Source organism: Pinus tabuliformis, chromosome 9, assembly GCF_031772625.1.
Source record: "Pinus tabuliformis cultivar Carrire ecotype Pingquan chromosome 9, CPIR1, whole genome shotgun sequence".
NCBI lineage: Eukaryota > Viridiplantae > Streptophyta > Pinopsida > Pinales > Pinaceae > Pinus > Pinus tabuliformis.
Window position 1 is genome coordinate 1,099,232,364 of NC_142307.1, and position 144,179 is coordinate 1,099,376,542.

The window sequence follows — 144,179 nt, forward strand, 5'->3', positions numbered from 1 at the left end:
AACAATGATCAACATCATGCAATTGTAACAAAATATGGAATGCAAGTGTGAGAGATACACATGCAACTGACATGCATGCATGACCAACACATAGCCCATCTAGTATGAGGGGTGAACCATGCTCTGATACCAGTATGTAACTCCCTCCTCCCACATCTACCCAAGAAACCAACCAGTTGGGGTAAACATGTGACAAGAGGCCACTATGATATGATTCGACCTCCTAAGTCACATTAAGGAAGTGGAACTGAAAGAAACACACCATACTAACATCCAACATCATCAACAAAACCCTCAGAGGACAAGTCATCTACTTAGACAGCCTGTCCCTGGGTCCCACTGCTATCTTAGATCTCTTGGGTCATAGTCACTTTCATGCTATGGGCAAGGGAGCAATCAACAACCTAAAGTGTCTCTCACATGCCTAACTGCCAGTGATCATGGACCAGAATTTTCAGTGTTGTGCCAAAAACCCTAGGATTAAGCCACTTTTTCAGGCTCAAAACCTAGGTCACTGCCCATAATTGATACATCTCTTCAAATCAGTGAGATAAAATGGAAATGACAATACTAAAGAAAATAATTGTTCAGGACATTGATTGGACCCCTACTAGCCATGAAAAGCATTTTATCAAACATATTGAAAATGTGTAATCTATAGGTGTAGTTCACAATTTTGAGCATAGGGGTCTCATACTTAGCCGAGAATCGCTAAGAACCATTGACGCCTCAATGCATCAACTACCATTTCATCCATCAGGTCATAGATATATTTATCATTCAACTATAAGTAAAAACATGATGAGAGCCACACATGGCTACTGTCATAAACACATACATTACCAACATAATAGCAATAGAAAATACTCATGAAAGTATAGTCATATAGACCACATATAATCCATAAAAATGCTCATAGAAATACAAGGAGAAAAAACCTTTCATTAATGATGCAAAATCCAAAACTGGGACGGAACTTCCACGTTCCACCCAACCATAGAATGGATGAGCCAAATCTCTTTTTATCCATTCACCCCGTACCATATTCCAAGCATGAATGTGGGATATCATAGAAAACATCAATCAAAACTCATCCAGGGCTTCCAGAGAATTTGTTCTAACCAAGGCTTCCAGGACTATTAACTCAACCCACAACCGCTACCGGGATTCCAGAGCTTTTGTCCAACCAAGGCTTCTAGGACTAGTAACTTAACCCAGCAAGGGCTTATAGAGCATTTGTCCAGCCAAGGCTTCCAGGGCTAGTAACTCAACCCAAGCTATTACAAGGCTTCAAGAGCGTTTTTCCAACCAAGGCTTCTAGGAACTAATAACTAAACCCAAGCTAAGGAAAAATGAGAACCAACCAAAAATCAAACAATGCAAGTAAACCCACAATTACCATGGCTATCTAGGCAATGGCAAGGCTAGTAAATCTACTGTCAATCCGAGCAATCCTCCATGCCAATGATAGATCACAACCAAGAAACGACACATATGTTCCATGCATGCCAAAACTAATGAAGGAAACATACATGCAACTCAGTACCTGCAAGATAACATGATGCAGCTACTAATCTCGATACCTCCTTGCACTTTCCTTCTTTTCCTTTTCTTTATTGCTCCAAGAATGCTCCAAGAAAACTCTAGTGTCCAAGAGTATGAGAGAGAGAATCATGAGAGAGAGCTCCAAAATTGAGCTGACATAAAGGTTACCAATTGATCCTCATAAGCCTTTTTATGGTTGAGGCCTCTATTTTCTTCATTTTCCAGTGTTTTCCTTCATTTTTCTCCTCACATGCAACCTGTGACCTTTCACCTCCCTTTTCTCCTAATTTCCATTATTTTCATAAATAAATGTGCCAAAAATGCCATTTTTCCTTTCCAAATCCTTATCCATTTTCTTTGCCAATTTCCTTAGTCATAAACAACCAAATGAACACCCCCTAGGATGTCTTGCCCAACATTCAACTTGGAATAAGTGTCCCATCGACTGTGGTTATTTTTTTTTCCTTTTATTAACTTTTATTACATGGAATTTTCACTAGGGTTGTTACAAGAAAAATGAAGGAAAATAATGGAAAATGAGGAAAATAGAGGCCTCATTGATAAAAAGGCTTCTGAGGATCATTTTGCAAGACTTTTCTTAGACTTTGGTCAGTTTAGTTATGGAGCTCTCTCTCTCTCTCTCTCTTACTCTTGGACACTTAGAGTTTTCTTGGAGCACTCCTGGAGAGTGTGGAATACTTGGAGTTTTGGAGCAAGAAGGCAAAGGAAAAGAAAGAAAGTGCAAGAGGACATCAGGATCAACAACTACAATGGGTTTTTCTTGTAGGTATTGAGTTGCATGTATGTTTTCCTCACTATTTCTTGCATGCATGGCATATTCATATGGTTTATTGGTCATGATCTTTCATTAGCATGGAGGATTGCCTAGATTGACAGTGGATTTGCCTAGCCTTGCAATTTATTGGATAACCATGGTGTTGTGGATTCATTTCTTTGTTTTTCTAGTTGGTTCTCATTTTTCCTTTAGCTTGGGTTGAGTTACTAGTTCCTAGAAGCCCTGCTTGGAAAAACACTCTGGAAGCCCTATATCATCTTCGGTTGAGTTACTAGTCATGGAAGCCTTGGTTGGAAAAACACTCTGGAAGCCCTTGGTGGGTTGAGTTACTAGTCCTGGAAGTCCTAGTTGGACAAATGCTCTGGAAGCCCGACGACAACTGTGGGTTGAGTTACTAGTACTAGAAGCCTTGGTTTGAATGAACGCTATGGAGCCCTAGAAGGCTTGGGTAGAGACCAATTTGATGATGGTTTTGTGATGTTAGACCATGAGGTGGAATCATTGTTTGATGGGTTGAGGTGGTTTGGCCTTTGGAAGCCTTGGATGGTTTTGATTGATGTGTTTTATGAGATCCCACATTCATTCTTGGAATATGGCATGAGGGTGACTCGTTGAAGATAGTTTTGTCTTAGTCATATCTACAGTTGGGTGGTTTGTGGAAGTACCACAACTAGTTGGCCTTTGCATCATTAATATGAGGTTATTTCTCCTTGTTATTTCATGAGTATTACACTGGTTTATATGTGGATCATATGGATGTTTTTTCCTTGGTATTTCTGTTGTTATTATGTTGGTTATGAGCATGTATTATGACAATGGATATGTATGGATCTCATCATGTTTTCACTTGTAAATGAATGAACCATGTATGTATGGCCTAATGGATGTAACTACAACTAATGTGTTGAGGCGTCAATTCTTCTTAGCGATTCTCAAATGAGTATGAGACCCCTATGCTTAGATTTGTTGTTTACACCTGTAGATTACATATTTGTGATATGTTTGACGAAATGCCTGTCATGGCTAGTAGGGGTCTAGTAAAGGGCTTGTTCAAGTAATTTCATTTGTATCATCATTCCATTGTTATCTTTCTGTTATGAAGGTATCATTGAATTTTGGGCATTGACTTGGGCTCTGGTACTGAAAAAGTGGCTCAAATCCTGGGGACATTGGCACAACACTGAGCAAAATAGTCCTTAGACGCTGGCATGCCCATATCATGGGAGAATTTGGGGGTTAATTGGTCAAAAAACTCAGTGAGACTCAGGGGTTGGTTACTTGAGAGGTTAGGATGGTTCTTGAGAGTCTTGTTGTTGTTGTGGAAGGTCTGTATGGTGTGTTTTCATCGATTCCACTTCCTTAACATGACTTAGGAGGTAGAATCATATCATAGTAATTCTTGTCACATGTTTACCCTTGTTGGTTGGTTACTTGGTGTTATAGACATTTTTGGGCACTGCAACCCCAAGCATAAAATGTCCATAAACCAAGGGATCCTAAGTCCCTAAAGGTGTTGTTCCAACCCCTAAAAGAACAAGGTCAATTGATTACAACACCTACCAGAAGTTCTCCATGAAAAACTACTCAAAACTGGTCAAAACTGGACCATTTCACCTGCTCCATAGGCAAAGTGCGTTGCATCCCACCTAAATACACACAGTAGGTGCATTGCATTTCAAAAATCCCTTCTATGCGGTGTGATGGGCGAGAAGGGACAAATGGCAAGGTCAATCCGCAAGGTGGAGAAGCATGGAATCTTCCAGAAACTTCTCCAGTGACACTTGCCTATCTGAATTCGACTAGGGATGAGTAAGAGATCATCAATATCCAAGTGGAATCAAGAACTATCAGAAGGAAGACACTAATCAAATCACAAGCTGACTCATCTCCCTTGCAGACATCTATATATGGATCCCTCATCCCAGAGATCCAGAGGTTGGAATTTTGCATCTTGTAAGGAATTGTTGGTTTCTTGAGGCAACATCATAGTGTTGGGTGATCTAAGCTTTTCATGAGGTGAAGAAGGGCTTACTTGCTGAGAGGATGATGTTGGGTCAGAACAATTAGTTGTAACTCTCTTGGCTCTTTCTTGATTATCAATAAAGCTATTCAAGTTTTCCTCCCTACTTTTGTGTGATTTATGTTTTATGCATTTGTATGGTCAATTTACATCTGATCCTAAATTGTTTATGATAATAGATCTATGTTCTCGTATAGTGTTATGCTGCTTTGATTCTACAGGTACTCTATGAAGCTGGGTATACAAGAAAGCAAGTAGCAAAGGACTATCAGAAGAGAGAGGAATCAAACAAAGAACCAAGCGCAAGATAGAGGTTGGTCTCTTTTATTCTTCTCTCATCCATCTTTCATAAATGAAAACGAAAGTAGTTTTACTTTGTTTGTTTCTAAGGTAGCTACCAGCCTTAGTGGGATTAGCAATTCTGCATAGACACTATTCTCGGTAACAAAATGGCGACTCCACTGGGGAGTGAGTAGATTGTTTTTTCATCTACATTTGTTTACTTTATAAACTTACAGATGGAGCCTGAAGTCAAGCCAGCTAGCCTTCGAACTGCATTTTCTATGTAAGTGCAAAGTAGATCAACGTTGCTTCAGTCAATCTTCGGGTTTTGTTTATGATTTAAACAATTGATTTACAAGCTCTCTAATTGCCCTTGTGGTGGCTCTAGTAACCTCCTTAGATCTACCCCTGTGATTGACTTACTGATTGCCACTTGCTCGGCCAAAATCCCTGAACTGAACTGCGAACTGTGACCCGGAACCCAATCAAAGTCTTGTCCCTGGTCCAGCACACTGTCTGTTCTGTGAATCTCAAATTCAGTGCACTTCCCGAGTGTAGTAGGTGCGTTGCATTTCAGTTTCACTGTGTTACAGGTGCGCTGATCAGACTAGGCATTGTTCCTAAATTTTGGTTTCTGTTTTCACTCTTTTCAGATCTATTCAAGAGTTTTGCTGCCTATAGTCAGTACACCTCTGTTTGAAACCCCTTTCCTTGTTGTTATTCTGCCTCCATTGTGCAAAGAACTGTAAATGTTTTTATGTATTTTTTGAGTCATTTTCAGTTCTCCTTTACAAAGAAGTAACGTAATTGTACTGTTATTTCTTGATTTGAGAGTGTCGCAAGTGTCGTTTACAGTCATAGAAGAGAGTCTGGTTTCTCTTGATAGTCGATTACCCTGTTACTATTGTATTTTATCTGAATTTGTAATTTTTTTAGTGTCGAAAGCAAGTTTTCAATTCCAAATCGCAAAGTGTTGTCATTGTCCTCATTTTGTTTTTAAAAGAAACTTGTTAGTAATTGTCACTTTGAAAATAATTCAGATTTGCGCATTAGCTTTATTTTTATCATTTACACATTAAGAAGGCTGAAAAAAAATACATGCATGTGCATTTGCATTTAGACTGTTTGTTGGTTTGATTTAGGATAGTGCATATAGTGTGTGCTCTTTTCTCTTTGTTGAAAGAACGCCATCTCTCTTTCCTTAGTAGCTAGGATTTTCATTGCACAAAGAAGATAAAACGATTGTTTATCATCTTAGATTGCATTTTAGGAGTTGTACATCTACATCACGCGGTGAACCTGAAAGGCAAATTTCTTAAGCAAGATCAACTATAAAATAAATTTAATGAATCTAACAACGCTTTGGAACCTAACGCACAACATCTAGAAGTCTAGGCTAGAGAGGTATTCCGGCATCGTAAAGCCTGGTAACCGTTTTTTTCATTGTTGGTTGGGTGATTCCTCCACTTTGAGAAGATAAGTGGCAGTACAGACTTGTGCTCCCACGTACCGTCGAGTATATTTTGGGATACCACAATAGGCTTAATCCTTTATCCATAGGAAGCCGTGTCTGCCGCCCTATCGATCGCAATGCACTGAACACAACATTTGGGAAGATTGACTGCTGTACCGTAAAAAGTATTCTGCAGTTTTGCGATTGGTTTGGTAATCCCTCTACCTAGATTTCCATATCAGTCCCTTTCGTTCCTTTTCAGACTCCTTAACGGAAAAGGTCCATCTGAGCACTTGTCACTTTAGGCTCATTAAAAATCGAAGGCGACTAGAGTCATATTTTGTTTTTTCTCGACTCTTAAAAATTGAAAAAACAAGTTGTGTTAAAGCGTCTAAAATTCATCAAATTTGGAAATATACTTCCCCTTGAGTTTTAGTTGATCGAGTAATATGCAATCATGGAAGAAAGTCAATTGAAACCCCATCGTTCAAAGAGTCTTACGAGTCAGCCGTCTTTGTCTCCAGAATCGAAACTATTACGGACAAAGTGAACTCGTTTAACCGGTCCCAAATCCCCTAGTAAAGTTAGAACAAGTGTTCCAACACCATCAGAGACTCCGGTTACTCCAAACATTTCTGGTATCCCTGCCTTTATAGAAGAAGTTCAGCATCCACCGAAGGACAGAAGCACTGATCCTAGTGGGAGGGTAAACACTTGTGTTATTAAACCAGTTCCATCTACAACTGATTCGTAGGGCGTTATTCCCCGAGCATCTGTCGCTGCAGATTCAATACCTTCTTCGGCACCAGAAATATTTTACGGACCAGACGGTCTACCTCTTCCACTTGGTCTGATTGCTATAGAGAAGATTGTAGAGGATCCTCCATCTAGTACTCCATCGTAATTTGGATTCGGGATCACTCTGTATCCTTCTTCATCAGAAATTAGTCTACCGCCATCGGAAGCTCTTGTAGCATCGCTAGGCAATCTTTTGGATAGACTAGAAATGTCTGAACAACCGTCAACATCTAGGACTGTGTCGTCCAATACAGCAACGACAGAACTTCCTGCTGTCACTCCAACAATGTTTGCCGGTATACCATCTGTCCCAACTAGTTCTCAATTGCTAGAAGGGGCCCACTTAGGGGCTATTTCGACAGTATGGTCTGTTCCTGTTTGTTCATCCAGAATAGTATCCGGAAACTCTTATGTTGAGTCTCAACAAATTGATCCTTCAAGGTGTCAATTTGGGCAGTCCGGTCCTCAAGGGCAAACAATTCCTTTAAGTACCGGATTACCACCGTATGGGGGGAAATATACCCTTTCATTGTCTCCTTCGGGAGGACAACCATACGGGAGTTCACAACAAAATTCAGGTTATGCTGGAATTACATCTAGCGGTTGGGTTCCGATACTGCCTCAACAACCAAGAGTTGTATATTCAATGCAACAATGTTTACCTATGTCAAATATACCAACTACGCCAGCTATTTTGATGGTGTCGCAAGTACAAGCGCTGCCTATTGTATGCCAACCTCAGGTTTCTCAGGTGGTAGTGCAACAGCCTCTTGTCCCTGCGATTCAACCACAATCGCCAACTAGTGGAATGACACAGGCCCAAATGGGTACAATTACCCCTCATCTTGGTCAAACAGTCAGTATTGGACAACAACACATGGCTTCGCAGCCGTGGCTAGTGCAATACCAACAACCGCAATTCCAACAGGTATACCAAGGATCTGAGCAACAAATCTTTGCCAATAGTGGGCAACCGTATATTCAAAACGGTCAGAATCAACCATTCTATAATGGTTATGCCCATCAACCTTACCAAAGTTACCAACATCAAATGCATTGTGCTGGTATGCAGAGACCAACTGCTCAGGCGATTCCATCTTATCCTGGGTATGCTTCACCTAACCTGAATCAATAGTTACCCTTCATGGCAACTTTAGAGTTACCGGATCTAAATCGGTTAACAAATGATCCAATCGCCTACACCCCTTGGTGGCCAGCGATTCCGCATAAACTTCTGTCAGACATTCCTAAATTTAATGGAAATCCGGGAGAAGATCCATCGAATCATGTGATGACCTTTCATCTGTGGTGTTCATCAAATACCATAAATGATGATTCGATTAGGCTTCGCCTTTTTCAGAGGACGTTAACTGGTCCGGCGGCAAAATGGTATAACGAATTGCCTAGAGCTTTGTTTGACAACTTCAGTACCCTAGCCACAACCTTTTTAACCCATTTTCAGTTACCGATAAGGTATGAAATGGGAACGGACCTTCTTACCAATTTCAAGCAAACAATGGCCACTCACGTATCTGATCATATTCATGAGTGGCGACGTCGTCGTAGAATGGTAAAAACGTATGTTCCTAATCAACTATTAGCTGAATGGTTTATTAAGTCTTTGTTACCTTCCATTACAGAAGATGTGGCAAAAGGAGGAGTTGTCACCGAAGAGCAAGTTATTGCTCGTGCCCAATATTTAGACTTAATTTACACTCAGTCTGGCACACTCTACGATAAAATACCTGATGCTCCTAGGCCGGAATTTTTGGTCCCTCCTCCTTCTAAATCAAACAATGACTCTCATGCCGGCGATGGCATGATTGGCATGATAGACATGAAATCGACAAAGGCTACATCTAAAAAGGCTCGTAAGATTTCCAGTCAAAATGCAAAATAAGAACTTCTTGCCTCGGAAGTAAATGTCGTCTCGACTGATAAAGGCAAAGAAACCAAGAAACCAGGAGGCAAGAAGAAAAACAAAGGGAAGAAGAAGAAACAGGAGGAATCATCACCTGAAAAATCTTCTACAAACCCTACTGAAAATAGGAAACCAAAGAATCCATGCTTTAGATGCGATGAGGATCATTGGACATTAGATTGTCCGCATAGAGCTGAGTTTAGAAAATTCTTCAAGAATTCAAAAACCTCGGCAGTATTAACTGATTCGTTTCCGAATCCAGGAACAAATCTGGTTGACAGTTGAAATGCTTCCCCGTCTCAAGTGCTGATGTTGTTGGTTTCCAAATAGCAAAATGATGCTTTGATATCGACAAGGAACAAAGATTACGAGAATCCACAGCTGTCGAACAACAAGGATAAAGATCAACCTAGTAGTTCGACAACAACTTCAACAGAAGTTGCGCGGCCCATCATTCATGAGCTAACAATAAAACCGCCAAAGGGAGTAGTACATAAGTCGACATTTAATCCTCGTGCCAGAGCAGCACAGCATTATAATATAGTGGAAGATCTGGCCCAATCGCCATTCGCTATGTCGACACTTGAGGTACTGCAAAATTGCCCATCCCAAAAGCAGGCTTTATTATCAGCTATCGGTGGGATAGACCCAAAGGATTCTAATCTTGTGTCCTTTAACCATAAAGGATATGATCCTCAATTACCAGCTCAAATAGCTTTCCTCATTCAAGTGAAAGCCCTCAAAAAAACTGTTCATCGAACAATTATTGATGAGGGGGCATCTACATGTATTATGTCGATGAGTTGCTGGAAAACTTTAGGATCTCCAACCTTGTCGAGGTCTTCAACAACGTTAAAAGCATTTGACGGATGAACATATACCCCATATGGTATTCTAAGTAACTTGCAAGTTGAACTAGGAGGGAAAACATTAGAAATAGATGTCGAAGTAATCGATGAAAACCTCGATTACAACATCCTACTAGGAAGACCATGGATATATGCTATGGCTGCGGTTGTATCGACCTACTTTAGAAAGATTGCATTTCCCTTTCAAGGAGGGATTACAATCGTCGATCAACAAACTTTCCTCCCAAGTTACGGGAAGCGTTCCAATGATCCATGGAAGCCCCCATTCGCTTCAAAAAATCAGAGTAGGCCTACTAAAGGACCCTATATTAATGGGAACTTTTGCGCTTCCACCTCCAATCAATCTGGTGGAAGTAGCATCGGTAGGAACCTGCAATATGATATCATCAGTTGAAAATATCTCAGAAAACGATATAAACATGGATCATATGCAGGTATTACCTCCAAGCCCAATAGAAATATTGTAGCAATCAATGTTTCTAGCATGGGAGGCAAACCCAAATCAACGCTCATCAAGCGTTTGGATAGATAGGTCTAAGGAAAATGGCACCTCTTCAGATCCTTGGTCGCAAGTGCATTACACCGACGAAGGAATTATTCAATCAATGGTAATTGAAGGGGCACCATGGGAAGATTACCACCACCGTTCCCATCTTCCGGATTGTAAAGAAGATACTCCTGATGACCTACATCATCCTTCAGTTTTTGATTTCCTATCAAATACTGTAAATACGGTGGATTCCGAGCGAAACTTGTCCAATATTGAAGAGACTATCGCCATAAATATCTCGACCAAAACAGATGTTGTAGAGAATATTTATGTTGGCAAATGTTGTTCTCCTTCAGAACTGGAAATATATAACTCTCTTTTTCGCGAATTCAGAGATGTCTTTGCTTGGTCATATGATGAAATGCTAGGCATTGACTCGAGTATAGTCGAACACGAAATTAAGATGTATCCAGATGTCAAACCAGTACGACAACAGCTACGACAGGTGCACCCCAAGAAAGCCGCTGCCATCAAAGCAGAAGTTGAAAAGCTTCTCCATGCTGGTTTCATTTACCCAGTTCCTCTAACCGATTGGGTATCGAACATTGTTCCTGTTATGAAAAAACAAGGAACGATTAGAGTGTGCGTCGATTATAGGGATGTAAATCAAGCTTGTCCAAAAGACAACTACCCTACACCCTTTATTGACCAGATAATTGACGAATGCACCAGATGTGAAATATTTTCATTTATGGATGGATTCTCTAGGTATAATCAAATAAATATCCGCCCACAGGACCAGTCAAAGACTGCATTTATTTGTCCGTGGGGCACATTTTCATATCGCAAATTACCCTTCGGTTTAAAGAATGCAGGGGCAACATTTCAGAGGGCAATGAATTATGCCTTCCATGACATCAAAAACATCGTTAAACCATATCTCGATGACCTTCCAGCTCATTTGCGGAAGCGGACTGATCATCCGCAGCATTTAAGAGCGATATTTCTATGTTGCCGACACTACAAGATACGACTCAATCCACACAAATGTGTGTTCTGTGTCAGTTATGGTCGTTTACTTGACTTTGTAGTCTCAAAGGACAGGATTTGTCTTGACCCATGTAAGGTTCAGGCAATCATAAATTTGCCTCCACCTTCGAATTTCCTTCAGATTCAGAAAATCCAAGGGAAAGCGAACTTTCTGAGGAGGTTCATTCCAAATTACGCCGAACTTGCTAAAGGTTATACACGTCTATTGAAAAGGAAGTGCCCTTCATCTGGGATTAGGTCGCGCAAGCTTCCTTTGATGCTTTAAAAGAATCCCTAATGAAAGCATCATTAATGTACGCTCCTGATTATCAAAAAGACTTTAACTTGTATCTGGCTGCAGCAGATACAACCATCGCAATGGTTTTAGTTCAAGAGAACAACGGAATTGAACATCCTATATATTATTTAAGTAAGAACTTAAATGATACAGAAAGAAAATATCCTTATGTTGAAAAGCTAGCGCTCGTAGCTGTTCAAGCGATACAGAGATTTCGACACTATGTCCTCTTTCGAAAAACTACCATTCTGTCATATTGCAACCCCATGACTTATATATTGTCGCGACAGTTGCTGGGGGGCAAATATTCAAAATGGATAGCAATTCTACAAGAGTTTGATCTGGAATTTGTAAAATCCAAGTCAAATAAAGCGTTGGTTTTCGCAGAATTATTATGCGATCTCCCATTGTCGTCCAACAATGACACATCCAAAGAAACAATCGTGGATGAATTTTTGTTTCTGATATCTTCAAGCAATCCATGGTATGGAGATATACTCATCTATCTCCAAACCCAAAAATATAGGCCTAACACCTCCCGCTCTGAACAAAAATGTATTCGATACCAATCAAAAGACTACATGATCGTTGGTGATACACTCTAACGTCGTGGTGTCGATACAGTTCTGAGGAGATGCCTCACGAATGAGGAGGCCGAAAAAGTCCTGAATGATTGCCATTCAAGCGCATGTGGGGGGCATCAATCCGGTTACGCTACGACGCAAATTTTTTTACGAGTAGGATACTTCTGGCCAACAATGTTCAAATATTGCATAACCGCAGTCAGAAGTTGCCATGCCTGTCAAATTTTTGATAGCAAAACCAGAAGACCACCCGCACCTCTGCAGCCAATAGTTGTTGTTGGGCCATTCGCCAAATGGGGCATTGATTTCATGACATGTAACCCCACCTCGACTGGGGGGGCATGGGTATATCATAGTCGCAGTGGACTATTTTACCAAATGGGCCGAGGCGATGCCTACATTAGATAACACTGGTGAAACAACTGCCCTCTTCTTTTTCAATCATGTAGTTGCCAGATTCAGCGTTCCGCAGGCTATAGTCACAGATCATGGATCGCATTTTCACAATCACATGATGGTCGAATTAGCTACCAAATTAGGGTTGTCTCACGACAGCTCTACTCCATACTACCCGCAAGCCAACGGACAAGTTGAAGCAATCAACAAAGTCCTGAAGCGCATGCTGCAACGGATGATTGGAGTCCACAAAAGGAGTTGGCACCTGATCCTGTACTCAGCCTTGTGGGCATACCGAACCTCAGTAAGGAATGCAACCGGGTTTACACCTTTCCAACTCGTGTATTTCCTAGAAGCAATCTTACCGGTTTAGTGTGAAATATCGTCCCTTAAACTCGCAATCGACCTTCTCCCCGGAACTTTAGAAGAGGAGGTTGGATGAAACCCATCGTGATGCCACTTTGGCTAACGAAGCCCATAAGAAATGAGTCAAGGCGCATTTCAACAAGAATGTCAAACCCCGTGTCTTCTCAGAAGGTGACCTGGTCTTACTTTATGACCAAGAATCCGATAAATTGGGAGTAGGTAAATTTAAGTCTTTATGGATGGGCCCCTATATTGTTAAACATGTATTGGAAAAAGGGGCCTACGAGTTAATGGATTACGGCGGAATTCCACTGGCGAAACCCCGTAATGGGTTGTACCTTAAGCGTTACTATGCATAATCAGTATGGTAACCTATATGCTTTTGTTACATTTTTTTTTTCGCTAAGGGTAATCGTTTTGGTCAAGTAAATCCACTTTTTACATTTGTTGTAGATGTCGAACCTATTGGAATCTTTTGTTGGATATGCCGACGGAGCAAGTCGTAGTTTGCGGAACCTATCTTCTGCAGCCTGGGCCATTTTTGATCCAAGCGGCGAGTTAGTAAGTTTCAGAGGGGTATGTATTGGTTGATCAACAAATAACATCACTAAATGTAGTGCGTTGATAGAACTTCTCTCTGATGCCATCACACATGGCATACGCCGACTTGTTGTTAGGCTAGACTCACAGCTCCTCATACTACAACTCACTGGTATCTACTCCGTCCGAAATCCAGCTATCTATCGCATGTTCCTAAGAGTCAAGACTTTGGAAAGGAAATTTGATTTTATTCAATATCAGCATATTTCCAGAAGCTTAAACACATTAACTGACTCGTTGGCAAATTATGTTTTAGATAGACATTTGCAAACATTTATAAAAAGAAGCATTTCATCAATATTTGCATGCGGATCATATAACTTAACCAAAATAAAACTCCGAAAATAAATAACTATATATATATATATATATATATATATATATAACTGTTTATGGTTTACACATAATGTTCTGTAACCAAGACAAAATTGGTCAAATGACCCAAAACTCAAAACGCTAGGGGGCACCCTAGTCTAATGATGCTAGTGATAACAAGTCACCGCCTGTGCAATCATGCGTAAAAGCCTAGTCCATCGACTTGGCACACTAGTGGTATGTCGCTGCAACCTCAGGGGCAGCTCATCAGTCCTCACATTTGGAATACCGAGAGTGAGGTCCTCGACCTGATACTGTAATGCTGAAAGAGTCTTGGCCACATCAAGGTCGCGAAGGATAGCCCTTCCCACAGCCTCTCCTGCTAGAGCAGTGGCTAGCCCTCTCAGGCATACTACTGGCCAAACAGGACCAACATCTGCATGAGCACATGAGTTCTGATTAGTCTTGACAGAATAAAGCACAAGGACATTATAAAAGAAAAACGATAAACAAAAATATGGTCAAGAATTTATCAATGGCACCCCACTGCTCGCTAGCCGGCAATACTAAATTCGGGTCACCCCGGAAGTCCATACCAGCATATGGGTACTCGGAATAAACCATCTCCTGACGATCGAACCACCCAAAGAAGGTATCAGAAAAAGAAATCTGAAACTGACCAGCATGTCTGGACATGTGGTCGACCCATCTCTCCATCTGTGGTTCAGTCGGTGGAGGTAAACCAAGTGCAATATACTGCGGCCGCATCAATGGAATCCTTTCCAAGGCGAAGGCAGTCAAAATAGAACCATACCCAAAGTTCTTCAATCTCCCGTTTTTCACCTTGGTCAACTGTTCTTTCATCACAAGGAGTACCGCATCACACCAGTTGAACACCTTCAGTTCGAGACATTCCAAGGCGTACTGCATATAAGACCGGTTGGCCACGTGGAGAGCCGCACCACCAACCATCCTACCAAAAGTGAACATAATGGTCCTCAAAGACCTGTCAATGACATCTCAGATGATAATCTTGTCGTCTTTACTCGGCTGAGATCCCTCTCTGCAATACCTGTGAACATAATCTCTCACAGATTCACCTCCACGGGCCGAACCTGATAAAGAGATAGGGGCACCCCGCCTTGATAAGCCGGTCAAAAAATATATGTCCACTATAGTCAAGGGGATGGATTTGCCCCTAATTTGGAACACCTGGCTAGTAGGATCCCAAGCATCGAGCAAATATTGCAGCAAGTTGATTTGTTGCCTCATGCTAGAGATGCGGAAAAACTTCAACAAGCCACAGTTCCGCAGTGAGTTTACTGTAACCGGATCATGTAAAGCAAGCATTTCCTCTTCTTCATGCTCATGTTCTCACCATGTAATAGTCATCTTACTCCAATAAATCTCTGAAAGCAAACAAGAGAAGAGTTAGATCCTGATTTGGTGAGAAACAGGCAAAAATTTCCATTAAAAACTGTGCACAAATTTCCCTCCTTTCGCCCATCGCACCTCCAGCTTAGTCCTGGGTGCATTGCATGTCAGTTGTCCAGTGAGTAGACCAACATGCAACACACCTTTCGATGCAGAAAGGGTGCGATGGGGCCAGAGCAAGTTTTTCAAACCCCAGGGGCTCAAAAAAACCAGAAATCAGGCTCAGAATGCAAAATGGAAAGGATGAAATGAAAGAGCTCAGGTTTAGATCCTACCTGGTCCAGACGGCGCCAAAAATCGTCCACAGAATCTCCCGGAATTAGCTGGTGAAAATGAAGGGGGGAAAGCACCTCCAAAGCTCCAACAAGCCAAATTTCAAATGAAATGGTAAAATGAGGGGTAAAAGCACTTTTAAATTACTTTTTACGTAATTCAAGTAAAATTTTAGTGTCTTAACTCATTTTCTAGACATGTATTATTAATTTCTAACTGGTTTTGATGAAGCAATTGAGCATGCAGTACAATCTTTGAAGGGACAAAGCTATTAATGGTAAAGTCAAGAAATGGCCGTTACATCGAGTAGTTTTATTGCGGAATTCAAGTTCGTTAAAAAATAAACATAAGCAATGAGAAAAGGTTTCCCCCCGTGTTTAAGCTCATTAAAAAATGAACCAATTTCTGGTAAATAACCATCGTGAATGTAGTACTTCAGCCTTTGAAGCCTTGGTCTTGTTCTCATCATCACCTCCACTCTGTATTGGCCGATCATTCACCTCCACTTGATTGTCTACCACTTTTGAGGAACAACTGCGAAGAGTGATCCTATTAGCCATCCTTGTAACACTGCCGTGATTGGAAAATTCCAAACCTTACCTGGAATCATCTGCTACCCGAATTTATCACTCGTTCCTCAAAGACGAGTCTCCTTTAAGCTCTTTTCAACTGACTCGTAAAATATGAAAAGATTGCTGAGCCATTGGCCTCTCCAGCTCGTTAGAGTGACCGGAAGTGCTATCCCTCCTTTAGATTTTAATCTTTTTGGACCTGAGGGATTATTACACAAAACGATCGAGCGCTTGTTTTGTTCGGCTCATTAAAATACCGAAAATTCATCCCTTCTGTATTGTTTTATACTTTTTCGGACCTAATGAAAAGGACCGAGTTATCTTTGTCGTTAAACTCGTTAAAACCTAATAGAGACAAACTTGTCCATAACAGACAAGAACGAGTTTCACTATCGCTAGGCTCATTAAAACATAGCGATGGGTTTGCCTGAAGGGAAAATTATAGAACAAGCATATGTTATCCTCCTCAAGCTTGAAAAAAATAAAGAGGTACTGGTCAGCAATGACTGGGGAAAAATTGGGAAGAAAACTTGAAGAAACTTTGTTGGTAGCAAGTCGCTCTTGAACATGACACTTTCACTCCGCATCCAAGTCGGGTTGGGTTGTTTCATTCACTGGTCACATCACCATGGTTCCATCACACCATCCACATTTTGGGTTAATGCTACCAATCCATCATGTCAGTGTCGCCGGTATGTTCAAGAGAAGTCACTCAGAGAATTCACCTATGTCTCACCCTCTGCAATACATTTACGCTTCATTCTTTCATGACCGCCACCCTGAACCTTATGTCACCAGATTGTTTTCACCTCCATTAAAATCATTTGCTCCATTCCATGTCATTGATGTGGGATTCATTAAGGCCCTCCTATGATGGATCGCTTCGTGTCAACATCAGCTCATTATCCAAGAAGTTGATCTAGGAACACCCCTTTCAGTACTTTGAAGCTTGCATGCCTCAATGGCAAGTTTCTCACTTCCGGCGACAGGTTTACATCAATGGTCTTTGACCGAAAGATTTTACATGGTGTTCGACACCAAGTCCCTTATTCACACCACATGAATTGTACTGTAGTACCTTAAGGATCATTATCATTATCGGTGATTCCTCTCACGCCTGTTAACAACTGCCATCATTGGTTGGTAATCAGGCGATGTCTTTCCATGTTCGACCCCAGAACATCTCTCACATGGATCGACTTGTACTTTGGGTGAAGATTGAATGAGATTGAAGACCCCAGATCTAGTTTCATCCATCCAGGCTGCGATATATATTCAAGAAAATAAAGACATAAAATGTACATCATTGCTGCACATATAATCATCCAATCTAAGGGATGATGACTCTACCAGAATCATCAGTGTACACTCAGACGATTGTCTGTCCCATGTACATGAAAAATGAATTTATAAAGTTGAGCATGGGAATGCCCGCCTTAGCTAGATCATGAAAAATTATGAAGATAATATATTGTATTGTATCTTATTACAAGTCTCCTTCTAGCTTGAAAGAATTTCGGATCCTCATGATAAAGCATTTCACCCGACATCAAAAGATTAACGACCTCATGCTTTAGGGGGCAACTGTTATAGACATTTTTGGGCACTGCAACCCCAAGCATAAAATGTCCATAAACCAAGGGCTCCTAAGTCCCTAAAGGTGTTGTTCCAACCCCTAAAATAACAAGGTCAACTGATTACAGCACCTCCCAGAAGTTCTCCATGAAAAACTACTCAGAACTGGTCAAAACTGGACCATTTCACCTGCTCCATAGGCAAAGTGCATTGCGTCCCACCTAAATACACACAGTAGGTGCGTTGCACTTCAAAAATCCCTTCTATGGGGTGCGATGGGCGAGAAGGGAAAAATGGCAGGGTCAATCCGCAAGGTGGAGAAGCATGGAATCTTCCAAAAACTTCTCCAGTGACACTTGCCTATCTGAATTCGACTAGGGATGAGTAAGAGATCATCAATCTCCAAGTGGAATCAAGAACTATCAGAAGGAAGACACTAATCAAATCACAAGCTGACTCATCTCCCTTGCAGACATCTATATATGGATCCCTCATCCCAGAGATCCAGAGGCTGGAATTTTGCATCTTGTAAGGAATTGTTGTTGGTTTCTTGAGGCAACATCATAGTGTTGGGTGATCTAAGATTTTCATGAGGTGAAGAAGGGCTTACTTGCTGAGAGGATGATGCTAGGTCAGAACAATTGGTTGTAACTCTCTTGGCTCTTTCTTGATTATCAATAAAGCTATTCAAGTTTTCGTCCATACTTTTGTGTGATTTATGTTTTATGCATTTGTATGGTCAATTTACATTTGATCCTAAATTGTTTATGATAATAGATCTATGTTCTCGTATAGTGTTATGCTGCTTTGATTCTACAGGTACTCTGTGAAGTTGGGTATACAAGAAAGCAAGTAGCAAAGGACTATCAGAAGAGAGAGGAATTGAACAAAGAACCAAGCGCAAGACAAAGGTTGGTCTCTTTTATTCTTCTCTCATCTATCTTTCATAAAGGAAAACGAAAGTAGTTTTACTTTGTTTGTTTCTAAGGTAGCTACCAGCCTTAGTGGGATTAGCAGTTCTGCATAGACACTATTCCCAGTAACACTTGGGTAGATGTGGGAGGAGGGCGTTACAAAGTGGTATCAGAGCAGGTTGCACTCTCATTGGGTCATATATGATACCATAGAGTGGTTTCATTCTCTTTGGGTGGTGTATGGTTTCTGTTCTTTTGGGTGATATTTGATACCACAAAGTGGTATAAGAGAAAGGTTCACCGCTCATAATGGATGGGCCATGTGTTGATCATGCATTCATGTTGATTGCATACGTGTTCCTTATTCTTGTAGTCCATGTGCTTGTTGCATTTGCATGGTGTTGATCATGGTTGTAGTGATGTCGCCATGTGAAGGTTGATGGTGTTGTTGTGGAATGTCTTGTTATGAGTGTATGGTTGTATATGTATTTGTTATGTATGTCAGTGTCTATAGGTTGTTGTGCATGCATTGTTATGGTGATGTTTATGCATGCATAATAGGTTAGATATGCATTGTGAGGTCATTGGAAGTGGTTATCTCATCATGATGTAGTTGTTATGTTATGATTCTAATGTGTTGACTAAGATAGAGTAGGATATGCAGACCATTAGAGTGAGGTTGAAACAATAGAATTTGGGGTAAGAGAATATCATCATACATGTATTTTATGTTTTGCATGCAGGTATGTTAGTTAATGGATTATTATATTCTTTAGGGTTATATACATGTTTGTCATTCTATTATTATTATGGTTACATGTATGATAAATGCTAGTTGATCAATGTAGTCATATACACATATGTCAGATAGTCATGAATGATAGTAACCCGTGGTTGTATTCATTGTTGTTGTTGTTTTATGTTAGTTAACTGGATGATTATGTTATATGTCATTGATGAATATGTTATATGTTAACTTGTAGTTATCTTGATGATTATGTTATATGTTGTTGATGAGCATGTTATATGTTAACTTATTGTTGTTATATGTTAGTTAACTTGATGATTAAGGTTATAGAATTAATATCTTGATGTTATATGTATCATGCTAAATTGGATTAATGTATGCAGATGGTTAGGGTTATGACATACAAGTATGAGTCGACGTATTGTGACATTGTTTTGTACTAATCTAGACTGAGTGTACGTATGAGATTGTTATGCATGAACGACAAACGTTTACGAGCTTATGGTGTGAACATGTTAGTTAGTTACTATCATGGATATCATGACCTTATTTATGGTTGAGTTTATATGTTGTGAAGTTACATCATGCTAATCTAGCTTGATAGTGCAGACAAGATAACCTCCCATGAGGTACATTAAGGTATGAGATTTCTTATGTCGTCTACTTTGTGCTTGAATGTTTGATTATATTTCCTATTTGATGTTTGAGTGTTTGATTATGTCATCTAGTTTATTTATTTAACATGGTATGTTTCCAAGTTTGGTGAATGTTTGATGAATTACATAATATGATTGTGTATGTAAGATTGCATGAAGGAATGATTTTGTTTTAACATGGTTTTACTAACACATATGTGTTGAGACAACTGACATGTACTTGAGTGTAATAAGTGAAAATTGTAACATTATGTCTAATGACTATGAGTTTATTATGGATTATGACATGGTTGTTAGTCTTGGTAGAGTTTGATTTCCAAGTAACAAATATGTTGTTTTGATATTTGGAATGCGAGACTGACATGTCTGAGCACTTGTAGGGCAACATGCTTGGTATTAGCTTGAAAAGGTGATAGTTTATGTGTTACATAACTAACAATTGGGTGATGTGACAGTACATACTAAGACTCAATTGCAACAAGGTAAAAGGGGTAAAATAAAGGAACTGGGCAAGAATTCGTTTGGCTATGATTGGAAACCATAATTCCAAATGAATGAGTGCTTTGTATACATGAAGTCTTCTTAACCTTGATTTGTCTAACATTATGAGGATATGTGTTATAGTCATAAATATGTATTTGAGAGGTATAACAATTGGTTCTTGTTATGGATACATTCTTCAATGGATTGGATTTCCTTGAGAGATGGCGTGGATGTGTTGAGTTGCAAGCAACCTGCTTGGTACAACAATGTAAGGTAATTGGTGTATTTTTATGTTATTTATGCACTGACAGTTATGTTTTCATGGAAATATGATACAGGGGGGTTGCATGGAAAAGAGACTCCCATGAAATTCTAAAGAAGGATCAGGTTGATCTTTCCTTTGGAAGCACTGGGAACCATGGGGATTAAGTCATGGTGTCTATTGAGAGCTTTGTGATTTCTATTCTTTGTGATTTTTTTGCACTTGATTTGCAACTTTATTTATGTCTAGTGTATGGCCATACCACTTTGTTTGTGGTGTCATATTGTGATTAGTTTTCTCTTGCTTGCTTTTTGGTATTTCTTTTTATGTTTTGAGAGTCTTGGGAATTGGTTGGAAAAGAGGAAAGTTAATGGATATTGAGGAAAGATGAATGTAATCCAGTAAACAACATAAGACTCAGATGAAGTTGGTGCATGTATAAGGGCAGTTAAAGGCAAGAGTATGACATACAGTTGGATCGGTTGGGTCCATTGGTGTAAATAGACAGTGACAGGCCAATCATGGGAAATCTAATCAAGAAAGGTAAGGTGAATGGATTTGAGGCATAATACGACTTGGCTATGTTGGGAACAATTGTTATCAATGTTGCGCATGTGTTGCGCACATAAAGGGAGTTCTCTTAACCTTGACCTTATGATATATAGTAATTGTGTTGTGATCATGATTATGTTGATGTCTATAAGTGTATACATGTATGTATGTATGTATGTCATGTATGACAAGGTCATCATGGATCATGATTATTAATGTTAATATTTATATGTATATATATTTATGTATGTATGTTGTTGTCTAACACATTATTTAATGCTAATATATATGTATATGTATATGTACATGCATGTACATGTACATACATACATACATACATACATACATACATAGATATATATATATATATATATATATATATATATATATATATATAGATATGTTTGTATGTATGCCATTGTCTAACATATTTTTTAATGCTAATATTTATGTGTATATATATGTATGCATGTTTCTGTCTAGCAGGATCGTTAGGAATCATTCTTGTCGAGGAATGATTACTTATGTAGGTGAATGACATGAAGAGGTTCCTAGTTTATGAGGAATCAAGTGGAAAAGTAGTCATGACAAATATATGAGGCCAGTATCATGTGGTTATGAGTTGATATTATGTGATTATATTATGTTTATGTTATGGATAGGCTATACCGAGGGATACATCAACAAAATGAAAGAAATGTGGTATGTGGGATGATAAGATAAGCATGGATGGAAAAGAGACACTATAAGCAAGGTTGCTTGGTAGAGACATTGTGGTTCTTGGATGTGTGGTACTACTGTTGTGCATATGTTGTAAATGTTGCATCTGTGATGTTGTGCATATGCGGTGTTGTGTATATATATAATGTGTACATGTTGTTTATGAAATGATATGTACAGGGTGGTACATATAGTGTTGTGTGAATATTGCATATGCAGTGTTGCGTATAGATGGTTATGTGTACATGTTGGATATGTGGTGTTGTGTACATTTCGTACTATGCACATGATGGATATTCAATGTTGTGTGCATATGGTGCTGTGCACATGTTGGATATGTAGTGTTGTGTACGGATGATGCTATGTATATGTTGGATATGTAGTGCTATGTACATGTGGTGTTGTGTGCATGCTGTACATGTGGTTCTATGTACATATGGTGTTATGTGCATGATTGTACAAGTGGTGTGTGTGCATGTGGTGTTGTGTACATGTTATACAAGTGGTGTTGTGTACATATCGTGCATATGGTGTTGTGTACATGTGGTGTCATGTACATGTGCATGTGGTGTTGTGTACGTCTAGGGTTGTGTACACGTAGTACAGGTGGTACGATGTACATGTGGCATTGTGTACGCATGGTGTAGGGGGTGCCGTTTACATGTGATGTTGTGCACATGTTGTCCAAGTGGTATTGTGTACAGGTGGTACTGTGTACATGTTGTACCTATGGTAATTGTGTACATGTGGTATTATGTGCATGTCGTACATGTCATGTTGTGTACATGCGGTACTATGTATGTGCATTGTGTAGTCATGGTATTGAGACATGTGTATTCGTTGTGTTGTACTCTGTGTACATATATGTATTGTGTTGTACATCAAGTGTAGGTGTATGTATTCTATGGTGGTGTACACCAAATGTAGGAGTATGTATTGTGTTGTGTTGTACATTGGGTGTATGTGTATGTGTGGTATGTCAGGTGTAGGTGTATGCATTGTGTGGTGTCGTACGTTGTGTGTGGATGTATGTGTTGTGATGCACACTATTTGTATGTGCACATGGTTGAGGAGAAGGAACTGTGTGTTTGTCAGGTGTGGCAACCAATCAAGTGTGCATACAGAATACAGACAAAGGTAGAAACTAAGGATTGATTAAAGGATACGTATTAGTATTTTATTTCAACTTTATTATGCATGTGATATATGATTTTGACTTATGATGGTTACATGTGATTTATGATTATGGTTTATTACAATTTCATGCAATTCATGATTTTAATTTATGATGGTTGAGTTTGAGCTAACGAGATGTGATATGTCTATTCATAATGATTTGATCAAATAATTAGTTTGATTTGTTGTGACAGGAAGTATATATGATTGCAAGTGTACCTTATTGACGAGATACTAATGAGGTATGATGTGAATTTATTTCAATTTATTTTAAATCTAATGGAAGTTATGTGCTTGGTATAGGAAGCACAAAAATTCCTAGTTGGGTGGTGGAAACTGATCGCAAGGATTAGCAGCAACAACAAAAATAATTGGAATAGGAAATAGTATGCTTGTAAAGTATTCAGGAGTAGGGTCATTGTGAGACACTAGTACCCAATAGTTTACATTGATTTCCATGAGCATGCTATGACCGATATGATGGTTTTGAGGCCGACATATGCCTTGGTTTTTGTATCTTCCGATGTGAGGAAGCCTTGTCAATGGATGGACTGCCAGGGATGGGAGTGCCAATGGAACTTGGAAGGTGTGTGATTGTATGGAAGGGGGTGACTGGATTTCCCAAGGGACTATGTAGCATAGAAGGGAAGGCTAGGGATATATTTTGTTTTGGTCATTAGAAGTGCCAGATGGAATCAAATGCACATTGGGAGTGTTCCATGGCACAATGAGCTGGTAATTGTTCACTGAGAGGACAAGTGGCACAAGATTATAATGCTAGACATTGGATGCAGATTTAACCATGCAATGGATTCTAGACTTCCTGGGAAGGAGGTGAATCCTAGTATTACTTTGGGGGTGGAGTTGTGAGCCTCTAGATTCCCTTGTTGCGGATGTAGGTAGCATATCCTTTTCTTTGTCGGTTGAGAACATGTACAAATTTGTATATGTGTGTATTATTATAAATATTGTATCAAGTTGGATTTATAAAACTCCATAGATAATATGATTATTTAATGGGTGAAGCAAATATGTATGTGTCTATATGTGGTTATTGTAAATACCGTAATGAGTTGTGTTATAGAGCTCCAGTAAATGGTATCTTTTTCATGTTTTAGCAATGATCATTGTAAATATTGCAACGAGATATGTTATAAAGCTCCATGGGTAGTATGTTTTGTTTTTAGCGTTCTTTTTAGTTATAGGTGTCATTAAACACTGAGGATAGTGTTCCCCCAAGGGGGAGGGTTATGTAACAACCATGGTTAAAAAATCCATGCAAAAATATATAAGACCACGGTCATGGGGCATGTATTCCAATCTAAATGGTGGGAAAAACATCCTAGTGGGTGTTTATTTGGTTTATTATGGCTAAGGAAATTGGCAAAGGCAATGAAAAAGGATTTGGAAATGAAAAGAGATATTAATTGACATTTTATTTATGAAAATAAAGGAAATTAGGAGAAAAGGAAGGTGAAAGGTCACATGTTGCATGTGAGGAGGAAAATGAAGAAAAATAATGGAAAATGAAGATCAATTGGAAAGCTTTTCCTTAGACTTTTATTAGTTTAGTTTTGGAGCTCTCTCTCTATTCTCTCTCTCTCTCTCATACTCTTGGACACTTGGAGTTTACTTGGAGAAATCTTGGAGAGTGTGGCATACTTGGAGTTTTGGAGCAAGAAGGCAAAGGAAGAATAGGAAAGAACAAGAGGACATCAGGGTAACAAGCTACAATGGGTTTTTATTGCAAGTATCAAGTTTCATGTATGTTCTCATCACTAGTTATGGCATGCATGGCATATGCATTGGTTTATTGGTCAAGATCTATCATTGGCATGGGTGATTGATTGGATTGACAATGTGTTTGCATAGCCTTACCATTTCCTAGATAGCCATGGTGTTGTGGGTTAATTTCTTCGTTTTTCTGGTTGGTTCTCATGTTTCCTTTAGCTTGGGTTGAGTTACTAATTCCTAGAAGCCCTGGTTGGACAAGCACTCTGGAAGACCTGTAACAACTTGGGTTGAGTTACTAGTCCTAGAAGCCTTTGTTGGAAAAAACACTATGGATCCCTGGAAGGCTTGGGTAGAGACCAATTTGATGATGGTTATGTGATTTCCGACCATAAGGTGGAGTCACTATTTGATGGGTTGAGGTGGTTTGGCCTCTAGAATCCTTGGATGGTTTTGATTGATGTGTTTTAAGAGATCCCACATTCATGCTTGGAATATGGCACGAGGGTGACTGGCTGAAGAGAGTTTTGGCTCAACCATGTCTATGGTTGGGTGGTTTGTGGAAGTCCCACAACTGGTTGGCCTTTGCATCATTAATATGAGGTTATTTCTCCTTGTTATTTCATGAGTATTATATTGGTATATATGTGGATCATATGGTTGTTGTTTCCTTGGTATTTCTTTTGTTATTATGCTGGCTATGAACATGTATTATGTTAGTGGCTATGTATCGATCTCATCATGTTTTCACTTGTAAATGAATGAACCATGTATCTATGGCCTAATGGATGAAACTACATATAATGTGTTGAGGCATCAATTCTTCTTAGGGATTATTAGATGACTATGAGACCCCTATGCTTAGATATGTTTTTTACACCTGTAGATTACATATTTGTGATATGTTTGACAAAATGATTGTCATGGATAGTAAGGGCCCAGTTAAGGGCTTGTTCAAGTAATTGCATTTGTATCATCATTCTATTGTTATCTTTCTATTATGAAGGTATCATTGAATTCTGGGTAGTGACCTGGGATTTGGGTCTCAAAAGGTGGCTCAAATTCTGGGGATACTGGTGCACCACTTATCAAAATAGTCCCTGAACACTGGCATACCATGCTGTGGGAGCATCCAAAGCCATCTGGACGCTAGAATTCCCATATCGTAGGAGCGTCTGAGGGTTATTTGGTCAAAAAACTCAATGGGAATCAAGGGCTAGTTATCTGGGAGGTTTGGATGGTTCGTGAGAGTCTTGTTGTTTTTGTGGAAGGTCTATATGGTGTGTTTCCATCAATTCCACTTCCTTAACATGAATTAGGAGGTCAAATCATATCATAGTAACTTATCATCACATGTTTACCTTGGTTTCCTGGTTACTTAGGTAGACGTGGGAGGAGGGCGTTACAATTTCTTCGTTTCCTATAGGCAGGGTTAGTCTTGAAAAGAAATATGTAACCACATTCTCTTTCCTTGGTTTATCAACAATAGTCAAATCAAAAAGATGTAATAATAACAACCATATAATTATCCTAGTATTGACATCAAGTTTATTCATTAAATGCTTAATGGTTGCATGATCAGTGTGATCCAAAGTTTGATAACCAATGATATAATGCCTAAATTTTTTCAAATAATGCACCACAACCAAGAGTTCCTTTTCAGTGACGGTATAATTTAACTCAACTTTAGAAAGGTTATTACTGATGAAATAGATAACATAAGGAAATTTTTCTTCTACTTGTCCCAAGGTAGCCCCTACATATTTGTCTGAGGCATCTATGTGTATGTGGAAAGGTAATGCCCAATTAGGGCCCCTATGGATGGGTGTAATGTTAAGCTTTTCTTTTAGTATTTTGAAGGCTTCTTGACAATTGTTTGTCCAAAAAAATCTGAAACTTTAACCAGCAGTCCAAACAAGGGTGTAGCTAGTTTACTAAAATCTTTAATGAACCTTCTATAATACCCAACTAATCCAAGAAAACTCCTGGCATCTTTTTTATTTTGATGGATAGGGGCCCTTTCGATGATGGAAATCTTGTTTGGGTCAACCTATATTCCTTCCTTGGATATGGAATGGCTAAGGACATTCCCTATATTCATCAAAAACTCACGTTTCTTAGGGCTCAATGAGAGACTCATTTCAATACATTTCTTCAAGACTTTGCACATATTAGAAAGATCTTCCTAGAATTCACATCCATAAGGAGTGAAATCATCCATGTATATCTCAACAAAGTAATGAACAAGTTCAAGAAATATACTTAGAACTTCCTTCTGAAAAGTATCAGGGGCATTGCGAAGACCAAATGAAAGAACTCTATAGGAAAAGGTACCCCAAGGACATGTAAATGTGGTATTGTCTTGCTCTTTAAGGCTGATATGAATTTGGTTGTATCCACTATATCCATCCAACAAGGAGAGGAATTTCTTTCCTGCAAGGCCATCTAGGACTTGGTTAATGAAGGGAAAAGGAAAATGGTCCTTCTTTGTAGCCTTGTTAAGTTCCTAGTAATAAACATAGATTCTCCACTTACCATTCTTCTTGGGAACTAAAACAAGAGGTGAAACCCACTAACTATTTGAAATGGGGTATATGAAACCTGCATCCATTAGTTTTTTTAATTCTTCTTTCACAATGTCCTTAAGAGTTGGTTTCATCCTTCTCTGGGGTTGGCACATAGGCTCGCATACCTCTTTGATGTAAATATGACGAGTACATACTGAGGGATGCACACCTTTCATTTCCTTATAATCCCAAGAAAAAGAATCCAGGTGTTACTTCAGTACACTGCACAACTATTCTTCCTATTTGGCCGAGAGAGAGGAGTTGGTCTTAGAGTTATGGAAGGGCCAAACACTACCATCTTGACATGTTATAGGCTAGATTCAATAGAGCACAAGTCAGTCTAGGGACAGGTCTCGGGTTCTTTCAACAATTCATCAACTGGTATGTTTGTGGGAGGCTGGTTCTGTAAGATATGTTTAATAAGGTCATCTTCATCAAGCTCTCCCCCTCCTATAACATTATCTAGAGTGCAGACTACGTAGGGGGTTGTGTGATACAATTAATCATCTTCCTCATCCTCTAACCATATGGGTAAAACATGTTTAATAGAAGGTTGAGTAGGAGGATACAACTCAAGTTATTTTGATAAATGTCCATTCTTGATAGTCATGTTCCCATCCCTACAACTAATGTAGGCATCAACAGTGCCCAACCAAAGTCTTCCTAAAATGAGAGAATAGAAATTAAATTTGGTTTTGGGTTGGAGGACTAGGAAATCAGTAGGGTTCTCCCAAGAGTCAATGGAGACCATGACATCCTCAATAATTCCCTCAAGAGATACTGTGGATCTGTTTGCAAGCTACAACACTCTAGTGGTCTTTCTCAAATCCCCTTGGAGATTGAGCTTCAACATGGTTTCCCTAGTCATGACATTAATTTCAACCCCAAGATCAATCAGGGTGTTAGGGACACTAATGCCATCAATGTGCACATCCACTACTGGGCTACCAAGGTCTAGGTATTTTGGGGACATCACCCTCCCAAGCATAAGATCAGATAGCTTTCTAACAACATTGATGGTGGGTTTATCTATTCTTCTTCTCCCAGGAATTTTCAAACATTTTTCCTTAATAAGATTATTGTATATGGGAACACCTTTAATGGCATGGAGAAGGGGTATCTTGACACACAAATTCTTCAATTCTCCCATAAGGTTAACCTCTTTTGGGGTGTGCAGGTTAGGGTGGACCAACCTTTCAAGATAGGGGGGTGTATTGAATTGAGGATAACTTTCTTCCTTCTCTTCTTCAAGCTCTTCAAGTGGAGAAGGTGGCTTCTTATCGGGGAGCACCCTCCCAGACCGAAGGTTAATCTCCTGGATTTCCACAACATAAGTAGGATAGGATGTTTCCCCACTATAAACCTATTGTGCCTCCTTATTGTTTGGGTTTGAATTGGGTTGAGCAAGAATTTGAGGTTGCTTAGGTGTGGTATGATGAGTTAGTTGTGGTTGAGGTTTGGGTGGAGGTAGTAAAGCAAGATGCTAGTTTGTTTAAGGCCTCCAGCCTTGTGAGGGGTTTCCCCATTGGGAATATTGGGATGGATATGGCTGGAAAGGATGATTGACATAATGAGGAGGATATGGAGGAGCATAAGGCCATGGAGGAGGTGTGGACCATGATGGATGAGTGGAAGGGTACAAAGGTTGGAAAGGTTCATTTTGATTTGGATTATAGTTACGATAATGTGCACCTTGCATGCCTTGTTGATATGGATGAGGTTCTTAGGGTCTCCTTTGGTTAATGAAGCACAACTATTCTGACCCACTCTCTACTCCTCCTTGGTATAAAACCTTTAGGCCTGGAAGAGAGGGAAATTTGTCTGTTACATGATTCTCTTCACATACTAGGTATACTTCTATGACATTCAGTGGGCATTCATTCCTAGGATGTCTTTTAGTACATATAGGGAAGAATATAGCTAGTGCCCTTTCTGATTCCTCTTGTTTTATTTTGATTTGCATAGTATCCATTTGTAGGGTGAAGGTATGCACCATTTCACTCTTGAAATCCTCCACCATATTACCTATATCATGCTTGATGGATGTTGTGGAGGGAGATGAACTAACCAAGCTTTGGCTAGACCTACCCTTGTTACTAGCATCCTTAGAGTAATTATTGAATACAATTTTGATGTCATCATAAAGGTAATTGGTATCCTCCAGATAGCATGTTGACCTAATCCATCATAGCAGAACTACCTTGAGTGACTTAGCATCAAGGGTACAATTGGCCCTCTGTTAATTGATTTGAAACCTCTACTAATAGTCCTCCAAAGATTCATCAGGTCAAATGGTAATCCTAAATATTTCCTCCTTTGTTTCTTTGGACCTACAATAATCTCGATATTTATCATTGTTGCATTTGGGCCTAGGTAGCAATGTTGCCTCCAGCTAGACTCATAAACCAGCGCAAGGCTGCATCTTTGAGGGTGGAAGTAAACAACTTCAGCTTCTACTCATTAGACGCATAATCATAGGTCCTACAAACAACAACAAACTCAAATATGAAGGTGTCATAGTCTTCAGAGGTTAGTCCATGGAAATTTAGAAGGGCAAAAAGGCTTATATTTTTAATTCTAGCCTCTCCATTGGTTTCTATGATAGGGAAAATCTCATTGTTATGGTTTTCAACCATAGTTTGGGTAGGTGAGATAGGTTCTTCTTCTCCTATAGGTTCTTCAAAAATTTCAGGTGGCTCTTGTAAAGGGTTTTCCAACTCCCCTATAGTCAGAGAGGGAAGTTCACAGTCATCAAATAATAATTAAGGTTCACTTCTTGAGGGGTTGGGGGTTTTTGGTAATAATTTCCCTTGGTTATCCCTACTCCTACGAGGCATGAAAGAACTAGCTTTGTTGATTTTTTTTTTTAAGAATTTTCAAAGAAATAAGACTAATGCAAAACAAAAAAGAACAAGCAATTATTAAGCAAAAGTAACACCTACGTAGACACCTCCCTGATAACGACGCCAAAAAGTGGTGAGCCCTAGTATTGCACCAAGAGTGTTGCAACTCCCAATGGCTCCTCAACTCAAATTATCTACCCGGGGTTCATACAAACTTAGGGGTGCCAATTCTATATGCATAGTAGGTTAGGTGCTACTCATGTTACCCTCAATCATGAAATCAATCAAGGTGTTCAAATACCACTCTTCCAACTAACTATAGTGAAAAATTCTTATGGAATCATAATTAAACCTTATTCTAACTATGAAAGTGAAAATTCCATTCATTCAAATGTAGATGCTAATTGAGATTGCACGAAAGAGAAATGGATAGTCTACTTATAGAAGTAAATCTAATCTACTTTGCACATTCAATCAAATAAGTTACCAACTTTCATGTATCATTGATCTACTTTACATTTGCTTGAAAATAAGGAATCTAACTTTTAACATTCTTATAAAAAAAAGTACTAATTCTAACTATGTTTTGCAGTGAGGAAAGGAGGAGGTTGGAGTGGTCTAAGAGCCTTCCTTAATTGTCAAATCACAATTTGGGGCCATTATTTAACTTAATTAGGCTAGGATCGAAGTGGGGAGAAAAACTGGTTGAAAAGAAAATCGCTACATTGCTACATGAGGCCTTGTTTTGCTACAAGAGGGGTTATGAGAGCCTTTTGAGTGTAGAATTGGTGTCTTGAGGGCAGGAGAAGATAAATTAAGGTAGGAGGAAGTGAATGAATGTTGGGGGGGGGGGGGGGGGGGGGGCCTAGCCAAGCCTATGATCTCTTGGAGGTCTATCTTGCACCAAGGGTGATGCCCACCACATCCTCTATTTTTTAACAAAATGACTGTGGAAACATATTTGGGAGAAATGTGAGGTGCATAGGAAGAAGATGGAAAGGTCCAGGTGGAGATGGAAATATGTGCCTATACTTGCAGATCAACACAACCCTACAGCTAGCCAAATACATGCATCAAATGACCAATAACATAGTGAGATAAACTATCATGGAAAAGTTGAGTTGAGTTTGACTAAAATCTATTATATTCCACAACGCTACTATGATCACTGAAATAACTCCTAAGTTGCAGAGAATGAACATGCAAAAGGATTACAACTAAAATATATCTATTTCTAAGAAACCATAAACACATGTTTTTGGATTGAGATTGTAAATCTTTTCAACCATTCTTCCCACAAGAGAGGTGATATGAAAACCTGCAATCACAAGTTTTTATAACTTAAAATCTACTGAAACAAGAGAAAGAAATGAAATTATTTGAAATAAGAACAATATATATAAATAAAGAAGAGGGACTAAAGCCTCTAGGTTGGGCCCAAACCCAAGGTTTTCAACCCTCTAAAACTAACTTAGATGCAGATCAATGGAAAACTTCTCATTAGCAGAAAATAATAGTCTCATACATCACATGAAAGTTAAGAATAAAAATGTCAAGCACTAGGATAAGTAGCTACTCTTAGCTGAATCAAAAACTCAAATCCTAATGAGCCTTTTAGCTGGTTTATTTATACAAAAAGGTACCTGATGGAAGCTACCTTGAAAATAAGAATGATTCCTTCCAAGATATTGATAATTGTGGATCTACCTCTCCTTGATCTTCACATGGACTTGGAGTCCCCCGTCTTCTAGTGAATTCAAGCCAAGAGTGAGGATACTATGATCCTAAGCTGAGTTAGAGAGTTAAAAAGGTGGACAAGCCCCCTAGATTCTCTCTTGGTTGTCTCCATCAAGCCCTTGCACAATAAATGCCTCTTTTCCTGCAATTTAATCACATTAGGCCTCACAATATGACAAACACCTTTTAATATTCTTACTAAGCATATTATGACTAAAAATGTGAATTAATGTGAGAAAATGATAGTTTTAAGGGTTGGAGGATACCATAATGAACTTCAAAGTATACCTATTAGTGAGACCCATCAACTATGTAAATATCCAGTGCAACAAAAATCTAACCTCTTTGGATTCTCATCTTCCACTATTTAGTTTTCGAATTCTTGTTTTTTGGAGCTAATTGTTTCCATGATGTTGTTGCAAATGACTCGACCAATTGCTTCCAAAAAACAGAAATCCAAGTGGTTAATTATGAAACAAGTGAATATAGAACCTTTAAAATAATGCATGCTCTGTGTGTTTGTGTGTGTGTGTGTATTGTTTTGTGAAAATAGAATGTAAGGAAAACAAATGGATATGTAGAGAAAATGGCCAATTGAACAAAAGGAATTAAAAAAAGGAAATGAGCATGGCTCTGTAAGGACACTAGCTAGTTTTGTTTTTGTTTTTGTTTTTGTTTATTTATTCTATTTTTATACTAATATTAGCCATTGTTGGTCGCTATGTTGTAAATGTGCATAAGTTACAATTTTTTATTTTTTATTTTTAGATTTCATTGACAATTACACATAAATTTCATTTTTGGAATGTGTTATTAAGAATCACTATGGCTACAAAAACATGTTTTTGTTTTCAAAGGAAGTTGGACAAGAAACATTGAAACATGAACTAGAAACTAAAGAAAATAATGGTATTCAATATATAGAATAAAGTGTCACAAAGAAAAATCCAAAATGCGTAAATTCCATGGTAACTATGACAAAAAATTATAGTTATGGAAGACAAACTGAACAAATTTATGTTGATGGTTCAAATACTTACAGGAATTTGATATTCACATTTTTTTTGTTGTTTTTTTGTTTGTTGTTGTGCACAAATCCTTTGTTTTTCAATGCTTGCAAATGAAAGCATATGTCTAAGGTGGGCATTTGCAAATGTGACAAGTATTGTGACAAGTGAACAATGAAATTGTAGCACATGAACATTGGCAGAATGACTCAAGCCAACAACAAAGATATGGTAAGAAAAATTGTATGATGATATGTCCAATAAGAATTGAAGACATGGATAGAAACGATACTAACTAAAAGGTTTGTCCAAAAGTGTTATAACATTGAGCCGCAGTCACTTGTTGATTTTTTTGTATGAAAATTGAAGCCATTACTTTGCATAAATGAAAGTAGTTTTCTTTGTTGATGGCTATTTTGCAACATGTCCAAATTGAAATCACCAACAAGAAAAAATGGGTAGTTGTTGCATGTGTGCTCTAAAATGAACTTGATGAAAATAATTATTTCTTCAATGTTTGCATTTGGTGCAATGTATACATTTCCAAGTGTAATGTTTTTTTTTTTAACATGGAATGTTGAAATTGTCGATTCAATTTGGCTTCCTGTATAAGTGAAATGATTGTCAACTACAATATTTTTTTGGGTAGTACATGATAATTCCATGTAAGTGGAATAGATGTATGTAGTGATATTTGTTTGAAAAAAATGGATTTGATGGAGGTGATTTTGTTTTCATTTCTTCGAAACAAAGAATGTAAACACTCATTAGATCATATTCAACAATGACATCCTCAAAATAAACTACGTGTGTTGAATGAACATATTGTCAAGTCATCATTTGTTTTACTTTGATATATGCTATATTGAAGCTGATAAGAGGAATTTTGTCTAAGTATATGTAGCTCATCAATGACTATGTCATTGAGGGAAAAGTTTCTATGTTCCAAATTGTTTACCAAATAAAAGGATTTAATATCTTTGACATGAGACAATGTAGTATAGATGAGTCCATGTTGCCTAACTCCTTTTGAGTCAAAAGAAAATTTGTCCATTGTCAAACCTTGTGATCGATGTATAGTTCATGCACATGCTAGTTGAACATGCAGTTGTTCTCTTGTAAAACTAATTTTGTTCTTTGATTCATTATTCCTACAAACTCTAGTAATAGGTGTCTAGGTAGACATTATTCCATATTTGAAAAAATGTGCAACTTTTTTTTCTTTTGTTGAATAATGCCAACAGTTGGATTAATAAATTCAATCCAAATTGCGCCATTTTCAAATGCCGTGGATGCTCTAAAAATTCCTTTAGCACCATTGACCAAGCCATCGTGGATATCGTAATTTTCGCCAATTAGTTCAATAAGCATATTTTCTTTGAGCACAATGGTAGATGGAAACTTCATTTTAATTTTTTTATTTTGATTTGTATTAGTTGATTCAATTGTTCTATCATATGAATTTAATATGATTGCTTCTAGGTTGATGAGATACAACATTCTTTCATTACATTCATGTACATTCTTGTTTAAGTAGAAGAGGTATGGAAAGGTCGGATCATTTGGTGCACATATATAACAATGTTTGTTCAAGAATGCAAGATCATCATTAGTATGTGAACATCTCCTAATTATGTTTAATATGGATACAAACTATTTATTGTCTTGTCCAATTACATGTTTTAGTTCATAAGTTTTCACATTGTCTTCCTAGAAGTTGTAAGGAACAATAGTTCCTTTAAGACACGATTTCTTAAATATCCAACAACCACATATAGGTTGTGCTTGGCATAGGTCACCACGAAATATTATGTCGAGGTTCTGAAACGGGGAAGTTGGAGTGTGCATGATTTTGTGGAGTCGCTTGTCAATGTTATATATCAATTAAGAGCCAATTAATGAAGCTTCATCTATTAATAGAAATTTAAGTTGTTCATATTCTTTGCTCAACATATCAAGCTTGTTAGAAGCCAATGACACCATGTGACATGGTGAAATTGGAAAATGCAAAGATGAATGGACTGTGATACCATGTGCAATATATTCATCTTTGCTAGTAAATGCAAGTATTAAACCCTTTTTTTTCAAGGGGTCACTTTGTAAGTCTTTTTTATAAATATGCGCTAGTGCATGGTGAAGTGCTTGTGTAGTGAATGTCTTTCCTGTACCCACAACTCTAGTGATGAAAATATAGAAGTGTTTACCTAGATTTTTTTTTTTTTTCCATAGACCTACTTGTTTGATTATTGATTGTTTCTCTTGATTTAATTGTCTCATAATTTCATGATATCCCAATATGTCCAAAACAAAGGGATGCTTAATGAATTCGTTTTTTTTGTGTACTTAGTTTGAGTTTTTTTTAATTGCATTTTACCATGCAAGTCATGATGAACATATTTTTTGTTAGAACAAGCCCTATTGTCATCATCCAATGGGAAGTGAAGCATAAATATTTCACCATTTTGGGATGCAATTGTAGTAGAAGCAATTTCAATATCACCCCATGGTGTGATTAAACGAGAAACTTGTTTTTTAGTGACATCGACAATGTGTTTATGTGGAAAGTATGCTTCAAACCATGTCTCATCGTTTTTCCTTAATGTGTATTCAGACTCTCTGTATGGGATGTAGAGAATTATTTTTTCTCTATAATGTTTTTCTAGGTCCATGTGTTTATTGTATTGAATGAATCTTATGACACATGGACGATTTTTTGTTGTTGTTGTTTTTGTGATTGAATAGGAGGAAACGTATTCTACCAAGAAAACTTGCTCAAGGGAGTGGATCATGCAACATATCTATCAATGGTTGTCATGCAAACAATATACTCAAAGTTATCTGGTTCTTGTTGTAACAAGATAGGTCTTTTTAGAACATATGTTTGTTTTTCAGCTGGAGCAGTGTTAATGGAAAACATTTTTCTAGAAGATGAATACAAAGGAAATGAAAAAATAATCTGGACTGCTTGTCGACTTGACATTTGTTGCATATTTAACAATGTGTTTCCAAGTTTATGAATAATTTAAAATTTTGTTGTATCCATAATATATGCAATTTTCTCGAATTTGTTTGAAGGTAGTTGTCATTGAGTGATCCATTTTTGTCATATAAGAGCTGCAATATTTTGTTGCAGCATAGACATCTAAAATAAATTAAGCATCTGTGTTTTCTTTCCACAATGAAGGGTTGTTTTTGCAAATGCATTTGTACACACATCACAATGATTTATTTTGAGGAGTACAATTGGCTGAGTAATACAAAATTGTAGGAGCATGATGTATTCTTATTTTGTAATTCCAAGATCAACTAAAAACATGTCAAATGTTATGTTTTTTGAATAGGATTTGTTCTATAGAAGAAATGCAATTTTATTTTGCATCAATTGGATATCATTGTTTTCATTTCACAAAGGGTGCAAGATACAAGTTTCATTAATTTGTGGAATAGGGAAACCAAATCTACAAGTGGATTTTTTATGCTTTTTGCAAGTTTTTGTGTGGTGATGAGTTTGAAATTGAATCATTTGATTCGATAAGATTGTTGAATTAGAAGTAAAATAATGATGAATGAAATCTATGACATCAAAATTAGGGGAATGTTGATATATTGGCACATCCTGAATCCAAAGAAACCCATGGTCATGCTTTGTTCCTCTACTTTGGAACTCTGTGATAAAAAAATAATCTTGCACTTGACCAAATATTTCATTGTTTTTTGTTATCAAGGAACATAGTGACGATATTCTATGCCTATAATATTGATTACAGATGCCTGGTTGATGTTTGATCCATGTGTCAATGAATTCATCATCAAAGTTGTTTTTTTGATTTGTTATAGATTTGGTGCTTTGTATTTGTAGTGCATTTATAAATGGATCCCAAAGATGCTCAACACTAGTGAATGTGGCAAAGTAATTTGGTGGGCCAAGATGCCATATAATTGCAAATATATTTTTGTAAATGTTCAAAATAGTTTGGGGATGTGTGAATGCTCCTTAAACATTGATATGCAATTGGTGATTTTAATAATTTTTGAAGATTTCTTTTATTTTTGACATCTTTAGCAACTAGTTTTTTTCCTTTCAGATCTCCTTTGCAAATAGAAATCCAGGTTGAGTTAGAAACCTGGTTTATCAATATGTGGATTACTTTAAATAATTTGTTTGTAATATGTTTTGAAAAGTCACCAAACATGTGCAACAATTCCCATTGTGTAATTTTTTGATAGGAAAAGCAATTGATAACATCAGTAGGGAAACTTTATCCAAAGAACAATGTGAGGAAGTTCAGTTCTGTAGAGAACTTGTCTTGAAAAATGCCTAGGTGATGAAACCCTTCAGAAGGTACAATTCGTATTATTCTTCTATCAAGATCATGGATGAGGCGGGCCTCTGAATAACCATGTACATGCGTTTTAGTTTTTGGCTCTAGATCACTACTTGCATTTGGTGAGTCTAGTTCCTTCAGTTTTGGAATATTGTTCTAATGATTTTTCTTACTTTGATCATTTTTTTTTTCCATACATCATTGATTACAATTTTTCACTCTTGTATAGATATGTGTTGCACAAGTCATGTAATGTAGACATCACTTTTTTAGTTCGAATATTTCCAAACAAATAGGCATTCTTGTATTCCATTTTTCTTTTTAGCATAAATGCCATTGTCATGTTGTCATCAATATCTCTAGGTAGTGATGTTTGAATTCTATATAGACTGGAAGGAAAATTTATGATTTTTCCTATAATCCAATTTGTGATATTTTGTAACCAAGATGTCTTATTTGTGAAAAATCCATTCTTTTTTCCACTAATCTCTCTTCCAAATGTGTCAATTGTGCAACAAAGATCAATTTTCTGTTTCGTCGAATATGAAGAGGTGATGCAAATGTAGGCACATTTTCATTGAGTATTGCATTATTACAAGATTTCCATATTTCTTCATTGAGTTTAATAGCTTTGAAGTTCGATGTAGGGATCAGATAAAAAATAGTCGATAATGTGAGTTTTTCAATAGGTCACATGTCCTTTCCAAAGGAAAATCTATCACAAATGCACCATGCATATGTAGGCATGTCTTGGATTTATTGCAAATATTCCTCGATTGCTTTATTTGAATTTAAATGTCACTTTTGTGCTTCTTGTATTAGAGCACCTTGTGTTCACATTGCATATTTTAATTGATGTAAGTGAGTGTATCACTTACTATATCCATTGGAAAAAGAGGTAGAGACTTGTTTGTTATTTTGTGTCTCCATTGAAAAAGGATTATTGTCGTGATTTGATGATGTGAAATCCTTTGATACTCCAACATTTTTTTTTTTGATATTGTATTGTCAATTGGAAAATGGTTTAGTTGAGTACAAGATCTAGTAAAACTAGATTCTTTGCTAACAAGATATCTACAAGGTACACTTGAAATTGAGTTGTAGGTTTCTCTTTCCAAGATTCTTTAGAGCACTTGTGGTATCTTTTCATTGTGGTTAATATTTTCAACATTTTGAATTTGTAGAAGTGCATGGAAATGTGCACGTGATGTGGATATTGGTATATGCATAAGGTATAAGACTTTGGGGAAAGTGTTGGATGAATAGAATCTTAAGGAAATATCTTTTGTTTTTGTATTGTAGATATATATGTTAACATCAAGTAGTCCATATATCCATTGTGTTGAAAAAAAATTTCCTTCTATATGTCCATATGCATATGGCATTGATAAGTTTATAATATAAGCTTTCAAATCATTGATACATTGCTATTGCTCAATGTTTCTCGCATTCAAGTGTTCTTTTAAGCAATTGGTAGCTCTAATGTCATTGCAAATGAAACAATTGTAAAAAGCTTGTGCAATTGTGTTTCTCATATAAGACATATTGAACCATGGTGCAAGTGTACAAATAGATTCAAACAAAGAGTCATGATAGTCATTGAAATTTTGTCCATAGATCAAGAAGCCTTGATCAAATAAGATTTTCTCAATTGAAAATATGTCAAAGTGTCCAAGCGAGAATCGTTATGGACAAATGCATGAGCCAATTGATTTATCTATTGGAGCTACAATATCTATTGTGATATGTAATAGGAGTGGTTCAAAATGTCCACATGCAGGGTTTTGGTTATGTAGAAAAATATTATATTGATAGCCATGAATATCTAGATTGAACCGTAGATATTCTTGGCCATTTGTAAATATCCAAACATTGACGAGAACTAACAACCATTTGGAGAACCATTTGATACATAATGCATCCCCCCATAAGCTAATTGTAGATGAAGCACAAATAAAAGAAGGTGTAGACAATCCCTGCAAATACATTTCAAGATCATTAACATGGTGAAAATCTTGAAGATATTTAGGAGTCAATTTTGTATGCAATGAATGCAATGCAACATCATGTCCATGAGATATGCAGCGTTGGAAGTGGTTTACAATTCTATGTCGTATTTCAAATGAAGTATATTGGAAGTGAAGAAGAACAAAAAATGAGTCAAATAGATAGTCACTAGGATAATAGAAGACATTCTCTAATATATGTAAATTTAATCTAAATTACTTCTGATCAATTTCTTGCAATTTTGATCCATTCAATGCAAAACTATTTTTCATTGCCATGAAGTCTATTGAGACAATATGACAAATTGTCTAAATGTGACAACAATTTATATTGTTAAGAGCATGGGTCACATTGAATATGAAATTACCAGGTATCATAGTAGAACATTTGTGGATCTCCTATATATTATGTAGTCTTTGTTGTCTTTGTGACTATATTTTTTTCTTGGTTTTTGTTTGGCAATAGTCCGAAAATGAGTACCTAGCACCACAACAAAGAAGTAAAGGAAGTGGTCATAAGGAAATTTTAAGATTACATTGTTTGTAATTGAGCAATGAGTAACAAAGAATAACAACATAGTAAAAATAACAAGCATTAGTTCTAATCTATAATTGTAACTTTAATAACAATTGTTAAATTTACACAAAGTAACAAGAGAATTTTAAAACATATTATAATGAACAAGTGGGTTCTTATGAGCCTATAATTCACATGCATAAGCTCTTGAGCTATTTGAGAACATGTATATATATTTTTTTTATTTTGAACATTATGTTAACTGGACAAGAGTAAAAAAGGCATACAGTAATCGTGAAGCTATGCACATATTTGCTACTATAGTATCCACATCCTTGAATAAGAACAATAAAGTTTTTTTTTTTTTAGTTTATGTCTCTAATTCTTTGTTGGTGATTTTTATGAAGAAAATAGTTCCAAAGACTGTGATAATAAATCTTGGAAAGAATCTTGGGATTTTGAAAAATTCGTTTTCAAGATTCCAAGGATACATTATTTAGTAGGCCTTAAACCAAAGTACTACAATGAGCTTTACATTCTTGGAGACAAAAAAAAATGGAATTGCCAAGAAGAATAATTGTTTTTTTGTATGTTTGTAATTCTTCATTGGCATCTTTCACCAAAAGAAATGGGGTACAAGACTACAAACAAGATTCTAACAAAAACCCTGAGGTTTCAAAGTTCACAACCAAGATTTCAAGTACTCTGTTTTTTGCCACATTTATCATTAGTGACAACATTTTGGACTTTATGAATATCTTTTACAACTTGTCATTGACTATTTGACTCTTTGTGACCCTTTGTACTATTTTGTGGCCTACGTGCCCCCTGAACACCCTTTTTATATATATAATAGTCTATTCTTGCAAATTACATAAATGCTAATAAACGAAGGAAAAAACTATCCAGATAACAAGTATTTTGGGGATAAATAGTTCTATAGAGACAATCAAAATGAGTTATTGGTGCAAATTTTCATGACAAAAGACAAACCGCTTAACCAAATATAAGTGTCACACAAATTGGAGAGAATGCATTCAAGTTAAAAAATTATGTATATAGATTCATTAGTATTGAACCACTACCTAAATTCAATAAGCCAAATATATTACATGAAAATAAAGGAATGTTTTTTCATGTAAAATTTTGAAGATAGTTGTTGATGTCGACACGAAGTAACACAAATACTTAATGCAAAACAAAAAATATGTAGTTATAAAAACGGTTCATCTAAACTTATCAAATTGGGTTCAAACGAAATTCAACCAAGGGTAAACAGTTTCCCAAATTCCCCCTAGGTGATGAATATTCAACTTAAAAGATAGGTCTCAGGACCAACTTGTAACATGGAGAATATTCAACCAAAAAAATCTCAAGACCAATTCCTCCTAAGATGGATTATATGCAAGCAAGAAGATATATAACCAAGTCTTCTTGAGCATAGAGGCTTGAATATGCATGAGATGGAATTGCATACAGGAGGATTTAACATAAACATATTTATGTATGTATACATGCAATCAATTATTGCTTTTCCATTATGAGTTCCAAAAGTCAAATTGTTGAAATCTTACAATTAATGGACATTTGTGTCACAAATTGAAAACCAATAAAAGGTATGGCTATAAAACATATTAAAATTCCCGAATTCATAATGCAACCCAATAGCACATGATAAAATTTTGGTCCCAATCTTACATATTGACACTACACACAAGGGGTGTCATAAATTCTTAAATTACATGGATTGCAGCAATTACAATCAATCATTTTCCGAAGGCCTTCATTACTTTTGCTTTTCTGCTATATGAGCATTTTAAATAGACTATTAAGTACAAAAAGAGTGTTATGTCTTCTATTACTTAGATTGTTTATATTGCTCTTATTGATGCATAAATAATGCATAATGATGTATAATCTACAATTTGACTTAATAAATATAAATATCAATTTTTTTGTTTGTTTTTTTTTTTTAGTAAATGCATACTCTAATTTGTTATATTCATTAGTTATACCAAATAAGTCTAACTATAATTTGTGTAAAAATACATTTTTTGCGAAATCTGTTAATATCAATATGTATGTGTATTTCCTATAATAAGCTTATCATTAATACATCAAAAATAGATCCTATATTTTTTTGTTACAAAATATAATTAAAAAGGAAATAAATCATTCTATATCAAAACGTAGAAAATAAAATTAAATGAATATCAAAAAGAGAAAACTCAATTTTTTGTGATAAAATAAATTAAAAATTAAAATTCCAGGATCCCTTTTAACCAATTGCAAGTGTTGTTACAAGGGTTCAATGAGTTATCATGCATTAACTATGACTTCACCTAGGTAGACAAGTATGATCAAATTGTGAAGTTTCCGTGTTAATAATGATTTTCCTATTGATTGTATTTGAATATTTCAGCACCAAAACAATGGCACTATCCCTTTGACAACTTTAATATACATTGTAAATTCACCATACTAAGGAATTTAAAGAATACAAGGATATTTTTTCTTGAATTACTTTCAATAGAAATTTCAAGTTATAATTAGAGCAATTCCAAATGATAATGTTGGGATTGGAAGGCACTTGTAAAAGGACAAATTGACTACAATGTCAAGGAAGAAGAATGGAAAAAGGAAACTAGTTACTTGGTAGTCATAGTTCTCATATAATCACATGTACATGTTTGTTCATGGTAGTCTAGAAATGCACAAATAGATTTTAGGTCCATGTATCCAATGTTTGATCCTAAAACACGACCAAGCCCTGGCTTTGATTTGACAACTTTTGTTATTAGTTTTTTGCCTTTTAGTTGTCATTTTCTTATTGTAATTTATATACTACTAAACAATTTATCTAAGATGATTGCATATTTCTATATAAAACAAGTTTGTTATATGATATTCAGAGTCATGTTCTTTATGCAACACTTCCCAATTTGCAATTTTTTGATATGAAAAGTTAGTTGTTATGTCATTGTCTTGTTTTTTTCACCATAAATGGTTGTTTTGAAAATAAAAGATGATGTATGAATGAGTAAATCCATGCACCGATGTTTTAGTAATTGGAATTTCATTATCTTGATACATAGACGTGATTAGATTTCACACCAAGAAACTTATTTACACTCTTGCAAATTTCACATATTCTTTGTATGCATTCTAAACTTTATATATTATATATATATATATATATATACATTCTTAAAATAAATAAATAAATATTCTATTTAGTAACTAGTAGTTGGTTAATTTATAAGTATAAAAAGAAATGACTATTTATTGAATATTTTACAGTAATTTTTTTTTGTAAGCTTAGTAGGACCTTTCATTCCTTCATTTGCAAAAAAGTAGGTTACATCAATAAGAGACATTCCGTGGCCTCAACCTACCCATTTGGAAACCAGGTCTATTGGCCATCAGACTACCTTGTATGTCATCCAAAATCTTAGAATCTTAAGTTTGTCACACAAAGCCTTATAGGACTGAATGTATATAAACAAGTTTACACCTAACATACTAACATAAGTACTGCTAACCGACATATACATCAGCAAAATAAACAAAAAAAGATGTTGCTAGCTACTACTCATCAGAGGACTCCATCGGGGCTGGGTCCTTAGTGCTAGAACCTGGTAATTCAGATTGAGGAAGGCACAAAATGTTCTTATCAATATGGCCAAGACGAACATTCTACTGCTAAATTTGAAATTAGACAAGTAGAAATTCTTTATGAAATTCCTAGAAACAGGGATCAAACTTAATGAAACCTATATAAGTCATAATAGCTCAGTCCACAATACTCTTCATCATCAAGTAAAGATGAACCATTTGTTTATACTATGTGAGCTGACCTTGGGTATGGCTAGGATCTGGAACCAAGAGATGCCAATCCTCGATCCACACTGTTAGTGTCGGTATCTTCATCCCTCCATCCGAGATCAAATTCTCCTGTTGCATTACATATTAGGTGTCCCGCCCAGTCAGCTGCATCCCATTAGGAAACATGGATCATCTGAAAGTAGTGGTTTGTCCTACAGTTTCCCTCGTGTCCTATACCCACTGGCTCATGTTTATTCATCAAAATCATATACAGTCACCGTTTTGTCTTTAAAATTTCAAGAGTCATTCTTTAAGGTTTCATTGTCATTAGGTCTAGGGTTTCATTAGGGTTTCATCAAAAAGGGTTTCAAAATGTCCAATAACAGTCAACAGGCACATGAGGAGGTTCCAGTATCAATATAGTTCATAATCAACTGCTCAGAGATGTATTTTTAAACAGAGTATTTTAGCTTTTATGGTACAAATTCATGTAATTTTATTTCCTTCATATGTAAATCACTCCACTTGTAACCCTGGTCACTTTCCCTAGCCTCAGTAGCTCCAATCCCCTGCAAAGCAAACAAAAAATAAGTCATTCAGTTCATCACAAGCTCAAATAAAGTGAAAAATCTCAAAAATAGAGTTACAAGTCAAGTCATATTCCAAACATCATAAAAGTGGGTTTTTTGAATCAAAAATTAAAAGCTCCTTGTATATAATTGTCTCCCTCAAATCAAAAGCTCATTTTCATTCAAGCAACAAAGTGTGAGTAAGAGCAAAGTTTTGTTTGAGTAAAAGAAGAGAAATTGGGAGAAATTGCCCGAGTTGAGAGGCGCAGCACACTAGGAAAGTGGCGTGGCACACATAGCGGGCACGGCGCATAGGGCCGTGATTTCCAGTGTTAAAGTGAACGGGCGTGATGCATACATAGGGCACGGCACGTTGGGTTTGAGGCGCGACGCATACATAGGGTGCGACACATTGGGTTTGAGGTGCGATGCATAGAGCTGCCAAGCCCGAATTCTTCAGCAACTTACTTCAAATCACCCAAAACGCTTGGATCTTCATTTGTGCAAGTAGGTTGAGCCTTTATCACTACTAGTAAAATAGTTTTTCATATAATTTATGGTGGTTGTCTTATGGTGGTTGTCTAAAAGAAAATCAAACCCTACCCTCTTGCTATTTCCTAAGAAACTACTTCATAGGGTTTGCATTGGTTGTTGTGGCTGCCAAGTACATTCTCCCATTCTTCCACCTTTCACTCCCTCACTCCATTTTCCCTGATTCCCCTATTCCATAAACTCACATATTCCTAAAACATAATCTATTCCTATCCAAATTCCCATTTCCAAACTCCTAAATACAAATTCCCAAACCCTAGTGCTATACCCAAAACTCCCAAATTACTCCCTAATCCCCTGTTTCCCTAACTAAACCCTATCCCAACAGTCCCAAAAATCCCTCATTATTTCCTCCCTCCACAGTCCCTCACATATTTTTCCCTTGGTGGCAAAAATCAAGAACATCATAAATCACCTACTTCTCATCAAGACAGCTCACCCAATAGCAGAGATGGAATCTGATCCGTCATATGATCATGAAGAAGAGATAGACAGTGACTCTCCCACAGAGGTACATGCACCTAGGAGGCCTCATAGAGGTGGCAAACACATTCGAGAAGAACCTACCACTCTTCTTGAGTTACAGGCCTGCCCTCTCGCCATCACTTGTTTCCAACACCAGTCCTGCTATGAATTTTGTGAAATGGTTGCTAGAATTTAGTTTCATCATGAGTTGGCCCGTTTATTTGTGCTTCATTTACATGATGGTCAAGCCACTCTAGCTGGTGTCACATTCACCTTAACACCAGAATCTATTTCACTAGCAACTGGTATTCCTAACATTGGAGAGCAATGGAACGAGAGGTAGCAAATTGACAGGCAGCATTATGAACCATACATCAAGCCCGGTTATTTGAGACAACTCAGCATAGTTTTTCCTTTTTTGTACATCAAAGATTCTTATGCTCCTTTGATGAAATTGATAATGAAGCATTTCAGCTGGAGGGCCGGTTTTCCCATTTAGATGCCTATCATATCAGGCTATTGATGCATTTTACCAGGGTGAGGATGATGAACCTCCCTTACTTCATGTGCCAAAATATTGAGAAGATGACCACCGTAGTACAAGACAAGACTCCTCAGTAGCAATTCAACAGTATATATCATTTTTCTCTCATTAAAATTGTGGTTATCCATCATCATGGCTTATAGGGCATCACTTGGGAGGACTTCATTTCTCGTGAGTTTTTCACAGCTCCTCAGGGACCTTCATAGGCTTTGCATGAGACAGTTGGACCTTTATATCAGCATGAGGGTCATGAGACACAGACCGCTAGTATACCAGTGTTTATCACTTATCAGAAGGGCATTAGACGATTGTTCGCAGCAGCAAAGCGAGTATTATCTCCACCCAGGATGGAAGGGGTCTCGCTTCCGTCATCAACACAATAGGTTTAGGACAAAGGCAAGAGGCCATTATAGGATGAAGAACCATCAGGTGAGCAGGAGACTGATTTCATTCTCATTGAGGGTGATGATACTGATATGGGCCTGCAAAGCACAAATCTTAAAGAAGTCATTCATGAGCAACAGGCGGGCATCAATGCCTTGTCCCTCAACTTGGAGAAGGCTAAATGGATAATAAAGCACATGGAGCAAAGGAATAAGCATCTTGGAGATCAGCAAGTGATTATGGAGTTGCAAAACATTCGGGAAAATCGCCAAGCTGCCCAAAGAAGGAGGGTGGAGCTCACTTCACTTGAGCAAGAGGTCAATGCTGATCGGGAGTCATGGCTTGAAAGAGCCAATATCCACTTGTAGAGGAGGTTAGAAAAATCCATCAATGAGAAGAATATGTTGAGAAACATGGCATATCATTATTTGTCAAGGAATATGGTGTGCCAAGCTAGAATCAGGAGCTTAAAGGCAAAATTGAAAAGGGCATCAAGGAGGCAAAAGGAGCATGATAGACTTCAGATATTGGTTGAGGCTTCCTTGGACAAAAAAAATTCTTGATGGAGAAGACTCAGCCCAAATTCCAAAAACATTGGGGCACTTTTTGCATTTTTGGAATTTTTTACTCAAAAAACAGGAATGTCTGCTCTATGCGCCGCACCACCTGGCGCTCACTTTTGATAGGAGCCTCCAAATGACAAAAACTCAGCATTTTTGGATTTTTCATGAAAAAATATGCTTTCCTACCAATGGCCAAGAAATTTGGATAGGTTTTGAGCCCTCAAAAGGGTCAAAAACACTCAAAAAATGACCTTACTGCCCCTATTTTAACACACAGGAAGTAGTGTTGAGAGAACTGAATTTGGGAGGGGAAAATAGAGACCAAATTGAAAAATTCCACTTGTGTTGGAAAGTAGACAGGAATACCTTTCCAACAAGCACACGTGGGGAAAATTTGGACACTAGGAATACCTCCAAAAGTGGCTTCAAACAGGCGCTACGCATAGAGAATTTGGCGTGGCACATAGAGGAAATTTGGCCCAGTTTGACCAGGAATGCTCTGTTTTTCGCCTAGCTTTTTCCAGTTTGATTTTTTCACCTTATTAGTGTCAAATTTGTGATGTAATTTAATGTACATTGATGGATCATTATGTAAATATGTCAAATTTTCACTTATGGAGGTAGATTCATCTATTAAAAAATTGTTTGAAACTGAATGAATCAGTTCCCTTGTTTCTAGAGGCATGTTGTTCCATTGCCTGATTTCTAGTTCTCAGTTTAGAATTAGTTGGAACAACTCCTAAACTGGTGAGCTCGACCCCTAGAGGCTAGGATGAGCTATGCTTTGTCTATATTATGTGGTTTTTCAGTCATTAGAATGGTTGGACTCTTGAGAAAGCAATGAGCTTCATTGTACACTCATATCAGCATTTTGGCTAAGGAATTGAGACCAGGGTTTGCAGCACTCTTTGGGATCCCTATGGCATTTTGTTTTGGTACAGTTCTTTTCTTTGTAATTTTGGATTTAATTATGTGTTATGTATGACATTATCTATCTTTTTTCTTCCTAACTAAATCAAACAAGAGTGAAAGTAGAATCCATTGAAATTGCAGTGCTCTACTTGAGGTTTGCTTTAGTTTCTTGATGTTTTCAGTTGTTTGGAGAGGATACATGGCTTCTCTTGCCCTCTTCAACTCCTCACCTATATAATCCCTCCACATCATTCTATTTGAAGTGCAAAAATCCATTTCCTACCTTTCCCCATTGAGATCTCTGCAAAACTGAATCTCATTCCCCGCACCCAAAATCTACTTTTCAATTTGTGCCAGCAAAAACATCATTTTATTCAATCAAACCTTTTTCACATATACCTAGCCTAAGATCAGTAGTTATATCAGTCATCTCAAGCCCTTAGTGATCATATTTTGCTGAGATTGACCCGGAGAGAGCCCTCTCCCGACATGGTAGGGTTAACTACCAGGTTAAGCATGGTTTGATGTTGGCCCTGGATCCTACCTTTCTCAGCCTGAGGTAAATCTAGGCTCAAACATAGTGGCAACCATACTGGGGACTCAAATTGTTTATTTGTTAGTGTTCTTCATTTTATAAACTACAGACGGAGTCTGAAGATTAGCCAGGTAGCCTTCGAAATGCTTTTGCTTTGCATTAGCGCAAGTAGATAAAAGCTACTTCAGTCAATCTCCAGTCTAGTCTTATAAATGGAATATCTAACTTGCAAATCACCCCAGTACATCTCATAATTCTAAGCTTTTGGATGATAAGTTTAGAATTTGATAGGCTGAACAAGTTGTTAATGTCCATTTGATTTCGTGGAAATAATAGCACACTCGCTTCCGAAAGATATACCAGAGCAAATCCGGATCTTGATCCCCCTCCTGTGTACGAAAATCCCAATCTTATTCCGAGAATCCTTCGCTAAGGAAGTTCTATGATTCCCGTGTTCAAATCTCATTCATGTCCTGTTGGTTTTGAGTATCTTGAAGATCTTGAGTTTGATGAACAGTTTGAGTTGTCTTTGTTTGAGACCAAATCTGAAAGCACTGTTGCTTCAACTGCCTTAAATCTTGAGTTTGTTAGAAATCTTGAAACTGAAAGGGCCAATAAATCAATTGACGATTATATCTTGAATCAACTCCAGACTTCAATTGTGGCTTCTAATATTTCTGATTTCTTAGAGACTACATCTGTAACCCTTGGGTCATCTGCAATAGCATCTAGCTCAAAAATTCCCACCGAACCTCCTTTCATTCCCACCATCCCTGTGCAGCCTACTATCTCTGATCAAAATTCTACAGTAGTATCACCTCCATCTACTCCTTCTACTCCTCAAACCTCCAAAATTTCTTCGCCTCCACACACACCTCCTCATATTCCCCATACATCAGCTACACCCACTCCCCCAACATCCCCAAGACCGATTGCAAATCCACCAAGAGAAATGGCTACTCGTTTTGCACCCCTCGTGCTGCCCCAAAATTTGGATGACATGCCTGCTGATTATCAAAGTAAAATTCCATTGTTTGACAGCACTCCTCACAGTGTTACAGCTCAGCAACATGTGGACAGGATGATAGATTTCTTCGACCTCCATGAGATTGATGCAGAAAATGTGACAATGAGATTGTTTGTACAAACCTTTGGTGGTGAAGTGAGGAAATGGTTCAGAGCTTTGCCGGCTGCAAGTATCACTACATTGGCTAATCTGTAGAGACAATTCTTAGATCGCTGGGAAGTGAAGAAAAATCCTCTTCAGATCCTTTCCAAATATGAGAACATCAAGCGGAATGTTGGTGAGTCTGTTCAAGATTACTGTATTAGATTCAATTCAGTTTACAATGCAATTCCTGATCATATAAAGCCACCTATGGGGCTGGCCTTGATTAAGTTTCCAGACAGTTTTGATACGAATATGGCCTATCAATTAAGAGAGAGAGATCTGGCTACATTGGAAGACATGTAGAAAATTGCAGTCAGCGTTGAAGCTAATCTCCTTGCCAAGAGAGCTAGAGCAAAGGATGAAAAGAAGGTAACAATAAAGGAAGAGGTTTCCACTTTAGATCAAGTGCTTCGGAAGATGGAGAAGATGTTTGACAGATTAACAATTGACAAATGTGAACCACAAGTCAGAAATCCTAACTTCTTTGGCCAGCAGCAGCCACAATTTAGAATCAAACAAAGAGACCAGCGAGCACAAGATCAAGCAGTGCAGCAGCAGGTGAAGACACCCTTGCAGTAGAATTTTGTACATGGTCCAGAATCAGATGAGGAGGAGAATGTAATTGGAAAAGAGAATCACTTCTTTACACCTGATGATATGCCAATTTTCATCACTGAAGATGAAGAGTACTCTGAGAATTCAGCTGAACAAAGGGATGAAAATTTCATTTTGGCAAATGAAACAGTTCTTGAGGAAGATTCCGATGAATACCAAAGAGGATACATGAATGCTTTGTCAGCATAGCAGCAACAATATTCACTCCGAAGTAGAGATACACCCATAAATCCAATTCAAAAATGGAAGGAGGCAACAACACCAAAGAATGATCCTCCCATTGTGCATAAAAAGGGAAAAGAGACAGCTGATCCTAACACCAACAAAACGCCAGTAGCATATGAGAGACCCAATCAGCCAAGTGTGTCAAAGGATAAAACGGAAAAGAATGATGTTTCAGCAAAAGAGGTAGAAAAAGTTTCAGTTTTTAACTTAGAAAATGAAATTGCTAAGTTAAAATTATCCATTCCTTTGACTGAGTTGATGAAGAACAACAATTATAAAGGTCAAGTGTCTAAAATTTTGAATTTAGATCCATCATCCGACATGGTGAACGTGGAGGATGACTGTCCTGAGCTGATCTTTGGGCCAGCATTGGAAGGTCAGTCTCAAGATAGTGATGTCGCTCCTTTTTATATCAGTGTCAGGGTGCATGACTTTGTGTTACATAATGCTATGTTTGATTCCAGAGCTTCTCATAATCTCATGCCTAAGGCCATTATGGAGAAATTGGGATTGGATATCACTAGAAAGTATCATGACCTTTACTCTTTCGATTCTGGTAGAGTAAGGTGCATTGGTCTTATCAAGGATTTGGTGGTCAATTTGGATCAGATTACGGCTAAAAATGTTTTGATGGATGTGGTTGTAGTGGATATACCTCCTAGATTTGGCATGCTTCTTTCCAGATCTTGGGGAGCAAAGATTAAAGGGACAATGTAGCTTCATTTCTCCTATGCTACCATTCCCGTGTTCGGTCAGATGAGGAAATTATACCAGGAACAAAAGATGAAATACATGATCACTAGCAAGGAGAAACCGGTAAATCATCCAATCAACTAACTGATTTAGAATCATTTGTTTTGTATTCAGATAGCTTTAATGATGTAAATAGCCAAGTAGTTGAAGTAGAAGACATTCCCGAGATCACTGAAAATTTTAGAGAAGTCTTAAAACAAGAAAGGCAAAGACTTGATAGTACCGTCGAGCAATCAACCTTCCGAAAACAACAACATATTAATGGATAGCAAGGAAAAGAAACAAAATTTTAGCATTTGAAAGAGGATGAAGCAGGCATGTGGAGCATGCATTTTGATGGTGCGGTAGGAAGGGAAGGCACTGGAATTGGTATTTGGATACGCAGCCCTGTTTTCGCCCCAAACAAAGTGCCAAGCAATGTAAGGGTCTGTTCTTATAAACTAGCTTTTGACTATTCAAATAATGAGGCTGAATATGAAGCTTTAATTGCTGGTTTGAAAGTTCTTAGAAAATTGAATGCTAAAAGGATTTCAGTGTATGGCGACTCCGAGTTAGTTATCAAGCAGGTGAAAGGGGAATACCAAGATAAGAATCCTCGAATGTGGGCCTATTGCAATGCGGTGTTGGATATCTTGAAAGTATTTTCTTATTATACTTTAACATGTGTCCCCCATGCTCAAAATGTCATTGCAGATTCACTTGCAATAGTAGCAAGTAATTTGAAAATTCCGATGAATTCAAACAACAAGTTTGAGATTCATGTGAAGAATCGCCCAGCTGTCCTCGACAATCAAAGGTATTGGCAAGTGTTTGAAGATGATGATGAGATCGATGAATTTCTGCAAAATGAGGGTAAATGCAAAGACACTTCTATTGATGTAGAGTATGATGATGGTGAAGTGGATATAGAAGTCAATCAGATGGAAGTTTTGCAACTGAAAGGCAACATCATTCCTAAAGGTCTAATAACTTTAGAGGAGCTCTTTGATCAGGATGATGTGGCTCGAAAACCGAGCTTGCTTCCAACCGAGAAAGGAGTTGAGGATGTGAACATCGGATCAGCTGAAAATCCTAAGATGGTAAAATTATCAAAGGCGTTGCCTCCATAGGTAAAAGCAAAGTATATCAGTTTGTTATCCTCCTTCACTGATGTATTTGCTTGGGATTATTTAGATTTGAAGTCATATGATACAAGTGTAATTCAACATGTCATCCCAATCAAGCCAAATCAAAAGCCTTTTCGTCAGAAGCTAAGAAGAATAAATGGAAAGCTGCTGTCGTCAATCGAGAAGGAAGTGAATCAGTTGTACAAAGCTAGTATCATAGTCCCCATAAGATTTTCAGATTGGATTTCAAACTTGGTGCCCATGTGCAAGAAAATATGTGAGATCTGGTTATGCATTGATTTTAGAAATCTGAACAAAGTATCCTTGAAAGACAACTAGCAATTGCCTAAGATGGATCACATACTTCAGAGAGTAGTTGGAGCATCCCACATGTCGCTACTCAATGGTTATTCAGGTTATAACCAAATTCTGGTCCATGAGAATGATAGAGACAAAACAACGTTCACAACTCCGTGGGGAACTTTTCATTATGCAAAGATGCCTTTCGGATTGAAAAACGTTGGTGCAACCTTTCAGCGGGCGATGGATATCGCATTTGCTAATGAAAAATATGTCTTTCTAGTTGTTTATCTTGATGGCTTGACCGTTTTATCTAATTCAGATGAAGATCACCTTTATCTATTTCAGCGGTGTAGGAAGTATGGCATCTCTCTCAATCCAAAGAAAAGTTTGTTTTCCAGGGATGAAGGCAAGCTTCTCGGGCATATTATCTCAAAGGAGGGCATCCGCATCGATCCAGCTCGGGTGGAGGCCATTCAAAAGATTGATTTTCCACGAAGTAAGAAAGAAATATAATCCTTTAATGGTAAGATAAATTTCTTACGTCGCTTTGTGCCCAATCTTGCAGGACATTTAAGAGAACTCACAAACATGCTCAAAAAAGATAGTGTAGTAAGGTGGACTGAGGAAGCAGTTAAGTCTTTCAATTTGGTGAAATTAGCTCTTTCCTCAGCTCCAGTTTTGATCAAACCGAACTATACTCAGGATTTTATTTTTTTTTCATTTGCCTCGAATCATACTATGGCAGTGGTCTTAATGCAGAAAAGAGACCATCTCGAGAAACCAATTGCATTTTTCAGCAGAACCATAAGGGATGCGGCATTGAGTAAAATATAATTGAAAAACAAGCCCTTGATTTGGTAAAAGCATTGAAAGATTTTCAAGTTTATATTTTGCATTCTCACATCCTTGCTTATGTCCCCAATGCTGCTGTTAAGGATGTCTTAGTGCAAACAGATCCGGAAGGGAGAAGAGGCAAATGGATTGCTGCCTTGCTGGAGTATGACATGGAAATAAAATTGACAAAGCTCATTAAAGGACAGGGACTGGCTAAACTAATGGTTGAGTCAAATTTTCATGTCTTGGACATTAATCTAATTGCTTCTATGTCCAAGGAAGATGAAGACAATCTGCCCTCTCAGGTATCAGAAATTTTCCTTCTTTCTCCTTAGTATTCGGACATTGTTTATGTACTCCAAAATCTGTCATCGCCACCTGGAATGGCTAAGAACAAAAGTAGGACACTGAAATTGAATGCTGAAAAATTTTGTATTATGAATGGTGCACTCTATTGGAAAGACCCCGGTGGTGTCTTGCTGAATTGTTTAGTAGAAGAAGAGGCAAAACAGGTTATGGAAGACTTTCACAAGGGAGATTGCAGAGGCCATCTTTTCTAGAAGACAACAGCCAATAAAATCTTGAGAGCAGGGTATTATTGGCCAAATCTTTTTGCTGATGTGTACAAAACAGTGGCCAGCTGCCACGAATGTCAGATTTTTCAAGGTAAGAGGAAGTTGTAGCCTTTACCACTCAAGCCCATTGAAGTAAGTGCTCCATTTCAGCAGTGGGGTTTGGATTTCATTGGTGAGATCCATCCTTATTCTTCAACGCAGCATAAGTGGATCCTCACAATGACAGATTATTTCACCAAATGGATTGAGGTGATTCCTACAAGGCAGGCTACTGATTTGGTAATTATCTCATTTATTATAAACAACATTTTGTCTCGTTTTGGTTGTCCCAATAAGTTTATCACTGATAATGTAGCAGCCTTTAAATCGAAAAGAATGATTGACTTTTGTCATAAGTATAAAATCATTTTGGGGCATTCGACTGCCTATTACCCACAAGGCAATGGATTGGCAAAATCCTCAAATAAATCTCTTGTCAACATTATCAAAAAGTTGGTCAATGCACTTTGGACAGACAGGGTAAGTCAAAATAAATCTATAGGCATATCTCCTTTTGAGCTTGTGTACAGTGTGGACACAGTCTTCCCGACCTCTCTGGTAGTCTCGGTGGTCAAACTTTTACAACAGGCAGGTAGCGAAGATGATAGTTTACAGTGGAGGATCAATAAAATGATTCATTTGCAACAAACTAGATAGGAGGTATTTTAGAACACTTTCAAGCTACAGGAGAGAATCAAGAGGATATATGATCGAAAAGTAAAAGCAGACAGATTTGAAATAGGAGACATAGTGCTGAAATGGGATGCAAGGAACGAGGAGAAAGGTAAACATGGAAAATTTGAAAATATTTGGAAAGGACCTTACAAGATCGCTACATATCGGGGCCAGAATGATTTCCTTTTGCAAGAAATGAATGGTGAATACTATCCTGGCGGGCCGGTCAATGGTCGTCTCCTCAAACGGTACTATTTGTGAAATGTATTTTGTTGTCCTACCCATCATTGTATATATCGGTTTGTTTAAATTCCATTGCAATTGTGTACTTTTTCATTCTTAAGTTTGGGGCCCGTGGTGAAGGCTATAAAGCTGAGGTTTGATTTTATTTTTGGTTTGGTTTGTTAGAAGTCAGGTCTCTCAGTCAATTTCAGTCTTGAAATAGAGTCAGTTTGAGTCACATTTCAATCCTGAAATTGAGTCAAAGAGTTTGGTTTTGATTTGTCAAAGTTATTGACTCCATAGCCCAATGGACGAAGGCACTGCTTGCTTTCCCAGAGATTTGTAGTTCTTGGCACCTCCAAGGAGCTACCATCCCCATTGCAGCCAATGTTAGTGTCGGTATATTCATCCCTCTGTCAGAGATCAAATCCTCTTATTGCATTGCATATTAGGTGTCCTGCCCAGTCAGCTGCATTCCATTAGGAAACATGGATCATCTGACGGTAGTGGTTTCTCCTACAGTTTCCCTCATGTCCTGTACCTGTTGGCTCATGTTTATTCATCAAAATCATATACAGTCACCATTTTGTCTTTAAAATTTCAAGAGTCATTCTTCTAAGGTTTCATTGTCAATAGGTATAGGGTTTCATTAGGGTTTCATCAAAAAGGGTTTCAAAATGTCCAATAATAGTCAGAAGGCACATGAGGAGGTTCTAGTATCAATAAAGTTCATAATCAACTGCTCAGAGATGTATTTTTCCTCAAAACTCTATTTTGAGGAAAAACAAAGTATTTTAGCTTTCATGGTACAAATTCATGTAATTTTATTTCCTTCATATGTAAAACACTCCACCTGCAACCCTGGTCACTTTCCCTAGCCTCAGTAGTTCCAATCCCCTGCAAAGTAAACAAAACATAAGTCATTCAGTTCATCACAAGCTCAAATAAATTGAAAAAGCTCAAAAACAGAGTTAAAAGTCAAGTCATATTCCAAACATCATAAAAGTGGGTTTTTTGAATCAAAAATTAAAAGCTCCTTGTATATAATTGTCTCCCTCAAATCAAAAGCTCATTTGCATTCAAGCAACAAAGTGTGAGTAAGAGCAAAGTTGTGTTTGAGTAAAAGAAGAGAAATTCGGAGAACTTTCCCGAGTTCAGAGGCGCGGTGCACTGGGCAAGTGGCGCAGTGCACATAGCAGGCACGACACATAGGGCCGCGATTTCCAATGTTAAAGTGAATGGGGCGCGACGCATACACAGGGTGCGGCGCGTTGGGTTTGAGGCACGACGCATAGAGCTGCCAAGCTCAAATTCTTTAGTAACTCACTCCAAATCGCCCAAAACCCTTGGATCTTCATTTGTGCAAGTAGTTTGAGCCTTTATCACTGCTAGTAAAATAGTTTTTCATACAATTTATGGTGGTTGTCTAAAAGAAAATCAAACCCTACCCTCTTGCTATTTCCCAAGAAACTACTGTGTAGGGTTTGCATTGGTTGTTGTGGTTGCCAAGTACATTCTCCAATTCTTCCACCTTTCACTCCCTCACTCCATTTTCCCTGATTCCCTTATTCGCTAAACTCACATATTCCTAAAACATCATCTATTCCTATCCCAATTCCCAATTCCCAACTCCTAAATACAAATTCCTAAACTCTAGTGCTATACCCAAAAATCCCAAATTACTCTCTAATCCCCTGTTTCCCTAACTAAACCCTATCCCAACAGTCCCAAAAATCCCTCATTATTTCCTCCCTCCATAGTCCCTCACATAGTTTTCCCTTGGTGGCAGAAATCAAGAACATCATAAATCACCTACTTCTCATCAAGACAACTCACCCAATAGCAGAGATGGAATCTGATCCGTCATATGATCATGAAGAAGAGACACACAGTGACTCTCGCACAAAGGTACATGCACCCAGGAGGCCTCATAGAGGTGGCAAACATATTTGAGAAAAACCTACCACTCTTGCTAAGTTACAGGCCTGCCCTCTCGCCATCACTTGTTTCCAACACCAGTCCTGCTATGAATTTTGTGAGATGGTTGCTAGAATTCAGTTTCATCATGAGTTGGCCCATTTATTTGTGCTTCATTTACATAATGGTCAAGCCACTCTAGCTGGTGTCACGTTCACCTTAAAACCAGAATCTATTTCACTAGCAACCGGTATTCCTAACATTGGAGAGCAATGGAACGAGAGGTAGCAAATTGATAGGCAGCATTATGAACCATACATCAAGCCCGGTTATTTGAGACAGCTCAACAGAGTTTTTCCTTTTTTGTACCTCAAATATTCTTATGCTCCTTTGATGAAATTGATAATGAAGTATTTTATCTGTGAGGGCCGGTTTTCCCGTTTATATGCCTATCATATCAGGATGCTGATGCATTTTACCAGGGTGAGGATGATGAACCTCCCTTACTTCATGTGCCGAAATATTGAGAAGATGACCACCCTAGTACAACAGAAGACTCCTCAGCAGCAGTTCAATAGTATAAATCATCTTGCTCTCATTAAAATTGTGGTCATCCATCAGCTTGGCTTACAAGGCATCACTTGGGAGGACTTCATTTCTTGTGAGTTTTTCACAGCTCCTCAGGGACCTTCAGAGACTTTGCATGAGACAGGTGGACCTTCATATCAGCATGAGAGTCCTGAGACACAGACCGCTAGTATGACGGTGTTTATCACTTATCAAAAGGGCACTAGACGGTTGTTCGCAGCAACAAAGCGAGTATTATCTCCACCTAGGGTGGAAGGGGTCTCGCTTCCGTCATCAACACAATAGGTTCAAGACAAAGGAAAGAGGCCCTTGCAGGATGAAGGACCATCAGGTGAGCGGGAGACTGATTTCATTCTCATTGAGGGTGATGATACTAATATGGGCCCGCAAAGCACAAATCTTAAAGAAGTCATTCAAGAGCAACAAGTGGACATCAACGCCTTGTGCCTCAACTTGGAGAAGGATAAATGGATAATAAAGCACCTGGAGCAAAGGAATAAGAAGCTTGAATATCAGCAAGTGATTATGGAGTTGCAAAACATTCGGGAGAATTGCCAAGCTGCCCAAAGAAGGAGGTTGGAGCTCACTTCACTTGAGCAAGAGGTCAGTGCCGATCGGGAGTCATGGCTTGAAAGAGCTAATATCCACTTGGAGAGGAGGCTAGAAAAATCCATTAATGAGAAGAATATGTTGAGAAACATGGCATATCATTATTTGTCAAGGAATATGGTGTGCCAAGCTAGAATTGGGAGCTTAAAGGAAAAATTGAAAAGGGCATCAAGGAGGCAAAAGGAGCATGATAGACTTCAGATATTGGTTGAGGCTTCCTTGGCCCAACACAATGCTTAATGGAGAAGACTCAGCCCAAATTCCAAAAAATTTGGGGCACTTTTTGCATTTTTGGAATTTTTTGCTCAAAAAAAAGAATTTCTTCTCTATGCGCTGCGCCACCTGGCGCTCGCTTTTGGTAGTAGCCTTAAATGACAAAAACTCGGCATTTTTGGATTTGGCATGACAAAATATGCTTTCCTACCAATGGCCAAGAAATTTGGACAGATTTTGAGCCCTCAAAAGGGTCAAAAGCACTCAAAAAATAACCTTACTGCCCCTATTTTAACACACAGGGAGCAATGTTGAGAGAACTAAATTTTGGAGGGGCAAATGGAGGCCAAATTGAAAAATTCCACTTGGGTTGGAAAGTAGACAGGTAGAAATTTCCAACAAGCACACTTGGAGAAAATTTGGACATTGGAAAGACCTCCAAAATTTCCTTCAAATAGGTGCTACACATAGAGAATTTGGTGCGGCGCATAGAGGAAATTTGGCCCAGTTTGACCAGGAATGCTTTGTTTTTCACCTAGCTTTTGCCAGTTCGATTTTTTCACCTTCTTAGTGTCAAATTTGTGATGTAATTTTATGTACATTGATGGACCATGATGTAAATATGTCAAATTTTCACTTAAGGAGGTAGATTCATCTATTAAAAAGTTGTTTGAAACTAAATGAATCAGTTCCCTTGTTTCTAAAGGCATGCTATTCCATTGCCTGATTTCTAGTTCTCAGTTTAGAATTAGTTGGAACAGCTCCTAAACTAGTGAGCTCGACCCCTAGAGGCTAGGATGAGCTATGGTTTTTCTATATTATGTGGGTTTTCAGTCATTAACATGGTTGGACTCTTGAGAAAGCAATGAGCTTCATTGTACACTCATATCAGCGTTTTGGCTAAGGAATTGAGACCAGGGTTTGTAGCACTCTTTGGGATCCTTGTGGCATTTTGTTTTGGTATAGTTATTTTCATTGTAATTGTGAATTTAATTATGTGTTATGTATGACATTATCTATCTTGTTTCTTCCTAAATAAATCAAACAAGAGAGAAAGTAGAATCCATTGAAATTGCAGTGCTCTACTTGAGGTTTGCTTTAGTTTCTTGATGTTTTCAGCTGTTTGGATAGGATCCATGGCTTCTCTTGCCCTCTTCAACTCCTCACCTGTCTAATCCCTCCACCTCATTCGATTTGAAGTGCCAAAATCAGTTACCTACCTTGCCCCATTGAGAGCTCTGCAAAACTGAATCTCATTCCCTGCACCCAAAATCAGCTTTTCCATTTGAGCCAGCAAAAACATCATTTTATTCAATCAAACCCTTTTCACATATACCTAGCCTAAGATCAGTAGTTATATCAGTCATCTCAAGCCCTTAGTGATCATATTTTGCTGAGATTGACCTAGAGAGAGCCCTCTCTCGACCTGGTAGGGCTAGCTACCAGGTTAAGCGTGGTTTGATGTTGGCCCTGGATCCTACCTTTCTTAGCCTGAGGTAAATATAGGCTCTAACACACACTTCATTCTCAACACACTGGTTGAGTTCCACTTCCCATGACGAAATCAACTATTTTACCTAGGCTGGAGTACATGCATTATATGCTTAGGCCGTGACATTAATAAGATGAGCATCAACCTTTCTGCCACTTCTCCTTGGTGGCTGCGTAGAGGAGGAGCCTCGTCCACCTCTATTCCCAACCTTTTGATTGCAAACCTGATCCCTAGTTCCCGAAGGACCAACACCCGAATAAGGTCGAGCCATATATATAAACCACCGATCCAACATAGTATACCCTTCCATTCAGATAGGTCGAGCCACAGTCTGGGAACATATTGACTACGTTTGGGCTGAGTGAAAACCCAAATTAATATAACCTGACACAAATTCAGAGGAAAAGAGAAAGAAGCGAACTACATTAGGCTTGAGCCATACAAAAACACAACAGGTCGAGAAGGCCAACCACCAATGCCATTCGTAGAAAATGACCAACACCTCGTGCTCAAATGGTTCAATTAACATATAGAAACCAAAGATAGTCTACCACCTCAGAAGGGAGGTGCCACAGACCGACTCCTCGAGCCAACTACCATGGAGAAACACACCATAACCATAAAAAACTAGAGACGAAGAGTTATAGGAGACTTTCTCATTCTAGTTCAACAAATCATGAAGAAAACCATTACCATCGGGTAGACAATCCTTCCACAAAAGACAACTGACTCGAATTTTTCCATACATTCCCATTCGAAGCAATAGAATACCATATAAGATGAACACTGGCATAGGAACAATAGTTTCAACATAAAAAGTAACCACATAAACTTGCTCACTTGCCAAGCAGTCAATTCCAGTTCGTTCAATAAGAAATTTGCAGGAGGGGTCAACAAACTTGCAAGAGACATTCAAAAATAGAGTAAGTCATAGATGAGGAGGGGAGAAAAGAAACGATACATACCCGACTACACTTGCCATGAACCCGAGGCTGGTGACGTCCCGAGAGCAGAACCTCCCAACCGAGCTTACCACCAGAGGATAGAGAACCAAGAACCTCCGCTTACCTCCTAAAACTAGGCTCTAACACAAAACAAATGCATGAATGGGGCTACAAGCCCTCACCACCTAGAGATTATGAACCCTGCATCGGATCTCTCCAAAATTAAACTCACCCATGCTATCTGCCACCCCACTGTCCTGATCGTGCACGTAAGGCCCTGGGTTGAGCCGCCCTTCCGCGTTGTCACCCATCATTTCACCGTTGTCAAGAGTCTTAAGAGGTACAATGATTTGTCTCACACCCCGATCATAGAGAATATTATAGTAAATTTAAAACTAAAGATATTTATATAAAAATTTAAAATAATAACAATAATAGTGTTATTATCATTTTAACAAATTTGAAAGTGCTATATTTAATTTGTAAAATTTTGTTAAAAACTTTGACAAATTCTGTAAATTATTTTCAGAATGTATAAATCAAATAGAAGCCAAACCTAGTTTTAAAAACCGATTACAATATAGGCTTGTATAATAAACAACTTTAATTTAAAATAGTAGTCATAAAACTATTTAAAATAATAATCATATTCAAAATTTTATTGAATTAATAAATATATTCAAAATTTTATTACTATAAACCTATCAATTGCACCATGTCTAAGTTATTAACATAGTGTTGCATTATAAAGACATTATGGTATCAAATAAAATGTAAAGTATTTAGGTTCTTAGCATAATGTAGTATTTGTTTATTAAGACTTGGTGCAAATCAATGCACTTCGAATTGATCGAGCATACCTATGGTTAACACATGAACATTGTAGTCTTTTGACATATGCACATCATAGCATTTGGAGTGAGTGTGATCGCTAGTGTGTGCGTATAGGGGGCCGAAACCCAAAGATAATCGAAGGAAAAAAACAATGCATGGAGTGAATGGAAAAAATGAAAACTAGAAAAACTAATAATTGACATCTCTATGTAGAGGGAAGCACCAAAGAAACATTGTATGTGTATTGATTAGTAAACCACACTACATATTGTTGTTTTTCGCACAAACACCTATGAAAATTTTGTCTTAAAAATTCTAGTATTTTTGCTATATACTTTGATTTTATAATTCTTTTATGTAAATTGTCTCTTTATGATTTATGATATAATAAAATTAATCACATCAGTTATATATACTTTTCCTTGATGCATTGCTTATGCATAGTTCAGTGGTATTCATGGTTGGTCACTTATCATTACAAGATTGACATACTCAGAATGAGAGTACATGAGAACCATACTGGTTTCACAAGTAGCATTATTTGCATTATTCATAGTAGCATTTATAGCACTGCAACCATCAATTTTTGCAAGGTACACAGGGCTTGTGTACAAAGACAAAGTAACATTAGATTCAGTGCTAGTGGAGTAATTTTTTTTAATCTATTTTGTGCAAATAAGAATGACCAAAGGTGTCTAATGTGGCTTTGTATAATATTATTTCCTATCCATTGAAAGCATTATATACTATGTGATAAATAAAAAATAACATTCTAGTCGTACATGACTAAAGAAGTTGCAAATAAAAACCACTGTTCAAATGTAATCATAGTACTATAACTACATTAAATTGCATATGGAGTTTAGTAAATGTGTCAGTTTAAGTGAAATATATTGCACTAAAATTAACTAAAAATGCAATAGTTTAGGCGTTTGTAGCTGCTCATCTTGGAATAAAGATTCCAGATAGACATAGCGAGGAGAAATGACTATGAGATTTAGAGGTGCATGTAATATTTGTTGATTTTAGCATTATAATTTGTGAAAATTATCTCACATGAGGCCTAGTGAATCAACAAATTTATCATTTAAATCACACAAATAAAATTGTTGCATGTTGGCCTTTGACACTTATTCAGTGTCTTCTAGATTTGAATAAAGATATTGCATGCAACAACACCAACATTCACACCAATTTAAGCTACAATTAATCCACTTGCCACAAAAATTGAATTTAAAGTGCTCATTGTTTTTCTTCTTCTTCGTTTTATTTGCACAATCCAATTTATGATTATCGGCCTCTTCCTCTTCTATAAGTTGTTGCAACGATATTGATAATTGCACAACTATACATTCCATGATTCGAAATTATTCACAGTTGCATAACATTGTTTTTTAACAGATTCCACCCAAACTAGTAGACATCACTTGAATCCAGTATATCATCAACTCAAAGAATGATTTAACAATCTAAATAAATTTTCTCTTTAAAGGCTCTTCAATATCAACTACAATAAATAATACCAGGGAAAAGTTCTCTAAAAAACTAATTCTGTTAGTCCAAGTTGTTCAAATGTAAACATATTGGACATTATACTTCCAATCATACCAAACGTCGATTGACCAAAAAATCAAATGTAAGTATCTAAAAATATTTGAAAAATATTATAATTTTCTTGAAGTTTTCAAACATTAAATGCTATTAATTACCACCATTGCCAATAGCAAATGTTTTAAGGTTCTTTAATTTCTTCTAGTTCCCATCTGTCTTTTATTTCTTTTCATTTGCTTTGAAAACAAAATGGACATAATTGCTACATAAAAACATTAATATTATTTCATAACTTAATTTTTTTCAAAAAATTTAGATTGCCACCTAGGCATAAATAACATGTATTGTAACCCCAAATTGATGGACAAGAATAAAGCTCATCTAAAATTCTGAACAATTGTGTCAACTTTTGGATATTGCCTGATCTAGATAAAATTATTTAGCACTTTAAAATTTAGAGAAATTTCAAACTTACATAGATGTCTACAACATCTTAATCATTAGGATCCAAATTTTATAATATAAGAAGCACATGCATAATCAGTTATTTCTCATCTAATATAGCCATCACTTTATGGAATCCTAAAAATATATATTTCAAAGACCCTGGAGAAATATTATGGAGACAATAAATTTGTGGATCATCTATTTACATAAAATACTTAGATAAAATAATTTATACTAATGATTCATATCTATGATTCTATATTTTTATTGCTTAAATCAATTACATTTTTTTTTTTATAATCTCTTCCCATTAAATATCAAACAATGCATCATGATTTACAAAAACCACTAATAAAGACAATAAAATGTTTCTAATTATACACCATTAAATAGTAATAATAATAATATATGTAAAAAAAACCTATTAATAACAATATGTATATATATATATATATATATATATATATATATATATATATATATATATATATACATACACGTATGTGTATATATATATACGTGTAGGTATATATATATATATGTGTGTGTGTGTGTGTGTGTGTGTGTGTGTGTGTGTGTGTGTGTATATGTATATATATATATATATATATATATATATATATATATATATATATACATATACGTATATAGATATATATATATATATATATATATATATATATATATATATATATGTGTGTGTGTGTGTGTGTGTGTGTGTGTGTGTGTGTGTGTGTGTGTGTGTTGAGAAATGGCATCAAGAAATTCCAGTTTAATTTGTCCTTGAATTAAACTGTGAATTAAAATAGAATTTGTTTCTCATAGTAATTTGAAAATAATTAATTAAGTTTAATTAATTAATTTATGAAATTCGAATTGGAAGTCTTTTAGAAGACATGTATATGTTCTCCCTAACTTATAGGAGTAAAAAATGAGCTATGAATGGGTTGTAATTAGTTAACTCAATTTATTGACTTAAGTCTAGTTAAATTAGTTCCAATTAGTTTCAGGAACTAATAGTGAGTAAACAGTCAATTGAGACACTAGTGACCTAATTAGTGCTACTTTAGTTAACTAAAGGTTCCACCTTTAGAAAATCATGCATGTTGATTCTGAGAAAGACCCAGTTGATACTAGAGTGCAGGGACAATGTACTATTTGTTTTAGATTTTTTTGAGTTGCACTGACAGTGCATGCAATCTGGAACTGATCCTTGAGGGATTGCACTATTTTTAGAGGTTTTATTTCCCTTTAAATACAAGCTATATTTCATAGGAATTACACATTGGAATAGATACTTGGAGAGCTTGTGAATTGGCTAAGATTTGGCCTTAAGCTTGCTTATGAGTTGGAGATTGAATTTGTTGAGTGTTGGGATCGGTCTAGAGAGAACAAGCATTGTAATTTCATCTTGATTTTCCATATTAGTTGGGTTTTGAGTTGTGGCTTTCCCCACATATTTATTGTGGTATGTGCCTTTGATTCTCTTCCTCTATTGATTATTATTTGCTCGATGCTTATGGGCTTTCACTGTAAAGGGTAGAAGTAGTTTCTTGTCTCTTGTTTTAGTAGATTACATAAGCTTGTGAATCTAGAGGTTTTTCTACATGGTATCAGAGCAAGATTTTTTTTGAGATGAGATTTTGTAGAGAAGTTTTGAGAATTTATGTGCAAAATTTTCAGAAAAAAAAAAAATAAAAAAAAAATAAATAAATAAATAAAATTGTAGATTTGGATTCCTTGGGAAAAGACACCCAAATTCAAAAAACAAATTGGCCGAATCAGAGTTTGGATGAGGGAGATATCATTGATTTAAAATCAGATCTCTAGAGGAGATTTCGAAGTTTTGAGTTTATGGGTTATAGGTGAAAGTCGAATTTGCATACATACTTCAGGATCGGCAGATGGTGTTCCATGGGTTGAGGCTTGAGTATGCCTTAGAAGGCAGCTCAAATTTTAAATCCTAGAGGGACAAGATGGAGGCTATGCTAGAAGATAATGGCTTGAAGGAATTCATTGATCAAGAAGTCCCAAAGCCAACAACTAGTTATGCACAGAACTTGGCTGAATGGAAGAAGTGTGTGGAAAAGACAAGGTGGATAATCCTTGAGGGAGTTCGAGACCACATTGTATCGAGTCTCCATGGCAAGGAAAATTTGCATGCTATGTGGGAAACATTGACAGACTTGTATCAAAATAGAATTGATCAAAGGAAGTTGGCACTGAAGGATAAACTTCGTAAAATCAAGATGGAGAAAGGTGAGACTATTCCAAAGCACTTGAAAAATTTCACTCAATGTCGGGATGAACTTGGAAGTGGTGGAATCACAGTTTCCAAGGAGGATATGGTGAGCCTTGCTCTTCTTGGACTCCCAAAGAGTTAGCATAGTTATCAGGACTCTGTCAATGGTCGGGAGAAGTTGTCATATTGGGAACGACTATGGTCAGATTTGATGCAGGATGAGATCAGGAGGAACACTAGGGATGGATCTTCATCAAAGATTAATGATGAAGAGAACTATGCCTTAGAAATTAAGGCAAGGAAGCGGAAGGGTAAAATTTCTCGTTCCAAATCAAATTCTTATCATGGAGATAAGAAGAAGGACATGACGAAAGTTAAATGCTTTCATTGTCACAAGATGGGTCACTTTGCTACAAATTGTCCATTGAAGAAGTCCAAGGAGAAGTCCTCAGAAGGAACGGCGAGTGAGGATTTGGCCTCCCAATTCGAATTGGAATTTTCCCTCATTGCATGCATGGTGTCTTCAATGATGGGAAGTGTCTGGTACTTAAACAGTGGATCTTCTTTCCACATGATTGGTGACAAAGAGTTATTCAGTGAACTAGAGGAGAAAGATCTCAAGATGCATATCAATATGGGTGATACCGGTAAGTATAGTGTTATTGGTGTGGACACTATTACGTTTCAGAGGGAGCATGCGGCTCCACTCAACTTGAAGAATGTTATGCATGTACTCAGACCGACGAAGAACTTGGTATCTGTTTCCATGCTTAAGGATGGAGGCTATGATGTGATCTTTTCAAAAGGAAAGGCGTTCCTTCGACAAATAGCCACAAGTCAAGTAAAGAAGATAGGGATTCGAGTTCACAATCTCTATAAGATAGAGGTAGAGGATTGTGTTGATTTGAGTTCAAAAGCGGAAAATGTGTTGAGTCGAGACGCCGGCGAGTTGTGGCACAAGCGATTGGGCCACTTGCATCATGGGGATTTGAAGATATCACAGCAAATCTCTACCGGTCTTCCCAAAGGTACACTTGAGCAAGTTGATACATGCAAAGGTTGTACTTTGGTAAAATACACCAAATCTTCCTTTCGAGATAGAGACAGTCAAGCAGAGTCTATTCTAGAGAGAGTCCATTCATATGTGTGTGGACCATTCTCGATAGTATTAACCGCCAAACACAGGTATTATGTTATATTTGTAGATGACTATTCTTGTGAATGTTGGATATTTTTCATGTAGAGAAAGGATCAAACATTCACAAAGTTTTGTGAATTAAAAGCATTGGTCGAGAAAGAGTCGGGCAAGAAGTTTAAAGCTCTATGGAGTGATAACGGTGGAGAATATGTATCCAATGAGTTTAAGAACTTCTGTTCAGCGGAAGGGATTAAAAGAGAGTTGACGACACCTCATAACCCTCAACATAATGAGGTTGCTGAGAGGAAGAACATGAGCATAGTAGGGGCAGCAAGGGCAATGTTGCATGATTAGGGCCTACCACTACACTTGTGGGTTAATGCATGCAACACAATGGTTTATGTTCAGAACTATAGTCCACATCAAATACTTGAGAGTAAAACACTAGAGGAAGCTTATTCTGGTAAGAGGCCAGATGTTGGTCACTTCAAGATTTTTAGGTCATCGGTTTATTACCATGTGACCAAAGATGCACAGAAGAAGCTTGAGCTAACAATAGAGTTGAGAATATTTATGGGGTATTGTTATAGACATTTTTGTGCCTTACAGCTATAAGCATGAAATGTCCATAATCCAAGGGATCCAAAGTCCCTAAACATGTTATTCCTACCCCTAGAGGAACAAGGCTAACAAACCACAGCAATTCACAGAAGTTCTCCACCAGAAACTGCTCAAAAACAAGTCAATTCAGGATCAATTCAGAGGCTCCACTAGCTGTCTGCGCTGAAATGCAGAGATTACACTGGCTAGGTGCACTGCAACGCAGGTAGAAGCACTACCAGGGTGCACTGAGCGGGAAATGACAAATGGCAAGTTCATTCAACGAGGTGGAAAGACCCTGGAAGCTTCCAGAATCTTCTCCAATGACACTTGCCTCAATGAATTCGACTAGTGATGAGTAAGAGGCTCTTAGTCTCCAAGTGGAAGCAAGAACTGACAGAGGGAGAGGACACTAGTCAGATCTCAAGCTGACTCATCCTCTCTCCAAACATCTATATATGGATCTCTCCTCCATGAGATCCAAGAGGCTGGAATTTTGTTATTGCAAAGAATTGTTGTTGGTTTGAGATTGGAATCATTGGGTGCTTAATGCTTTGAAGGGAGGTGAAGATAGGAATTTCATTCGCTGGGAGGTAGATGCTGGATTGGAACTCTCTTGGTTGTATCTCCTCCTGAACCTTGTTATTTCATCAATAAAGCTATCTTGGTTTCTCCTATATACTGATGTGTCTTTGATGTATGATTTCATTAGTATGTTTAGATCATTTCTAATCCTGAACTAGTTATGAACATGAATCTATGTCTTTGTGTAGAATTCCCTTCTTGTGATCTTGCAGGAACCTGTTGAAGCTGGGCGAGCGAGAAGGCAAGTAGCTGGGAATTCTCAAAGAGAAGAGAGACCGGATCGAGGGACAAATGAAAGACACCGGTTAGTCCATCCATCTCCCTTCATTCTTAATTCATAAAGGAAGAATACTAGAATAGTTGTTTCTGTTTGTTGCTAAGGCACTGTCACACCTTAGGTGGATAGGATCGTCCTGCATAGGCATTTTTCCCCACAACAAATTGGCGACTTCGCTGGGGAGATCTGTTTACTCATTTTATTTGTGTCTCTATCATTGTTTGTTTCATAGACTCAAGAGCAGCAATCGAACTGCATCTGCTATTTTCAAATGCAAAGTAGACAGCTGCTGCTTTGATCCAATCACTGGATTTGTCTATGATCTGAACAATGGACTCACAAATGATTTGATGATCCTTTGTGATAGATCTTAGCCCTCCCTCAAATCATCCCTTTTATTGTACCTTGCTTGTTGCTTTTATTTGGCCTGAAACCATAGATTAATCAGCAAACTGTAACCCAGAACCCAGAAACAACACTTGTTTCTGCTTCAGCGCAGACTCTGTGAAGAGGTTCTGCATTTCAACGCAGGTCCCATGAAGGCTACCTGCGCTGAATGTCAAAACCTCTGTGTTAGGAGTGCGCTGATCAGTCTTTGCCTTGTGCAGCTGTGGTTCTCTGTTTCTTTTAGCTCAGTTTGATCTCTGTTTTTTGTAGCCTGTTATCAGTCAGTACACCTATCTAAAACTCCTTTTCTCTGCTTTAATTCCGCCTCCTTTTGTACAAAAAAGACTGTGAGTGTTTTTATGTGTTTGTGGCGTCATTTACAGTTTTCCTTTGCAAGAGTGAAATAGTCATCCTGTAGCCCTTGATTCAGATCTGTTGATTGTGATCTTAGGAGAGAGTTCATTGGCTGTTTACAGTTGATTATACATTTACTTTTGCTTTTGGTTTGAGTTTGTCTCTTTTAAGTGTCAAAACAAGTGTTCATTTCGAAAGTCGTAAAGTGTTGTATTCTCTTCTACCCTTTCTGATTTCGAAAGAGTAAACTTGTTTGTATTTGTCATTTAAAAGCAAATTCAAAGTTGTACAAAAAGCTTTCTTTTTAGGCATCAATATTAAGAGAGTGGAAAACAAACACCTGCATTGTGCATTTGCATCTTGATAGTTTTCATGCTTGATTTAGGAAAAGTGCATTTAGAGTATGTTGATTGCTCTTTGAGAAAAGATGGTGTCTTTCTTTTCCCTTTGTAGCTAGGATTTTCATTGTTGAAAAAGAGATAAAGCTTGCTTATCATCTTTAGACTGCATTTAGGAATTGTATCATACATCTCGTGGTGATCCGAAAAGGCAAACTTCTAAGAAAGATCAACCTAAAATAAATTGAATGAACTTAACAACGCTTTGTAACTTAACGCACAAAATAGAGGTCTAGGCTAGAGACGTGTTCTGGCGTCGTAAAACCTGGTGATTGTCGATCTCGCTGATGGTTGGGTGATTCCTCCTGAGAGACGATAGCACCAGTACGGATTGTGCTCCCACGTACCGTCGAGTATATATTGGGAGACCCCTATAGGAATAAAACCTTTATCCTTAGGAAGCCGTGTCGGCCGCCCTACTGATCGCAATGCACTGAACACAGCATTTGGGAAGATTGACAGCCCGTACCTTAAAAAGTATTTTGCGGTTTTGCGAAAAGTTTGGCACACCCTCTACCTAGAACTCCAGAGCAGTTCCTTTTTGCCTTTTTCAGACTCTATAACGGAAAAATTCCATCCGAGCATTTGTCACTTCGGGCTCGTTAAAACATCGAAGGCGACTAGAGTCATCTTTTGCTTTTTCTCAACTCTTTAAAATTGAAAAAGCAAGTTGTGTCAAAGCGTCTAAAATTTATTTTAAACGGAATAATCATCACCATTCCCTCGTTGATCTTCGAAGTTAGTCTCTTTTCATCGCAATTTCTTGTAGAATCGGTAGAAAATACTTTGGATAGACTAAATATGTCTGAACAACCGTCGACATCCAGGACTGTGTCATCCGACGCAGCAGCGGTAGAGCCTCCTGCTGCTACTCCAACGATGTTCGCTGGTATACCATCTGTCCCGGAAAATTGTCAACAACAAGCTGGAGTCCAATCAGAGACTGTTTCGACGACATGGTTAGTTCCTATTTCTTCAGCCGGATTATCATCTGGTATTTCTTATGTTGAAACTCAACAAATTGATCCAATGTGTCTTCAAAGGCCAATCTACCCTTTAAGTACTGGATTGCCACCATATGGAGGGCAGTATGCCTTTTCATTGTTCCCTCCCGGAGAACAACCATATGGGAGTTTACAACAAAGTTCAGGTCAAACTGGAATTACATCCAGTAGTTGGGTACCAATACTGCCTCAGCAACCAAGGGTTGTATATTCAATGCAACCAGTCCACCCTGTGTCGAATATTCCCACTATACCTGCTATGGTGACTGCGTCGCAAGTACAAGCGCTACCTGTTATATGTCAACCCCAACAACCTCAGGTTGCAATACAACAGCCTCTTGTCTCAACGACTCAATCACAACCTCAGGTTAGTGCCTCCTTATCTGGAGCGACTCAGGATCAAACAAGTACTGTGACTCCTCATCTTGGTCAATCATCCATTATTGGTCAACAACAAATGGTTCAACAACCAGAGCGGGTTCAAACTCAACAACCCCCATTCCAGCAATCATATCAAGGACCTGAGCAACAAGTCTTTGTAAGTAATGGGCAATCACATTTCCAAAGCGGTTATCAATAACCATATTATAATGGTTATGCCCATCAACCTTGTCAAAGTTGCCAGCATCAAATACATTATGCTGGTATGCAAAGACCCACTGCTCAGGCGATTCCATCTTATCCTGGGTATGCTTCACCTAACCTGAATCAATAGTTTCCCTTTGTAGCAACTCTAGAATTACCAGATCTAAACCGGCTGACTAATGATCCAATTGCTTATGCCCCTTGGTGGCCAGCGATTCCGCATAAACTTCCGTCAGATATTCCTAAATTTAATGGAAATCCGGGTGAAGATCCGTCGAATCATGTGATGACATTTCATCTGTGGTGTTCATCAAACACCCTAAACGATGATTCGATTAGGCTTCGCCTTTTTCAGAGGACGTTAACTGGTCCAGCGGAAAAATGGTATATTGAATTGCCTAGAGCTTCGTTCGACAACTTCGGCACCTTAGCCACGACTTTCTTAACCCATTTTCAATTACCGATAAGGTATGAAACGGGAACAGAACTCCTAACCAACTTCAAACAGACAACGGCCACTCACATATCTGATCATATACATGAGTGGCGACGTCGTCGTAGGATGGTAAAAACGTACGTTCCCGATCAGCTATTAGCTGAATGGTTTATCAAATCCTTACTTCCTACAATCACGGAAGATGTGGCAAAGGGGGGAGTCGTAACGGAAGAGCAAGTCATCGCTCGTGCGCAATATCTGGACTTGGTCTATACTCAGTCTGGCACGCTCTACAACAAAATACCTGACGCCCCTAGACCGGAATTCTCAATTCCTCTGCCTCCTAAATCAAACAATGACTCTCATTCCATCGATGGCGTGATTGGCGCGACAGACACGAAATCGACAAAGGCTACATCTAAAAAGGCCCGTAAGATTTCTAATCAAAATGCAAATGAGGAACTTCTTGCCTCGGAAGTAAATGTCGTGTCGACCGACAAGGGCAAACAACTGAAGCAACCAGGGGGTAAGAAGAAAAAGAAAGGGAGAAAAAGGAAACCCCCTGCAGGGTGTCATATATGCGATGAGGATCATTGGATGAGAGATTGTCCACATATAGCTAAAGTTAAGAAACTCTTTAAGAGTTCAAAAACCTCAGCAGTATTGACTGATCCGTTTCCAAGCCCGGGAACGAAACTGGTTGCTAATCAAAATGCTTCCCGATCCCAAGTGCTTATGTTTTCTATCTCAAAGCAGAAAAATGATGCTTTGGCAAGGAATAAAGATTACGGGAATCCACAGGTGTCGAATAACAAGGCTAATGAACAACCTAGTAGTTCGACAACAACTTTGACCAAAGTTGTGCCACCCACCATTCCTGAACAAATGATAAAGTCGCCAAAGGGAGTAGTATACAAGTCGACATTTAATCCTCGTCCAAAAATAGCACAGAATTATAATATAATAGAGGACCTGGCCCAATCACCGTCCGCTATGTCGACGCTTGAGGTACCCCAAAATTGCCTCTCCCAAGAGCAAGCTTTATTATCAGCAATAGGTGAAATTGACCCAATGGATTCCAATCTTGTGGCCTTTAATCATAAAGGATATGATCCTCAGTGACCAACCCAACTAGCTTTCCTTATTCAAGTGAAAGCCCTCAACAAAACTGTTCATCGAACAATTATTGATGAGGGGGCATCTACATGTATTATGTCGATGAGTTGCTGGAAAACTTTAGGATCTCCAACCTTGTCGCGATCTTCAACGACGTTAAAAGCATTCGAAGGAAGGACATATACCCCATATGGTATCCTAAATAACTTGAAAGTTGAACTAGGGGGAAAAACAGTAGAAATTGATGTTGAAGTCATCAATGGAAATCTTGATTACAACATCATACTAGGAAGACCATGGATATATGCCATGGCAGCTGTTGTGTTGACCTATTTTAGAAAGATTGCATTCCCTTTCCAAGGAGGGATTACAATCATCGATCAACAAAACTTCCTCCCCAACGGTTCTCAAGTTACTGGAAGCATTCCAATGATCCATGGAAGCAATCATTCGCTCCAAAATATCGGAGTAGGTCTCCTAAAAGACCCTGCCTTAATGGGTACTTTTTCCTACCGCCTCCGAGTAATCTGGCGGAAGTGGCCACAGTGGAATATGAAACCTTCTATATCTAATGGATTTGGACTTCGAGGACGGTTCTTATCCTGTGTCGACCTCGTTAAAAAATGAAACAAGGAGTCATGAGGATAGTTCTTTTACTGTGTCAACCTCATTAAAAAATGAAACAATCCCCTTTCCAAATCTCAAAGGTAAACCTTCATTCCAACCACCGAGTTGAATGCAATGAAGCGTGGGGGGCATGCACTTCATTTTGCGTTATTATGTTGGGGGCATACAACTCGTTTTGCGTTATTATGCTGGGGGCATACAAACTTATCATCGAGCAGTTTTAGCACATAGTTCATGCTCGTTAAAAAATAAACATAAGACCGAGCAGTGTTTTTCCGCGTTTAAGCTCGTTAAAAAATGAACTACCCTCCGGTAAATAACCACCGCGAATGTAACATTATCAGCCATTAAAGCCTTGGTCGTGTTTGCACCGTCACCTCCACTTTTCCATTGGTCGTTCATTCACCTCCATATTGATTGTTTACCCATTTTGAGGAACAGCTGCGAAGAGTGATTTCACTAGCCATCCTTGTGACACTGTCGTGATTGGAAAATTCCAACCCGTACCTAGAATCAGCTGCTAACCCGTTTTATCACTCGTTCCTCAAAAGACGAGTCTTCTTTAATCTCTTTTCATCTGACTCGTAAAATATGAAAAGATTGCCGAGTTTTGACCTTCCAGCTCGTTAAAACAACCGGAAGTGCTATCCCTCCTCTAGATTTTAATCTTTTTGGACCTGAGGGATTATTGCACAAAAAGATCTAGTGCTTGTTTTGTTCGGCTCGTTAAAACTATCGAAAACTCATCCCTTCTGTATTGTTTTATACTTTTTCGGACTTAAGGGATTAGATGACGAAAAAGGACTTTCGAAGTTGACTTTACGTACCTTTTCAGACTCTCTAAAAATGAAAAGGACCGAGTTATCTTTGTCGTTAGACTCGTTAAATGCATGAAATAGCGACAAACTTGTCTTTAGACGAGAACGAGTTTCACTATCGCTAGGCTCATTAAAACATAGCGATGGGCTTGCCCGAAGGGCAAGTTATAGAACAAGCATATGTTATCCTCCTCAAGCTTGACAAAAATAAAGAGGTACTGGTCAGCAATGACTGGGGAAAAATTGGGAAAAACTCAAGAAAACTTTGATGGTAGCAAGTTGCTCTTGAACATGACACTTCCACTCCGTGCCTGAGTCAGGTTGGGTTGTTTCATTCACCGGTCACATCACCATGGTCTCGCCATACCATCCACCTTTGGGGTAAATGCTACCAATCCATCACACAAGTGTCACCGATATGTTCAAGAGAATTCATCCAGGGAAGTCAACCGTGTCCCATCCACTACCATACATTATCCTTCATTCTTTTCATGATCGCCACCCTGAACCATATATCATCAGATTGTTTTCACATCCATCAAAATCATTTGCTCCGTTCCGTGTCACTGATGTGGGATACATTAAGGCCCTCCTTTGACGGGTCGCTTCTTGTCGACATCAGCTCATTATCCAAGAAGTTGATCTAGGAACAACCCGTTCAGTACTTTGAATCTTGCATGCCTCAATGGCAAGTTTCTCACTTCCAGTGACAGGTATACATCAATGACCTTCGACCGAAAGATTTTGCGTGGTGTTCGACGCCAACTCCTTTATTCACACCACGTGAATTGTACTACAGTACCTTGAGGGTCATTATCATTATCGGTGATTCCTCTCGCGCTTGTTAACGGTTTACCTCATTGACCGGTAATCAAGCGATGTCTTTGCATGTTCGACTTCAGAACAATTCTCACATGGATCGACTTGTACTCAGAGTGAAGATCGGACGAGATTGAAGACCCCGGATCTAGTTTCATCCATCCGGGCTGCGATATATATTTGGGAAAAATAAAGACATTGACATGTACATCATTGCAGCAGATAATCATCCTACCCAAAGGATGATAATTTCATCAAAATTATCAGTCTACCATCAGACGATTGTCTGTTCTATGTACAGAAAAATGAATTTATAAATCTGAGCATGGGAATGCCCGCCTCAGCTAGATCATGAAAGCAGCATGAAAAATAATGTATTGTATTGTATCTTATTACAGGTCTCCTCCCAGCATTGAAAGAACTTCGGATCCTCCTAATAAAGCATTTCACCCGATAAACAGCCTCATACTTTAGGGGGCAACTGTTATAGACATTTTTGTGCCTTACAGCTATAAGCATGAAATGTCCATAATCCAAGGGATCCAAAGTCCCTAAACATGTTGTTCCTACCCCTAGAGGAACAAGGCTAACAAACCACAGCAATTCACAGAAGTTCTCCACCAGAAACTGCTCAAAAACAAGTCAATTCAGGATCAATTCAGAGGCTCCACTAGCTGTCTGCGCTGAAATGCAGAGATTACACTGGCTAGGTGCACTGCAACGCAGGTAGAAGCACTACCAGGGTGCGTTGAGCGGGAAATGACAAATGGCAAGTTCATTCAACGAGGTGGAAAGACCCTGGAAGCTTCCAGAATCTTCTCCAATGACACTTGCCTCAATGAATTTGACTAGTGATGAGTAAGAGGCTCTTAGTCTCCAAGTGGAAGCAAGAACTGACAGAGGGAGAGGACACTAGTCAGATCTCAAGCTGACTCATCCTCTCTCCAAACATCTATATATGGATCTCTCCTCCATGAGATCCAAGAGGCTGGAATTTTGTTATTGCAAAGAATTGTTGTTGGTTTGAGATTGGAATCATTGGGTGCTTAATGCTTTGAAGGGAGGTGAAGATAGGAATTTCATTCGCTGGGAGGTAGATGCTGGATTGGAACTCTCTTGGTTGTATCTCCTCCTGAACCTTGTTATTTAATCAATAAAGCTATCTTGGTTTCTCCTATATACTGATGTGTCTTTGATGTATGATTGCATTAGTATGTTTAGTTCATTTCTAATCCTGAACTAGTTATGAACATGAATCTATGTCTTTGTGTAGAATTCCCTTCTTGTGATCTTGCAGGAACCTGTTGAAGCTGGGCTAGCGAGAAGGCAAGTAGCTGGGAATTCTCAAAGAGAAGAGAGACGGATCGAGGGACAAACGGAAGACACCGGTTAGTCCATCCATCTCCCTTCATTCTTAATTCATAAAGGAAGAATACTAGAATAGATGTTTTTGTTTGTTGCTAAGGCACTGTCACACCTTAGGTGGATAGGATCGTCCTGCATAGGCATTTTTCCCCACAACAGGTATATTGATACTCCCCACAACTATTGGGTGTACATGCAAACCAGTTGGATGACAGTGGTTCACAGGGATGTCAAGTTTGATGAGAAGAAGGCCATGCAAGTATCCCTTGAGAGGGAGCTTGAGCTACATGCAGAGGAGGAAATTTTAGTTCCTAAGGTTGAGAAGCCTCAGATTGATGTGGAGAAGCCACATGTAAAGGTTATGGGAGTGGAGACATCCACTCAGTCAAAGCCTTCCAGAGAGGGAAGAAAGTGCACTAGAGAGGCTGAAATATTTTTGGATGATGCACGGGAGAATGTGGGAGCACCCTCTTCTCAGCGCATACAGAGGAGGTCACCAGAGAGGTACACTGGATACATGACACTTATGGGTGCATGTGTTGTGCCAGAGCCATCTTCCTTTCAAGAAGTAGTGTAGCAACCAGTTTGGTTTGATGCAATGGTGGAGGCGTATGACTCCATAGTTTGAAACAATGTTTGGGATGTGGTCCTGAGACCAAAGGACAAGTCAGTTGTGAGCTCCCATTGGATTTACAAGGTAAATCAAGCTACAGATGGTAGCGTTGAGAAGAATAAGGCTAGATTTGTGGTCCATGGCTTTTCACAGGTAGAGGGGATTGACTATGATGAGACCTTTTATCCTATTGCAAGGTACTTGTTGTACTTGTTTCTCGAAGGCAGTCCTTGGCTACAAAAACTACACCAAGAAACCAACTCAACCAACCTTTAGGTTCAAGCTGGCCCTTGAACCAAAACAATGGCTAGATTTATGGTTTTAATTGGGGGTGGTTGGAGATCAATGACAATCCCTATCCATGATTAAAGGCCTCTCTCACAAGGTCCCTTAAGAATGTGTTAGCTTATAGCCTGACATAATAACTTAGCATTTCAAGGATTACGATAGAAGAATATAAGTAGATTCCTAATAATTGAGGAGTCAGATAGACTACTTAACAACTAGAGAAATTTGGATGCATGTAGGAGATTTCTACAGCCCAAAAAAACGTATTCAGAGTATTCAAGAAGGCCAAACTAAAACCAATTCTAAGAGGAGCTATTTCAGACAAATAGTCCAATAAGCTAATCTCTTTTAATGGCTATCAGAAGGCATAAAGCAAAAACCAGCCATAGAGGAGTTATATTGGAAAAATAGTCCAATAAGCTAAACTCTATTTCTAAAGTTTATGATTTTGTAGGGGATTTAAGAATAAATTGATACTAAATCTACACTTACCCAGACCTTCCTATAAATTCTTTGAACATGTGAAGAAATAAGATATGAAACACTAGAAAGACTTACTAGAACTGGAGCCAGAAGGCTTTCATTAGAAATCCTATAATAGAATATATTATAAAGTGAAGAGCCTTGGCATCAAAATCCCACACATATTACTTCAATTGATTAAGTATTTACAATTTCCTCACAAAATATCTTAATAAAAATATCAAGAGCTATTACAAATATCTGAAAACTGTATTACAAAAATAGAACACAAATAAATGTAACTAAAACTATTTGAAGAGTTCTGATACTATCCTTGAGGGTTTCTATTGATAAAGAAGAGAAATTTGAATTTTATTGCAACTTCTATTTGATAAGGTGGCCTCCAAGTCACTAATTGTCTTTGGGTTTTTTCCTCCCAAAATTCTGGAAAATAGGGTCCTGTAATACCTTTGTTTCTCCAAAACCATAACAGTTGTTAGAAACCTGAGAGAGGTTTTTGTAAATGATGATGTTGGCAACAAAATCTCTTTCATTTTTTGAAAATTCATTTACACCTGCTCAGAAATTGCATTTGAAAACACTGACTAAAAACAGGAAAATTTGAGAAAACATGCCTGCAAAGATTCATCCAAATCTCCCAAACCATAAGCTCTGTTACAAAAATGAGAGAGATTTTTGTATATTAGAATATAAGGAACAAAAACCTCCTCCAGTTTACCATAATTCATTTCTGATTAGCTACAATATGCTCTGTAAAAAGGTGACTGAAACAAGAAATTTATGGAAAATATGCCTTTAAAGAACCATTAGCATCTCCCAAGTCATAACAAATGTTAGAAAAATGAGAGAGGTGTTTGTACAAGACGATTTTAGCAACAAAATATTCTTTCAATTTTTGAAAAACCATTCTCATTTGTTTGTAAGAAATGTTTGACATTACTATGTTGTATAGGGAGAAAACATAGTTTTAACTGACCATGAGACAAGCATATGATGTGGAGGTAGGAGGTGACATGGAGGCACATGGTTGATGGTAAGGAAGTGGGGAATAATGTGGAGATAGAATAGGAGTGGAGGAGGAGAAGGGATGTGGCAGGGAAGATGATGTGACCGGGGGTAAATAGACGTTGGCGGGAAGTGATGTGTGAATGTTGGGGAGATAAGCAGATTTCAGAGGGGGGTGAGGTAAGTTATTTTGAATGGAGGGGGTGTGAAATGATGGGAGGCTACCATGTTAGGGGGACCCAATGGCCATGAAACTGCTTTTTGGACCCCCCACCTTGCGTTAATGTCTTTCGGCGAAGGGGGGTGCGAAATGTCCTCCCCGCTGTTGATATGGGCGGGGAAGATTTTAACCATGCAGAAGTGCCCGAACTTTTGTGAAAGTGACAAGATGTCTTGTCAATCCTTGATAATAGGTAAAAAGAATCAAATTTAAACTATTTTACATCATTTAATCATGTTTAAATGCATGATTGACTAAATCAAAACTTAAATTTACATTTTTGAGGGTGCATTTACTCCTGTAGACCCATTTATTATTTTTAAACTACTAAAACTTATTATATCAGCTAATTTCGATGAAATTTGACTGATGATTTAATTTATTCCGTAATCTAAAGACATAAATTTTAAAAAAAAATTATCATGCAGTTTAATCAAAACTAATCATGTTACAACATTGGCTCCAACTAGGGATTGCTTCCCCTTGTGGGATGCAAAGAACTAGTAGACCAATTGCCTTTAGTGTTGGGCATGGAGCCATACCATAAAACCATCAATCACTTATTTTCCATCTTATGTAGAAATATAACCAATCCCCATAGACCAGTGTTGTCATTTTAATACTCTACTACTGCGCACTACAACTTACAACTGTGAAATGCAACCATATGCCTGCACTAATTCGGATAATCTTTCATACTAAAATCTAAAAACTGAAAATTTCTAGAGACTGAAAATACAAGTTGATCTATCATATACTCTTCAAATCACACCACTCATAAACAACAGACACACTGATCTACTGCATACTAAAACTCATAATATCTATTCAATCCCCACACCTATATATAATTAAATTGAAAAAACTTTACACTATTAGGTGTAATCTGCTTTCCAATGTAACCAAGTGTAGAGTGGATTTATTGACAAACCATGTTTCCAAAAGCTAAAAATCTAAAGAATATATACAATATAAACATGAAATCCCATGGGAAACTTATACTTATAGGTGTACTTTAAAAGTTGCATCGTCTGTAGACATTTTAGATTTCTGACCATGGCTAAGAGGGAGAGACATATATTGTTGATTGCAAGTATCAATGAACCTTGCATAGAAGTAAAGGCATCTGAAATTTTGAAATAGCAGGATCGGTTATCCAGTGGAATCGCCATATGAAAAAGTGGAGTTGCCAGGTGAAAGCAATGTAACCAATAATAAATGCCTACTCTTTGTTCACCAACAAGGAATAGATAATCTTTATCATTCCCCGGAGAAAGATATCTTCGTTACTTCACTCCCCAGCAACGGTGCCAGATGTTGTACGTGTTTCTCGTAGGCAACCCTTGGTTGCAAAAACTACACCAAGAAACCAACTCAACCAGCCTTTAGGTTCAAACTGGCCCTTGAACCAGAGGGGGCTCCCTTAGGTGTTATGAGGCTTTATTTAATGTTGTTCACCTGTCACTGAACAATAGCCTTTGAAGCATAATGGCTAGATTGATGGTTTTAATTAGGGGTGGTTGGTGATCAATGACAATCCCTATCCATGATTAAAGGCCTCTCTCACAAGGTCCCTTTAGAATGTGTCAGCTTCCAGCCTGACAGAATAACTTAGCCGTTCAAGGATTATGATAGAAGAATATAAGGAGATTTCTAATAATTGAGGAGTCAGACAGACTACTTAAAAACTACGAAAATTTGGATGCATGTAGGAGATTTCTACAACCCAACAAAACATATTCATAGTATTCAAGAAGGCCAAACTGAAACCAATTCTAAGAGGAGCTATTTCGAACAAATAGTCCAATAAGCTAATCTCATTTAATGGCTATCAGAAGGCATAAAGAAAAAACCAGTCAAAGAGGAGTTATCTTGGACAAATAGTCCAATAAGCTAATCTCTATTTCGAAAGGTTATGATTTTGCAGGGGATTTAAGAATAAATTGATACTCAATCTACACTTACCCAGACCTTCTTATAAATGCTTTGAACATGTGAAGAAATAAGATATGAAACACTAGAAAGACATAAAACACAAAATTCTGTCAAACTAGAGCTGGAAGGCTTTCATTAGAAATCCTATAATAGAAGCTATTAAAAAGTGAAGAGCCTTGGCATCAAAAGCCCACACATATTACTTCAATTGATGAAGTATTTATACAATTGCCTTCACAAAATATCTTGATAAAAATATCAAGAGCTATTACAAATATTTGAAAACTGTATTACAAAAATAGAACACAAATAAAGGTAACTAAAACTATTTGAAGAGTTCTGATACTATCCTTGAGTATTTATTTTGATAAAGAAGAGAAATTTAAATTTTATTTCAACTTATATTTGATGAGGTGTCCTCTAAGTCACTAACTGTCTTTGAGTTTTTTCCTCCCGAAATTCTGAAAAATAGGGTCCTGTAATACCTTTATTTCTCCAAAACCATAACAACTGTTAGAAACTTGAGAGAGGTTTTGTAAATGATGATGTTGGCAACAAAATCTCTTTCAATTTTTGAAAATTCATTTCCACCTGCTCGGAAACCGCATTTGAAAACACTGACTAAAAGCAGGAAACTTTGGGAAATCATGCCTAAAAAGATTCATCCGAATCTCCCAAACCATAACCTCTATTACGAAATTGAGAGAGGTTTTTGTAGCTTAGAATCTAAGGAACAAAAACCTCATCCATTTTACCACAATTAATTTCTTATTAGCTAAAATATTCTCTGTAAAAGGTGACTGAAACAAGAAATTTCTTGAAAATATGCCTTTAAAGAATCATTAGCATCTCCCAAATCATAACAGTTGTAAGAAAATTGAGAGAGATATTTGTACAATAGAATGTTAGCAACAAAATCCTCTTTCAATTTCTGAAAATATATTCTCATTTGTTTGTAATAAATGTTTGACATTACTGTGTTGTATAGGGAGAAAACATAATTTTAACTGACCATGAGATAGGCATATGACATGGAGGTAGGAGGTGACATGGAGGCACATGGTTGATGGTAAGGAAGTGGGGAATAATGTGGATACATAATAGGAGTGGAGGAGGAGAAGGGATGTGGCAGGGAAGATGATGTTACCATGGGTAAATAGACGTTGGCGAGAAGTGATGTGTGATTCTTGGGGAGATAAGTAGATTTCGGAGGGGGTGGGGGGGTGGGGGGGGGGGGGGGCAGTAAGTTGGTTTGAATGGAGGGGAAGCAAAATGATGGGAGGCTGCCACGTTAGGCGGGGGGGCAATGGCAATGAAACCTCTTTTCGGATCCCCCCCTTGTGTTAACATCTTTCAGTAGAGGGGGGTGTGACATGTCCTCCCCACCGTTGATCTGGGTGGGGAAGATCTTAACCGTGCAAAAGCACCTGAACTTTTGTGAAAGTGACAAGATGTCTTATCAATCCTTGATCATAGGTAAAAAAAATCCAATTTAAACTTTATTACATCATTTAATCATGTTTAAATGTATGATTAACTAAATCAAAACTTAAATTTACATTTTTGAGGGTGCATTTACTCTTGCATACCCATTTATTATTTTTAAACTACTTAAACCTATTATATTAGCTAATTTTGATGAAATTTGACTGATGATTTAATTTATTCCCTAATATAAATACGTCAATTTTTATTTTATTTTATTTTATTTTGCAGTTTAATCAAAACTAATCATGTTACAACATTTTCTCCAATTGGGGACTGCTCACCCCTATCCGATGCAGAGAAATAGTAGACCAGTTGCCTATAGTGTTGGGTGTGGAGTCATAACATAAAACCAATAATCACTGATTTTCCATCTTATGTAGAAATATAACCAATCCCCAGGGATCAGTGTTGTCATTTGAATACTCTGCTACTGTACACTGCAACCTACAACTCTGAAATGTAACCATATGCCTGCACTAATTCGGATACTCTTTCATACTGAAATCTGAAAACTGAAAACTGAAAATTTCTAGAGACTGAAAATATAAGTTGATCTATCATATACTCTTCACATCACACCACTGACAAACAACAGACACACTGATCTACCACATACCTAAACTCAGAATATCTATTCAATCCCCACACCTCTATCTAACTGAACTGAGAAAACTTTACATTGTTAGGTGTAATATTATTTCCAATGTAACCAAGTGTGGAGTGGATTTATTGACAAACCATGTTTCCAATAGCTAAAAATCTGAAGAATATATACAATATGAACATGAAATTCCATGGGAAACTTATACTCACAGGTGTACTTTAAAAGCTGCATCCTCTGTAGACATTTTAGATTTCTGACCATGGCTGAGAGGGAGAGACATACACTGCTGATTGCAAGTATCAATGAACCTTGCATAGCAGTAAAGACAACTGAAATTTTGAAACAATAGGATCGGTTACCCAGTGGAATCGCCATATGACAAAGTGGAGTCGCTAAGTGAAAGAATTGCAACCAACAATAAATTCCTACTCCTTGTTCACTAGCAAGGAATAGATCTAATCTTTATCGTTCCCCGGAGAAAGATATCTTCATTACTTCACTCCCCAGCAATGATGCCATATGTTATACTTGTTTCTCGTAGGTAGTCCTTGGTTGCAAAAACTATGCTAGGAAACCAACTCGACCATCCTTTAGGTTCAAGCTGGGCCTTGAACCAGAGGGGGCTCCCTTAGGTGTTACGAGGCTCTATTTAACATTGTTCACCTGTCACTGAACAACAACCTTTGAAGCACAACGGACAAATTTATGGTTTTAATTGGGGGTGGTTGGAAATCAATGACAATCCCTAACCATGATTGAAGGCCTCTCTCATAGGGTCCCTTCAGAATGTGTCAGCTTCTAGCCTAATAGAATAACTTAGCCTTTCAAGGATTATGATAAAAGAATATAAGGATATTCCTAATAATTGAGGAGTCAGATAGACTAGTTAACAACTAGGGAAATTTGGATGCATGTAGGAGATTTCTACAGCCCAACAAAACATATTCAGAGTATTCAAGAAGGTTAAACTGAAACCAATTCTAAGAGGAGCTATTTCGGACAATTAGTCCAATAAGCTAATCTCTTTTAATGGCTATCAAAAGGCATAAAGTGAAAACCAGTCAAAGAGGAGTTATCTTATACAAACACTCCAATAAGCTAATCTCTATTTCTAATGTTATGATTTTGCAGGGGATTTAAGAATAAATTGATACTCAATCTACACTTACCTATACCTTCCTATAAATGCTTTGAACATGTGAAGAAATAAGATATGAAACATTAGAAAGACATACTAGAAAACACAAAATTCTGTCAAACTGGAGTCGGAAGGATTTCATTAGAAATCCTATAATAGAAGCTATTACAATGTGAAGAGCCTTGACATCAAAATCCCACACATATTACTTCAATTGATGAAGTATTTATACAATTTCCTCACAAAATATCTTGATAAAAATATCAAGAGCTATTACAAATATCTGAAAACTGTATTACAAAAATAGAGCAAAAATAAAGGTAACTAAAACTATTTGAAGAGTTCTAATACTATCCTTGAGGATGCTGATAAATAAGAGCAATTTGAATTTTATTGCAACTCACATTTGATGAGGTGACCTCCAAGTCACTAACTGTCTTTGAGTTTTTCCTCTTGTAATTCTGAAAAATAGGGTCCTGTAATACCTTTGTTTCTGCCAAAACATAATAGATGTTAGAAAACGGAGAGAGGTTTTTGTAAATGATGATGTTGGCAACAAAATATCTTTCAGTTTTTTGAAAATTCATTTCCACCTGGTCGGAAACCGCATTTGAAAACACTGGCTAAAAACAGGAAAATTTGGGAAATCATGCCTGCAAAGATTCATCTGAATCTCCCAAACAATAACCTCTGTTACAAAACTGAGAGAGGTTTTCGTCACTTAGAATCTAAGGAACAAAAAAATATGCTCTGTAAAATGGTGACTAAAACAAGATATTTCTAGAAAATATGCTTTTAAAGAATCATTAGCATCTTCCAAATCATAATAGCTGTTAGAAATATGAGAGAGGTTTTTGTAGAAGAGGACGTTAGCATAAAAAACATCTTTCAGTTTCTAAAACTCCATTCTCATTTATTTGTAAGAAATGTTTGACACTATTGTGTTGTATAGGGAGAAAACTTAGTTTTAACTGACCATGAGACAGGCATATGATGTTGAGTGTTATGAAACCAGCTCACAAAAAGATAGAAAAGATAGTTGAACGACATAGAATTCAACCTCTTCAAGGGCCCAACCTCCTTTACATTACACAAATGAACAATTCTTGGATGATACAAATGACAAAACCTCCTTTCTATATATAGGAGTCTAAGGGGTCACAATATAACCAAGCTGACCTAACAATAATAATATAAAGGCACAAAAATAACAATAGATGGATTCTATGGGGCACAGTAATAACAATATGGGGACAATAGGGGCACAACAATATTAATAAGGGATACAACTACAATAGTAATGGGGGCATCACTAGTATTATAGGGACCTAACATGCCCCTCTCCTTCAAAAAAGTGTTGTCCTCAACGCTTGAGTAGTTTTGGATGCTTTTGTATAAAATTCTCATCCTCCCATGTGTAATCTTCAGTAGATAAGTTCTTCCACTTGATGAGATACTCCGAAATGGATTGATTTCGTAGCTGTCAAGTTCTTGTTTCTATGACTGCTTCCGGTTCCAATATAATTTTTCCTTTCTCATAAAGTTCTAGCAATATTGTTTGAACTGACAGCTTGTCACCTATAACCTTCTTTAAACATGAAACATGGAAAACTGGGTTCACTCGAGAGGTTTCAGGAAGCTCCAATTTATATGCCATAGTACCAATCTTTTGCAACACCTTGTACAGACCATAATACTTTGGTGATAATTTATTATCATTCTTAGCTTCCTTGAGGGACATTTGTTTATATGGTTGTAGCTGTAGGAATACCCAGTCACCTGCATGAAAACTTCTTTCCCTGCGATGTTGATCTGCTTGTTGTTTCATTCTATTTTGCGCTAACACGAGGTTATCCTTTAAGAGTTGGAGAACTCGTTATTGATGCTCAATGTGATGTTCCACTACTTGAACCTTATAATTTTCTCTTAAATATGATGTGATGGATGGCGGCTGATATCCATAAAATGCCTTAAATGGGGTCATTTTTACTGCAGTATGGAAGGAAGTGTTATACCACCATTCAGCCAGAGGCAACCATTTGACCCATTGTGTCTATTTATCAGATACAAAGCAACGAAAATATCCTTCCAAACATTTGTTTACTATCTTAGTTTGCCCATCAGATTGAGGATGATAAGATGAGTTATGAGCTAACTGAGTACCAAGACAAGAAAATAATTATGTCCAAAAATTTCCAGTAAAAATGGGATCTCTTTCACTTACAATAATCTTTGGGTTTCCATGTAGCTTTTGAATTATTTCCATAAATGCAGTAGAAACTGTACTGGCTTTAAATGGATGTGATAATGCACAAAAGTGTGCATACTTGGTAAGTCTATCAACTACCACCATGATGAAACTCTTTCCCTCATACTTGGGTAAACCTGTGATAAAATCCATTGAAACCCCCTCCCAACGTTGGCTTGGAATGGATAAAGGTTGTAATAGACCTGGTGTCTTAATTGTTTCAGCTTTATTTTGTTGGCAAACCAAACATTCTGCCACAAACTTTTGAATATCTGATTTAAGGCCATCCCAAAAAAATTCCTTCTTAACCATGTGGTAAGTTTTTAAAAATCTTCAGTTCCCTCCTAAGGGAGAAGTGTGCAATTCCATAAGAATCTTTTGTTTGAGTTGGGAATTCTTACAGAGGTATAAGCGATCTTTGTACCATAACGAATCATTTTCCCAGCTAAATGTATCAAATGTACTGGAATCTTGTTGTAACTTTCGAATAAGTGCCCACACTTCTTCGTCATTCTTCCATTCCTCCCTTAATTCGTTTATCCAATCTGGTTGAATAATAGAAATGGCGCACAACAATGCTTCCACATCCTCATCCTTTCTTGAGAGTGTGTTTGCCACAACATTTTGCTTCCCTTTTTTGTAGATGATTTCAAAGTCATAACCCAACATCTTTGTGACCCATTTTTGTTGTTCTTCATAGGATAATCTTTGTACTAAAATGTATTTAAGGCTATCATGATCTGTTTTTACCTTGAAGTGTCTTCCCATTAGGTAGGGTCGCCATTTCTTAAGTGCATGTAGTATTGCCAACATTTCCTTCTCATAAATAGATTTGTGTAAATACTTTCCCTTGATTGGAAGAATTTCAAAATCAATGGGTCTTTCATCTTGCATTAAAACAGCACCAATTCCATTCCCTGAAGCATCACATTCCACAATAAACGTTTTTGTGAACTCTGGTGTAGCTAAGACCGGTGCTTGGCACATTGCCTCTTTAAGATGTTCGAAGGCCTTTGTTGCTTCTGGAGTCCATGAAAATGCATATTTCTTCAATAATGTTGTTAGAGGTGCTGCTATTTTCCCATAATTCTTAACAAACTTGCAATAATACCCTGTCAACCCAAGAAATCCTCGCAAATGCTTTATGGATGTGGGGATTTTCCATTTCTTAATGGCTTTAATTTTGCTAGGGTCTCCCTTAACTCCTTCATGAGATACAATATGACCCAGATATTCCACCTCTTGTACTCCAAAGAAACATTTGGATATTTTTGCATATAATTGTTTCTCTTCCAATAGTTGTAGCACCTTGTCAACATGTTCAACATGATCCTTCCAAGACTTTCTGTAGATTAGTATATCATCAAAAAATACTAACAAAAATTTTCTAAGGAAGGGTTTGAAAATGGAATTCATAAAACCTTGAAATGTAGAAGGTGCATTGGTAAGGCCAAAAGGCATGACCAAAAATTCATAGTGACCCTCATGAATTCTAAATGTTGTTTTTGGAATGTCTTCAGTCTTCATTCTGATTTGATGATATACTGAATGAAGAACAACTTGGTGAAGTAAATTGATCCATGCAATTCATCCAATAATTCGTCAATGACAGGAATGGGAAACTTATATTTAATAGTGAGCTTGTTGAGCTCCCTATAATCCAGACACATGCACCATGATCCATCCTTCTTGTGCACCAATACTACTGGAGTAGAGAAATAACTTTGGCTAGGTTGAATTATACCAGCCTCTAGCATTTCTGCAACCATACGTTCAATTTCACTTTTTTGGGAATAGGGATATCTGTACGGCATGATGTTTGGAGGAACACTTCCTGGAATCAAATGAATAGCATGACCATGATCACGAATAGGTGGGAGACCTTTGGGAGTCTCAAATACCTTGGAATGATTTTCCAAGACTTTTTGGAGATCTGGAGAAATATATGATTTCGATGTGGAAACATCTAGTGAACATAATTGTGCAATTACACCTCGTTGTTCCCTTTTTAGAAGCTTTTTCACACCGTTAGAGCTTATTATCTTTCTCGGTTTCCCTACAATACCCCTTAATTCAACTTCCTTTCCTTCCGCATAAAATTTCATGAAAAGTTATTGAAAGTTAAAAACTATTGTACCCAAGGATTGTAGCCATTGAACTCCTAGTACAACATTAGCACCTCCCATTGGAATGGAAAGCATTGGGCTATTCAATACATATTCTCCCATGGATAGCTTAATATTACGGCACTTTCCAGAGAAATTTATCGTTCTTCCATTTGCAGCCATCACTTGACACTCTGGTGCTAGATATAGGAAGCAATTCAATTCTTTTGCTATTTTACAATGAATAAAATTGTGGGTACTTCCTGAATCAATCAACACTATTACCTTTTTCTTCTTGATATGTCCTTCTATATTGATGGTTTGAGGAGTGGTAATTCCAGCCAATGCATTACAAGATATGGTCGGATTCATTTCTTCTTTATCTAGGCTTTGTTCCTATAGTACATCCTCTTCTTTTGACCTTTCGTTTTCCTTTTCTTCTTCCTCTTCACAATCTATGTAGAATAATTTCTTCTAAGCACACTTATGACCTTTAGTGTATTTGCTATCACAACTGTAACAAATCCCTTTTGCTCTTTTTTCTTCCAATTGTTGTGGTGTCAACCTTATAGGTTGTGGAAGTATAGGGGCAACAACACTTCCATCTTTATAGTTTTGAGTGGTGGGCTTCCTGGTTGCCATAATTTTGCTTTCCATTTCTCTTGCTAACCTGAATGCCTTCTCCAATGAATCAGGTTCCCAAAGGCGAACATCATGTTCGATATTCTCCTTTAAAGTCCCTATGAACACATCAATCCTATGCTCCTCTGGAATATTTTTTACCCTTATGTTCAATTTTTTGAACTCCTCAATGTGCTCCATCATTGAACCCTTTTGTTTGAGACTTATCAATTGGCTAAAAAAGGTGCTGCTTTTTGTGTCCTCATAATGTGATGTCATTTCTTCCATAAAAATTGCCCAAGTGACAATTTGTTTACGAGAGCAAAGTCGTTGATACCATACAAACTGATTTGGTTCCAAATACAAAGTTGCAATACATACCTTTTTGTGTTTTGCACATTATGGAGATCGAAAAATTGCTCCATCTGTAGTATCCATATTGCAGGATCCTTACCATCAAACTTCCTCATTGGAATATGATGGGTCTTCAATCCAACATTAGAGTCTATGAAATCATGATTAACATTTCTTTTGTTCTCATCATGAGTTTCCTTTACTACCCTTTCACCATTAGTGACCATTTCTTGTAGAAACTTATTCAAATTTATCTTCAATTCTTCCATCTTATCATCCATGTCATCCATCTTAGCATCCATGCCATTCATCTTAGCTTCCATGCCATTCTTTAAAACATCACTATTAGCTTCTGTTACTTTTTGTGCGAGTGATATTTGTTGCACTTGGTCTCTTAATTTTGATATATCATGTTGCATTTCTTCCTCTTCTTCATGAGTCATGCTAGAGTTTTCAGGTTGCTTACTAGGTGTTTGCATTTTCTTTCCTCGGGGCATCAATTACCAATCATAATTCTTTAATATGCCCTTTGAATTCCTTCAAACTAATTTTTCAAACCAAGCTTATGCAAAATATAAAAAAAAAAAAAACAAAACAAAACAAAAAAAAAAAAAAAAAAAAAAAAAAAAAACTTTGTAGGAGCTCAATATTGAATCTGATGCATCTCTGTAATTTTAAATCATCCAATTCTGAAATTGCAACTTGCAGTATCCCTCTGTGTCCTCTTTCCAATGCCACTAGTCTGATCGATTTTAGATTCTCCAAGACAAAGTTATGCACAATCTCCCAAGATGACCTGATTATAGACCTTTCTAGAAGAGCGAACTTGTATGAAGTGCCACGTGTCACATTTTTTACCTTAGTATCTGAAAAATATACACAAGAAACTATAGTCTGTCCTCTTTCTATAACTTCTTACGAAATTTTAATATGATGCTCAAAACAAAAGTTATGATGATTTTCTCCAGGTCACCTGTTTGGAATGAAATTCGAGAGTCTGCAAAAAGGCCAATTTCCTCAGATCATATCTCCGCAAATATAGCGTGAAACGCTTTGAAATTCGGACCCTAGGTTCATAACGATTTCGGCCCAAATGGTTTTTTTTTAGCGTCTGAAACATCGCAGAAAAACATTTATAGCGCAAATTCCACGATGACCTGTTTGGAGCAGCCAAACCTTTGAATTCAAAGCTCTGATACCAAATGTTATGAAACTAGCTCATAAAAAGATAGAAAATATAGTTGAACAAATTAGAATTCAGCCTCTTCGAGGGGGAAACCTCCTTTACATTACACAAATGAACAATTCTTAGATGATACAAATGACAAAACCTCCTTTCTATATATAGGAGTCTAAGGAGTCACAATATAACCAAGCCAACCTAACAATAATAATATAAAGGTACAAAAATAACAATAGAGGGATTCTATGGGGCACAATAATAACAATATGGGGACAATAGGGGCACAACAATATTAATAAGGGATACAACTACTATAGTAATGGGGGCATCACTAGTATTATAGGGACCTAACATGGAGGTAGGAGGTGACATGGAGGAACATGGTTGATGGTAAGGAAGTGGGGAATAATGTGGAGGCAGAATAGGAGTGGAGGAGGAGAAGGGATGTTGTGGGAAATATGATGTGACCAGGGGTAAATATACATTGGCGGGAATTGATGTGTGAATGTTTGGGAGATAAGCAGATTTTAGAGGGGGGGATGGCGATAAGTTGTTTTGAACGGAGGGGGTGCGAAATGGTGGGAGGTTGCCATGTTGGGGGGGGCAGCGTCCATGAAACTGCTTTTTGGACCCCCGCCCCCTTGGGTTAATGTCTTTCGGTGGAGGGGGGTGCGAAACTCCCTACCTTTGATTTGGGCGGAGAAGATCTTAACCGTGCAAAAGCACCCAAACTTTTGTGAAAGCGACAAGATACCTTGTCAATCCTCGATCATAGGTAAAAAAAAATCCAATTAAATTTTATTACATCATTTAATCATGTTTAAAGGCATAATTAACTAAATCAAAACTTAAATTTACATTTTTGAGGGTGCATTTACTCTTGCAGACCCATTTATTATTTTTAAACTACTAAAACCTATTATATCAGCTAATTTTGATGAAATTTGAATGATGATTGAATTTATTCCCTAATCTAAATACATAAATTTAAAATTGTTTGATCATGCATTTTAATCAAAACTAATCATGTTACAACATTGGCTCCAACTGGGGACTGCTTTCCCTGTGGGATGCAGAGAACTAATAGACCAGTTTCCTTTCGTGTTGGGCATGGAGTCATACCACAAAACCATCAATCACTGATTTTCCATCTTATGTAGAAATATAACCAATCCCCATGGAACAATGTTGTCATTTGAATACTCTGCTACTGCACACTGCAACCTACAACTGTGAAATGCAACCATATGCCTGCACTAATTTAGATACTCTTTCATACTGAAATCTAAAAACTAAAAATTTCTAGAGACTGAAAATATAAGTTGATCTATCATATACTCTTCAAATCACACCACTCATAAAAGCAGACACATTGATCTACTGCATAATGAAACTCATAATATCTATCCAATCCCCACACCTCTATCTAACGGAAATGAAAAAAAAAATCACTATTAGGTGTAATCTGCTTTCCAATGTAACCAAGTGCGGAGTGGATTTATTGAAAAACCACATCGCCAACAACAAAAAATCTGAAGAATATATACAACATGAACATGAAATCACATGGGAAACTTATACTCACAGGTGTACTTTAAAAGTTGCATCCTCTGTAGACATTTTAGATTTTTGACCATGGCTAAGAGGGAGAGACATACATTGCTGATTGCAAGTATCAATGAACCTTGCATAGCAGTAAAGGCAGTTGAAATTTCAAAACAGTAGGATTGGTTACCCAGTGGAATCGCCATATGATAGAGTGAAGTCGCCAAGTCAAAGTAATGCAACCAATAATAAATGCCTACTCCTGGTTCACCAGTAAGGAACAGATCTAATCTTTATCGTTCCCCGAAGGAAGATATCTTCGTTACTTCGCTCCTCGACAACGATGCCAGATGTTGTATTTGTTTACCATAGGTAGTCCTTGGCTGCAAAAACTACGCTAGGAAACCAACTCAACCATCATTTAGGTTCAAGTTGGCCCTTGAACCAGAGGGGGCTCCCTCAAGTGTTATGAGGCTTTGTTTAACATTGTTCACCTGTCACTGAATAACAACCTTTGAAGCACAGTGACCATATTTATGGTTTTAATTGGGGTGGTTGGCGATCAATGACAATCCTATCCATGATTAAAGGCCTCTCTCACAGCGTCCCTTAAGAATGTGTCAGCTTCCAGCCTAACATAATAACTTAGCCTTTCAAGGATTATGATAGAATAATATAAGGAGATTCCTAATAATTGAGGAGTCAGACAGACTACTTAACATCTAGAGAAATTTGGATGCATGTAGGTGATTTCTACATCCCAACAAAACATATTCAGAGTATTCAAGAAGGCCAAACTGAAACCAATTCTAAGAGGAGATATTTCAGACAAATAGTCCAATAAGCTAACCTCTTTTAATGGCTATCAGAAGGCATAAAGAAAAAACCAATCAAAGAGGAGTTACATTGGAAAAACAGTCCAGTAAGCTAACCTCTCTTTCTAAATTTTATGATTTTGCACGGGATTTAAGAATAAATTGATACTCAATCTACACTTACACAGACCTTCTTATAAATGCTTTGAACATGTGAAGAAATAATATATGAAACACAAGAAAGACTTACTAGAAAACACAAAATTCTGTCAAACTAGAGCCGAAAGGCTTTCATTAGAAATCATATAATAGAAGATATTACAAAGTGAAGAGCCTTGGCATCAAAAGCCCACACATATTACTTCAATTGATGAAGTATTTATACAATTTCCTCACAAAATATCTTGATAAAAATATCAAGAGCTATTACAAATATCTGAAACCTTTATTACAAAAATAGAACACAAATAAAGGTAACTAAATATATTTGAATAGTTCTGATACTATCCTTGAGGATTTCTGTTGATAAACAAGAGCAATTTGAATTTTATTGCAACTTCTATTTTATGAGGTGGCCTCTAAGTCACTAATTGTCTTTGAGTTTTTACCTCCCGAAATTCTGAAAAATAGGGTCCTGTAATACCTTGGTTTCTCCCAAACCATAACAACTATTAGAAAACTGAGAGAGGTTTTTGTAAATAATGATATTGGCAACAAAATCTCTTTCATTTTTTGAAAATTCATTTCCACCTGCTCGGAAACCGCATTTTAAAACACTCGCTAAAAACAAGAAAATTCAGGAAATCATGCCTGCAAATATTCATCCGAATCTCCCAAACCATAACCTATGTTACAAAATGGAGAGAGGTTTTTGTAGATTAGAATCTAAGGAACACAAAACTCCTCCAGATTACCATAATTAATTTATGATTATCCACAATATGCTCTTTAAAAAGGTGACTGAAACAAGAAATTTCTGGAAAACATGCCTTTAAAGAATCATTAGCATCTCCAAAATCATAATAGGTGTTAGAAAACTGAGGGAGTTAGAAACAAAAACCTCTTTCAGTTTCTGAAAATCCATTCTCATTTCTTTTAATAAATGTTTGACATTATTGTGATGTATAGGGAGAAAACATAGTTTTAACTGACCATGAGATAGGCATATGTTGTGGAGGTAGGAGGTGACATGGAAGCACATGGTTGATGTTAAGGTAGTGAGCAATAATGCGGAGACAGAATGGGAGTGGAGGAGGAGAAGGGATGTGGCGGAAAAGATGATGTGAATGGGGGTAAATAGACGTTGGCGGGAAGTGATGTGTGAATGTTGGGGAGATAAGCAGATTTTGGAGGGGGCGGAGGGGCAGTGGTAAGTGGTTTTCAATGGAGGGGGTGCGAAATGATGGGATGATGCCACATTAAGGTGCCCCAACAGCCATGAAACCACTTTTCAGACCCTCCCCAACCCCCCCACTCCCCCCCCCCCTTACGTTAACGTCTTTCGAGAGAGGTGGGTGCGAAATGTCCTCCCCGTTGTTGATCTGGGTGGGGAAGATCTTAACCATGCAAAGGTGCTTAAACTTTTGTGAAAGCGATAAGATGTCTTGTCAATCCTCGATCATAGGTAAAAAAACCAATTTAATGTTTATTACATCATTTAATCATGTTTAAATGCATGATTAACTAAATCAAAACTTAAATTTACATTTTTGAGGGTACATTTACTCTTGAAAACCCATTTATTATTTTTAAACTACTAAAACCTATTATATCAGCTAATTTCGATGAAATTTGACTCATGATTTAATTTATTCCCTAATATAAATACATAAATTTTAAAATTGTTTGATCATGCAGTTTAATCAAAACTAATCATGTTACAACAATATTCATCTATCAGATCTATTTTGGCACTATCTGCATAGATGGGTTGGAGTATCCATCAGATGGATGTGAAGATTGCCTTCCTCAATGGCATGATTGAGGAAGAGGTGTACATAACACAGCCTGAAGGTTTTGAAACCTTGGATCATGAGTCGCATGTGTGCAAACTCTAGAGAGCTTTTTATGGGCTGAAGCAAGCACCCCGTACTTGGTACACTAGGATAGATAGCTACTTCACTGGATTGGGCTTCACGAAGAGTGAAGCAGATGCGAACCTGTATCACATAGTGGTGGAAGGTAAGCTTTTGATCATTGTATTTTATGTAGATGATCTCATACTGACAGGTTATGAGAAGCTCATAAAATCTTGCAAGGAGGACCTTTCAAGAGAGTTTGAGATGAAGGACATGGGGCTCATGCATCACTTTCTTGGCATGGAGGTACGATAGGGAAATGGGGAGTTGTTTGTTTCTCAAGGCAAGTATGCCAATGAGATACTCAGGAGATTCCACATGGAGAGCAGTAAACCCATGGAGACTCCGTTAGCTACTAACTGGAGGAAGGAGGATGCTACTTAAGGATAAGTAGTGGAAGTTACTATTTACAGGCAGCTTGTGGGTTCACTCATGTATTTGGTGAACACATGACTAGATATGTGTTACGCAATTAACCAACTTAATCAAGCCATGGTTAGGCCTACCAAGTTGTATTGGAAGGCGGCAAAGCATGTATTGAGATACCTTAGAGGCACTACTTAGTTTGGGTTGTGGTATAGATGGATAGAGGGAGTGAAGCTTCAAGGCTTCACCGATGCATATTGGGTGGGGAGTCCATCTAAGAAGAAGAGCACATCAAGAGGGATCTTTATTATTGGGTCAGCTACAATTTCTTGGTACAACAGGAAATAGAGATAGATTGCACTCAGTTCAGCAAAGGTAGAGTACATGGTTGAAAGTCAAGAAACATGTGACACTATCTGGATGAGGAAGATCCTGGTTGGTTTGTTTGGTCAACAAATGGTTCCAACAGAGATTTATTGTGATAATCAGATTTGTATCAAACTCTATGAAAATACAGTTTTTCATTATTAGTCCAAGCATATAGATATCCAGTATCATCATCTCAGAGATTGTGTATTGAGGCGTATCATGTTGTTAGATTACATTCCCAGGGAAGAGCAAGATGCTGACATCTTGACAAAGGCATTGCCAAGATGTAAATTTGAGTTTCACAGAGACATGATCGGGGTAGTGGATAAAATCTTTCTTGTTGAGAGGGAGTGTTGAGAAATGGCAACAAGAAATTCCAGTTTAATTTGTCCTTGAATTAAACTGTGAATTAAATAGAATTCTTTTCTCATAACAATTTTAAAATAATTAATTAAGTTTAATTAACTTAATTAATTTATGAAATTCGAAATGGAAGTCTTTTAGAAGACATCTATATGTTCTCCCTAACTTATAGGAGTTCAGGATGAGTTATGAATGAGTTGTAATTAGTTAACTCAGTTTATTAAGTTAAGTCCAGTTAAATTAGTTCCAATAAGTTTCAGGAACTAATAGTGAGTAAATAGTCAGTTGGGACACTAGTGATCTAATTAGTGCTACTCTAGTTAACTGAAGATTACACCATCAGAAACTCATGCATGCTGATTATGAGAAAGACCTAGTTGAGACTAGAGTGCAGGGACAATGTACTATTTGTTTTAGATTTTTCTAAGTTGCACTGACAGTGCATGTAATCAGGAAATGATCCTTGAGGGATTGGCTAAGAGACTTGGAGAGCTTGTGAATTGGCTAAGATTTGGCCTTGAGCTTGCTTCTAAGTTGGAGATTGAATTTGTTGAGTGCTGGGATTGTTCTAGAGAGAACAAGCATTGTAAATTCATCTTGATTTGCCGAATTAGTGGGGTTTTGAGCTGTGGCTTTCCCCATATATTTATTGTGTTATGTGCCTTTGTTTCTCTTCCTCTATTGATTATTGTTTGCTCGATGTTTATGGGCTTTCGCTGTAAAGAGTAAAAGTAGATTCTTGACTCTTGTTTTACATAAGCTTGTGAATCTAGATTTTTTTACTATATATATATATATTCAAAATATCTATAAAGTACTATCAAATAATAATATAAGACAATATATTTATTAACTATAACATTATTGTAAGTTTGATGTTTTTTTTCTTAATTCAATATAAGTGAAACTACATCATGATGAAGTCCAAAAATACTAGTTGACTAAGGAATTTTAACATCCATGAAATTAAAGATAACCAAATATAAAATGACTTAAATTAATAAGTTAATACATTATTTATCTATATATAAAAACAATACCTACTCTATAATTTGATAATAAAGCATTTTAGCATCGTCTAAAAAATATAGCATTATTGAAATTTTAATATATATATATTTTTATATGAAAATGTTTATATATATATATATATATATATATATATATATATATATATATATATATATATAATTATTTAATATTTCAAATAATTAATTTACAAAATATCTGAATAAAATAAAATTAAAACTGAAATAAAATCTAAATTCGCATCCACATTACTTTAAACTAAGTCACTTTTACTCTTATAAAGTTTAGTCAAAATAGTTAAAATACACATGGAAACTTTAATTGATTTTGAAATCATCTTTAATTTTAAGTGAAATTAATAAAATTTAATAATTTAATTACTTTATACAATTGAAAATTTATGGAGAAAAAAAGGTCAAGGAACAAAGTAAAGAAGATTTTCATATAAATCATATTATAAATCAAAATTGAAATACATCGGAAAAGTGTAAATTAAATATAAATTGATAAAATAGTTAAAAAGTATAAGAGTTTAATTATTTTATATACAGTTTTAATTAATTTGGTTGTACATTTTTTTATAAGATTAATTATATATATATATATATATATATATATATATATATATATATATATATATATATATTGACTGTATTTTTAAATATGTAAATAAATTTAATATTTTAGAGTACATTGTCTAAAATTGCAATTTAAATAAATAATGTTAAAAAAAAAAACAAAAAAAAACTCAAACATAAAAAGGAATAATTTCCAAAAAAACTAATAAAAAAATGTACCAAAATAACTCAAACATAAAAGTATAGTTTCAAATAAAATCGATCAAGATGCAAAAACCCCAAACATAAAAGAAAAATATACTAAAATAACTCAAACATAGAAATATAATTTCAAATAAAATTGAACCGCCTAAAAAACCAAAAACACATTCCCTGAAAAACCCAAACATAAAAGAATTAAATCGAAGTATTGAAATTTTTAATTCAAATCCATTTCAACGATTATCTCCTTAGATACAAATGCTTCCAAAACAACTACTGTTGCCACCTATTTCGTTAGTGTATAATGTTGTAAATACAGGCAAACATGTTCCTTGAAATTTCATATAACTTCATATTTTAACTTATTTTTTGCGTGTGCGGATATTTATAAGTAGACATTCCAACTGTAATTCCATTATAAATATTTTTATATTTCCACATGCAATCATGCTTCTTTGCTTCTCGTGATTCATCAATACAAAAATAGTAAAATTTACTCTATTTCTTTGTTTGATTCCTCTAAATTTGACTAATAGTTTTCACTTTGCATGAAATAATAGATTTAAAAGTGATTGCAATCCAATGTGAATAATGGTTTTTTATATTGTTTTTAATAATTAACACATGCTTGTGTATATGCGTTAGGCCCGACTGAGGTTACGGTAATTTTCTTTGCTAGCTAGATGTTATTGCCAATGGAACTCCAACACCCTGACTATTTAAAAATCCATGATATGGAGTCAGAGTCGGGACCTTGCCAAATGGGTCTTGTGGAAACCGAAAGATGGGCCGACTTCCGAATTCGCAAATTTTAGAAAGTTAAAATAATGAAAATTTTTGTCATAAACATTATAGAAAAAATAAAAATACAACCTTTTTATTGACTATTAAACAAAATTTCCCTATAAGATTGCATTTTGAATAAATTTCTATTACTCGTGGTGGGTCTCTACCTTGCAACTTCATATAACTTCATATTTTAACTTGTTTTTTTGTGTTTGAGGACATTTATAAGCAGCCATGCCAGTTCTACTGTCACCATAAATATTTATATATTTTCACATGCATGCATGCTTCTTTGCTTCTCGTGATTCCTCAATCCATAAATGGTTGAATATACTCTATTTCTTTGTTTAATTTCTCTAAATTTGACTAATATTTCTCACTTTGCATGAAATAATGGATTTAAAAGTCATTGCAATCCAATGTGAGCAAATCTTTTTTATTTATTTTTAATAATTAACACATGCTTGTGTCTATGTGCTGAGTCCAACTAAGGATAGGGTTATTTTCTTCACCAACTAGATGTTTATGCTGATATAACTTCGACCCCACGACTATTTAAAAGAACACGATATGGCATTGAGACCTTGCTCACGGGTCTTGCAGAAATGGAAAGATGAAAAAGTGAATACATACAGGCTGGTTGATTTGAAAGATGAGTGGAAGACCTGTGAGTTGTTTTTTATCCAACGTTTCGGACTTTCCATGTGAGTCCATCATCAGGGAATTTGTTGTCCACAACTTGAGAATGAATATCAGAGCTTATTAATAGTATTTGAGAAAGAATTGTATTTTATGTTGGCTTATGATAATTTGAATTTAATAATTAAAATATATATATATATATATATATATATATATATATATATATATATATATATATATATATATATATATATATATAGGGTTGAAAATGGGTTAAAGTGATGTGGTTTAATTAATAGAATAGGTAAATTTGGTTTATAATTTTTATTAATTAGCTTAAAATGTTTTATAATTATTAATTAAATTTCAGAGAATATATAATGAGGAGATTGATTAATTAATATTTTATGGTTTATTATTTTTTATTTTGTTTAAAATAGGTTTCCAAGTATTGCTTAATTTTAAACCATCATCTCTGTTCATTGTGTTAGGTCTTTTTTCTATCTCAATGGCTTCTTTTATTCTTCTCTTTAAATAGTGGGTTTCTTTATGAATTATTTTTGCATTTTCCATACAAATGTAGTAAGATGAGGAGAAAACATGTTCAGATAGGGAATATTTTCCTGTTCTATTTCTAACTATATCAGTTATGTATTCTTTAAATCTTATGCCAACAGACCTACCAGCTTCACCTATGTATTCATTCCCGCATGAACAAGGAATTGAGTATACCTCTTTTTGTTGCTTAGGATCTATTCGGTCTTTACCTGAATCAATCATATTTTTAATAGTGTTAACGGGGGTGAATGCAACATTAATGTTTTTCTTGTTTAGAATTTTTGCAATTTTATCAATATTTCCTTTTATAGAAGGAAATGAAACTTTAGGATTGTCTAAGGGTTTTATTTTTTTTAGTTTCACTAGTACAAAATGACTAATTAGTTACTATAAAAACAACTAAAATTTGCATATAAACGACCATTTTTCAATCGGTGACCAAAAGTAGCTAATTTACAGTATCTTATAACGCGACCAACTTTTAGTCATTTTTAGCTTAGTCATTAATTGGTTTCCTCAATTTTACCATCCAGTAGTATATTTAGTCACTAATTTGGTAATTAATTTTTCATTATTTTATTCATTAATTGTCGCAATTAATGACCAAATATACAAAAAAAATATATTACTATATGAATCCTCGAGAAAACTAATTAATGACAAAGAAATATGACCAAAATATAGGTCGTGTTATAAGATATTGTAAATTAGCTACTAATAGTCATATATATGGAAATTTTAGTCATCATTTGAAACCAATTAATGACCAAATAAATATGAATAAATTTTAGTTGTGTTATAAGATACTATAAATTAGCTATTAATAGTCGTATATATGCAAAATTTAGCCATCATTTTAATCAAAAAATTATCATTTGCAATAGTCATTTATCTTCTTTTGTATTTTCATATTCATTATATAAACGATTGATTTAGTAGTTCTATTCATTTCATTTAATTTTATTCATAATCATTGTAAACGATTAATTTAGTCATATATTTATTTTATTCGTGTTCATCATTAATTAATATAAAGTATTAATTTAGTAATTTTAGATTGATTTTATGTGTTCATTATTAATCAACATAAATTAATTAGTATGATTTTGCAACTACATTAAAAAAAAATGTCATACAATGTGCATGTTTATCTAATATGATAACATAAAGTTACATATGTTAATTACAAGACTAAGTAATATCAAGTGTAAATAAAATAATTTCAACCATATAAATTTTATTATATAAAATATCAAGTATTACAATATGAGTTTCCAACTTGATATCAGTTGGACTACAATTTGCACATGAAATATTTTTTCATCATTTCAAAACATTATCACTCTGTTGCCAAAGCATTGCAAGTTAATTCACCAACTTTGAAGGCGTGACCATTACTCTCTATGAGTGTGTCTTATGCAAGATATTGGCTCTAAGGGTATCACTAGACAGATTCTCCTCTCTCTCATTTTGCATTTGTCTCTCCAGTGTTATTGTTTTCCTCTTTCTTCAATTGCTGCTTCTTACCATCAATATTGAGTTCCTCTCTTGAAAATGAAAGAAGATACAATGCAGAGTATAAGACATGAAAGACGATGAATACTTGAATATAAAATAAATCAGACTATAAAAGATTTATGCGACATATACCTAACATTCAATAGTGGCCACTATGCGGCTAGATGACCTGTATAAACAAAGCAAATAAAACGTCACCATAGAAAATAACACCTTAGGAACTAGTATTCAATCTTCAACAAAACCTTAGGCAAAATTATACCAACTAAGTTACATGTTAAAAATATCATGCAATAGATAACTTGTGAAAACAAATGGAAAAAAAAAGATCAGTGTAAAAAATATTCTTATTGATTGTTCTAAAAGAGTCATGTTCCTTAAATTTGAATATTCTTTTGCCCACAGTAAATGTTCCTCACTATTATGACCTATGTTTTTAGGATCGTGAGATTGATCCAACATCATATTGGATTGTGGAGAAAAAATTATTGAACTTTCCAAGATGAGTACCTCACTTGGTTGAATGAAGGTGCTAGCTGTGAGTAGTGTCAAAACCTTAGGGAAGTAGAACACTAAGGCCTAAGAAAATATATCACCACTTGTCCACTGAAAGAAAAAAAATTCAATCCCACAATGGCCTATGGGAGTACATTTCGTTGGATGGATATCACACTCTGAGAGATGATTGTCTAATACAATGAGAAGTGTACATATATTGTCACAATGCCCCTCACAGTCCGACCCTATAGTTGTGTCCTATAATATTAATCATATCATACTATTTAATTATAAATTATGACTATCAGTTAATTATTAGTTTGAATAATTAGTCTGAATGTGTTTTAAGTATTTATGTATACATGAAAATATTCGGGAAAAAAAGGGTAATTTTGTGACTAATTAATTTTGAGTGAATATAAATACACAAGAAATTATGGTGCCTCAGCGTTTCTGTAGCGGTTATCTACTCATTCTACCAATTTCTCCCATGTCCTCTACTACTTTTGGTTAATTCCTCTTTGATGATGTCCAATGCCAATGCAAAGGAAATTTATCCTCGAAGTTTTTCTGAGCCAAAGGGAAGCTACACAAGCAACAACCAAAAAGTACCCTCAAATATATTATTGGAGGGCAAAATGCAGTAATTATATGACAAGGCAAGAAACATTAAATGTTAATCATCTTCCCTTTAATATTGATTAATCATTTCTTTGCATGATCATGTAATACTATCAAGTAGGGACATTTAAAGTTAGTAATCCATCAATATCACCTTTAAGATTGCTTGGTAGTTAATACTTCCTATTACACACACAGTAGATCACCAACTTCAAGGATATTAATATAAACACAACAAAAATGAAATTAAAAGAAATGATAGGAAGTCAAATGCGACTAATCTTGAGTCAAGAAAATCCCAAGCCCTTCACATTAGCAAGGAATTCTTAGGCACTAAGACAAAAAATCCTTTGATTGCACCATTTTCACATTCTCTTTAATTTCTTTAATTGAGAACATAACTTTCAAAAAAAAAAAAAATCAATGAAAAAGGTTTCAAAATCCTAACAAATGCTCGAGTGATTGTCGTATCAATTAAACAGAAAGGAAATCCTTCTATATGCTTTTAAATTGTGGAATATATTGAAGAATATGAATATTTCTTATCCCTTGCTCCTAATCAAATTGTAATCCTTGGGTTCCAATCAAGTAATCAATTTCCCTCCAAGATAGTTAAGATATTACTCTGGTTGCCAATTTTAGAAAACAAACTCACAAAATGATAAATATCTTCACGCTAACTCTCATCACCACCCTAAGCAAAAAATTGGTGTCATAAAAACCCTAGCAATCAAAGCCTGTAGGAAATCTGATCCTGAACATTTAAAATATGAACTTAACCATCTTCACAGCGTTTTTGAAAATAATGGATACTCCAAAAGCGCTATTGCCTAACCCATTCAACAATCCTCAATCAAAACTAAAAAAATAAAACCCCTAGACAATCCTAAAGTCTCATTTCCCTATACAAAAGGAACTACTGATAAAATTGCAGAAATTCTAAACAAGAAAAACATTAATGTTGAATTTACCCCCTAACACTATTAGAAATATGATTGAGTCAGGTAAAGATCGAATGGATCCTAAATAACAAAAAGGGGTATACTCAATTCCTTGTTCATGTGGGAATGAATACATAGGTGAAACTAGTAGGTCTGTTGGCATAAGATTAAAAGAACACATAACTGATATAGCTAGAAATAGAATAGAAAAATATGCCCTAGTTGAACATGCTTTCTCCTCATCTCACTACATCTATATGGAAAATGTAAAAATAATTCATAAAGAAAGCCAGTATTTAAAGAGAAGAATAAAAGAAGCCATTGAGATAGAAAAAAGACCTAACACAATGAATAGAGATGATGATTTGAAATTAAGCAATACTAGGAAACCTGTTTTAAACAAAATAAAAATTAATAAACCATAAAATATTAATTAATCAATCTCCTCATTATATATTCTCTGAAATTTAATTAATAATTATAAAACATTTTAAACTAATTAATAAAAATTATAAACCAAATTTACCTATTATATTAATTAAACCACATCACTTTAACCCATTTTCAACCCCATATATAAAAAAAAAAAATAAATTCAAAACTATTTAATTTAAGTATTAAATTTAAATTGTCATAAGCCGACATAAAATACAATCCTTTCTCAAATACTATTAATAAGCTCTGGTATTCATTCTCAAGTTGTGGACAACAATTTTCCTGATGATGGATTCACATGGAAAGTCCAGAACGTTGGATAAAAAACAACTCACAGGTTCTTCCACTCATCATTCAAATGGAAAGATGGTCAACTTCTAACTTTGAAAATTTTAGAAAGTTAAAATGCTGAAACATTTCTTCGTACATAGTATAGAAAAACATGAATTTTTTATATTGATTATTAAACAAAATTCTCTACAACATTGTAGTTTGAATAAATTTCTATTACTTGTGTCTGAATAGTTATTTATTTATTTATTTATAATATTTAACACATGCTTGTGTCTATGTGTTGGGCCCAACTAAAGTCGAGGTTATATTCTTTGCCAGTTAGATGTTTATGCCAATTTAACTCCGACTTCCCAACTATTTAAAAAACCATGATATGGAGTTAGGATCGGTATCTTGCTCCTCGGTCTTGTGGAAATGGAAATATGTGTCGACTTTTGACTTCGCAAATTTTAGAAAGCTAAAATGCTAAAAAAAATTGTCATAAACATTATAGGAAAACATGGAGTTTTTATATTGATTATTAAACAAAGTTCGCTACAAGATTACATTTTGAATAAATTTCTATTAGTTGTAGTCAATTTCTACCTTGAAATTTGATATAACTTCATATTTTAACTTATTTTCTGTGTGGGGGGGACATTTATCAGTAGACATGGCAGTTGTAATTTTTCTATAAATATTTTTATATTTTCACATGCAAGAATGCTTCTATGCTTCTCGTGATTCCTCAAATTATAAATAGTTGAATATACTATATTTCTTTGTTTGATTCCTCTAAATTTGACTAATTGTTTTCACTTTTCACGAAATAATGGATTTAAAAGTCATTACAACCCAGTGTGAGCAATTGTTTATTTATTTATTTTTAATAGTTAACAAATACTTGTGCCTATGCGTTGGGCCCGATTGAGGTCGAGGTTATTTCTTCGCTAGCTAGATGTTAATGCCAATAGAAGTACGATGCCACGAATATTTAAAATACCACGATATGAAGTCCAAGTTAGGACCTTGACCACAGATATTGTGGAAATGGATAGATGGGCCGACTTCCGACTATGCAAATTTTAGAATGTTAAAATGATGAAAAATTTCGTCATAAACATGATAGCAAAAATGGAGTTTTTATATTGATTATTAAATAAAATTCCCTACAATATTACATTTTGAATAAATTTCTATTAGTTGTGGTAAGTTTCTACCTTGCAATTTCATATAACTTCATATTTTAACTTGCCTTCTGTGTGTGGCAACATTTATAACTAGACATGCTAGTTCTAATTCTGCTATAAATATTTATATATTTTCACATGCAAGCATACTTCTTTGCTTCTCGTGACCTCAATCCAAAAATAGTTGAATATACTCTATTTCTTTGTCTTTTTCCTCTAAATTTGATTAATAGTTTTCATTGTGGATGAAATAATGAATTTAAAAGTAATTGCAATCCAGTGCGATCAATTGTTTTTTTAGTTTTTTTCAATAATTAACACATGCTTGTGTCTATGCGTCAGGGCCCGGCTGGGGTCAGGGTTATTTTATTCACCAGGTAAATGTTTATGCCAATAGAACTATGACCCCTCGACTATTTAAAATACCACGATATGGAGTCGGGGTTGGGACCTTGCTCACGGGTCTTGTGAAAATGGAAAGATGGGCCGACCTCTGACTTCAAAAATTTTAGAAAGTAAAAAATGTTGAAAATTTTCATCGTAAACGTTATAGGAAAACATGGAGTTTTTATATTTATTATTAAACAAAATCCCCTACAAGATTGTGTTTTGAATCAATTCCTATCACTTGTGTGTGAACAATTGTCTTTTATTTATTTTAATAATTAACACATGCTTGTGTCTATGTGTTGGGCCTCACTGAGGTCGGGGTTATTTCCTTCATCAACTAGATATTTATGCCAATAGAACTCCAACCCCCCGACTATTTAAAAGACCATGATATGGAGTCGGGGTTGAGACCTTGCTCATGGGTCTTGTGGAAATGGAAAGATGGGCCGACTTCTGACATTGTAAATTGTAGAAAGTTTAAACGATAAAAAAATTTGTTGTAAACTTTATAGGAAAACATGGAGTTTTTATATTGATTATTAAACAAAATACCCTACAAGATTTCATTTTGAATAAATTTCTATTAGTTGTGTGTGGACATTGTTTTTCTTTTTTTTATTTTTTTTTATAATTAACACATGCTTGTGTCTATGCATCACGCCCGACTGAGCTCAGAGTTATTTTCTTCACCAACTAGATATTTATGCCAGTAGAACTCCGACCCCTCGACTATCTAAAACACCACAATATGGTGTTAGGTTCGGCACCTTGCTGACGAGTCTTCTGAAAATGGAAAGATGGGTCTATTTCTGACTTTACAAATCTTAGAAAGTTAAAATCTTGAAAATTTTCTTCTTAAACATTACAAAAAAAAATATGGAGTCTTTATATTGATTATTAAACAAAATTTGCTACAAGATTGGATTTTGAAGAAAATTCTATTAGTTGTGGTAAGTTTCTACCTTGCAATTTGATATAACTTCATATTTTAACTTGTATTCTGTGTGTGGGAATATTTATAGGAAAACATGCCAATTATAGTTAAGCTATAAATATTTTTTTATATTTTCACATGCAAGCATGCTTCTTTTTTTCTAGTGATTCCTCAATCCATAAATAGTTGAATATACTTATTTCTTTGTCTGATTCCTTTAAATTCAACCAATAATATTCACTTTGCATGAAATAATTCATTTAAAAGTCATTGCAATCCAGTCTGAAGAACTGTTTATTTTATTTTATTTTTAATAATTATCATATGCTTATGTTTATGACTCAGGCCCGACTAAGGTCAGGGTTGTTTTCTTCGTAAGCTATATGCTTATGCCAATAGAACTCCGAGCCCCTAGCTACCTAAAATTCCATGATATGGAGTAGGGGTCGAGACCTTGCTCACAGGACTTGTGGAAATGGAAAAATGGGCCGACTTCCGACTTAGTTGTGGTTAGCTTCTACTGGCCTACTTCTATAGGATTGCATTCAAAGCATCAAAACTTGGCCCTGCAACATTGCATTGAAATTATTTATGTTTTCTCCCATTTGAATTAATTACATGTCCACCTCGATTTAACATTGAATCTTTGGCATTATTTTTATATTTACCCACAAATTGCATAATGTTTTGTTAAGAAATAAAATCATGAATTAAACCAGAGTTTTCTCGGAGGGAGATTTCAAAAACGTCATCAAACATGAGTTTCAAATCCAAATTAAAAGGTTTATTAATATTAATATCCACATTTAAAAACCCAAGACATAGAGAACATGCTCATTGAAAAATTAACTGGAGTCATCTTAAAAAATTCTCTCAGAATATTGCAAAACCATAACCTAGAATTTTCAAATTTAACGTGAATTTTCATGGTTTTGGAGATAGCTAAAGCTGACATATTTTTGTTGGTAAAATCTAGCAATCCACTTCCCCCAAACTCTATATTAACACCCTTTGAAGACTCTGCTCTTGGTTGCAGATAAACATGGGAATTCTAGCTTTAGTGAAGGCCACAATGCCAAGAAAATAATGCAGAAGACTAGTTCAATTCGCACATCGGAGACATTGCACAAAGACAATCCATTAAAACCTATTGAGGCTCTGACTAATTTGGAATGCGCTTATTGATAATGCATTAATAAATTGTTTACCAACACTCTTAAATCTAAGTTTACGACACCAAAGCTCAAAGCAAGTGGTGCAATTCTAGATAACTAATAACCAACAAAACAAATAATGTGCAGCCCGAGCATTCAACTCCCAGCCAAACTGGATCCAACAGGGTATGTACGTAGAATCCATGTTTACGGTATTGGACACTTAAGCATTTAAGTCCCATGCCATTCATAAATGGAATAGTCTAGAAACACCACAATTTAGCTTGGAAACCATGCCCTTAAGAAGACCTAAGTTGCCTGTCAATGGAGAATGTCGACGTCTTGTGCTTTGGCGTCTACCCTGGTGCTGTCGCGACTTCTTGTGGTATTTTCAATTCGGATTCTTGACTCAGGTTGCCCAAAACTGATATTTCTAACATCGACGACGGTTTTAACACATAAAAATTGTACTGTTTGATCAGCCCCGTATATCGTACATGCCAGGATGACATCCCGCCCTCTTAACCCGTAGCTAAGAATGCGGCGACAGGCTGACATCGCTAAAAAAATTACAACAAAAATATAATGTTAACTATATAAAATTACAAAAAATTATACAATACATAAAAACTAATACAACTCCACTGATTATAAATATCACTGCCCAGGCAACAACATAATAATAATAACATAAAATTATAATAATTAAAATTGTAATAATAGTAATAATAAATTGTAAAAACAAAAAACTTTATGCATAAGAAAATGTGTGTTTAAAAGGCGTTAAATGTGTGTTTAAAAGGTGTTAAGTGGTCTAGGTCCCTAGACTCTTATCAAGTGTTGTCTCTATATGTCATCGCACACTCAATGAACACAATGAACATAAGACAAACTTTTATTTACAATTTTCAATAGCTATTTCTGAGGAAAAATACGTTGTCCCTAGAATATCTTCTCATACTCATTGAACATAAGACAACCTTTTATTTGTGATTTTCCACTATTATTTATCACCAATACTATATCGTATTTATATTTGTTTAAAAGTAGTAATTGTTATTTTTAAACTATATCGTAATTATATTGGTTTAAAAAGTGGTAATTGTTATTTAAAAATTTCCTATAGACCAAAATATAATGATGATGATATATTTCTTATATCATAAAATCAAATTGCAATATAAATTTGGAAAATATACACTATTCAAATTATTTTCTTAAATAAATAATTAAAAATATTTCAACAATAAAAAATATTTTATAAAAGATATATAATTTGATTAATATTTATTTATACATAAAAAATAATACTTAACCACCAATAAGTTATAATCAATATAATACTACTGGTAATAAAGTGGACAACCTGAATTTACTTTTACTTTTTATCATCTGATAAATCATCTCAATGAGTATCAATCCATATTTATTCAAACACATGGAACCAAAAACACTATTTTTTTATTCCCAAACTAAAAGCCAAAGGAATCCTATTAAAAACAAAATAGTCTTAAAAAATAATACAATTCTCTAAGGAGTGCCCCATTCGCAAGCCCTCATTAATGAAAAAAATCTTTGACCATTCCAAACCTAGTGTACCTATTGTGAAAAAATGGGTCCAAGATAATAAGAAAAGGATGGTTAAGAGGTATAACTAAGCACTAAATGAAAAAGTAATAACGTTTCAATATTTTTATTATCTTTTAATTTATAGTCATATTTATGTTTTAATATTTACATTTTTTTACAAGTTAATATAAATGTTAAAATTAAGTATTATTCAAATATACTAATTATTTCTAATTTAAATTAATAATATCTAAATTTTATAAATATAATTAAATTAAATAAATTTATATTTATATTATTCCCATGACAGAAAGTAAAATTTAATTTAATAATAAATATAATCAGATTTCCATTTAACGAGACTGTTGCCAAAATTTTAAATTCGTTTATGTAAATTTTAAAAACTAACTTATATTTAATATTAATTTTAATTTTAATTTTAATTTAATATTATTCAAAGTTTAGACATTTAACATTTATAATTTCAAAAGTTTTATTTTAAAATGTATTTTAGAAAATTATTTTAAAATTAATATTTTTTTATTTGAATTTGATATTAAAGAAACTCTTCATACTTACAAGAAACATATTTTTGCTTCTTATATTTTTTTTATATGGTACTTTAGCCATTTTATTTAACAATAGATTACACTTTTAAAATTATACCTTTTACTTGTAATACTTTAATTCACAATATTTGAAATTTAAACTTCTAATTTTTTAGTCCCTTACTCTTTTAACTTCTCTTTTTTTATCTATATATAAAGAGAGGTGAGGGAGGATTTAGAGAAAAATTAAAAAAAGAGAAGAGGAGAGGAGAGGAGGTACAAAGAGATTATAAAATAAAGAGAGGGGCAGCTATATAGAGATTAAAATAAATAAATATAAATAAATAAATATATATATATATATATATATATATATATATATATATATATATAATTTTTATTTAATATATTAAATAAAGGGAAGTGTGTCTTTGTGTAGATATGAATTGGTTCATAAGGTACTATAAAGATAAAATGATAGGGAAGTGAAAGTTACATAAAACTATTGAAATTGAATGTTTTAAAAATGTTCAGATTGAAGATGAAATTTGAACTTGGATTTCTTATTCTACTCTATATGAAACAAAGATATTTACCTAATAATTAATTAACATATTTTAATACTACCCATTAACGTAAATTCTTATTTTCTTGTTGCACATTGTTAAGCTTTGTTTTAATTTGTTACAATCTACATGTATCATAACTAATCCTATCCACTATCTTCCTTCATCACTATGATTGGTTTATTGTTTTATTTTCTTGTTCCACACTGTTGAATATGTTAAATGTTGTTATAAGTTGTTAGAAAGATATCAAATTGCAATATTATTTATGGACTAACTTTAATGATCTTAGAAAAACATGTGATTGCACCCAAAAAAATGGAGGTGCATTTGTAATCTAATATAAAAATAGAGTGTAATGTTCATCCCATCTTTACGTTCTATGTAAAATGGGTCCAATATAATATGCTAAACAAACTTAAAAATATAATGATAACAAATATAATGTTAACTAAATAATAATTATTTACAAATCTTTACACATAAACAATAATATTATAAAATAAAACCATATCAATGGATAGAATAAGAGGAATGTCAATATTTGTTTTTACGAACCCAGATTATTACACATGCTACTATAGAGGGGGACATAAATCTATCTTAATTATGGAATCTTTTAAACATAAAAAAGTTTATACCTACATTATTTCTTAGATTTTTTGAACTTTTAATAGATCAAAAGGTAAAATTGATCTATATTCATAGTATCTTCAATACCATGTTTAAAGATCATTTTAAACTTATATAAGGTTTGTTTGTTTGTTTTTGTTTGTTTGTGAAAAAACATTATATTTCATTTAGAAATATATATGTTGTCCATAAGGACTTCAAAGGAGAACCTCAAACTAATACAAGACTAAGATGTGGAATCATTCCATTCTCCGAACCGTATTAATAGAAACAAACCTATGATATCTTCATCCATATTTCAAAAAACATGAACTCTACATAGCAGTGAGATAAGGGCTCATTACAGGAGCCTACAATCTACCTACAATCTATCTGAACAATAAAATGACAAGAAAAAAAATAGCAATGTTGAACTAGAAATAAGAAGTATTAATAAGGAAGGACAAGTTCTCCTTCAAAAAAACATTAAGAAAACTCAGGAGATATAAACGACTCCTCCATGAGGGTCAATGCACCCTTTGAATGCTCATTACCATTGAGCTCCCTGTAAATGTGAGAAAAAAAAAATCATTCTAAATCGCTAATAATACTCATTCCAAATCGCCAATAACACTCCTAATTTAACTCAACAAACATTAAAACTACACCACCAACACTTTAAACTTGTTATTGACTATTACTTTAAAATCTCCTAAAATTTAAACTTCCTAGAGCCTAAACTAATTAAAACTAAGACTTATCATATCTTACATTATTCACTAAAGATATTCACTATATAAAAGGGTGCAATGCACTTATTATCTATTAATTCACTGGGTATCAACGAATTAATAGAATATTCACGTAGAGCTTTATTTTTATGAAGATGTCTCCATCGTTAATGCATTATCCACTGTGATTTGACTTTTTACCTTCATTATTGTATCGGCTTGTAATCTTATATCAAAAATGTATAAAAGCATGATAGGACATTCATTATTTTTAAGCCTCTGTGTGACTTTCATTTTTAAATTTTTTAAAACATAAATTGAAGGTTTCTTTCTGTGAAAATATTATTAAGTTTCAATTGATTTTCACTTTTAACCTAGGTGCATCGCATTATGCTTCTTCGTAAGATTACTTTTCTTTTATAGTTCTTCAATTGCTTTTCAAAAGCCTTTTTAGAGATAGTTACATTTCACATCTAAAAGTTACATTTCATAATTGTTTATTAATTGAAAGACACTTAAAAGAATAGCAACTTTAGTTTAGAGTTTTTTGAATTGTATTCGAAATATCTAAAAAACTTGGGATATAATTTAAATGTGGTATTTTGAATTTATTTTTAATATATGGTTTGAGCAATTATTGAGTTTTTTATAAATTATTTAAGAATTCAATTTTAAGTTTCTGTTATTCATATTTTGATTATTTAAAAATATTTTCAAAAGAAATTACATTGAAAGATTTAGGTCAACGTGTTTTCAACCAATCTATGTGGTTCATTATTAGAATAAGATGGAAAATCCCATGCTCTTGTGGAACATCATACATTGGTGAAACAAGTTGATCTATTAATCAAAGGATTAAGGAACACACTGCTATATCAAGCATGGGAGGACCTGCTCTTCAGCCTTAGCAAAGCATGCAGAGAAGACCAAACATCATATATGCATTGAGGAGGCTAAGGTCATTGCGAAGATTTCTCATTTTCATCACCATAAATTTAGGGAAGCCATAGAAATTGAGAGGAGGCCTAGTAATCTTAATAGGGATGATGGTTGGAAAATCAGTAGCTACTAGATTCCAACCCTTTCCTCTTAGTTTCCTTTCCTTTCTTTACTCTTTTTCATCTTTTCAGTTTTTCTTTTATTTGTTTTTTTCCCCTGGGGTTTATTTGTCCTCCTTTGCCCTTATTCTCCCCCTTGGTTTTATTTTTCTCATTTTATTCCCCTTCATCTTTAATAGTTTTTAGTCATTTTTCTTATTTAATATTGTTTCCATCATTTTCTATATATATATATATATATATATATATATATATATATATATATATATATATCCATGGGTGCCTAAATTCAAATCTTCGAATAACTATAAAATTAAAATTAAACATATTACATATAAATTTATTTTATAACCAAAAATAAGATTTTTTCTCTTTTTTAGTTTATAATTAGTTACTACTATTTATATATTTGATATCATCTCTATTACTCTTTAATATTTCCCCCCCTTTGACAGAAGTATTGATTTCTCTTTGAAATAATGTTTTCTTTTAGAGTTTGTTATAATCTTTTGTTTAATTATTTTTATTTATATATTTTTGGTCATATTAGTTTTATATAGTTTTTTTTCCCGTGGAAAAAGTCGTAATTTCCATTAATAAAGATGAAAATTACATTCTATATATGCATAAGCATTACATTGATCCGGCACTGCCTGTCCAACCAAAAATGAAAGAAAATTGTGCATTCCTCCTCACAGAGAGTACATGTAATTCAAAAACACTTATAACTTAAAATTTTATGTCCTCTTCTCAGAGGGATAAAGAGTAACCGATGACTATTGACAAATATAACAAAAAGATAACAAAAATCATAATGTTTATCATCAAAAACTGAGTTAAAATTGTTTCATTTCCGTGTTGCTGTTATAGTGCTTAAGGGTCTACAAATGGCCTGTGATAATGCTGATACATGACCCCCTCCAAATCTTCACAGATCATCCAAGAGTTGTCGTCCCGGATCGCTGCTTCTTTGGATAGGAAGTCAGGAGAGGTGTTTCGCTCCCTGTAAATGTGATGACAAGTGAATGAGTCAACAAGCAAAACAAGTCTACGAATCTCATCTAGTATATGCCTCAAAGTGTAAGCAGCACATGTATATTTTTTGTTGATCCAGTTTATAACCAACTTGGAGTCACCAAAAGCCTGCAGGTTTGAGTAATGTTTTTGTAATGCAAAAAGGATAATGTTTTTTGCAATAATCAACTCGGCATAGTTTTTGGTTCCTCGGCCTAATCCCATTTTAATTTTGAAAGAATGGGTTTTGGATAAATATAGAATCGCTCCCCCACCACAGCCTGTCTCCTGAGTTGAACCATCAAAAAAAGCCCAAGGGTTTGATTTGTTAATGTCCTCTGTCTCAGCATTCCTTGTCTAGTTTTTATGGGACTCTTCGGGGATCATGTGATAGCCTGCTATGATTCTATTATGTATGGAGGGCCAGTGTGGAAACTTCTGTGAGAAAATAGTCTCATTCCTAGCTATCCAAATCGCCCAGCAGATTAGCACAGGTAGGTTCTTTTCCTTTCCAGATGTATCCTTCCACCAAGAGGTCCACGCCTCCATTACTGCTATCCCGTGCCAGCTGGTCCTAATAGAGAGTGTTGTTAGGATACCATTCCAAAGATCCTGAGCCAAAGGACACCCCAGGAAAAGGTGCTCTGTGTCCTTGTTGCTACTTCTGCAGAGGTGGCACCAGAACGGTCCAGCGAAAGATCGCTTCATGAGATGTGCCCCTATAGGGACCTTGTTTTTCAGGATCAACCATAGGAGCAGCTTTGAGTTTCCAGAGAAGGTTCCATCTTATCTCAGATTCTGGTGGCTTGAAAGGTTCCATCAATACCAGGTATCTAATCTTAGGTGCATATTAGCCATGTTTTGCAAAGGCCCATATGTGCTCATCTTCCCCTTCCGTAATCCTGATGTGAGCCACTGTTAGTGCTGTAATCTAGAGGCTCAAAACTTACTGTCACTGAATGGGAATATTTAGGACTACTCCCGATTTCCAGGCCTGTTGTGCTAATGTGGATCGCTCATTGACTGCAATTTGACTGAGATGAGAAATCCCCTGTTCTAGTAGATGGAGTCTCAGGTCCTCGAGGAGTTTGTGAGCGTTGCCACACCCCACCCATGGGTCCACTCCCAGATGCACATTCGATCCCGAGTGAATTCTCCAAGTCAAATCGTTCCTTATCAGGTCCTTTTCTTTGTTTACTACTTTCCAGATGTTGGAGATGTTCCCATAAGTTCGATGATCATGTCGAATCCAATCCAGAGGGTTTATGGGGGTTATATATTTTGAAGTGACAACCTTCATCCAAAGGCTGTCATTGTTGAGGAGCTACCAGCCCAATTTTGTCGCTAGCACTTTTGAGAAAAAATCTAGTTGCTTAATCCCCCAACCACCCCATCATTTAGGCAGTGCCAGAGTCTCCCATCTTGTCCAAGCAAATATTTTGCCTATCTAGTTCCCCTTCCACAAAAATCTGCAACATATTTTCTGAAGCCTGTCCAGGATGCCTCTAGGGATCCATGCTAGGGTCATCCAGTAGACAGGGGTTGCTTCTAAAACTGCTTTGATCAGAATTAGTCTACCGGCTCTGGATAAGTATTTATGGTACCATATGTTCAGGCGCTTTTCCACCTTTGTGATAAGCCAGATCCAGTCTGAAATTTTGTAGCCAAATGGCTTTAGATGGTATCCCAAGTATCTCAAGCCCTCTTGAAATGGATAGGTGACAAAGATGAATCTCCTAAGCGCAAACAACAACTTGTTTTGTGCACAACCGAGTGCAGACAAGGTTGATTTAGATTCATTTAAAACCATTCTAGTGGCCTTTTGAAAGACCCCCATGACTTGGTGGAGAGCTGTGAGGTCACTTAGACTGCCATCTAGAAAGATGAGGACGTCATGCACAAAAAGCAGATGAGTCAAAGAAAGGGAATCAGTAACTTTGATACCCTTTAGGCACCCATTCCTATGTTCTTCATGGATAAATCTGCTGAGGCCCTCCATGACCAGGAGGAACAAAAGCGGAGACAGGGGACATCCTTGTCTGGGTCCCCTTTTTGCATGAAAGAGAGGGGAAGTCAAGTCATTTATTAACACACAGAAGGGAACATCGGTTATGCAGCTCATGATCCATTTGATAAAAGGATAAGGGAAGCCAATATGTGTGAGGAGTAGGCAGAGTTAGAGCCAATTGACTCTGTCAAAAGCTTTAGAGATGTCAATCTTCAGGATCATGCCTTTTTTTTTCCAGTACTGGACATAATGGAGGAGTTCCTGAGCCATCCCTATGGCCTCGTGGATTTGTCTATTCTACAAGAAGGTAAATTGCTCTTGGGAGATGTGGAGCGAGAGGACAGGCTTTAAGCGATTTGCAATGATTTTGGCTATAATTTTGTAAATGCAATTGCAGAGGGATATGGGTTTGAAGCCATCAAAAGAGGAGGGTTTGTCAGATTTTGTTATGAGGGCGATGAAGGTGGCTTTCAGGCTACCCAGGATCCTCCCTCTCTTTCTGCTTTCCTCGATGATTTGCAGGAGGTCCGCCCCCAGTACCTCAAAAAGGGTCACATAGAATTCTACAGTCCAGCCATCCGGCCTCGGGCTCTTTTCTTTCTTTAACATTTTAAAAGTATCTTCCAGCTCTCTCATATATACTTCTCCCTCTAGGTCCTATTTCATCTTCTGCTCAACAAACCTCGGGAAAAGCTACACGGTTTTCATCACTTCAGCCAGGGAGGCATGAGGAGGTGCCTTATAAATATTATGAAAATGTGAGCAAGCTAAGGTAGCCAACTCTTTGAAGGATTTAACTAACCTACCCTCTGAATCCTTAAGTTCCCAGATATTGTTTATGGCCTTTCTATCATTCGCATGTTTATGAAAGAATTTAGTATTATCGTCCCCCTCCTTCAGCCAGATAGCCCTGCTACGGAGCCTCCAATTCGCTTCTCTGTTTGATAGGACTAGGGTTCTCTTTTGAAGCGCATCCGTATAGGAGTCTTTTTGTTCTTGGGTCCTCATGACACCTCCTCTGTCCTCCTCAAATGAAAGTATAGCCCACTCCGCCTCTTGGAGGGTTAAGTCATCCGCCTCCTTTTTCTTTCGAGCCCAAGACTTAGATAGGCTCTTTAGTTCCTTCATATTGAGGAGGAAATTATGAGTTATGTCCCCCGATGCACCAGGAGGATGTGCCTTCCAGAAGTCCGTCACCATCTTGATATATTCCAGATCTTGCAGGCAGGTAGAATTGAACATTTAAGGGGCCTTTGGCTTGCTAAAGACATCCTGAATCTCTAGGTATATAGGGCGGTGGTCCAACAGCCCACCCGAGCTTACCCATTGTCTAATACAATGTCCTCTATTGATCAGGCCTTCTTTAGTGAGAAAGCGATCAAGTCTTCTAGCCAAACTTGCTTCCCCCACTCTGTTATTCATCCAGGTAGGCTGCTTTTTTGTTGTAGGGACATCGATGAGGTTGTGGGACTCCAAGAGTTTCCCAAAAAGGCCCATCATAGCATCCACCTAGGCATGATTGCCCCAGGATTTTTAGTATCCCAAAGAGAAATTGAGATCTCCCCCTATGATAACATTATCTTGGAGTAGTAGAGACGAGTTGAGGAGAGGTCTCCAAAAAGCCATCCTATCTTGAAAGGGTCCATACACATTGAGAATCCAAAATTCCAATTCTATGGTTGGGGAGTATATGTCTACACCCAGAAAGCCTCAACCTCCCCATACACTCAGAGTTTTAATAGATCTATTACAAATGCCTAGGGTTAAACCCCCTGATCTACCCGAGGCATCGAGAGAGTGAAAAGACCATCCAGGGAGCCAAGAAGCAAGAAGGGAGGATACAATAGAAGCAGAGCCAAGAGTTTCTTGAAGGAAAAGGATGTCGACCTGATCAGAGGCAAATAAGTGCTTGAGGGCTAGTTTCTTGTTTAGGCTATCCATCCCACGACAATTAAAAGAGAGGAGCTTCATGGAGGGGGGGGGGAGGGGCTTGCTCTGCTCTAAGGGCCTAGTTTAAAGTCTTCTGCTTGCCAGAGGCAATCTCCTCCCCAGGCTGATGCATGGCTTTGGAGAGGTGGGAGGGTCACCCTCTGGACTTGTTGGGGGGGGGGGGGGGGAGGTAATGACCTCAAAGCCTATAGAGTCTAAACCTTGAGAGCGCATCCAAGAGTGGAGTGGGTAACGGGGTTCGGGATTCTCAGAGTCCGGGAAAGGGGAAAGGGATGCCTCTGAGAGAGAAGGCTGAGGGAAAGAGAAAATGTGGGGGGGGGGGGTGCAATAGTGCACTGCTGGACCATAAGGGTTAGATAGGAAGGCTGAAGGGGGGGGGGGGGAGGCGGTGCGCACAAGGGGGGATCTCAGGGATCAATTGAACAAAAATGCCTGGAATGAGAAGGCATAACGGAAGTAAAAAAGGTAGAAATATTAGAGGAGAGGGGGAGAGAAGACATACCCGTGGTGTGAGCATCCCCTATGGCCGCCCGTGCTCTAGTTAGAGGTGGAGAGGGAGGCCAGAGAGGAGCATTCCCACGCTTCTTCCTTTGGTCTTTCTCATGATCCTTGTCCACAACAGTCAGTTTTGGAAGGCACAGAGTTTCCTTGTCGATAGCAAATGGAGGTTCCTCACATGGAGGATGGTTTTCTTGCATGTTCTCCACCTAAAATTGCACTTGCTTGTTGACCAGAGGGCAATCTTTGTACATGTGCCCCACTTTATGGCAGTGTCGACATCTGTATGGGATCCCATGGTAATCCAAAGGTTGCTTTGGTGTGAAAGACCTCCATTGGATCGTTAAATATTCTTGCAGACCTCCTCGAGTGTCCATATGAACCAGTATCCTCGCAAATGCCATCTTTCTCGTGGACAGATATGACTTGTCTGATTCCATATATGTGCCAATGGAATTCCCTATTCGTCTGAATATGTCCTCTGACCAAAAATGCAGGGGGAGGCCAGGTAGTCTTACCTAGATCGGCCCGACTCCGAGTTGCTCCATGTTCGGGTCGAAAAGAGGGGACCATCGCTTCAGCAGGACTGGGTCATGTTCAAAATGCTAATACTACGAGAGTACCCAATTTGTGAGGTCAGGCCTAGAGAATCTAAGAGCGAACCAGCCCTTTACGAACGTTTGCACAGTTGGCAGCTCCGCCAGGTGTTTACCCCAGACCTCTGAAACCCAAGATTTCAAATGGGCCACTATGTAGTTGCGTCCCCTTATTCTATCGACCAATACCCTATCAACAAAATCCATGGTCTCGCCCAGCCGAATGTCTTCCTCCAATCTGAGGAATGTGTCCACCTCCTTCTTTTTGAAACACCGCATATTTTTTGTAGTCCTCTCCTCTACTGCAGGATTCCCACGACTTTCTGAAGAGTGCTCTTGGATGGGGGGATTCACCGGGGGAGGGGATGAAGCAGTGGGGAGACTTTTTGCAGGGGGGGATGCCAGTGAAACTGCCAGAGGGGGGAAGGGAAGTGCACCGCGGGGTTAGAGGAGTCGAGGATGATGGAGGGGCACGGGGGGAGGGAGGGTTTATGGAAAAACCAGGGTGGGAAAACTGTCCAGGGGCCGAGGAGGGAGGGTTAGGGTTAAGGCAACCCAACGCAAACCCTAAGGACACCAGGGACGGTGGGGGAGTGGAGAGCGATAGCCGGACAGGAGGGTCATCCAACAAGACGAGCTGGTGGTCCGGTGGTCCAGTGAGCGCAGGGAGCCCAGAGATGGTCTTGTGCAAGTCCTCACCAAATGAAATGGTCCCCAACTTAGCAGGTCTCGAGGTCGTCCAGATAGTGTCCTCCACTATTTCTTCCTCCGAATAATCCACCATGTCTAGGTCCATTGCTATTCGGGTAAAAATAACATGCCAGTTGCCTTGGTAACTGCTAGAGGGAGGAGCAGCAAAGCGACAGAAACTGACAAGAGAGGCCAGAGGTCAAACAATGATGCTGAAGGGCGGGAATGGGCGATCAGGTAAAAGAAAACGGAGTAAAACCCCAAAACGACCCATGGTAAAAAGTAAGAGGTCTGCACGTGGGATGATGGGGACGTCTGCAGTGCTGGTACAAACAGTTGCACCCTTCTACTGCGTCCACGATGGAGCTAGCCATGATCGCTTGCTACCCTAGCCCAGACCTCCATTTCCCGCTCCTTAAGAAATCTATATCGGAGAGCTTCAGTCTCTGTTTTATATAATTATATATTGGAGTTAATATTTAATTTGATTTAATTAATTTATAATTATTTAATAATAAATAAAAATATTTTTGTCTCTTTCTCCTAACCAGTCAAATATAGTCATTTTCCCTATAGTCGTTAGAAGGTCTTATCTCCCTATTTAACTTGCCGCTATGATCTGATTTTTCATCTTGTCCTGATGATGAACCACATAGGTTAGTTCTTCCAATGTGATTTCTTCCCAAAATGTTTTCAAATAATCATTTAAGAATTGTTTCACATTTTTTGAATTCTATAATTTAATTTGAAAATTTGTTTTTTGAAATTTATTGCTAAGTATTTTTTTCAATAATTTATATTTATATTTTTTGATTTAATAATTTTTTTCATATATAAAAAAATATGTATATTAAAATTAAAAAGTATGAGAATTTCCTTAAACTTATATGAAATGTTGCCCCATATATATATATATATATATATATATATATATATATATATATATATATATATATATATATATATATATATATATATATATATATATATATATATATATATATCTATATATATATATATATATATATATATATATATATATATTAAAGCTACAATTTCATTCCAATTTAAATAGTAAAATTATACAAAATCATCAGTATTATATTTGAATGATTTTTTCACCCATAATATCTAAGAGAAGTCTAGGTGTTCAAAAAATCTAGTAATCGACTAAAAGGAGTTATAAACATTATTTATTGCAAATTCAAATGTTATATGCATAGAAAAATTGGAGATTAATCTAGTATGCGGTAATCAAAACTTGGTGGAGGTGGTATTCCACTTGATGTAGAAGCCTTAGAGCAGCATTGAGTAGCATGGTGATTGTGCTCTGCCCGAGTTGGTGTTGGCAATCCAATACTAGTATCCTTTATTGGAGTTGAATTTCATCCCATTGTAAGAAAATTTCCTTTTTGGATTCATTCCTATCTATCAAGAACTTCCCCACTAGTGTTTCCACATGCCAATATAGGTCTACAATGTTATAGTATTATGTTTCTCTCTCCCTAGTGTTCCTTGTATCAAGAATACACTTCCCTAATTCATCGTTAATATCCTAGTTGAAAATCACTCTATGCTCCCCTAGGATTTCCTACTCAATGATATCAATTTATTCTATAATATGATTTGGGGGGGAGGGGGGTAGGGATTTTCTCATAGAAAACGTTGGTATATTCTCATGCTTTCTCTTGTACTCACGAAGAGGAGTTTCCAAGGTTCCCTCCCTAAGTGGATGTGCCCTTCTGTTGACCCTAGGAACTAGTGGAACCATCTTTACCTTGCACCTAGAATATAGATATCTTCCCCTTGACATGGTAAACCTTCCTACACACAACTAAAGTAATGAAGAACTAGTTGCCTGGGTTGGGAAAAGTAAAGTACATATGACAAGGGCCAAGAGTGAGAGGAGATAGAACCTCTGCCTACCTCTCATAGAGCAGATGAAGAAAATACATTAAAGAATTGGCATAACATACCTCTCACATTGAGCTGAGGAGTCCAAGCATCATTGCAATTATTCCTTCATCCATTCCACATGACAGCTGGATCTTTAGAATTGTCACAAAATATCAAATATTAAAGTGGAATGGAAATGATGGTGGTCCTAAGCTATTTCCATAAATGGCTTAAATACCAGTCACCATTTCACAATGAACCCCGTTTCCCTCATGATATGTAAGTAGGAAAAGTGGTAGAGCTCCCACATGTGAATCAAATTGATGGGAAATAATTGTAAAATTTAAAAAAAATTCTAGGTTTTTTAAAGATGTAATATAAACCTTGAATTAATATTTATTTATAAATAAAAAGAATATGATTAAAAAAATTTAGTCAATAATAAATTACCTAATAATTATAATTAATATATTCCTAATAATAATAATAATAATAATAAAAAAAAAATTAATTACACAATAATCTAATAATGATAATCAATATAATACTATTAAATAAATTTCAATACTATATGAAAAAATACTAAAAAAAAATTAATCATCACATGAATCAATTCCTCACCTATAGTATAAAACAAAACAATCCCTAGAAATGTTAAAGGAGGCCATACAAGTCTCAAAGAATTACCATCTTCAGGAGTCATCCTCCATGAAAAGAACTTTCAACATTTTAACCCTGATTGTGCCCATTGTAAAAAAATTGGTCATGACATTAGAGATTATAAGAAAATCACTAGTAATTAGGTATACCTAACCCACCAATAAAAATATTAAATCGAATCATTCTTTGACAACGTGATTTCACTACCTGTCTTTCTATATTGAATATGGATTTCTGTTGTTTCTCATCCTATGAAGTTGGAGTCTAGATTTTGTTGTTTCTCATTCTATGAATTATCATACATTTTCTTCATAATTGGTTTTTTTTTTTTTTTTTTTAATATGATTTTTAATAGCTAATATAATTTTATTTTATTAAGAATATAGATAGTTCGACTTTCGAATATAGTAATATTTATTAGATTTATTATATATTTGGTTTGAATTATTTTTATTTATTAATATTAAAAAAAAATTAATTTAAAAAATAAATATTTTACTTAGCTCTTTAATACTAATATTTTTAAAAGGGAATTTAGTTGTTTCTATGTCATCACTCTAACATATATATATATATATATATATATATATATATATATATAATATTTTTATTTATTATTGTTTTTAAATGATGTTAAAATTAAATTTAAAAAAATACATATTTTATTTAGTTTGATATTAATAATTTTAAAAGGGAATTTAGTAGTTTTTATATCATTACTTTAAGAATTTCTAAAGGAAATATTTTTTTTCACCGAAAATAATTTTAAAAAAGAATGTGATTTTTTGTTATTTAAAATGCATTTTTGACTGCATAAATGGATTCAGCACCTGAAAAACCCACGGGTACTCGAATTCTATAGATTAAACAACTTAAACTCAAATTTTAAAAATCTCTGCTGGATTTTGATTAAAATTAACTAGAAACAATGTCATTAAAAAAAAGTCATTTCATATATACATATATCTAGATATTCTAACTTTTAGACGAAATAACCTTTTACACCACATGTTTTTTGGTTAATTTTTAAAAACTTGAGTTTGAGTTGTTTAATCTGGAGAATTGGATTGCCAAAGGGGATTTTTTAGGGTGCTAAATCTATTTATGCATTCAAAAATGCATTCTAAACAATAATAAATCACTACATAAAGATCTAAAAATTATACATGAATATTGCAACCATGCCCATAAGTTATGGCATAAAATACGTGAGTCAATTATCCACATGGAATTATGGCCTTCAAGTTATGGTCCAATTAAATGTTTGAAAAATAGTTTTTTTTAAATAATATTGAAAAATAAATGTTTATTTTTCAAAAGAAAATGTTAAACTAATAATAGTCAACATGCAAATAAGTTGTATTAAATAAGTTTTGGTGGGTCGTGTTATTAAAGCCCATGAATTATATGTGATGAAACCATTAAAAGGCTTGGGGATTCTCCATTGTAATGTGTCTAAGTTGAGTGAAGGGCTCACTTAGTGGGGCTAGGATGTTGGATGACTTGGTTACTTTGAATTCAAGACATGGTTGCAATTAAACTATAAAATATAATAGATCTATTGCCAGCTTGTTTTTTCATTCAACAAAACAATAAAAAAGAGAGAGAAATAAACCAATAATAACATGTAACCAATTAACAACACATGGAAACCACATTCTACCATAAAAACACTTGCGGAAAGACTATCTAAGAATAATAAATATACTATTATTATTCCAAAAAAAATTATGATGGAGTCTTCACACCTTTAAATAGGCTACATTACATTAAAATCCCATGGGAAAAACCATGGGTTATGAAAGTTGGAGCCCGGAAATTGCTAATGGTAAATTAAGTATATAACTGAGTCAAGTTTACCTAACATACCCTAACACTCCCCCCTTAAACTTGACTAGGGTGATTAACTTGGTCCTAACAACTTTGTTGAAGTCCATATAAAAAAATTACCATCTATCGAAATACATGGGTAACGAGCTGTTGTATACAACAATTTTCTAGGATTCCTTTTCTCGTACAGGGTTTTTCAACCATCTCATATCCTAATATTTCACCTTCTTCCCCTCAAGCCAACGTATGAGCTCTCTCTCTCTCCCTATATATTAAACCCATGATGATCAATACCTTGAATTGGCCTTCCAACACAATTTGCACTCACCAGAACCACACAATCTCTCATCAACACAACTACTGTCCATTTAGTGGGCATCATTCTCTTTTATCATGGTCACCATATCCTTTCACTGCACATGCACCATCTCTTCCCAATATATTCTCCACAGCCTATAGAACATGATATATTGGTCTTGACATGTGCTCAACCCTAGCCGATTAGAAATCCTAACACTTTGATAACCCTCGTGGATTTTGTCATTGGCATTGACTTTCTCATTAGCTTCTCTAATCTATACTGGGCATGGATATCCTTTGCACATTTTCCCATACTCTCTTTCGTCTGCCATGTTTCCACTACCACCTCTTAGAGGTTTTTCACTGCCACTTGGCCTCCACAGTCGATGTGTTTCTCATAGCCCTCAACTTCCTATCTTCTAACATTGTTGGCATGAATATGGGCATCTCGAGCCCTCTATCCTCTACCTTAATCCACATGGGGAGAGATTTGCATAACTCCACAACAATGATGTGGCAAATCACAGGCTATAGTGCAAATAAAAAACCCTTTACTGCCTCCTTTGGTTGTCACAATGGTTGTTGATGTTAATGTTACTTTTGGATCAAACTATTATGCACACACACTTTGTCTATGCTCATGGTTTGTATAGTAAATTGACCCAACACTCAAACAAATGACTAAAACTCCAATGTGGGAATGGATTTTTGTTACAATCATCGAACCCCAACCTCCATGCAAGATTTTTGATTCAAATCTGACTCTTTAAATAATTTTTTCATGGAGATGCTAAAAAAGAATGCTCAAATCTCTTGATTAAATTTGGCCTCCTTCATTCTACAGTTTGAATACCTCAGATGAATCCATTATTGTCACTTGCCCAACACATGTTGCACAACCACTTTTTTATTCAAATTGATATGACTCTCGTCTTGTGGATATTTGATAGATCATATCAGTAGAGGGAAAATCCCTCATAATGGCAAGCTCGGGAGCACCTCCATCACCTTCTTCTTTTACTTTTTATTTTTTATTTATTTTAACCATAAAATCTTTCTATGCAGATCCCTTATTCATGCCTCATGCTATCCAATCTCAAACCTTGCAATCACAATCTTAGAATAGATCTTATGTCCTCAAGATCAGGATCCTTTGCTAGCATCCATTAGACCATATAAGCCTTTCGACTCTAATACTAGTCATTAGTAAAAAAAATGAGAAAGAAATATATCATAAATACATAAATATTAATAACATATAGATATCATGTTTTACCCTAAAAACCCTTGCGCAAAAACCAATTGTGAACAATAAATCTATTATTCCTATCGCAAAGAAAAAATCATTAATGAAGTTTTTGCACCTTTAAATAAACTACATTACATTAGATTACCATGATTAAAACAATGGATTATCAATATCTGAAACTATTAAAAAAGCTTATATTTTTTTGAAGATTACTTTATTTATTTATTTATAAACTTTGAGAATCTTATCAACATTTTACTTACTTTATTCTTTTCATATGATATTCTACATATTCCATTAAAGCAATAAAAGGACAACCTTTATATTTTGAGTGACATCTCTTTATTATTTCATTTTTTAAAGTGACAAAATCTATAAATATTAAAATATGTAAAACAATAAAGAGAGAACTCTTTATATTTTGAATGACATCTTTTAATTATTTCATTTTTTAAGTGACGAAATCTATAAATATTATAAAATATTAAGTATAAAAAAGACTCAATTTATTGTAATCTTATTCTCCTCCAACATCTCATATTAAATCATAATTATTTCATTTTTTAAAGTTACAAAATCTATAAATATTAAAATATATAAAACAATAAATCATAATTATTTCATTTTTTAAAGTTACAAAATCTATAAATATTAAAATATGTAAAACAATAAAGAGAGAAATCTTTATATTTTGAGTGACATATTTTAAGTATTTCATTTTTTTAGTTGACAAAATCCATAAATATTATAAAAGATTTAAGTTTAAAAAACTCAATTTATTGTAATCTTATTCTCCTCCAACATCTCATATTAAATCAAAATGCTTTATTAGGTTTAATTATAACAAATAATTTTTTGATATTTTGAGTTACATTTTGTTTATTTTTATTTTAATGTTTTTTTTTAATAAAAAATTATAAAGATAGTGATATTTAATAAAAAAATATTTTTTTGGGATCAAATTAAAGTATAATTTTTAGTATCACTTAATCTTTTTTATTTGTTAATTATTTCAACATGTACCATTGTTATATTGTATATATATATATATATATATATATATAAAAGAAAGTTCACTTGATTGTAGAATCATACAATTTAACTTCAAAGATAATAGGCTTATCAATGTTAATTAAGCATTTAGCTTCTATGGTTGTATTAGCGTAATTTTCCATATAAAATATAATAGCATTAATAGTACATATTAAGAATAATATGTATTAAATAAAACAACAATTTAGTTTATTATAGAATTAATTATGCCTATATATGTGTCTATTTTGGAATAGAGTTAAAATTTATCTCAAAAATAGTTACCCCTTTTTTGTTATTTGTTGCACATAGAGTTGTCATTGATGACAATAAAAAGTCATTGATGTCAAAGGGGATGTATGAGACACACCAATACTACCTATGATGACCAAAGAAGTAATAAGTCTCCCTATGTGGCAATATGACAGTTGCATCTCTTATAGGTTCTCATGAAGAGCAACTAAATATGTTTAAATTTATTTGAGTTTTTGATGCAGTTATGATGTCCTAAAGAACCTATAAATAACATGGTTATGTAAGTCTTGTTTTGGTACTTTTCAAATGGTATATCATGCTCAGAAAAACTCCTCCCAGATGAGAAGTTATGGCCAATTGAAGTTTTAGTATTAATTGAGGGACCAAACTTTATGAGAAATACCCAAATATCAAATTAGTTAACAAGTGCGCATGTTCAGTGTAGATCCACTATTGATATAGCAATTAACAACCTCAGGTGCACAAACCTGTGTACTATTTAACACCATTAAATGGTGTGCATATTTCAGGCTAATCAATGAGACTCATAACATTTCAATGGATGGATGATGTTAAATATACATGACGTTTAATCAGCCATATTGGTCCAACTGAATGGAGACACATGGCAACATCTCATTTGACAATGAAATTGACCTGTTGGATGAATGACATGTGGCACTTTTTCACATTCAACATGACATATCAATCAGATGATGTCATCTTAGTGATGTAACACCACAAGTGGCCACCACATGGAATGGTGATTTGGCGCACTTTGATTGGTGAAAAGTATAAAAATAGGTGACATGGCATAATGATGTCATGCTGACATCATCATGTAGATGACCAGTGATCTCTAGGTCACATGGGGCAGTCACTTGGTCATATGGGGCTCAAAATCAAATGCCCTAAGGTCAATTCAATGCTGGGTCATATGAAAAGTGAAGAAAGATCAAATGATCTTACTTGTCAATTTTGCAATGGGTAAATTGTAATTTGTAAGCCCAAAAAGAGGTGGCTTGTGGTCTGCTTGACCCAAATCCTCGTACCACTCACATAGTATAGTATGTATATGAGGTTTCATCCATTGTTGAAAACACAACATATTCATTCCAATTAGTATATGAAGAGATCATTTCTAAAGAGTCCAAGAAGATTCATCGTGAAGGCATTTGTTTTAGTTACAAGTCATTAGTTATGGTTTTGCGAGGATTGGAACTCTGAAGTCTAGCAAAGGTCGGGTTGCAAGTGATGCTATTCCCTGTGATGGAACTTGTAGCTATAACATTGGCCACAATATCACAATATCATCCTATATATATAAAAGTGACATTGACCTTGTTATGATGAGCCATGGAGGTTTGTTCGCATGAGAGGTTGATAACATAGCCACGATGGTTCTGTCTCCGTCCATGTAAAGTGACGTCGACCATGTTGTAATGAACCATGAAGGTTTGTTCGTCTGAGAGGTTGATAACATAGCCATGTGGATGTGTCTATGTCCATGTAGATCCATATGAGCAATGTCGACCCTGTTACGATGAGCCACAAGGGTCTATTCATGTGAGAGGTTGATAACATAGCCATGGTGGCTCTGCTTCCATCCATGTAGATACATATGAGTCACGTCAACGATGTTTCACTGATCCATGAAGGCTTTTCTACATAAGAAGTTGAGTCACAGTGGCTCCGCTTGTTCACTCATATATGTTTTTAGCAACGTCAACTCTATCACTCTGAGCCACAAAGAACGGTTTGCATAGAACATTTCCATACAGATCAATGTGGAACCCATGGATATAGATTCAAGTAGTAATGGTCTCACCCTTTTTTGAGGCAACACTCTCATAACAAAATGATTGGCAATACATCACATTACATGCGACATCGCGACAACTAAGTTGTTAAAGGCGTGTGCACTATACATCCAAGGTCACAAGCTCGACCCTTGTGAGCTAATATGTAAGTTTATATTTTATTTTTAAATATGGTTGCCATTTCGCCACATGAATAACACATTGACGATGTACAAATTGTAGCATCGGTGCTAGATTTAGTGATTCTGTCTAGTGTGCCCATAAAGGGGCAAACTGTAGCACATTTAAATTAACATATAGTTTTATAGGGTTATTTTGAGTTTTTGAGGTCATTATTTGTCTAAATTAAGTTCTAGAAGAAGTCAAACGATCAAGGCTTAGAGATGAATCTAATCGGAGGTGTATGATGCCCTTTTGACACACTTGATTACCAGAGTCCATTTTGTATGTTGTGAGGGGATGTGAGTAGGTTGTAGTGGTTTTTGAATTCATAGTGAAAGCAGGTTCCGAGAAGGGGTTTGAGTGACTTGATTGATGAATTGGTAGAAGCAGAGTATGGACAACAACATGAAAGCTAGTGAGAATTATTTATATGACAGTTTGTGGTAGTATTTATGACAGTGGGTATAGTGATAGTGGTTGCAGGTTATTATAGTGATAGTGATTGTGGGTTATTGCAGTGATAATGGTTGCAACTTGTGAAAATGATCGTAGACTATGTAGTGACAAAAATTATAGGTTACGAATTGTAACATTACTTATGATTTAGTAATATATGATGACAATGGATCCAATTTAAAAATGATATGAATTAGAGGTCTAAAAGGAATTTGAAAAATGAGGTGGGTTCCTCCATTGAGGTTGAAGCCTCAACCATAATGGAGCCTAGATCAAGTTGGATCCTACTCATTTTCGAGGTTGGATCCTAGAGCAAGTTAGTGCCCGCACATTATTGAGGTTGGTGCCTCATTCAAGTTGTAGCCTACAATGAGAAATTGTTTGCATATTATATTCAAATTCAAGCTTTTGTGATCCATATTTTATATCTGAAACGTTTTCGGAAGAAATCACATTGGAATATTTAGGTCGACGCGTTTCGAACCAACCTATGTGGTTGATGATGAACCACACAGGCTAGTTTGAAACAGGTCGACCTAAATATTCCACAGTTTGCATATTTTGAAGGTTGGTTCCTCAATAAAATTGTAGCCTTCTACAAGTGGCACCATGCATATCTTGGGGGTAGTTGCATCTAGTAGGTCCTAGCCTGCAAATCTATGTAATGAATTGAATATAAAGAAGTTGAAGGGTTTGTGGTTTTCTCCCATATGGTTTTCCACGTAAAATGCCCATGCCTCTATGTGTTTTGATGGCCTCTTGATGCATTGTTGATATGATGGTAGCTTTATGATGTTTTTATTTCTCTGATGTTATGATGATTGTGGTTATGATTCATTGTTGCAATGATTGTTTAATTAAGAAAAGTTATGAAATGGTAAAATTTGTCTCACACTAATTCACACCCCTGTCCTAGTGTGATCTTTGGGTGAACAAGTCGATCAGAGCAGGTGCCTTCAAAACAATTATATAATGGAAGGTTGAAGTTCAAGGAAGATGGCCATGACTAGAGTAGTGGGTAATCCCCCTATGTTTGATGGGACCAATTATTTATTTTGGAAAATAGTGATGGAGTCTTATCTCATTTATTTGGGAGCAGAAGTTTGGGCAATTGTGGAAACTAAATGTAAAGTCCCTTATGCTATTTTGAAAGATGCAATAGAGAAGGAAGTGTACACATAGAATGTACATGCTAAGCATGATATCTTAAGTGGCTTGATAGAGTCATAATTTGTCAAAGTAATGTAGTGCAAGTCAACTCATGAGGTATGGAATAAAATACAAACTTATTATGAAGGGGATGCAAAAGCCAAAGAAGTTAGGTTGCATTACATGGAAAATTTTAGGGGCTAATGTTCACCCAGTGGGCTAATTTTCCATGATTTTTCCAAAAAAAAGATTCGCCAATTTCCAATTTTATAAAAGACAATTCGCCCAAATTTTAGAATATAAAATTATTTTACCTTAAAAATCGCCAACATTATAGAGAGACTATATATAAAATAATTATAAATTTGATTAATTTTACAAATATATCAATAAACATTTATAATTTGCATATTAGGGATTAGTGAGATTCGCCAATGTTTTAAACTTCAAGAAAATTTTCCATCCTTAAAATTTTCCTTGGGTTGCAAGCACTCATGGGACAATTTGAAAGTTTGAAGATGGAAAAAGATGAGGACATTGCTTCATATTTCCTTTGAATGGAAAATATAGTCAACTCCATTGCAGGTATCAGCGAAAAAGTCTTGAATAGATATGTTGTTCAATAGGTATTGAGATCAGTTCCGTCAAGATTCAATCCCAAAGCATCATCCCCTGAGGAACTATTTGAAGTAAACAAGTTCACCGTGGATAAACTTCATGGAACTCTCTCCACATAAGAGTTAAGAATCAAGGAAGACAAATCAGGAATAAAGGAAGCAATTTTCAAGGTAGTGAAAGAAGAGAAAGAGTAAGAGAATCAAGCAAACACTAATTCTGATGAAGAATGGCCATTTTTTCTAAAAGTAGAATAGAGGAACTAGAAAGTTCAAAGGTAATCTTCCTTTCAAATGTTTTGAATGTGGAAGGGCAAGTCATTATGCATCTAAATGTACTTATGCTAATATTAATGATAGTGATTATGAGTCAATATTTAGATCCAAGCATCTAAAGAAAAAGTAATCCAGTAAGAAAAAATATCCTATTCAAAAGAACAAAGTGAAATTGAAAGAAATGAAAGTGTAACCGATGAAGAAAGGGGTGAAATATTATTCATTACTGATATCGAAGAACCTGAAGCAGAAGTAGATTATGATGGAGAACTTAGAAGTTCTATAAAACAAATAAAGATCCTTAGAAAGAATGAAGGTCATATCCTGTAGTATCTTCAAGGAAAGAGCCTAAATGAAGAGACCATTCGTGCTCTCAAAGTTGAATTAGAAGAAGGAAAAAGAATAAAGGAGTTTTTGTCTGAACAACTAAATGAGAAGGAGAAAATTTGTGAAAGCCTAGAAGATAAATTTATCCTCTTGAGAGAATAATTGGAGCAAATTAATTCAAAATTTCACAAAGCGAATGAATCCCTATATAACATTCTCAACATACGAAGGTCCCTGCTTGTTAAGACAAGTCTTCGTTATCAAGGAAATTGTGAGGCACCCAAAAATAATGCACCCCCAAGATCTCCTTCTATATCCAGGTATCAAAATAAATTATTTTGTTATTGTTTCTCATGCATAATGTTTGGAAACAAAGCGCAATATTGTAGAACTTATGATTGTGTCAGGTATAGAGGATATGATCAGGTAACTGGATGGAGACATGTGAACCAAATTAGAAGAATGACTTAGCCATTTCTATAAGTGTTGAAGCTCGATGTTGAATGCCACATATGTCACAACGAAGGTCATATAGCATGAGATTGTAGACTCAACTCTAGATGGTACAATAGACAAGGAATTTCTATCAATACTAGTATATGGAGAAGAGGTAAAAGAGGATATTGATTAGGTCTAACTCCTTAGATCTAATCCTTTGGAGAAAGCTTCTTCAAGACCATCACTTGTCAAACCAAAACTTGAAGAAGAAACTACATGTATGAGGGAAGTGTCTCTTACATTAACTAGCATGACATGGTGATTCTAAGTGAGGTTGGTAGCATGCATGCTTGATCTACAACTCTCCAGGATAATGACTCTTGCATTATTTGATAATGACAACTTAGTTGTAAAGAAAGGACAGGTGAAGGAAACATGTTTTAGAGACAAATAGAGAACGCAAATATGATAGGTACTATAGATGAAGGAAGCATGGTATTAGGGGGAGACTTTGAACATCAATCATAAGCAACAAGATACTTAGAGAAAGACCACAAGAGAGCACATCATCACAAATTGAGACTTAGATAAAGTCTACAAAAAAGGGGGAAGTATGATCTCATGGGGAGTAAAAGAGAAGTTATGAGTAGTAGTTGAAGCATCGTCTTAGGAGGAGACTCTATCATAATAAAAACATAGAAACAAGAAGGAAACATGGTTCAGTCAAGTCCATAATATCATATAGGAAAATGTTATGGACATATACTTATGTAGGATCATCAACATGGTAGTTTCAACATATATCTGTGACCCTTTTCCATTGATGACAAAGGGGGAGAGATGGAAGACATTGATATAGACACTAACATTGACCAAGGAAGGCATTTAGGTAGGGAGAGAATGCAAACATTGACATTGACTAAGGAAGGCATTTGTGTAGGGGGAGTTTGTGATTGGATGACATTAATGACCATCAATGTCTAATGGTGTTTCCATCGATGATAAAGGGGGATATTGTTCCACATACTATTGTCATTGATGAAAAAAAGATGCCACTGATGTCAAATAGGATGTATGAGATAACAATGATACTACATATGATGACAAAATAAGAAACAAGACTCCCTATGTAGCAATATGATAATTCTATCCCTTATAGGTTCTCATCAAGAGAAATTAAAGAAAGTTGAAGTTATTTGAGTATTTGATGCAATTATGATGTTCTAAATACATTAGAGAAATTTTGAGGTCTAAAATGGGCCTCCCAAGGAATATTATAAAATAATAGTGGAAATAATAAAATAAGATTAGATTACCTCATCAAGTTTTGGAGGGAAAAAAGAAAAAACTACTTTTTCAACTCATATTTTCAACTTGTCTCCCTACGATTTTACTCAAATTTTGAGCAGGAGCACTCGATGGTTGCGGGATTTAATTTATTCATCCAAGGAGTACCCATGTTTGAATCATAGTTATTGTTACACCAAAACTCGCAGGTGTTAGTAAACAAACACATCACCAGATTTAACGAATCCTCGAGAGGTGATTAAGCACATGTCATGAAACACACAGGGAGTGCTGAATTATCTAATGCCCAAGAATCTCCCCCAATGTGAGTTGGGTGTGATTCAAACTCAAGACCTTTGGATCTGATACCACTTGTTGGAATCATGATTTTCATTACACCAAAACCTGTAGGTGTTTGTAAACACACGCATTGCCAGAGTTAATAGACCCTTGAGAGGCGATTAAGCACATGTTAAGAAACACATGTGGAGCATTGGATTATCCAATGCCCAATAGTTTCATACTTTTGATGGACCCCACTATATGAAAAATGTGAAATACATGAAAAAATGTGATTGCAATCACGTTTTTTCATGCAGTTCACATTTTTCATGTAGTAGGGTCCATCAGAATTATGCAACATGGGTACTTGTTGGATGCAAAATTAAACTTTGCATCCAATGAGTGGTCCCACTTGAAATTTGAGTAAAATCGTAGGGAGATAAGTTGAAAATTTAGTTTTATTTTTTATTTTTTATTTTTAATCTTTTTAGATTTTTACTCCAAAAATGGTGATTCATCGCCCATGTTTGAAATCATCATATTGAATCCTATTGGCTCTTATAAAGTTGATTTTTGTTGTACATTTTTGTTTTGAGGCCCATTTTTTACCTAAAGCTACGAACAACATGGTTGTGTAGGTGTCATAGATACATTTTTCTTGCTTAGAAAAACTCCTCTCAGATGAGAAGTTATGGCCAATTTAAGTTTTAGTATTAATTTGGGGACCAAACTCTAGGGGGGAAACCCAAATATCAAATCCGTTAACAAGTGCACATGTTAAAGGTGAATGCACCATTGACAAAGTAATCAATAGCCTCGGGCATGCAAACTTGCACACTATTTAATGTTATTAAATGGTGTGCATATTTTGGGCTAATTAACGACACTCATAACATTTGAATGGACAAATGATGTTAAAGATACACAATGTTTAATCAACCCTATCAGGCCAACTGGATGACGATACATGGAAGTATCTCATATAATGATGATGTGGACTTGCTGGATGAATGACATGTGGCATTTTCACATAGTCACAATGACACATCAACAATATTACATCATCTCAGTGACATGGCACCACCAGGGGATTACGTCGTAAGGTGATTTGGCACACTTTGATTGGGGAAATTATGAAAATAGGTGACATGTGGCACCCCTCACGGGCTACCATGTGGCATGATGACATCATGTTGACACTGTAATGCATATGACTGTCAGGCTCCAAGATTGTCCCAATTTTTTCCACCTAACCCTATTTCATCCTCTGTTTTACAAGCCAAAAAAAGACCTTCATGTACATAATTTTGGTTTTTATTGTTGTATTCATAAGGATATGGATATGGAATTGCGTATCTTTAAAAAAGGTTGGTAGATTAATATTTTATGATTAAATGTTGCATTTGATGTTATCTTGTGGTCTTTTCATCTTTTATAAGCCTTTAATCTATTATGAAGTGCATGTACTAAAAATGAGATAGGTATTTTGGTCATGAGATTCCTGCACTGGATTCGAGATTCTCGTAGTAGGGTTTGCAACATGGACAGTTGAACAAAGAGTTAGCTGGCAGTGAAGTGAGTTTTCAAGAGATTTTCATGGATTTTGAGGAAGACAAAGTGTGCTCATCTCTCTTATCCTTCAACAATGAACTCTCAGATTACAACCTCTTTTCCAAATGAACCCAGCTCGATTTGGAAATGGATCTCAGTGATCAATAGCAGTTGTTCTAAGATCTATTGTTAGGAGGATTGTTATACTAGTTTTCTATTTTTTCCTCTCTTGTACAGGCTTGACTACAACCATGATAATCATTGTAAATGTATATATATTTCAGGCTATGGGATGTAATAGGTTAGCGATATTATTATCTGGTATATTGTTAAAGGCAACCACTCTGTATTTCCTATATCTATATGGAACCAACTTATTGAACTCAAAATGTATTGAGATTGAGGTTTTATTAATACAAAGAGCATCAATTCCAGGTTCCTTTTCTATTCCGATTTGATTTTTTTAGTGATTTCTGTAACTCTATATTTTAGCTTCTCTTCCACAAGGGCACAAGCTAGTTAGTCAAGGCCTAACCAACCCGGATCATTGACCCTTTGATAGTTAGTACTGTGTGGTTTTCCTTTTATTTTGATATGATATCGTGGTGTGCAAGCATATAGATCTTGTAGAATATCTTTTGGAATTCTGGTATGGTATTTGCGTGTCACTTAAAAAAACAAAATCTCTGTTTTCTTAAAGCTATTAAGAGTGCATGATTTGAAGTATAGCTAACTCGGATCTAGTAAAAATACTATGTTTTCTGAAGATTTCTCCAACAAGCAACCACGTGAATTCCATTGCATATAATATATTCCTTTTCTAACTCTTGATTTGTCCTTTAAATATTTGGTTATATCCCGTTTGATTGAGAACGTTGAGTCTTGGATATTTATTGAAACCAGGGTTTGATTTTGGATCTAAAGAACTTTGATACCTGAACCCATGTTTTATTTATATACCCATATGTAATTTGGGCTGTGAGAAGCAAACTTTGAAGTGGCTCTTACATGTTTCGAATGCTCTGATAAATTGAAGTAAATTGGTTTCTCTAGGGTTTTGATTAAAATATTGAACGATTGGATATCAGTGTTTGGGTAGGGTTACTCTCTTAAAACTTTTGTTTTGTCTTGAATATTCAACAAAGGGTAACTTGATCTGATCTTGTGCTACAAAGAAAACAACATTGAAGCCAACTTCATTGTGTGTTAGTGCAGGAATAGGTCTTTGGTATCTTCTTTGCTTGAAGACTTGTTTACTGATATTGTGTTGCATCATTTTGAATCAAAACAGAGTCATGATACAGGTGAATGTTTGAATGCCCCCATCACTAAAGATTAAAGAGTGTGATTCCACCTTTTATTTGGTATGATTAGAGGAACATGGCATGTTTTATATTGAGACTTGTTTAATTGATGCATGAGTGAAATTTTGTGTCATGGTATGAGTTGGTGTGAAAGGTCTTGGTTGAAGAAACAATATTTAGTTCATGATTATTTGTTTTCAAGAACTTGGTTTCCATTTCGATTCAATTGGTTTCTTTCATAGATATTTCTTTTAAGCATAAGTTATGATTCTTTGATTTGGGTTATCTTTTTGGTTTGTGAAGGAGAAACATAATGAGATTATTTGAATTGATTTCTTCCTAAAAGACATTAAGATTGTTAAATACATAATGCATGAAAGAGAAGTGTGAAAATATTGGTAAGAATAGAGTGAAACTTCAGATAGTACATGAATTAGATTGAAGAAAGAGTGAAACTTTAGGTAGTGCAGGAATGCTTTTATAAGTATGTATGAATATTTTCAAGCACTCTTTTGATTTATTAAGTTAAGGTATGTGTTCTTTTTTATTAGTGGAACTTTAGGTAGTGCAGGAATGCGTTTATAAGTATGTATGAATATTTTCAAGCACTCTTTTGATTTTTTTTTTTTTTTTCTAAGTAAAGCTAAACTATTATATTACAGCAAGAGCAAAGTTACATTATCAAAATTACAACGGGGCCGCGGCCCTGTAAGATTTGTCCGAGGACAGACAGTAGACACCTGAGTATTCATGCCAGTATTACATAGGACACATGGACAAAGACTTAGAGCCACACTCATGTAGCTGACACATGGACAAAAACACTTGAAGAACATCGACACAGAACATAGATAACTTAAAACCGACACAATTACATAGAGACAGAGTGACAGACTCATATATAACCGCATAGGGAGCTGACAGAGAAAAATTCTTGCTGTAGAACCTGGAGCGCGAGCTGGGCATGTTAATCTTCATCAGTAGTCTGCGGTTCATCTTCCGCCTTGCAGCAGGGAGGCTGGAGGATGGCTTTACCAGAGTTGCGCGTTCCACGGTCACTTGGGCCAGTGCCATAGTCACAAACAGGTTCTCTCAGGCTTGCTCCCGGGTCATGTATGGGCCGCATCATCTCAACAGCAGGGAATTCCATTTCCACCGTAGGAACAATCCCAGGAACACGCGGAGGGTTGGCCCGGGGATTACCATCCTCATCTTCCCAGGGATTGCTGCAGTGCTCCACAGAGACAGTCACGAAGAAAGTAGAATTGGCTAAGGTGCAGGGGATGCGGTATCTCACCATTGGGTGTTCCGTATGCCCACAGTCCATGCGCGCTGGAGGTTCCCCCATTCTACCTCTGCCCGGGGGCCTTCCCCTCGGCCTTCTGCACTCAGAGGTTTCCTCAATTGAGGAAGAAGTCGAGGGGGCTCTACCACTGTGACCTCCCCTACCACTGTTGCCCCTTCCACGATTGCGCTGCATTCTGGTCCTCTGAACAGAGCGCTCAATTCCGCAACGCAACACCACTGTTGGCACAGGTTTATTGCCAGACCGGATCCTTGCCTCCCAATTTCCCAAAGCTGTGGCCGCAGAGCCTTCACCCTCGCTCTCAAAGCTTGAATGAGAGCCGAGACTCTGAACCTCCACAACTTCTATCGAAACCAGAACAAGAGCCAACGAGAGACGCGGGTAAGTAAGCACTGCCAAATTCTCAGAATCGCAACTGGCTTGCTTGTGAGCCTGCCAATTGCCCCACTCTGCAGCAGCTAAACACTCACAATCACATTCAGGGCCAGACTGAGAGTCGAAGGGCTGAACCTTCGTCACCTCCGGCAAGATCAGAACAGTTGCAGATAGGAATTGCGGGAGAATGTCCGAGAGAATGCGGTTATGAAGCGCCATGTTACGCTTCTCAAGACTCGCCATGAATGTCGACAGGACGCCTCTGTCAACTCCCTTAACTCCCTTCCTTAAATGCAGCGGGTTGATGAATTTATGGTGTGTCCTCCTGTCATGCGTGGCTCGTCCGGGCGGACACCTGCCCTTTGGACGAGCCTTATGCGCCATGTGTCTAGCGACCACCCGCATCCGGGGGCACTCTTTTGATTTATTAAGTTAAGCTATGTGTTCTTTTTTATTCTTGTTGTTCATTTTTCAATCTCATTTGTTTGAGGAACTTGTGAGTGAAGTAAGTGGTATTCAGACTGATTGATCAAGTGTTTTCAATAATGTTTCCATTGCAAGTAGTGCGGGAATCACATAATAGAATTGTTACTAATTTTCTTTAGGTCTTAGAAGATTAATGATTTGGTTTGGAGGTAGGATTGGCTTTATTCTAGGATTGTTCAGAGTCTCTTAGCATTGACTGTGTTTTAAATCTAAGTGTATGACCCTTGGTTTGACAAGTAAGTGTTGAGGCTTGTAGGAAACAATCTTAACACCCAACATTTTGGCATCGTTACAAGGGAGGTGCTTGGAGAGGTTTTACTAAATTCTTGTTAAAATTATTTTCATCAATAGAGGTGAGTTCTACATTGTTTTTGCTAGTAGGTGTGTGCTCTTGTTGTTAAGTGCTTAAGGAAGGGTAATTTATTTTGGATTGTTGTAGGTACATTTTTTGAGATAACTGTAGCATTAAAATCGAGCTTGATTTTTCCAGCAAGTGTTTCTTTTATAGTTTTGAAATTTTCTGATTTGATTTTTTTTTTTTTTAAACATGAATGACTAGAAGGGGTAGAGGTCCAAATCCCAAGAAGGGTAGAGGAAATATTGATAATTTGGAAATATTTTCTTCTCACGGTGGGCCTTCTGTTGTAGGTAAAAACTCAAGGAGTATACAGACCAATGAAGTGGGTACTTTACACCTCGACTCTGGTGACAGTAGTTTAGGGGTATCACAACTAGTGGTAGGGAAGAAGGTAACTTTTGCAGCTGAGAAATCGAGTTTAAAACATAGTCAACCTTCACATTTTACAAGGGACAATTTTCTTGGAGGAAAGAGGATGGCATATCATGAGGATGTCAATGGTGAAGGATTTAGTGAAAACCAACCATAGGAATAATAATCCACCTTTGGATTCCCAATTGTGGACCCTGATATAATGGTGAAAATGAAGAATACCCCACCATCAATTATTCCTAATTTTCATGGTAAGGTACATGAGGAGCCTAGCGCTTTTATTTTTGAATTTGACATATTATGTAGGATTTATGACTATTCATTGGATGCCCAAAAATTCAAGCTTTTTCCCGCTACCCTTAAAGACTCATCTCTACGCTGGTTTTATGGGGATGGGGGGAAACACTATAATTACTTGGGATTAAACAAGGAGGAATTTCTTGAGTAAATACCAAGAGTACTGAAAAACTCGTGAGATGAAAGATGACATCTTTACAATCACACTGAATGAGGATGAGAGTTTTGAGGACTATCTCGAAAGGTTCTTGTATATCCTTCAAAGGTCCAAACACAAATTTGATCCTAGTACTATTAGGACCTTATTTTTATGTGGGATTTTGGATGATTCCATAAATAATTTTAATTTATTAGGACAAGTATATATTGCTCGGCTAACTTTTGACCAAATTTGTGACTTGTGCAAGAAATTTTCATGTAATCAGTCTTGATCTAGTAAGAGAATTAGAAGCAATTTTTGAAATAGAAAATCTGGATCTACTGATGCTATGATTATTGGACTTGAAAATAAAATGGATAATATGAAAATTGAAATAATGAATATTGTTAGTAAGCAAAAATATACTTTAAAATTTCAGTAGAAACTAGTAGAAGAACAAGCTTCATTGTCCATTTATTGTCCAAAGTGTAGAAAGAAGCATATTTTACGTGAATGTCCTACAGATGTCAAATTTGCTAATAGTTGTGTGATATGTGCAGGTAAACATCGTATAAAGGAATGGCCATCCATACTTAGATTGAAAACAACTTTTGAAGAGGAGCATTCAACACCCGAACCACTGCATGACATCGGAGCATGAATATCATGGCCTCGGGTAGGTACATGTAAGGATTCTGAACTTGCACCATATTTTTTGGGTTCTCATGGGTCACCACAATATCCTTATCAAAATTTGAATTATTCTCAGTCTTGGCAGCAAGGGTATTATCCACAGTTTGGATAGTCTCCTCCTCCTTGGCAACAAGGATGGAGGGGACCATCACATTCTCACTTTCCTTACCCTATACCTCCCGAGACTTACCGTACACATTTTTCATCTTAACCATTAGTACAACCCTCATTTCCAACTGCTCTACCTCAACATACATAACCTATGCCACCTCCTTTACCTGCGTCACTACAGTTTAGGTCACCTAAGTTGCCGACATAACATATGCCCAACCATAATACTAAAGCGATACAAATTATTCATTCTATTGGACCACTCCCTTTCCCTACTTATCATATTATGCCCATTCGGGTTCGTTACGTGAAACTGAGATAGGGAAACGTGATACAATTAGAAAAATAAAACAAAAAAAACTCGCGGTGATCATTGGGGAGAAAATTGAGGAGGAAACTCATAATCAATCACACAATAATACCACTTCATAGCCTATTCCTATAAACTCAGAGTCCTAACCATGTTCCTCAAACCATCCTCCCTATTCAAAGAGGTTGGTTATGGAGAAATTCATCCCTCCCGCTATGCTACTTAACTGAGAGATATTTGTATCAATATTCGTCTACTTCAGGCTTTAAAAGAAATTCCCATTTATGATAAAACTTTTAAAGATATATATATCAAACAAACAAGAAGGAATAAATTAGAGCCTCATACTATCTAGTTTGTCAGAAAGGTATTCGAATTGATGACATGGTGTACCTTTGTAGATAAATATACTAATATTGGAAATTCGGTTGTATATGTACAAAACAGTGGCATATTAGTTCCCAACGTTTTGATTAAAATTGGAGTGACCATCAATGTAATCACCAAGAAAGACTATGGAGTAGCTTTTCCTGACTCACCTATGCCTAACTCCCATTGTGTTAGAATTAGATGACCGATCTAAAATTAAATTGGAGGGGGTTTTGGACGATGTGACCATATTAATAGATTCATGGGAATACCTTTCAAACTCTATTTTGCTAGAACCTAAAACTCCTAACAGAAATAACCCCTTGATTTTGAGACAACCATGTCTTACCACAACTTATGCTTACATTGGTTGTTGCTCGGGCGACATGATTATGATGCATGTGGACTCTAGGAAGAAGGTCACCTTGCACACTCCTACTAGATCTATTCAAGAGCTCTGTGATACTTTTTGGTTAGATGATTATAGTAGTGATGAGGAGAACCAGTCCCTATTTATTATAGACAAGATTCATTAGTATTATGAGTGCACTGAGGAGATTTAGGCTTGCTAATTTCCTGGAAACGTGGACACTATGTAGGATTTTGAGCCGCTTTATCAGATCTTTAGTCTAAGATTCCAAGAGAGTTGTGGTCCACAATCCTTGTCATTGGAAAATCAGAAGCAGTAAATATTTTCTTGATCTTGGTAATTACTTGTGACCTTTCTTATTATTACGATTCTTTATATCTTCTTTCTTTAGTTCATCAAGAAATTACCAAAAGTAGCAACACATAAAACAATGGACACAAGATGTAGGCACATGCTAGGGAAAAACCCCCCTCGAGGGGAAAACCCAATCAAAGTAATTTTTCCTTTCAATAGTATTCTTTGAGACTCTTCACCCTATATCTTGACCAGACCTTCCCTCCACACCAAGTCAGCCTCCAGAAGATTGAACTCTTCCCAGAAACTTTGACTATGCAGCACCTTGCAGTAGCTAACAACTTCTGGTAGTAGTCCAACTTGGAATAATTCGATCTCCCAATCTAGAGCACGAAACACAAAGAGGCCACCACCAAAATTTCAATTTTCCTTGACTCCTTAGACTCACCCAAACTCGCATTCACTTCGGCTTCTCGACAATAGAATTTCCCAACTACCCACTTTGCACTTCTACCCAACAAGAAGATTTTCACACTTCTGCCTAGTAGATAGAATTCTAACCTGATGAGAAAGTGATGCTCCAGATGAATTTGATGTGCTTCCTTTTATAGGCTTCTTATGGGGTCGAATGGGTCCTTAGGCTGACTTGATCTTCTCTTAGGCCGACATGGTGTGGAGGTTACATAATTCATATTTGACTCAATACTTAACCTTTTTACATGATCCAAAGGCCCAAGAAGGGTCTCTTTAAATGTAAAATAATTATATAGACTCATAATATATCCTAGAAGTCCTCAATGGGGACTTTGACCTAAAACATGGTGACCCAATCATGAAACCCATACTTTAATAAATCACAATAATAATAAAAATTATTTTCTTTATTCTATTGACAAGTGTTAGTGCCTAAATCTACCTCAGGCTGAAGGAAGGTAGGTCTAGGGTAACATCAAACCACGCTTAACCTAGTAGCTAGCCCTACCAAGTCGGGAGAGGGCTCTCTCCTTTTCAATCTCAATTAGAATATGGCAACTAGGGCTTGAGATTACTGAAAATAAATGCTGATTTTAGGCTAGGTATATTAGGTCAGAGGATTTTGTTTGATTTTGATGGTTGGTTTCTGGATCAAATGAAGAAGGCAGCTTTGGGTCCGGGAAATCAACTCAGATTTGCAGGAGATTATGTGGGGCGATGCAGGTAGGTGTTCTGGCACTCTGAATTGGGTGTGATGGTAAGTCTAAGACCAATGAGGAGTTGGAGAGGGCATGCAAAGTTCATGAGTCCTCTTCAAATAGCATAAAACATTAAAAACTAAATGTATCTTCAAGGCAGAGCACTGAATATCAATGGATTCCACCTATTTATCTTGATTCATTTAGTTATGAAGAAAGAGATGGATGCTGGCACATATACACATAAGAGAAACTAAATAACAAAGGAAGAAACAATGCCAACACACATTACCACAAGAATCCCACAAAATGCTACAAAACCCTAGTTCATTTCCTTGCCAAACTACAGAAGTGATTTACAATGAAGCTCAAAGCATCCACAAGAGTCCAACGCTTCTGCCAAAATCCAACCTTTACAAATGACTAAGAAATTCCATAATATAGGAAAGGAAACAACTCGTGCTAGCTATCAGGGTCGAATCCATGAGAAAAGGGGTGGTTTCAACCATATCTAAACTAGGAACACAAAAGTAGGTAGTGGAACAACTTGCCTCTAAAACTTAGGAAACCAATTCATCAATGCTCAAAACCACTTGGAACTTGATGTATCTACCCTATGAGGTCATTTTCATCTATACTTACATGAAATACATCTTTTACCATGCATACATTTACCTAAACAAGAAGAAAAGTCAACCACTGAAGAAACTAGGTGAAAATTTGAGTTTTAGGCAAAATTGACAAAATCTACCTGATGCGCAGCACCCTGAGCCAGATGCGCAGGATGCTTTAGGGAAGCTTTTGGAGGCCTTCCACTCATCCAAATCAGGCCCACGATATCTTGTTGGAAATCTCTACCTGTCTAGTTTATAGAACAGGTTGAATTTTCTGATTTGGAGTTGATTGGCCCCTTCAAACATCAATTCTCCCAATACTACTTCCTGTGGATCCAATAAGTGGTAGAGAGGGCACTTTTTGAGTGTTTTTTTCCCTTTTGGTGGCCAAGATCTCCTCCAAATTTGATGAAATTTTCTGGGTTTGGTTTTTTTTTCATGCTAAATCCAAAAATACAAGCCATTTGGCAAAAGAGTGAGCCAATCTAGTGTTGCGCATCCACCGGAATTTCTTGTGTTGCCTAATTCAAAAAATCAAAATTT